This window comes from Enoplosus armatus, chromosome 12 (genome assembly GCF_043641665.1).
Source record: "Enoplosus armatus isolate fEnoArm2 chromosome 12, fEnoArm2.hap1, whole genome shotgun sequence".
In the NCBI taxonomy this organism is placed as follows: Eukaryota; Metazoa; Chordata; class Actinopteri; order Centrarchiformes; family Enoplosidae; genus Enoplosus; species Enoplosus armatus.
This window is the reverse complement of record NC_092191.1, coordinates 9,549,825-9,694,003: the sequence shown is the minus strand read 5'-3', so window position 1 is coordinate 9,694,003 and position 144,179 is coordinate 9,549,825. Positions and strand designations below refer to the sequence as shown.

At 41.7% G+C, this 144,179-nt stretch overlaps 7 protein-coding genes across 13 annotated transcripts; 5 read left to right on the top strand and 2 right to left on the bottom strand.

The window, feature by feature from the left end:
* Positions 1–6,862: 6,862 nt before the first annotated feature.
* On the top strand, positions 6,863–19,662 carry add3b (adducin 3 (gamma) b). 2 transcript variants are annotated; one of them, XM_070915456.1, is made up of 15 exons: positions 6,863–6,952; positions 8,264–8,408; positions 9,058–9,209; positions 9,953–10,033; positions 10,970–11,119; positions 11,429–11,572; positions 12,540–12,638; positions 13,318–13,491; positions 15,342–15,602; positions 15,798–15,914; positions 16,618–16,707; positions 17,327–17,450; positions 17,606–17,614; positions 18,938–19,009; positions 19,187–19,662. In XM_070915456.1, exons 1-15 carry the CDS (start codon positions 6,878–6,880, stop codon positions 19,435–19,437), a joined length of 1,944 nt encoding a protein of 647 aa, XP_070771557.1. In that variant the 5' UTR covers positions 6,863–6,877; the 3' UTR covers positions 19,438–19,662. The 2 variants fall into 2 exon arrangements, with proteins under 2 accessions (XP_070771557.1, XP_070771556.1); XM_070915455.1 differs by lacking the exon at positions 17,606–17,614 and having other exon boundaries at positions 6,878–6,952; positions 18,917–19,009.
* Positions 19,663–23,595: 3,933 nt separating this feature from the next.
* LOC139294321 (max-interacting protein 1-like) lies at positions 23,596–30,078 on the top strand. Of its 2 annotated transcripts, none has more exons than XM_070916177.1 (6): positions 23,596–23,903; positions 25,024–25,126; positions 25,385–25,414; positions 26,869–26,983; positions 29,612–29,783; positions 29,915–30,078. In XM_070916177.1, the coding sequence occupies exons 1-6, from the start codon at positions 23,684–23,686 to the stop codon at positions 30,076–30,078; spliced, it is 804 nt and encodes a 267-aa protein (XP_070772278.1). In that variant the 5' UTR covers positions 23,596–23,683. The 2 variants fall into 2 exon arrangements, with proteins under 2 accessions (XP_070772278.1, XP_070772277.1); XM_070916176.1 differs by having other exon boundaries at positions 23,596–23,912.
* A 2,060-nt stretch (positions 30,079–32,138) lies between these two features.
* smndc1 (survival motor neuron domain containing 1) lies at positions 32,139–36,745 on the bottom strand. The gene is made up of 6 exons (XM_070915924.1): positions 36,632–36,745; positions 36,155–36,274; positions 35,287–35,429; positions 34,596–34,748; positions 33,819–33,972; positions 32,139–32,907 (listed from the first exon to the last, which is right to left on the bottom strand). The coding sequence occupies exons 2-6, from the start codon at positions 36,272–36,274 to the stop codon at positions 32,770–32,772; spliced, it is 708 nt and encodes a 235-aa protein (XP_070772025.1). The 5' UTR covers positions 36,632–36,745; the 3' UTR covers positions 32,139–32,769.
* A 1,887-nt stretch (positions 36,746–38,632) lies between these two features.
* Positions 38,633–39,814, top strand: LOC139294274 (alpha-2A adrenergic receptor-like). The gene has a single exon (XM_070916128.1). It carries the CDS (start codon positions 38,633–38,635, stop codon positions 39,812–39,814), a length of 1,182 nt encoding a protein of 393 aa, XP_070772229.1.
* Positions 39,815–48,656: 8,842 nt separating this feature from the next.
* bnip4 (BCL2 interacting protein 4) lies at positions 48,657–51,934 on the top strand. The gene is made up of 6 exons (XM_070915498.1): positions 48,657–48,795; positions 49,202–49,373; positions 49,520–49,580; positions 49,769–49,875; positions 50,240–50,389; positions 51,381–51,934. The coding sequence occupies exons 1-6, from the start codon at positions 48,753–48,755 to the stop codon at positions 51,421–51,423; spliced, it is 576 nt and encodes a 191-aa protein (XP_070771599.1). The 5' UTR covers positions 48,657–48,752; the 3' UTR covers positions 51,424–51,934.
* Positions 51,935–52,057: 123 nt separating this feature from the next.
* On the bottom strand, positions 52,058–57,319 carry LOC139293863 (serine/threonine-protein phosphatase 2A 55 kDa regulatory subunit B delta isoform). The gene is made up of 10 exons (XM_070915496.1): positions 57,181–57,319; positions 56,916–56,990; positions 56,312–56,409; positions 56,019–56,184; positions 55,764–55,876; positions 55,489–55,666; positions 55,204–55,368; positions 54,613–54,782; positions 53,920–54,011; positions 52,058–53,737 (listed from the first exon to the last, which is right to left on the bottom strand). The coding sequence occupies exons 1-10, from the start codon at positions 57,185–57,187 to the stop codon at positions 53,458–53,460; spliced, it is 1,344 nt and encodes a 447-aa protein (XP_070771597.1). The 5' UTR covers positions 57,188–57,319; the 3' UTR covers positions 52,058–53,457.
* A 12,894-nt stretch (positions 57,320–70,213) lies between these two features.
* ebf3b (EBF transcription factor 3b) lies at positions 70,214–135,600 on the top strand. Of its 5 annotated transcripts, none has more exons than XM_070916516.1 (16): positions 70,214–70,344; positions 70,633–70,789; positions 71,082–71,145; positions 71,391–71,446; positions 73,278–73,351; positions 75,057–75,125; positions 109,281–109,362; positions 111,492–111,609; positions 116,245–116,375; positions 116,541–116,667; positions 127,332–127,420; positions 132,420–132,485; positions 132,722–132,893; positions 133,312–133,497; positions 133,925–134,014; positions 135,369–135,600. In XM_070916516.1, the coding sequence occupies exons 1-16, from the start codon at positions 70,214–70,216 to the stop codon at positions 135,398–135,400; spliced, it is 1,644 nt and encodes a 547-aa protein (XP_070772617.1). In that variant the 3' UTR covers positions 135,401–135,600. The 5 variants fall into 5 exon arrangements, with proteins under 5 accessions (XP_070772617.1, XP_070772616.1, XP_070772614.1 ...); XM_070916515.1 differs by having other exon boundaries at positions 116,242–116,375; XM_070916513.1 differs by having other exon boundaries at positions 116,242–116,375; positions 133,925–134,092.
* Positions 135,601–144,179: the final 8,579 nt, after the last annotated feature.

Sequence of the window (144,179 nt, the reverse complement as noted above, 5' to 3'; positions counted from 1 at the left end):
ATGTGGCATGGTGCAATTGTGGGATCTTGGGAGAGGAAGAGGTTATTTTAAATACACTGATAGCAGATAAAGTACACTTTATGGTCCATGAGAAAGACTTTTCTTGTCTCTTCAAATGTCTTGCTCTTTTGTTTAATGATTCCTAAAATAATCAAGACATGGTTTCTATGGTTTCTGTGCATTAACTTTATTTGCAGTAAGATTTGATTGCATCTATCTTTACAGCATTTTCTAGATTTAATATTGTAGTAGACCTTCATTGCTAAACTGGCCTGTCTGCAGCTGCACTGTCAACTCCAGCTGCAGAGGGTTCAAACAGCTGCTTTCAATTAATGTCAGCCTCTAGAAACATGAACATAGCATTTGTTGACTTTAGATGTGGGGCTGGGGCAGCACGGGATTTCATAATACGTGTGCCTGGTGATGTGAGTTATAGACAGCCATAAAACTGAAAAGGCAGGTCGTGACCCAAACGCTTTCACCCATGCAATGGATTGTTCCTGTTCCCGTTTGCATTTTAACGCAGTTTTCATTTTATGAATTTTACATTACATTGAGTTTTATGAAGTCATCAGCTGCTCGCCAAATGAATTTCATTATAAATTTGGACATTTTTCAGTTTGTAGTTTAAATGTTGGAGGTTTTTACAGCATCTCTTAATTGAAGAGCACAACTTCATTTTCCCACAGTGTTGGTTACAATGTGACAACATACAAGCAATGTGTTAGCCAGACCGCTACCTCAGCCCTGAGTTAAAGTGAACCACACACTAACCACTAGATCTCCAACATGGAGGCCATCCAAAGACAACCACAGTAGGGTCTACAGCCAGCTCCTCCACTTAAGTAAACAAAGTCTGTCTCTTTCCACACCACTGCGGTGTGTGTGTGTGTGTGTGTGTGTTTGTTTGTGAATGTGTGTGTGATTACGTGCATGTGTGTGCAGATGCAGTTCTACATCCAAAAGCTGTGAAGGCACCTATCCAACTGTAACAATGTAAATTGTTTCAGGTTCAAAGTGTGCTCTGTTGTTGCCACCCACCCTGCTGTGGGTGTGTAGCAGGACCATTTTTAGCAAGTTGCGGAGTGATATATTCTGTGTGAAGTTATCAAAACAATGGCATTGTCTTGTAGCAAAAAATAAAAACTCTGCAGTACAAGTTCTCTTCTCTCTGCAAAACCTTGTGTGCAAGTTTGGCTTAATGCAAATGTGTCTTTTAATGTACAGTATTCCTGGAAAACTACTGTAGGGAAGTTCTTGTTTCCAGTCAAGGAGATGCAGCTACATCCCTCCATGCTCAGTAACCTTTGATTGTGTTGGAAATAGACCATTCCCAGGGGTCTGACTGTGCGGACGTTTACGTAATGCTCTGATCAGTCATTTAAATTGCCTAAATGTCCATTAGGTTAGACAATGCCTTTCATAAACACCAAGAGAGCAATCTAAAGAGAATGATTTCAACTTAATTATATTGTCTGCATGACAGAATGATGACTAGCACAGATAACTGTCTCAAAGGTAACTGGGTCAAGAACATTTACTCTCTGTGAATACTGAAGGAATGTAAAATGTGGTCTAAAGCTCTTTGAGGGTGGACAATGTGCACCTGTAGATTACTGGTGAAATTGTTTATTTTAAGTATTGAAATATTTGGATCTGGAAAAACTAAGCTTCCCAGATGAATGTGCTGCCATATGACTCTAAACAATTGTTAATCGTTAATCATTAAGCTTGCACTTGGGGTCAAGGGTCAGGGTCAGGTTGAGTTGATATAAAAAGGTGCCCAGCAGTGGCCAAAGTATAATAACCAGAAATGGTTATCAGGGAGGGGGCTGGCAAAACTCTGAAAGGGTGGTAGCCAACATTTCAGGGATGTCTGTAGTTGGAGGGGAAACAATTGTGATTTCAATCTTCTAGGAAATCAATTCAGCTTGGCTTTGGCTAATGAGGGAATACAATGACCCTGAACATGGTACTCTAATTACAAGGAAGAACAATCAGTCAAGGAGGCAGAATAACCAGTGTTATATTTGCCCATGAGATGATAAGTTCTCCTCTTTGTATTTCCATGAACTGCTGGGGTTATTTTTTCATGCATTGTGCAGATAACAACCTCTTGCCTGTAAAAGTGGACGTTATCTGCCAGCCATTCACTCTTCTTCTAATTCAGCCTCAGACAAGAGACAGCATAAACAGTGGTTACCATGGCAACAATGCTGGTACAGACAGGAGACAAAGTTATTTTTTCCCTCTAAATGAATCATGATAAAAATGTACATCTTTTGCTCTGAATGTTGGCAGTACTTTCTGAGTCATCCCAATAAACATTGATGATGATTTTATCTGCAAAAAATGTCTTTTAGCCTATCTTACATTGTACGCAATAACAATAATCCACTGAAAGCCGGCTCTGCTATGTATAATTCTTGTCCTGCAGTACTTTGGTGACATCTGTGGTACCTGAGAGTACAGGCTGAATTTAGACCATCGTCTGCCAGCTTGAGGAGGAGACTCTGCAGAGAAAGAAAGAAACAAACCATTTTTCTTTTCATTCCACAGAATTTTACAGCTGTAAGAGAGATCATATGATTTATTTGAGTCATTATAATAATATCCAATGAACCTAAACGCCATCACCTAAAGCCTGCTTTGATGTAGTCCAGTATTAATACAAATCATTAGACATCATGTCTTGAAATAATTATTAATGACCTGAGAATAAAACTGTCCAGAGCGATCAAAGAATCATGGGGGAAAATGAGGCATGAAAAATACTAAAAAGCTGTTCGGGATTTGCATGGAGCTTTAAAAAAAACCCTGCCTGAGTGCTGCCATACTCTACCAATTTGTAATGTTGACAAGAGTGCAGACCACATCATGAGCCTTCAGTGGCCTCCTCTACATTCTCCCTGTACCCTTACTGAACAGTCTGTAGGCTGTAGACAAAGATCCCTCAGCTTTTCCCTGTTCAGAGAAACCAGATAAAGCACCAGCCTCATGTCGTTATAAACCTCCTCAAGCCCATGAGCAGCAGAGATGAGACCAGATTATGAGAGAGAGAGAACCCACAGGTTGAAAGGTGGCTTCATGCATCCCTACTTTTTCAGTACGACATACTCAGTCTGCCATAGTGCCAGACTTCTTTCTTAAACTCAGCCACAACATGGCACAGCTTATCATACATCATTATTTGTAGAGATGTCTCTCGCACAGGTTTCACTGTGGATTCACACTGGTTCACATAACGGTTCCTCATCTAGCACAATACACTGACAACCTTCGCCTCCTCTTCTTCAAACCAAACCTCTAATGGAAAGTCAGCTATGACTTATGAGCTTACCAGACCTCTGTAGCCCACTCCTCATCTCTGCTTGAGGTTAATGGCTCAAGGTAACATTAGCCACTATTAGCACAACACACTCAAATCTCCAACCGAAATGTCTGTGGTCGAGTTGCATTGTGGGTAATGTAGGCACCAGATTTGGGCAAGAAAGAAGGATGCATGGAATAAGAAAGACAATATCTCTGGTTCTGCTGCATCCATTTTAAAATAAACTAGTCATAACTAATTATGTAGCTAATCATCATGTCATATTTCTTGGGCTTAGTTAACCCAAGCTGGCACAAGAGCAGCATTATAGTCACTGCATCAATATTTAGTTTTTTCTTATGGTGGTATCTCTTGAAATTGATCCCATAAAGAATGATATAGTGGTAATTTCTCCCCATTCCATATTTTTATTGGACATGTTTGTTTTTTCTTTGATTTATCCAGGAAGCTTTTGCGTGTCTGCATTTGGAGGTTATTTCCAGTGGAGCAACTGGTTTGTGACAAGATGAAGGTGTGCTTTTATCTGTGGACATCATTATCCTCAGCAGTAATCTGTATGAATGAGACGTCAACTAATAACGCCTGACATCTGGTCAATGCCTCCAAGATAGACTGCCCTCGCTGAGAAGCCAAATAGTCAGCGAGAATGCAGGGGCTGGCTGGTGGGAGGATGTTGTGTGTGTGTGTGTACTCAGACATTTAAGCTTGTATGTGGTTTCGGTGGGAACTCTGCCAGAGACAGAGAGGCAGGGTTTCAGGGTTTGAGGGGGGGTCACACAGCTCTGGAGTGAGAAAGTTCTGCTTTTCATTACATCAACCCATATGTCCACATATCTGCTCCGCCTCCCAGACTCCGCTCAGTTTCCTGGAATTGTTATGTCAGTCAGTGATCCAATCCTTCTCCCTCTTACTCCCAAAATCTAGATATTTGTGCGAGTGTGTCTGATTGTGTATGATTAAAGGGGTAATAACTCCGTGGGCTGGTGGGAGCAGGGTGCTGAGAACATTAGAGATTGCAGAGTCGCATTCACTTAATATGGAGTGCATTTGAATATTGCTACAATACTCTCTGGAGAGACTGACCAGCAAGGCAGAAAGGAGTTGAGAGGTGGCGGGGAAGAGAGGAAGGATCTCTGCTCTTTTAGCAGGATAAATCTGCACAGCTTTGCATTTGCTTTCATCTTGATCTTATTTCCTGTTGGTAAGAGAACCAATTTAATTCACTTGAAGAAAAGCAGCGTGAAAGCATTTTCTGAACCAACCTAGCATGAGGCTCCATCAGCTGGTGTTATCATCACTATATTATCATTAGATGGATTTATGTAACTTTACACATCTTCCGTCGCAGACTGAAAACTCATCTGTCCAGACTGCACCTTGGCCTATAAAAACCAATAATAGATAAAACTCTTTATGTATTATTATTTCTAAATGTAGTACTTGAAGCACTTTGATGACGTTAGTGTACTACTACATCATTCTTGCGATTTTTGGGTTGTATCCACACAGGTTGAATGCACCTATTATAAGTCACTTTGGATAAAGGCATCAACTAAATGAAAGAAAGCAAAGACAGCACATTCAGTGGTGGATAAATATGTCTGATATAGTTCAGTGTTATGCTCATACTAAAATAATTCAAATTGTGTATTCATGTTTTAGGCACATGAGACCACTATACATTGTGTGTGTGGCTGTGGCATTAAGAAATAGTATAGTCTTTCCTCCTTGAGAGAACATCTGTGTTTCATTGCTTTCTGTGAGCAAACATCTGATATTTTGGAAAACTTTTTTTCTGGTGGAGGCACTCACTTTTTGAGGGAAGCACTTGTTCTGGCTTTGAAGTGCTCTGTTTTGGTATGGCTGGGCCATATAGCTTTGATGCAAACCTCCACTGAGGAGCTGTGGGAACTCAGGAGCCTCAGTTATTTATGATACGAAGTTGCAGGAGTTAATGAATCACACATACAGAGACAGGCAGACGGGGAGAGAAGAAGAAGATTAATGAAAAAATCACAAACTCTGCTTCAAATCCTCACCAAGAGCTGTAGCAACCCTATAACAAGTTCCTTCAGGGATGTTAGGGATACCACAAGAGATAAAAAAAAAAATACCACAGAAATAAGGTCGTTAGAGTACAGAGGAATATTACAGGAAAGCTGCAGTGTGGTTGTAAAGAACAGCCTAAAAAAGCTCAACTGATCCTGAGTGGCCATTCCTTTGTCCCGCTGCATACATAAGGCCTAGTGGGTGGATGAGTGAAGTCACATGGTCACTTTTCCTTTTTCCCACACAAACACACCCACATCCTCCTCCATGCAGCCACTCTTCACTCTTCTTCAACTCACTACTTACCCGCAGCGGGCAGCCTGCTCCGTCTGGATACTGTAGCAGCACCAAGTTTTCTTTTTTTTTATCACAATGTATCGGGAATAACATCCGACTGCTTTACCTTTATCCACATTTCTGGAGCCTCTGTCGGAGAAATTCGACATCACACCGTCCGGAGGCAGTTAATTCACGAAGTGAGCACTTTGTTTCAGGTAATTTTCTACTTACAGTAACAGTTTTCTCCTCGTGGGTTTATGTGTTCGCTTTGGGTTTTTTTTTGTGGAGCTCGTGCAACTCTCCAAGTGTAGCTTCGGCTAACATGCCCCCCCCCCCCTCCCGCGTTACTTTTCGTAGTGTAAATGGTTTGTTGTAATTTGATGCCATGCATGCAGTACTCTGGATAACTTGCTGCTGCTAAACCAGCAATAAAAGTTGAATTTAAGTTGTAGTGAAACAGTTTCATTTCCAGGCCTAAAGTAATGTAGTCCTGGCAGGGTGTCCTGTCTCCCTCCACCCCCACATCCAGGTAGCATTGCCGCACTAAAGGTGCTAAAAGCTATTCAAACTGGCTAATTTGCATGAGGCCTACCTTTGTTTACTGTTGACGATGCTTTTAAAGCTTCAGGCTGAGCAGTAAAGGGGTGGGGGGCTGTTGTTATTTTCATCTCACACTTTCTGAGTTGGCCTCCATCTATGTAGAGGAGAGAGAGAGTGAACCTTTCTGTTAAGTGATAGAAAATAAATACTTGAGAGAGTGAGTTGTAGGGTCTGGGAGGTAAGATGTTGTGTTATTAAACTGTACTTACTTCTGTAAAAACAGCCTTCCATTATGTTCACAGCAGCTGTGACATCCTTTTTCGCACATCAACAGCTTTGTACTTGAAAGCAGCATCAATCATATAACAATGTTCTCCTCGCTTTTTGTCTCCATCCCTGTAATTACATGAGTCACCATAGCACCCATACAGTGTCTTTTCTGCTAAAACAACACCCGTTGCCTTGACAGCCTGAATGTGAAGTAAGCTGTGATGTTTCATCCTCTCTTGCAGATACCAGAGGACGAAGAGTAGGAGGCCGTGCAGTGGAAACATGAGTCTGGTGGAGGTGAGGCAGACAGCGGGGTCTCTCACCCTGTCCCTGTCCAGCAACGACTCCAAGGAGCGATACTTCGACCGCGTGGACGAGAACGACCCCGAGTACCTCCGCAGCAGGAACATGTCGCCGGACCTGAGGCAGGACTTCAACATGATGGAGCAGAAGAAGAGGGTCACCCAGATCCTGCAGAGTCCAGTATGTAGCCCGCAGCTCCATATAAGTGTCCTCCTACACACAAGCTTTCAGTGTGTATGAGTAATAAACAGCAGGAGAGGCATGCCATACCTTCACTCAAGACTGTCTGAAATGCATAGTTTTTTCTTGTGTATGTGAAGGTAATTTCATACACTCGGCTGCACTCAGTTATGGGTTTAGCTGTGAGTTTACGCTGTAAAATATTGTCACTCTTGCCACTGTCCAAGCTTGTGAAGGAGTTCAGTGTTAAATTGCATCTGCAGCTACAGTCAAAGGTGGTACTGTCACAGATAAACATCCAGAGTAAATATTGACGTATCACCTTTGATCTCTTTGGTGTCTTACCAGTGTTATTGCAGATTAAGTGTGCAGCACTGACGGACTATTTTAAGTAAAATAGACTGCATATTCAAAGAATACATCAATTAGTTTATCCCAGCCGAATTGGCTAAATGTTTCAGTCATTTTCAAGCAAAAATTCTCTGGTTCAGGCTTTTCACATGTGAATATTTGCTGGTTGTCCGTATTGTGCACAATATTAAACTGCATGTGTTTGGGTGTTGGACTGAAGGTCAGACAAAACAAGCAGCTTAAAGACATCTTGTTCTCTGGGAACTTGCAACGGGCATTTTTCTGACTTTTTATAGCTTGAACGATTAGCCGATAAGGAAAATATTCTTTGGTTGTAGCCCCAATTGTAGCATTTTCCTTTCATTCTGCTCTTATAAATAATAGCAGATATTATCTCAGTATGATATAAACCAAACGGATGATAAACCAAGCCGTGCAGTCTGGTTAGATGAAGTACAAGGAGGTGCAATAAAGACACGGCAATGAAGAGCACGGAAATAAGACAAGCCCACACTCATCTGCGATTGCATAACAGGCCCAACAAGTGGAACTCATCTCATCACCATGGGAACCGTTGTCGGATGAAGCAGAATGCTGGAGCTTAGCTACGGCACACAGAAAAAAAAATAGTGCCGTTTCAAGATTCACAGGCTACTCATGAAGTCAAAAATTGATAGTCAGGTTTAATGCGATCCCCCCTGCTTCTAGTGAACCGCCTTTTCACAGACATACAAAGAGGTCTTTAGTGGTCTTTCGTGATTTGTGTACAGGTGTAATAAGGAGCGTCTCAAAGCATGCTGTGCTCCCTGACACATCCTGAGATGGTGTTCTAATGAGGTTAAGAACAGTTGAGTTGCTAGGTTATTGGAGCGTTACGAGGGTGTTTGCATTTCTTCTTCTTTTCTCTTCTCTCCTCATCTTACCCTCAGAGAAAAAAATCTCTTTCTTTTTTCTCTACAGGTGTTTAAAGATGAGTTGGAAGGCCTGATTCAGGACCAGATGACGAAGGGCAACAACCTCACAGGTCTCCTGGCTCTGAGACAGATTGCTGACCTGGTAATGGCCAGCACTTTGGGAGGGGCTGGCCCCTTGACTTCCCCCATCAGTGAGTGGCAGTGTGTTTCAGTGTAGATGTGTGTGAATGTCTCCCTCCGGGCCTGATTGTCATTCAGCATGTACACTCCGTCTATGTGCATTATGCGGGCTGAATATCTTCATTGTCAGAAGCTGAATTCCCAGACTCTTGTGACACTGAACAACCCTGAAACAGCAGAAAAGGCAGAAAGTTGTTGACAGCATTCTTCATTGTCAGTATTTCTATTAAGTAGCCCTCATGACCTCATGTCATCATGTCTTGGTAATGAATTACAGCAGTTTGCAATGCTAATTATGTTAGCGTAACCTCTTTGCCTTATGTTTCTGGGGAGGTCACAGAGCACCCTGGAGCTGAAGAAATGTTTGGAAAAAGTCACTGTAGGAAATGTCTGTGAAGTTGCTGAGGCAGATCTGCTCTTTTAAAAAGTTAAAGTGGCTGTGAAAGATAGGGTCCTGTATCATTAAATGCCCTTATATGGTGTTGCAACCCAAAAATACCCTTCAGTTTCTTGATGGGAATTCTGAGAAAGGCCTTTTTTAAGCTTCAACTGGAGAGACTCAAGTTCCCTGGCATGTTTTAACTGTATATACTGTGGAAGCAAACCATGTAATGTTGTTGATGCATCACAAGTTACAGATGATGTTATGTCTTGTGGCAGGCTTTGGGATGGTGACCCCAGTCAATGACTTGTATGGCATTGAGTCTCCCTCCTTTGCTAAAGGGGAGAAACAGAGTCGCTGCAGGCTGGCCAGCCTCTACAGGCTTGTTGACCTCTTCAACTGGGCTCGTTTTACAAGCTCCTACATTACTGTGAGTACAACTTCACCATGCCGCTTCAGTGCACATCTGCTTATGTATGCCACACAAGGTTTGTGTATCTTTATGTGAGCCTTGTGTCCTCTGGATCCTGGAAGGCTTAAAGGGGAATACCTCTTTATTTTCAGAAACCATATATTATTTATGGTTTGGAAAAGTCGAATTTGTGAATATGTACAGCTACCCAACAGCAATAATTCACAGTGAAATATGTGATGAACACCTGCGATGTCAAGATGTAAAACTCAGATTTTCCCCAAAGACAAAGCCTAGAAAGTCAGTTCTATCAACCCACACACCGATTTTTGAGTTTTTAGAGTGAAGAGAGCTTTCCTCTGTGTTTTCTGTATCCTTGAATCTTTGAAATGGCTCTCCCTGCTCTGAGTAGCTGCTAACCCAGCTTAAAGAACTTTTTTAAGTGTAGAGATTTGGTCTCCAGTGGCGTCAATGCTTTAACAGGCGTTTTGACCCAGACAAGTATGTATTTTATTGGGGAAACACTGCAGTGGCATCATAAGGTTCAGAAATGTGTATATCCCAGTCTCAGATTCTCCTGTACGAGCTGAACAAACACTGATTAAACACTGTGGTAACATCACAGACGTTTCTGAATGTTAGGATTCTCTCACGTCATTAATTTTATTGTAACCTAGATGCGTTTTGGATTTTAACAATATGTTCATTTGTGTTCACCAATATGTTCATTTGTGTTCACCAATATGTTCATTTTGCCTCAGGTGCGTGTCAACAAAGAGCAGGACCATGTTCTTATTGGTGCACGAGGTCTGTCTTTTGCTGAGGTGACAGCAGCAAATTTGGTAAGCACAATGACTGTGTGTTTGTTGTCATTCTTCAATCATGAGTACGGACAGCATTGTCAGGAAATTTGAGAATATGCAGGGGCAAAGGTTTGAACACAATTCCAGTATTTTTGGTGAAATTACAATTAATGTCATTGTAAATCCATTGAATTAATGCCCTAAAATCGAAGAGAGGAAAGGTTGTGGATTTGATATTAACTTGCATGTGATCAGTCCTCAGTTGTTTGAGTTTTTACTTTACTAAACCAACTAAGCCTATACAGAATATGCTAATAATACAACAGTGCTAGCATCAATGTTAAACAAATAATTATAAATATATATTTTTATTTGAGCCATTTTTAATTAAATCTAGGTGATTTACAATGAAGTAGAAAGTGACTTGTGTTTTTACAATTTTAGGATATTTAAAATGAATTTATGTCTTGATGATTGTTGATAAAATATAGTATGTGTAAATATTTTACTGCTTGGAGTATAACTGTTAAGCAAATTGCATCATCGTAGATGCTAGTGCAATGTCGTGTGTATAGAAGGTACACGATGACGTCATTTTTCCTTGAAGGTACTCTGTAGAGTTTTTGACTTCCAATAGCGCTATGGAGCAATGTTTTTATGTGCGTGTCCCTGCACACACACAAACACGTGGGTACACATAGTAAAGTGCAGGAAGGAGGCAAGAAGTAGTCTGCTAGCTGGCTAGCAAACATGGATGTAAACAGTTTTGTTAAGCCTCAAGGATTCACACAGTGTGTTTTCGTAAGCAATTAATTCATGAAAACATAACTTTGTTTACAAATAAAACTCCATAGAGTGCCTTTAATGATTCATGAACATACTGTATGTAATTACCTATAGGTTCAGTATTTACAATTATTATTCTTTCATGTTCTGAAATAATAATGCGTTTGTCCTTTTTTCTGCCATGTGTAGGTGAAAGTAAACATAATTGGTGAGGTGGTGGACCAGGGTTCTACTGATCTGGGTATCGACCACTTTGGGTTTGCTCCTCATGCTGCCATTTACTTAATGCGCCCTGATGTGAGATGTATCATCCACATACACACCCCTGCTACAGCTGCTGTAAGTATGCTCCAGGCCAATATTAAATGAGCTTCATCTTAATCAAAGCATAAAAGCTGCTGCTAAATGCTTATTTTGCACCAGAGGAAATAGGCTGAATTAAAAGCAGCCCCCTGCACGCCCAGTTATTTTAGATGCAAACACCCTGTAACGTGCTTTTACCATTTCCTTTGAAGCTCGGCTGTAAAATGCACAGCACATGATGAACGCCGCTGTGTAAAGTTTTATTTGTGCCTGATAGCAAAAAATGTGCCTCTATTTAGAAGCTGGTGCGTCACAGTCTTAGTTGCTTTTATCCCATGTGAACAGGTGTCCTCGATGAAATGTGGAATCCTGCCCATTTCCCAGGAGGCTTTGCTTCTGGGAGACGTGAGCTGCTTTGGTTACCATGGCAGCCTGGATAATAAAGAGGAGAAGGTGGAGTTTCAGAAAGCTCTGGGCCCTACTGCCAAGGTACTGTCAAACCAAGGGACTCCATCAGCGAGAGGCTCACTTTCTCATGGGAGAGAGGGAGTTATTATATTGCACTGTATGCACTGGTTGTATATGAGGTTATTCACACCTGTTGGTTAGTAAATATAAACCAATTAATACATGTGCATACAGTATGAAATGTGTGTGTAAAAAGAGTCACACACATGCGTTTAATACCCGTCTTTTGCTAACCAACTTCAGCCATAAGCATTTTGTTTAAAACTGAAATCTTTCTCACTTTATTACAGAACCATTTACAAACATGAAGGGAACAGAATATCAGAAACACTTTTTAATGGAATAGTTTTTGACATTTTGGGAAATACACTTATTTGTTTTAATTGCTGAAAGTTAGATGAGAAGATTGATACCACTTTTTGTCTGTCTGCTAAATATGAAGCTAAAGCCAGGAGGTGATTAGCTTAGCATAAAGACCAGCTAGCCTGGCTCAGACCAAAGCTAAAAAAAAAAATCTGCCCGGGGTTTTGTGCGGGACTCTTTCTTGGCTGGATACAGTGATTTCCTGGAGTCTTGTCGTCACTGTGAGATTGCCAGGTAACCAGCGAAATTTCAGGAAGTCACTGCACCCTGTCAATAAATAGATCAGCACATAACCTCTTGTAAAAAACCACAAACAGATTTTTACACTTTTTTGTAGGATTGAATAAATGAGGCAGAGCGTGTCCATTAGTACGCTTACTAAAAGGGCACAATGAACAGTACATTTTGTTTTATGGTGGATTTCCACTTTAAAATGCAGAGATTATATTAGTACTACACGTGTCATGTATCTTGATTAGGGAATATTTGCTAATTAATGCATACATGAATTAATTAACAAACATTAGCATATCTGGATATGCATTAGCTCAGATGGATTTGTTTAGTGTATCGTGGTGATTATGGTGGGCCATCAGGCAGCTCAAGTGTTTCCTGTGTTTTTCAGGTGATGATCCTGAGGAACCATGGCCTGCTCGCTTTGGGAGAAACAGTAGAAGAGGCTTTTCACTATGTGTACCACTCACAGCAAGCTTGTGAAATCCAGGTATAAAGCGATTCTATTCTTGATACTACTTGACACTCTTCCTGCTAATGAAATAGAATTGCACCTTTTAAGGTCAGAGCAATTTGTAACTTGTTTGTGGCCTTGATACATTTTTACACATTTACAAACTAAATGTGTATAAATTACTTGTATAATTTTTTACCTGTCGAAAAGTTTTTCTTTTCTTTTACAAGTGAGTCAGACTTGCAAATAGTATTACTGCAGTGCCTGAAATGGAAGCAAAGCTGATGTCTAACATACAGTGTGTTTGAGCAAAGCTAAGTCAAATATGTGCTAGAGAGTGTTGTTCATAGTCAGAGCCAGGTGGAGCCCTGCTGGGTTTCTGAGACACCTGTTGCTTTGTATCGAGGAAGCAGTTGGGGAGATTTTTTTCATCATCCCGCTGCGTGGACTGTGTTTGTTTTTCTATTGTTTTTGACACATATTGACAGCTCAGTTCACATATAATTACAGTTCTTTTGAAATGAAAATCCTACTGTATCTTAGGGGAAAATATTTATCGTTCTGAAATGGATCTCCGTCTAAGTAAATGCAGAATTATAATTAATGCATGTGGGAAAATCTTCAGTAACTTTACACAGAATAATAATTTGGCCTGTAACTCCAAAAGTAAAAATTGAGTATACCAATAATTTTGTTATCACGTGCTTTTGTTTAGGTGCATGCTTTGGGATGTTCAGGCGGCGTGGACAACCTTGTCCTCCTGGACCGGGAGAAGTTCAAACCCCTGACCCAGGGAGTGGCCGCTGCCGGGTTGGTGATGGACAATGAGGTCAAGTGGAAAGTGGGCGAGGCCGAGCTGGAGTCCCTTATGAGGATGCTGGACAACCTGGTAAGTGAACCCTGACCTGTGCCTTTTACCCATGATGCTTTGAGTTTCCTGTCTCGGGTGCTTCCTCGGGAAGTGTCTGATTAGTGAACACAATGAAACGAGATGCGTTTCTGTTAATCTAATGTGAAAATGATTTGTGTAATTGAATCATATTGTTTTATGATAGCTGTCACTGTGAGAACATTTTTTTCACTACAATTACAGATACTTATGTAATTATTGTCAGACCATGTTAAGCACAGTGATCTGTTTTTTGTCTGTGGCTAACAAGCTGTCTGCTGGTCTTGTTACACCTTTAAGATTTCTATGCTGTGCTGCACTTCTGTCAATTTAAACCCTGCTATTCTGACCACACTGCTAATGACCAGGCCCTGATATGTTCTCCGGACACACAAGATGTCAGACTGTGTCTGTTTGAGTGTGCTACTCGCTAACAACTGTGGCTGGAGTGGGCTGCAGCTGTGTTAGCTCTGTGTGATCATAGCCCGCCCACCCTCTCAATCATAGCTTCCAGATGGTGAGGCATGCTGTGGGCAGTTACAGCTACACAGGCCACACAATCACTTAGTGTAAGGACTCTTGTGCACTCAATTTGGAAATCAGATTTGGCGTTTTCTCCAAGACTGTTGAATATGGCGCTGGGTGCAAATGCCAGTACACTTAGTGCGACAGGAGGTCTGTCGGTCCATGCCAGAAGATGGAGTTTGCTAGTTGTAATGAATGTAATGACGTCGGAAATGATCCAAAAACACTAAAGGTCACAGCTAATAATACAGCTGGAAGGATAAGATTTGGAACCGGACCTGCAGACTTCTTACAGCAATAAAAATGATAAAAGGACATATATATATATATGGACATACATTTAAAAAGTAATTTATTATTTCCCTAAACCAAACAAGGAGATGGGATGGATGAGCTGTGTGGATGAAGAGCTTAGTATTAGTCTTCCAAAAGTTACCACTCCTATCCATCCATTTATCCATTCATTATATTGAACCAGCATTCTGTCACACTGTAAAAGCAACCAACAGTCACAAAATAATAAACTTCATGTTCCACCACACTCTTTGTTTAAATGTTACAACTGGTGTATTCTGTGTTTTATTTATGAGCCATGTTTCAAGCCTAAATATAATAATTAAAGGTGGTCTCAGTGGTCTCATGTTAATCTTGATTACCAATATGTCTTCCCTCATCTGGGCTACCTGAAAGGTGGTAACAGATACTGACCTGGTGCCTTCTAGTGTTCATTAATCAGAACAATTTATATGTTAATCAAGCCTATACCCAAAAAGTGCAACTAATCACAGGACACTCTAAAAACATCTGGAAACTGTGCTTTGGGTGACACAGTGAACAATACTATGCAAAAACGATGGCTTGCTCTCCCTGCGGCAATCAAAGGACACAAGGATTTCTTTTCTGTGGCAAACTTGTCATATTGCCTGCGAGAAAATGCCAATTTTGATTTTGATTGTAGTGTTTTACTGCCGGCTCTAGACTGCACTCTGCGCATACTGCGATGTACTGCGTATGTCAGTCTGTCTCATCTGTCTCTGCCTTCTTTGATGTATTGTTAACAACACTCTCCTTTAAACCAAAGTTTTGTCTTTCCCTTCTGAAACTGGATACATCTGCAGAAATGCAGTTTGCATATACAGTGTTGTTTAAATATTTAGAAGCATTGTGTAAGTGAATCTTGGGTGACCCAAGCATCCTTTGAATTTTGTATCTTTTATCGTTGATATTTCTTATTTAATGGATTGTGAGGGAATACTGAAGATTAGTGCAAAAAACTGCACCTCTGGCAAAGTTTAGTAATGTTTCCTCTTTGTGCGACCTTCTAGGGATACAGAACCGGCTACTCTTACAGGAACCCCATTGTCCGTGAAAAACCCCGCTCTAAGAACGACGTGGAGATCCCTGCCACGGTGTCAGCTGTGCCACCAGAGGACAGTGAGCTGGGACTGCGTAGTCCCTTCAAGTTTATGGTGCAGAAACAGCAGAGAGAAAGGACTCGGTGGCTCAACTCGCCCAACAGCTACTTGAGGGTCAATGTTCCTGAACATTCACCCAGCGGGGATGTCAGCCCCAGGACCAAAACCATGGTGAGTTGATTTCCATGTCAAACTGTAACAACACATTTAATAAACTAAGCCTTTACTGTTTTGGCCTCTGAAGGAAATGCTGCCATTTCTTTGTTTTAGCCTGCCCTCTTGTGGCCAGTTTGAAAAATACATGTTTTAAATCTTTGAGTTCCTTCCCCATTTTTTTTACTTATTAATCTGTTTTCTTTTCCTCAGTGGATGAAGTCTTCACAGCCAGGAAACAGCATTGGCACACCAATAAAGATTGAGGACCCCAACCAGTTTGTCCCACTCAACACTGATCCCACAGAGGTTTTGGATAAGAGAAACCGGGTCAGTTCAAACACCATCACATTTTTCACACATTGCCCCCACAGGTTCATTCATTCTTACTGCCTGTATTATATCATGATTAGTATTTGAAAAATCAGTTTGAAGCTCAAATATACTTTTTAAACATTCTTGATGGTGTATGGCATAGAAATTGGTACTTGTTTTTCAATAAATTGACGCTGATAAGAGCAACCAATATGTTCTGACAAGTCGGGCTGCAGCAAATGATTAATCTGGTGTTTATTTTCTCAATTAAGTGATTGCTTGTCTTGTGTGAAAATGACAGAAAACAGCAAGAAATGTCCATTATAATTTCAAGCTGATGTTGCCAAAATACTCAGTTTACTGTCATATATGACAAAGAAAAGCATCAAATACTCCCTTAAGAAGTTAGAACCACCAAATGTTCAGTATTTTTGTTTGAAAAATGACTACAACGATTAGTCCAAAATAGAGAGCGTTGCCATTTAGTTTTTGTCAACTGAATGATTAATTGACCAATCGTTGCAGCTCTACTCTATAAGAATAGAAGCTGCAGTCCATAATCATGAAGCTGATGGATTGATCCATTGAAGAACTCTACTGTGTAAAGAACTGTGATTGACGCACGTCATGTCGGCAGGTGTCGTGTGGTATTATATGTATGTAATGTCAAAGATCCCTGAACCAAGTTTAATATGATTTTGTGGATATGTTTGTTCAGATAAAAGAACAGCACAGAGGTGACCTGATGACTGCAGGACCAAAATCCCAGTTATTAGCAGGCATTGTTGTGGACACCATACCAGGACCAGTGAGTATATTTACCATTTGTAAAAAGTTACAGGTGCAATCACACTGCATGATTCACAGTGTGTTACTGTATTTATTTTTCCCAATTTCTGAAACACATTTTCTAAAGCACTGTTGCAGTACTCAAAACACAAAGAATGATCACAAGAGACAAAGACGAGACAAAAAAGAGCTGGGGGTGTGCATACCCAAAGTCAGATTCCAAAAAGTACATGTGCAATAGTCCTTCAGTTTCCTTTTTAACTTGTTACCAACTTACAGTACTACCAACAGGTGGACCAAGTGGCTACAGGTAGTGAGACGCGTCCTCAGACTTCCCCCTTTTAACATTAATGTGATCATATGGGAAATTCTAAAAGAAAGTCCAATCAAGACAGTTAAATGTCTGCTCTTAAGTAACTGTGTCAGTGTGACAGAAGACACTATAATTGTGTCTCTTGTTGAGACATACATACTGTAACTCAATGATAAAGTCAGATAACCTGTTTCTGAAAACAGCTGTCTGCTACTACTGGAACGAAATGAAGATGCATACGTACAGATATCTTAATTTCTTTTATATTTACTGCAAAATGCATTGCATCAGATGACCATAATGTCTTTTTCTTCTCTCCTTTCAGGCTTTCATCATTGAGGACGAGGAGCACACTCGCTCTCTTCCCCCCAACCCTTTCAATGAGCTCACCGAGAAGGAGCTGGAGGAATACAAGAACACAGTAGAAAGGAAGCAGCAAGGCCAAGAAGGTAGTCCATCCTTCATACATGATCTGTAGGAGTGTTTCTTTACTGTTACAAAGCCTTACAGTGCACCATTGCCCTTTTAGAGGCACAGAAAACTCTCTACTTAATTTAATCCTACTTGGGTTTATGCAAACTCTATCTGACTTCATCCCATGTAGATTATGAGTGTATGATGTTCTGACGTTAATCCTTTGCGATCACAGAGGTCGTGACAGAAATTGAGACCAAGAGACAAAGCTAATCTCAAGGGCTAACAGCAATATCTGACTTCACCAAGCAAGGCCAAAAAGAAAGACTTAAAGTTGGAGAAATCAAATTGAACTTTTGAAATGAATTGCAATTACTCGTTGATTACGTTGGTCTGATGCTAATATTGTAGTTTTATATATTCCAAAAGTTTGCTGTGCGTATTGCATCCACAACAGTCATTAGGCGGTAGTCCAGGCAGCTCATTAGTCCAGTCAGTGTGTTTGGTTCCTGCCCGGAGGAAATGTTGGAACTACTTTCACTTAAAGGAGGATATTCCTGCAAAAATACCAGAAGGAGAAAAATGTCAGTCCATAGTCCAGAGTTGTGAAGTCAGCTCACAGGGACGGTGAGAGACGAGCTGCAAAGACATCAGCGTTGTCAAACCACTCAAGTCGCGGTTATGAGTGTAGACAAGGAAAAAATGTGTGCGCAGGCAGCAAACATTTGTACAGCTGGGTATTAGAGTAGCACCTTTATTTGTCACTATCACAATAATGTGCAATGTGATCAGCTAATAGAGATTAATAGAATGTAGCAAAGTTGTTAAACCAGCCTAGTGTTGATTTTTGTGTTTATTTGCCATGCTGGCAACATGGGTCTAGGGATGGCAATGTCGGTTGGCTGGTCGACCCCTTTTTGGTCCAGACTGAAATATCTCAACCAGTCTTGTACAGACATTCATGGTGCCCAGAGGATGAATCCTTATGATTTGTTGATCTCCTGACCTTTTCTCTGGTGCCATCATGACGTTTTGAGTAAAATGTCTAAAACTAATGGATGGATTGCCATAAAATGTGGTTCAGATATTCACATCTTGAATTGTAATCACTTCGGTGATCCTGTGAATTCTCGTCTATTAGGCCAATAATTCAATTTTTGTGGTTTATGACCAAATACCTGCATATAATGACATTCGCATCAGCCTCAGTTGTACTTTGTGTTTAGTGCTAATTAGCAAACACACTCAACTAAAATGGTGAAGATGGTAAACATTTTACCTGCTCAATATTCATATATTAGCATTGCCATTGTGAACATGTTAGCATGCTGACATTAACATTTGGCTCAGAGCACCACTGTGCCAAAGTACTTCCTCATAGAGCTGCTAGCATAGCAGTAGACTAGATGTAGATGTTGTTCATCTAATGCGCCTCACTCACATGAACATACCAGCTTTAATGAATGACTGACCTCTGATGTCTGTAATCCTTTTCCAGAAGATGATGATGCCACTGATGCAGATGAGATGACGACATTTGATGGCTCTACTATCTCCCTCTCCCTCTCTCCCATAATGACGCCAGCTAAACAAGGTAATTAGATAGTCAATAGGCAGCGGCTCGTTTGCTTCTGTGTTATGTCCCTCTGGTGTAATCTGTAAAAAGACAAAAAGAAATGCCTCAAATTAAATGTATTATTACAGCCTGGTCGGTGTTATTGCACTTCTTATCCACATCTCTCTTCACTGACTTGGTTTCATCTGTTGACAGACACAATTCCCAATGGGAAAGACCACTTGGCAGAGATGGAGGACGATCTGAGCATCGAGGTGTCCAAGCTAAGCATTAGCACTTCGGAAACGGTGGAAATCTCCATCACATCGAAGGAGAACACAGGGGAGGCTCAGACCCCAGAGAGCCAAACCAAGTCCCCTAAGAAAAAGAAAAAGAAGTTCCGCACACCTTCATTCTTGAAAAAGAGCAAGAAAAAGAAGGATGAGAAAGAAAAAACTGAAGCCTGAGGGCATTAACTGTAAAAACAATTAGTGTTTTGCTAGGAAAAGATCTTGCGTTCTGAATTTTCAGCTTATTGAAGGGAAGTGAAATAAGACAAATGACTATCATTTAGTCAGAAGGTCTCCCAGGACTGTGTTGTTTTCACACACCTCCCCTCGTTCACAGCTATTATTTCATGTGAAAGTTTTTCCAAGATGGTAAAATTGATGTTTTTTCCCCCCATGAGAATTTGTGATAGACCACTCCTGAAGGGCTCAGTAAAACGAAATCAAATGAAAGGTGAATACAAAACTGCATATTTGTGGTTGTTATTACCCATATTTTTAATGGGGTTTCAAAATGGATATCATAGGACTACAAGGTTGTGAAGGTTATGAAAACATGAGATTACATTTTCATATTTGTGATTTTTTTTTTCTTTTTGCACAAGGTCATTGTTGAATGTATACTGAAAGCTAAGAAACAATTTTAAAATGTAACAATCACACTAGTAGTGTAACAGTGGCCGAACATATTAAGATTATACAACGTTTAGCCTTATAAAAAGTACGATTTGTATCTGAGCTTATTCATAGTTATATTATCTTGTAATAATATATGTGGGTTTATATTATAGGTATTACAATATAGTGTTTGATAGTTAAATAAATGATTTGATAGTCTTTACATATTTACTTTGCATACTAACTCTTATACTAAACATGCTGTGATTGATAATTCAGTAATAATTCATGTTGTTTTTACATTTATGTCAGTGGTATTGTTCCCATGGTTGCTGCTTTATTGTAATTGTGACAAGGAATTGACTGTGACTAACAGAGAGAGCTCAGCAAAGTGATGATTCTTGCATATTGATGTTTATGAGTTTGACTTTTACAGAATTGACAGTAAATCACTACTTGTTTGGATGTTTGACAATGAAAGTGAAAAGCCTGAATCACAGAAAGTTGAATGTGATCAATGTTTTGACAAAAATAGTCAGTTGATGGCAATATGCTGCGGAAAGCTCATCTTCATAGCCACTGTCAGAGTTTGATATAAAGTATATTAAAGGACCATATATTTACATCCCAGTCAATAATGTGAACGGTTTGTTTTGACCCAAAGGGAGTGAACTCTTTGCCTTTGTAAATAGTTTGTTTTTGTGAAGTTCTTTTGCTACGCTAAACCAAATGTTAAACAATGAAACATAGAATTGTGACAGTACAATCTAATAACAATATTTTAACACTTCTTTTATCATGTTTTTTATTCACTTTAATGCACAGCGCATTGTGTTTACAAATTGGATTACTTATGTAATTTGTATGCCTAGTGCTTGTATTTTCTCTGTTGTTTACATTGCTATTTGTGTCGCCTGGGTTTCTTTCCATGGTGCTTTACATTGCAGTCGTCTTGCCTCAAAGTCAGTCCTTTTAAAATTGCCTTCCACCAAATGTAATAAAAGCTGACATATGTTTCCATAACTATTTTGTTGCTCTCTTGCTTATTGACTGAAATATATTTGATGTTAGCATTTCTTATCTTCACTCAAATACATTTTCAAACACGAGCAGGGTTTTTTTGAAGTCGTTGGATACTTATGCATGCATTTCATTCTGGTGTGGTGTGAAACTCCAGCTAATTATATCCAGATCTGAGAGACTACACACCTCAAGTATGAAATGAAGCTTTCTAGAAAACTATTTACACAGCCTCCCCTTTTTTAGAAAAGCAGCGTCCCCCTAAAACAATGCACTCTGTTCAGTGATAATTGACCGTGTGAAGCTGTATAATCAGTCTTCAGCCATGATATGAATGGGCGTTGTCATGGTAATCCACTGAGAGGGGGCTGTGGAGACAAAGAGGGGATTTGGTGTCTCCAACAGGTGTTCATGTTGGGGGAGTGACAGGATCTATACCTACACCACCCCCAACTCTCTCTCACACACACACACACACCTCTCCTTATGAGATGACATGAGGACAAGAAGCTGAGGTCAAACGGTTGTGCATTTAATTGAACATAAAAATTACCAAATTAAGAAAAATTTGAAACATTTTATTTTGAAGCAAGACATACTTATGCGTCTTATGTTAACAAAAAAAATGCCAGTTATCAAGAAGGAATTAGTTTTCTCTAGTCATGGGAATAATAAACAAACAGGCTTTTTCTTAAATTTTTCAGTTGTTATCTAAAAAGCATGACCAGCACCAGGATCCAAACATGTTATCTGATCAATCCTTTACAATGTGCGGATGACAAAGCTTAGCGCTGAGCTCTTCCGTGTCCTGACAGTGCTAAGGAGAGGACGGAGCAGGTGACACACGTCTGGCCTGCTGGAGTGTCCTTCTGCTGTGACCTCAGGGCAAAGTGCAGCTATTGTTTTAAAACAACAGGGGCCTGCTGCTGCATAATGCTTCACCCAAGACCGTCATCTTAGAGACCACCAGCATGGGAGAGGATAGCATCAGATAGACAGATAGATAGACAGATAGATAGATAGATAGATAGATAGATAGATAGATAGATAGATAGATAGATAGACCTTGATAAACAAAAAGATATATTTTCCCTTTCAACAACACCTAAAATGCCTTATACTCTCTGCTGTGTGAGACCAGCGTGGGATGTTTGGCACATTCTTTCATAAACACACAGACACACCAGAACCGTGTCACTTTGCCTCCTCTGTGACAGCCGAGCCACTGGTGTAATCCTCAGGCTTTTCAGATTACTCCAGTTGGGGTCACATTCTACACCAACCTACAGCGGGTCAGCTTTCCACGCTGTCGCTGTCAGCGTGCAGCACGCACAGTCAGTCAGCCTGCACACGAGCCTCACAGCACAGATGAACCTTTTCCTGGTGAAATGCTGTCAGTGTCCAAACCCCCACTGAACTCTCTGTCTGTGTCTGACTCTATTTATCTGTCCTTTGCAGCACACGGGTAGCCTTAGATGATGTCTGAGTTTTACATTTGCATTAGTGTTGTGTGGAAGATGCTTCAGTAACAAGAGCCTTAATCGACTGGAAATAATGCATACTATGCAGAGAAACACCCCTATTCCAAAAATAGGCCTGTATTTGTTAGGATTTTATAAAGTACCTTTGCATCTTTCCACATATGTGGCCTGTTTTTATGTGCGTCTCTGTTTCAGAGTCCAGATCAGGACCGTCTGTGTGTGTCAGGCCTTGCCAGGCAGCTGAAATAGACTCCATGGGTGGGTGTGCTCTCTCACAGGCGTCCGTTACAAGCCTGGCCACATCTGCAGCGGGCCAGCCATCTGCACCCATTGTCTCGGAGGCACAACACAGCCCTGCACGCATGGCTGGCCTCGTAAAGGCAGGCCCTCCTCCATCCCTCACAGTGTGGCGAAAAATGACTTCTTAATCAGTCAAAAGGGACAACAGAGGTGGACCATCAAGCTATAAGTAAACTCAATTTCAAGGTTAGTTTTTCCAAAGGACAGGGAACATTAAAGGTTAGAAAAGTATGCTCACTTTCACTATCATGTAAATTCTGAACTGAAGCAGCTCCAGAAGACGGGCAAGGATCACTCTAATTTTGCTGGTTTATTACGGCCTTGTTATCTCGATGTGAGTCTATATTGTTTTAGGAGAACTATACAACACATCCAGAGGAGCTGAGGTGAGACTTAGAGAAAGACAAAGCACGGGAAAACAACGGGATCATTAAAGTAAAAGCATATGAATGTATTGCAGGGGAAAACTCCTGAGAAGTCCTGACTTTGGGATGCAAATCACCTTAAAGTACCACATCAGACACCTGAGTGCAGAAACCAACCCTTTCTCTATGTGCCTGATATCCAGGTTGCACTATTGATTAGACCTGACACTGTCTACTGACATGTGGCCGCAATGCTTTTCACTTTTAAAGTCTGATCACACACATTCAGGCACAACTGTGTGCACATGACAGGCAGCTCTTTTTTGTCATAATTATTCAGTTTATGCTAACTGAAATAAAGCAGCATTGTTACAAATGAAAGCAGGCATTATGTGTGTTATTTGTTACTCTCCTGCAGTATTGATAATGAGGATTTATTATGGCACAGTTGACAATGAATGCAATGTGCATGCGTTAGTGGGAGGGATTATCCACCAAGTAGGGCAAGTGGCTGAGGCTAAGGACTGCAATTCCATCGAGCCTAGTTCATTTCAGTCATCCGCTCAGTGCACAGACGGGACAAGGAGAGCAATTTCAGCGCTGCTTATTTGTCAAAGCCCCCCCAAAAAGCCTAAAGTGAAAATGGTAAAGTACATGCGACAGCACGGCGAGCTGAAATCCGAAGAGGTCCTGTCGGAGTCTGATGTGTCCATGGACCAGCAGGATCTCGGAGAGATGTCCGACTATTCTTTCAGCGACGTTTTATACTCCAAATGTTCCGCAATGGACCAAATCGGCACTTTTATGAAGAACGTGCAAGTGCTGCTCGATGCAGCAAATTACATAGAAAATGTCGAGAAGAGCAGCGGAAGTAAGTAAACACCGGCTGTAGGGGATATTAACACGTAATGCGCCGAGCAGACAACAATAGAGGAGAAGGCGACAAAAGACGCGCAGCGGACAGATGAACTGGCCCGAGAGCAGCCAATGATATTTCACCTGCTACTGACTAAATGTAGTCTAATCGATCCTACACTTGCAGAACATGATCGATTGAAAAAGAAGTCGGGAAATTGCCCACATTTTGAATTCAGGAAGTAATTGCATCGCCAGGGACAGATTTTATTGCAACAATAGCCTGCAGCTAAATGATCTGCTCCCATTAAAACTGGTCTTTTGCAGCCCATGAGAGACTTCACTGAGTAAGCACGATTCACTCTATCCATTATTTTAAATAGGCTCGCATATGTGCACATTTAGGTAAATGCATGTAGACATTTATGGTGTTTGAGACTCCTAATCTTTTTATCTCAGTTTATAGCAGCTCCGTTCACGATTATTCCACTAAAATATCGCATCCACTCCAAAAGAATATCGCGTCCCTGGACCCTGTTGCATAAACAAACTGCGATTTAGATCTTATTTCCCCTAAAAGTGTCCAGATCACAGTCCTCCTATCATTTTCACAGGCAGCTGCTGCTTCCTTGTATGTGTTGTTCACATGGTTTCCACATGGAACAAATTGTAAAGTTTTCATTGGTCGGGACACATGTTCCCAGCAGGAGAGTCACCGCAGATAGCCAATCAGACGCAAGTTCACGTCTGACGTCGTATGTTACTGGGATGGAGGGTTCATGGGAATTGTAGGCTTTTTTGTAAAAAGCAACAGTGAGAATACTATAGAATAGAAATATGTTTTGACAAAATAATCTTAGTCAAGTGCACATCGGCCGACTCACACAAGGTGCATAATTACACCCTAAATGTTATATTATTATAGATAAACTGTGTTGATATAATTGTCTAAAAAGGGTTGCTTGTCTGTTACACTGAGTTTTAGTTAAAGTTTAATTCCATGGACGTGTTGCCGCCGGTCACATATTTAAATGTGATTTACAATTCAAGCCAAATAAGGTCACATCCATCGTGCAAATCCAAGCCTGTACAATCTATTTAATCCTCTTGATCTTTTTCATCACCAGAATGTGAGCATGGGTACGCCTCAACGTACCCTGCAACCCAGACTGCACATCAACTGAAACAACGTAAATTCAAGAACAGGAAATTGGACAATATTCACAATAGGTGGGTCAATTTAACATAGCAGATGTGAATACTATATTTATCTTAATTTATGTATTACAGAATCCTCCCTGATTCACAATCATCATCAATAAAATCACTATTAACATCTATTATCAGTACTGTGGTATAGCATGATTATTCCACCACTGCAGCATTAGTTTATATTACTATTTGATTTGGTTTGTACATATAGAATTTATAATATGTTGTATTTTGACTTGTGTAACAGTTTTGTTTTTACATTTATAATTTCAACAGGTCTGCACACAATGAACTGGAAAAAAATAGGTGAGTAAAACAAGATTGAAAAGGTCATTTGTGTGCATGTTTATGACAAAAACAGTCAGTACTGAAGGGTAAAGACTGCACTGAGGGATGTTAAGAAGCATGAAAAAGGAACACAATGAAGATAGTGAAATGTCGTGACTAGGGCAGTCATCTTAGAGTCCTACTTCCATCTTACTTCCATCAACTGTATGTTGTATATGCATAACATGTCCAAAATGTGGACGTGAAAAAGTCATACAGAAGTGGGAGAAAGACAGAATCTCCCCTGTATTTAAACTGCTATAGCAAATGAGGTACACAGGGAGTTTATCTCAAGAACCAGCTGTCTCAAAATGGAGCTTCAAGCTGATAAACCAAAAGCTTTCTCCATTATGCCATGTTTGCATATCTTGGTGCTATGCTAAATATGTTGACCATACCATTTCGAAACGAGATGTACTGCAGGCCTATAAATCAGCTTATTATCATCACAGGACTTCAAAAATAGGCATTTTCTATTAACAACTTGGAAATTCTCCTTTTGGGTTCGATAGCAGTGAGCATCTTGCAAGGCAAATAAAAGGGAGGTGTAAAGCGCCCTCAGTAGCGGCACTGTTCCTGGAGGACATGCAGATATTTCCCCAGTCAGCAAACGGGAACCGTCTGTTTCCAGACAACAGGGCTCCTTCCTGAGAGACTCTCAGCTGCAAATGTAACAGCAGCTTGCGTCTATCGCTCCAGGATGAGGCAGCCTCTGCTTCGAGCAGGAAACAAATGTCAGGACACATTTATCCTAAAATTAAACGCCCAGTTAATCTTCAAAAGCAAGCCATGTGTGTGAGAATTTGAGAGATGCACTAAGATGATGAGAAAAATGGCATCTTGAAAAGGGAGGCTGATTTCGTATTGGACTATTTTTTTTACTACAAAATGGTGGCCAATGCAGAGAGAAGAGATGACATCACAACTTGACCTACATTTTACTCCCTTATGTGAAAGGGTAGTGAGTGTCCTTTGCCAGTTTCTGCATTTGTCCAGACCACAGGCCCAGAGACCTCGCTGGATCAGAGAAAAGAGTATTGCGCTGACCTCAGCAGCTTTTAAATCTGGGGCCAGACAGATCCATACGTAATTGCAAAGGAGTCAGATGGTGTGGCTAACTAGCAAAATGGATAAACAGATAAATCATGTGCCTTAATACCTTGACTGTTACATCGCTCATCACAGATGGATTAATGATATCATAATTTGAATTGATCAGGACCAATCAAATAGTTGTTTGCTTTAACTATTACAATACTAATCAAATTGGATAAGGAGGAAATATTATAATCTGACTTAATCAGAATCAGTGCAGAGGACAAGAATACATTAGTCTGGAAATTCATCTTTCAGTTTTCTGTCATGTATAATTGTTGTATTATGCACATTACTACATGTTTGCTGAGCATTCTTGATTGTGTCTCCTCCCACAGACGAGCACATCTTCGCCTGTGTTTGGAGAGGTTGAAGTCCCTCATCCCTCTGGGACCAGACTGCAGTCGGCACACCACACTGGGGCTGCTCAACAAGGCCAAAGCACATATCAAGGTGTGGTAGTCTAAGGCAGCCTCTGTGGTATGGTACCACTATTGAGGATTAAGGGCTAAATTCCGTCCAGTTTTTGTGCTTAAAAGTAATGACATAAACATATTTACATACTGACTGGCCGGATGTTAATAGTTTGTAATACCAGTAGCAGTAGCAACATCCAGTCATCATGCTGAAATAGGACTTTTTCACGGCAGACATTTTGACTTGTCATCGTGGGAAAAGCACAGGCGTTACTAATAATATTAGAAATGGCTCTGTTATATTCAATAGTACCAGTAAGCCATGACAGTATGACAATGATACAGGACCCTGAAACCAAAGCTGCTAAATGGAATTCAGCCATTGTTCATTTTATTATTTATTCCTGTGCTTTTGCTACTGTGACATGTCAAAATGTCATCAGTGAAAAAGGCCTATTGCTCGCAATGTCTCATTATAAACATGTATCTCTTTTGTAAGTCATTTTAGACAACTGTCAGATTAATAAATGTACATTTATCTACATATTGAGTTTTACAAGCTGCTGTGCTGTACTGATACTTTACTGTCCATCAGGCGTGATCACAGCGCAGCTCGACTGTCTACATAGCTCAATATTTAGCATGAAATCCATTTGAACTTTGAACTTCTATACATTGTTTGGTGTGTTCGTTCAACACCTGTTGCCGGATGAAAGGGTATGAAGACATAACAGCACTCCTGCTTGTTTTGGTAATCATACCTGACACAGTATAAACACCAGGTCCTGATTTTTTTTATGTTTTGGGCTCAGTTCCATGTCTAAAGTCAAGATTAATTTATCGCAAACTGGCATGAGATATTGACTATGTAGCTACAGCAACAGAGAAGTCAGGGGTTTTCCTCAGGGACTTCGATATAGAGCCATTAGATGAACTGCACCTTAAGGCACTTTGGCCTCAGCATTAGCTTGGTTAGTTCCGTTTTTCTTTCCCTTTGAACAAATCTCCCTTTGGCTGTTGCCAAGTCTGGCCTCTGTAGGATTTTGAGCCCCGGTGAGTCTTTGATTAGGTCTTGTGTCTGTCACACTACAGGATAATGTGAATAGTACACTGACCATTGGTCTTGAGAGCACCAGATCTTTCCTGATTGTAAGAACTGCCTGCCTGAATGGACCACTGAGTGTATCTGAACTACATGAGACTGACAATAGGCACAAATGATTCTGCAGCATCAAACACTTTGCCTCCCCTGATGGCTACAGTCAAAGCCAGATAAGATTTCTTTTTGTTTTTTGGGAATATTGGATTTTCATAAGCCCAGTCTGTGCAGGCTCCAGCAGTGGGGAGCAGTTGATGGATGATTGAAGGCTGCAATAAGAAAACAATCCTGGCAACAGTGTGTGGGAGTTTATCACAGTGGGGGGTAATGGATAAAGTACCTATGATGTCAACTGTTGACTTTGGACTTGCCTGCTTGAAGTCCAGGAAACGTGGCCTCTGAATGCTGCTGAGTTGTATTTTTGGAACCAGAGGTTGTGCATTGAGAATAAAAGGGTGGTGCAGGTGCTGCCAGAATTAAGCTCACAGCTGCAGGAAGGAAAAAAAACACCCTGTATTGTGCTACAGGAAAAGCATGTATAAGTGCTACTCTCACTTGTATTGAGGCAACGCTGTACCAAACTCCATTCAAAGCGTCATTTTTACTGCATTTTTGATTGTGGGGAATGTACAAGCCTCTTAAAACATTACTCAGGACTAGCAATTCAACAAAGTCTCATATTATATAAATTTATTCTTGCTCACAAATACCTGGTATGGTGTATGGTGTTAGTAGAATTTTATTGCTATATAAGCAAATGGTATGTCATATTTATGTAAATACAAGAGAGGCTCCTAACTAGAAAAAACAACTTCAAACAGCTATATTTTAAGGAATCTGTGTGCCTTCATGCAAATATCTCCCTTATGGCAGAGTCATTTAGAGAATCAACATGGGAGACATTAGATGAAATGAACCATGCACAGCAGCTGATACAATACAGCATATGTCACTGTGAAAACTACAATATGTCTTTTTTTCTGAGTTTCATAAAGTTGCAAAATAACCTAAATCAATATTCATTTTACAAATATCATCTCTGTCAGCCATTTCTGCAACTTGTAATCAGTCTGCCAGCTGTACAGACACCACAACAGTTGCCAAATGTTAGCACTTATTACTATGCTATTACTATTAGTGACATGAGTCAGTTATTTATTTATGGCACGATCAGATGTGATGATGGTGTGAAATTATCTCCTTATGATTATTGAGGTTCATAGTGCATCTTCAGGACTTTGGTTATTTGTTAGCGGGACCAGATACACTTTAAGAGAGCTGCTGTGTGTGTGTTGTTTGAAGTATACAGGCTTCATTTAAAATCACTATTGATATACACAAATGAACCAAAATCAGTAAACAGGGTGGGGAAGTTTAAACCATCCTCTCATGCATGTAGTATTTAAATCATGAGGAACATCTTGAGAGGTGTTAGTGTGACTGAATGCAAAGTAATTCATGTAAACACCAAATGTGGCACTAAGGGTTCACACAAACTTCTTGATTGTCTTTAGGTTTCTACATAACAACAACACAATTAACTCTTCTGTATTCCCCTCTTTTCAGAAACTTGAAGAGAATGACCGGAGGAGTCAGCACCAGCTGGAGACCTTAGAGAGGGAGCAGAGGCACCTGCAGAGGCAGCTAGCCCAGCTGCAGACTCACGGAGAGAGGGAGAGGGTCCGTACGGACAGCCTGGGCTCCCGCATGGACTCTGACGGCTCAGAGTCTGACAGAGGTTAGTGTCCGAATCACAGCCTTTACCCAAGGGCAAACTTTGTAGTGTCATTAAGCACAATTGCAAATAATTAACCATGCATGATCCAGAAAATGAATCTGTATTGATTTGTGTTTTTTGTTTTCATGCAGAGGAGATTGAAGTTGATGTGGAAAGCACTGAGTTCTCCCATGGAGAAATGGACAGTGTAAGCACCAGTGGTGCAAGTGACCTGGATGACCACAGCAGCCGGCAGAGCTCGGCCAGTGATGAGGGCTACTCCACTTGCAGTCTAAAACTGGCCTTCTCTGCTTAAAACACCAGCCTATACTTTCACTTCAGCTGCAGTCTTTTATGGCTTTCACCTTTCAAAGTACCAGCCTACAGCTCCATTCTCCCTCGCAGTTTAGGTTAACTGTCCTCAGAAGAACCAGCCTCAATCCCACCTTTACCTGACAAATGAAACGTCTGCTCCACCCCGAGAACCAGCCTTAAGTTCAACTCAGTCTAAAAGTTTGAAATGTCTCTCTCCAAAATCCAAGGGGCTCCTCTACATCAGTCTGAAACATTTTACTCAACAGCCTCAAATTTAACTTCTCCGGCAATATACAGTTTCCTCATTACCAATCACCTGAATGTCCCTTAACCCATTACCAGCTTGAATCAACCATACCTGCACTCGATACTGATCCTGTAGAGGACCCATGATCGCACCAGTGTCAAACACTGAAGGGGAAACTCTACCTTTAGTCAAGTTGATCCTCTGAAACCAGCAAAAACACAAACAAACCCAATACCAGCTCGAAGCTCACCATTGGGAACGTTTGCTCCATTTGCCTTGTAAAAACATTGCCCCTTTTTTTTTTTTTTGGATAATATATCCAGACGGCACTTCTTGTGAGTGCTCAAGCCAGTGGCAAGGGCTACAATGTCTGCATTCCAAAATGTTTATTACACTTCTATAACCTCTGCTTTAGGACCCACAACCATCATTGATCCATGTGGCGTCCCTCCTCTCGACTGAAACACAGTCGTATCCAAACAGGTGGTGTAGTCCACCCTTGTTATTCTAATTTATTTTGCATATGATTATAGTATTTATTTTTGGTATATTTAATTTTACTGTAGCTAGTTCTTGGTCATGCTTGAATGAAAAAAAAAAACAACAAAAAAAACTTTGCTGTTAAAATGATTTTTTTCATTGTTTTTTTTTATATTTACCAAATGATTTGATATGACATTAATCCCCACTGAAGCATCAAAGTGCTACAGGTTTAATGCATTACTCAATGGTGTTTTGTTGAAAGAATGACATCGCTTTCACACTGTGCGCAAATTCAATTTTATTTAGACAGTAATAAGCTATCCCGCACTTGTCCAAGCACAAGGCTTCAAGCAATAACACATCTAGTCTTATCACATCTTTAATGTTGGCTGTGTTTGGCACACTATTCTGTCCGTCCAACACCAAATTGCAGTTTGCTAGTTTTCCACTGGCTCCAGTTGTAGTATCAGTTATTAATAATCAGCAGTAAAAATGATTGTTATTGATTTTAAAAAGCTATGGTGCATGTGTGTTGAATGTAGCTAATCATGTTGTAATGTGCTTTGAATTGACAAGTCTTAAGGAAATGTCTGTAGCATGAACAACATAAACACTACAGAATACTAATTTTGGTTTGTACTTCAATGTTTAATACTGTATCTTTTTTGTAACAGAAAAAGTACAAATCCTTGAAATTTGGAGACTTCCCATTAAGAATTCAATGTATATTTGACACAGTTGAATTGCACTGCTGACCTGTTAGAATCCATGAAACCAAATAAGACATTTTAATATGACCATATATCTGCATTTTTCTGGTCCAAGTCCTAAGTAGATCACCACCAAATTGTGTCTTAACATGGGTATATGACTCTTGCACAAAGTTCCTTGTTACAGGTCTTTTATCCCCCCCCCCCCCCAACCCAACCTGTTTGGGAAACTATAAAATGCACTATGAAAGACTTTTGTTAAGGAAGTACGTCGAAGCACACCCCAGAATGTTTTCTCTCGTGCTTAATCAGCCATCCAAGGTGACTTTTTTGCAAAACATGTGCTGCTGGTCCCCTGCTAGTACTTTGTTACAGTTCCTGATAACTGTCCCTGGAATCTTAATAAACCTCTACCACCCAGACATAAACCAATGTTGTCTCTTTTTTTTTTTTTTTTTTGGCAAGTCTACCAATAATGCTCAGAAAATCCACTTCACTGTCTTGTATTAAGCTGACACCCTGTAGATTGTTTGTTCAAAGAAAACACAAGTATCACATATAAATCTATCAGGTCATTGTTAACACTGTCCATTATGCATCTTGAATTAACAAAGTCAAACGTGTCAACAAAATCTCATGTAACTTTAATGGCAAAACGGGTTGTAATGAATTTATGAATGATGGTACAAGTCTTTACTGCCACCTACAGGACCTGACATAGCCACAATGAAAATATTATGTAAAAATAGTCAAAATGAGGTGGAAGCAATTATCTAAAAAACTGAAAACAAAACAATGTTTATTTCACTGTTATATATACACAGAAATTAAAATGTAAATTCAGCCATCTCAAATCAACACCATTATTAATGTTCAGACTCCCCCACAATAGACCAGTGTTTAGAATCCAGCTTCAAATCTACAGGTGTATATTTATACAAATCTTAGCAGGTATTTGGCGTCAGTGGAACCTGGACACAAACGGCAAACTCTACAGCTTTTCTACAACACCACTTCCTGTTCTTACATAACAGGTGACCTTGTTCCAGTGTAGGGAATTTGTTCAATTTGGATTGTTGTTGTTGTACCTACATAATATATAAGAAAACTACATCAATATTTCAAACAATGGTGTGCAAGCAATTCCTTTCAAAGCTTTCTTTACTTGAGAAACTTAAATCATGTATAAACACAATGGACAGCACTGATACAGGTAGTATACAGTGGATTATTATATACAGAATATATCCGGTCATTGCGGCATTAGATGTCTGACGTTGTATTTTGACGTGTCATGGTACTGGGTCATCGGCTTGTCTGCAATACCGCATGTTCCCACTCCCACCTTTCCATTCACACTTTCTGGAGATGCAAATATGCTCCTCTTTACCTGCAAAAAAAGCCAGAAATGCCATTATTAATAATTTGATATACAGTACATAACAATGGATTATTGAACAACTTTTACTATAATCTACACATACAATCTTCCAGCAGCAATTCATAGACAGTGTGCCACTAGTTTCAAGTTACCTGGCCCTCCAGTTACGTACCACGCTGCAGTATGCAATACTATGCAGTGTGAAGGACAAGGGGTGGATGAGCTAGCGGGTGAAATGGCTCAAATCCTGCTCTGGTGTCTGCCAACATTCTCAAATTTAATATCATATTGATTTGAAGAGCTCCCCACTCAAATGCATGCAACTGTGTGAATTCCCACTTTAATGCTTAAATCCTGACTGTACAAGCTGTGGCTCTAGGTGGGTCTCCCTATAACATACTGGTTGAAATACAAGTTTTATGATCCCTGTTAGGGAACTGGTTATCATACAGCAAAGGTTCCTATTTACATAGCTGGTGGCCCTTTAAACGGTGGCAATGCTATTACATACCACAAGCACTGATTAAATAATCCAAAATGCATTTTGCTCTCCACACAGCCCCCATAGTGAACACAACTGTTTGAAATGTGAAGTTGGCTGCACCACCTTGTTTTAATGTGCCATGGTCTTAATTGTGGTAAGATATACAGTTTAAGACCAGATCACAGGACCTTGTCACTTGATGGACAGCATGTTTTGCCAGTTGTCTCTTTACAATTTTCTACTATCACAGAGTTATTGCCTGGCTAATTTAAACATAATGTCATTGTGGGAATTCACTACAGAACCACAGCTGTGGAAAATAACACCAAGAAAGGAGGCAGCTGCAGTATATAACCACTGTGTATGCTTAAGGCACCATGGGTTTCCCAGCACTACTCTCAAATAAATTCAGGTCTCTAAAAAAAAGAAAACTTACCTGTCCTTTCTTGTTCTTTGAGTAGGCTTTGTTGTTGAACTGTTGCCACTTTGACTTTTGCTCCTCCCTCTCCTGCTCCAATTCCTTCATCCTCTGTACCTTCTTCTGGGCTTTCTTCTTCTTATACTCTCTCTGCTCTGCTATCTGCTCTTTCCTAGAAAGACAGACAAGGAAGAGAAACACTTAAAGCCTGTCAATATACAAGTACAATCACAGGTTATAACAAATATAAAACAACAACATTAGTGAGTCCAACATACAGTATAACTTAAAGAAAAACTGCATTAATGGAACAATATGACCATAAACACAAAATATATGTAGCTATAGCATTGAACAAACTAAACTATTATATATTAACTGAAACTCTACTGAAGCCCTCGCCGTTGAGGAAATCTATGTTGAAAGAGCACACACAAGGAATCACATTCATTAGTATATGCATAGAAATGATCTTTCTGTAGAAAGATGACACAGGGGCCTCATTGTTAGCCAGAGAAACAAAACAGTCACCAGAGGCTTTGTATTTGCACTTCAAATGTTTACTTGGGGTTCTAGGGGGCAGATGTAATTTCCAACCAGCAAGGACTGATAAAGCACTAATGCTTTTTTCCTAAAATTACAGACATACAATCTAAAAGGGAGCTGGTCACAATTATACAGAACACGGCTGACATGAAACAAATACGGCAAATAAGTAATTCCTATGAGAACATACTGATGAATCCCAATATTATATAGGTTTATGTGTACGCACATGAAGAGTTTTGTTCATACCTTGATTTTGGCTTATCATCATCAGAGCGTTTCCCCTCCTCTGCGGCTTTGAGGTTCTGCAGAGGAATCACTTCAGCATTCCCGTATCCAGCAAAGGTAACAGCTGCAGTTCCATTCTCTCGGTCTATCTCCTCAATCTCAGCTTCATACACCCTGCCAAAGAATCACGTCTGTAAGCAGGTGAGTATGAGCCAAGGACTCAAGCTCTACTTAATAAACAAAGCTTAACACTAATAAATAAAACTTCATAAGTGAATCTGTGTGATATGCGAGTATAGGATATCCAGTATTTTACATTTCCCACATTTCCATTTAGGTTTTTTAACAATCTTTCTGAAAAGCTGAGACGTGATATAATTTAAGATATATAGTCGTCTACTGCTGTAAAGGCTGATAGAATTTAAAGAATTTAATTTAAAAGTGGTGAAATGTTTTCTACATTGTGCAAAAACAAGGGAAAAATGCACTAATTATCTTACATTTAAATGTATTAATTTGGCAGATGCTTTTGTCCAAAGCAGCATACAAAAGACGTGCAATCTTGCGGACCTAAAATAAACAATTAACATGGATGGCCAGAACCTAATCCACAAAAACAATACTATTATTCAGATAAAGAACTCAAATTGTAGTGCTATAAGGCATGCGGTTGCATGTAACGTTTTCACAAGAAGAGGCTGGTGATACTCACTGTCCGTCCTGACTCCATGCAGCCATACACTTGTCACCAACTTTCCAGCCATGTTTCATTGGGACTGTGTCTGAGCCATTGGTACTGGAAGCACTCTCAGCGGGCTGTGAGGTCAGGAGGTCTTTTGTCAAATCGATGACTTCCTGTAGACAGAAACGAAAAGAAACGCAGATGTCAGTGGAGAGCATAGGAGATTTTCCCCACAGAAAAATTTCGTTCACAAAAGCGACCACGGTGAAAGAAAGGACTGTTATTTTCAGTGAAGTCGTTGGCCAAACATGTTTCGGCTTGTCTTTAAATAAAACACTGTGGGGAGTCCCAAACTTCACAATTTAGGGTTAGCAATTTGGATAGATCATATACAAGTAATTCATATACTAGGTTACACCATAGAAATGCTTATGCAACTCTGTAAGACTCAGAAAAATAATTTCAAATTATATTTAGAAATAATATTTGCTTCTGAATGTTTGTTCTTTAAATGTAGGAATATATTTCACAGTACATGAAATTTATTCAAGAAACCTGAAAATCTATGGAAGCAAAGAAAGACCCTAAGATTTTAATTCTTGCAAGCAAGTGAAAAACTAAGTGTGACATTTTTAAGTTGGAAAACTTAAAATAGTGGAATTCAGAAATACTTTATAGATCCCCGGGGGGGAAATTGTACAGTTGTACAATTCATACCGCATCAATGCATGTTGGTTGTTCTCAGAGTCAAATATTTCAGTGCTATTAACTATTAAATTTTTCAGCAGTTGTTTACACAACAAATTATTACGGCCTTTCTTTCTGCCTCCATACGAATCCAGCAATGATAAATACGCTTCTCAAGTGGTGAGCAAATCCTTTGATTCATCTTACAAACCTGCAAGTCTTTCTGTAGTTTAAGGAGGTCTTCATTTTCTTGGTCGGTAGATAAGGCAACTTCTACTTGCTGTAGCTGGGCTTTGTAGCTGTTTAACTGTTTCAACAAGTCGTCCGACATCTGTGTGTTGACAAAAAAGAAGACAGTTTTCTAGAAACGTTGGCTAGCATTAGCACGTTCGATAAGATAACTAACTAAACATCTTAGAGTAGCTAGTTATCTTAGATCAGCAATAACCTAATCACATAACTTGTTCGTGTAATAAGTGCAAAATTTGTGAAACACGGGCTACTCAAAATCTAAAAAGAAAAAACATGATACAGCTAACCTATGTCACACAACATTCACGTTAGCTCGACGCTAAAACGGTTAGCAAGATCCCTCGGCCTTCTTTCGTCGACGTTAATCTAACGTACGGCGGCTCATGCTAGCTACGAGGGGCAATCACAAAAACAGAGGGTTGGTGTGTAATCTTACCTCAGTATAAATGTTCAGGACCGATAAATACCGTAAGCATTCAAATCACAACTCGACAATTTGTCAAAACGACTGCCTAAAAGAACAACAGTACGCTCTCCTTTGCCGTACACAACTAGCCAACCGGAAGCCCGTGAAAGCCTTTCTCGCGATAACAAGGATGATCACATCAAGTACAAACAGAGACGGCGGCTAGTTAGCGTCCCTAGCGGCACTGCTCGCAATAGTATCTGCAGTCACATCGTCAGTGTTCATTTTCCCATACTGATATACAGCTAATATTTACACGCAAGTACGGGACACCACTGTATAACTACAACCACTGAGACTATAGCCATAGTATATGACTTATGGTTGGTGTTGTGGATCAAAATACATTTTTTCTAATGACGTATTTACATACATCATTACATACACAAGACAAAGGCTAATTATTGACCTCAATCCTGATTTCACTTTATCAAAATTATCCCCAGCCACAGGGTTTTTCAAACTGGGTCCTGGAACACCCCAAGGGGTCGCAAGATGAATCTAAGGCGTCATGAGGATATACTGTATGGTTTTATACCTCTACAGGCCTGTAAAAAGTATTTAATTGGAACAGTCTGAGAGGGGGAAAATCATATTGAACTGCTCACAACACATAAACACATTGTCACAAAGAGACATGGCTTTGTATTAAGTATTAAAAGCTGGAAATCCCAGCCACAGATCACCCTGCTGGACAAAGTATGCATAAACAACTTTAAATAAAGCACCACATTGGTAAAACAATAATGTAATGCAGTGGAAATCTCTAGTTTGGAGATCTTGAGAATAATAAAGAATAGTTATTTTCCTTTTAGGCATGTAGTCACAAGCATCACAAGCCACCACAATCACAATCAGTGTATCCTATAATCTGCAACACATACAGTATTGTCAAAGTATAAGCTAAACCTTGTTTACAAATGTCATACAGTAGCACCTTTTTGCGTAGTGGCTGACCATTGTTTAGTAAAGGAAAACTTAGAAACATACTAAACTTTTAAAGATTATATTTGTGTATCAAATAGACAAAACATCTCTACACAGCCACTTTGATTTATTCTACTTTGTTATCAGGAATGCTAACATTTGTCTAGGTGAAATTTTTATTCTTGCAAATATACTGCTCTTGCTGTTCACTTGCACTACCAGTGACTGATCTCTTCTGTATGTGGCTCTGATCTTCTCTATAGATTCAGATATTATTTTAAGCTATTTTTCTTTTGGGATATATCTGAACATTTTGTTCATGAAATGGAACTGCAAAACCATATAAAGTGTACTTTTAATCAATTGTAATTTAATAGACTGCAGATATTACTTCTATAAATCAGAAAATATTGTTATGCCATAACCATAGCCAATGGTTTCAGGGTCTGGGAGCAACACCAAATCGCTTTTAAATCTCCAGCAGCAGATGAACTCCGCCCATTCCCGTTGTCACTGAAGTGGAGCCAGCATCACAGATCCTCAGCGTCAGATCAAGTCCATATAAAAGACATACTCTCCACTTCAACCTCATCAGATGAAAAGATCTGCCTGAGCCAGCACTCTCTGCAATGTAAGTCTGTTTTATGAAATGTCTTCCAAGGGACTTAACTGCAAATTTGTATTCTAAAAAGGTTGGTGGATGAGGAATTCATTTTTAAAGAATAGATGGTTTTTTTTTTAAATTATCAGATGTGGGAAACTGGGAATAAATCAAATTTCCCTTTATTCCTTTCATTATTTTTTGTCTTTTTAATATAAAGAAACATTTCTTGTAATTCTTCTCTGTTGGTGTCTTTTTTCTTAAGAGGAAAGAAGCACAGATTTCTTTCAACAATATCTTCCAGTGAACAAAATGAAAAGACTCAATTCTCTGATGCTGTGTTCTTGAATGGATGATATTAATAGACTGCTGGCAAGCACAGCTTCCAAACCTCCTTAAAGAGTACTGTTCAGACAATATCTCCGACACCACAGCTCATCCTGATGGGTTGTCTTAACTTCAGCGGAAATGAGACTTTGCCTGACAGGCACCCTTATACTGTGCAGACTTCTGTGCCTCTAACGATCCTGGTGGGTATCCTCATCCTGCTAACTGTGTTTGGCAATGTCATGGTAGTAATTTCTGTGATCACAAGCCGAGCCCTGAGAGCACCTCAGAACTTGTTTTTAGTGTCTCTGGCATGTGCAGACATCCTGGTTGCCACCTTAGTGATGCCATTCTCTTTAGCGAATGAACTGATGGGTTACTGGTACTTTGGTAAAGTGTGGTGTGAAATCTACCTTGCTTTGGATGTGCTCTTCTGCACCTCGTCCATCGTTCACCTGTGTGCCATCAGCCTGGACAGATACTGGTCCGTCACTCATGCGATTGAGTACAACCTGAGAAGGACGCCGCGCAGGATTAAATGCACAGTCTTCATAGTTTGGGTACTGGCGGCAATCATTTCATTCCCTCCGCTTATCACAATGAAAAAGGACGAGGGTAAAGAGGACAGCCCTGAATGTAAAATTAATGAGGAGAAATGGTACATTATATTCTCCAGCACTGCCTCTTTCTTTGCACCCTGCGTCATCATGATCATGGTGTATGTTAGAATCTACCAGATTGCCAAGAAAAGAACACGAGCCCCGCCAGGTGAAAGGCAAAGAGAATATGGCAACTCAGGCAACCTGGAGAGAAAAGACGAAGAAGGGAGAGACATGGACGGGGAGGACGGTAGAGAGGTCAACGGGCTGGACGTGGAGGAAGAACCCTCCTCGTCTGATGGGAATGAAACCATCCTTTGTTCCCTGAAGAAGAGGAGGGGTATGAGAACAACCAAAGTGGCTCAGGTGAAGCCTGGAGAAACCTCTCCAAAGCCAGAGGCGCAGCCCTGTGCGAGAGTGAGCAGGTGGAAAGGAAGGCAGTACAGAGAGAGGCGCTTCACATTTGTTCTGGCTGTGGTCATGGGAGTGTTTGTTCTCTGCTGGTTCCCCTTTTTCTTCACATACACACTCACTGCTGTGTGTGACACCTGCTGTGTCCCTGAGACATTGTTCAAAATGTTCTTCTGGTTTGGTTACTGCAATAGCTCACTAAATCCGGTTATATACACCATATTCAATAATGACTTCAGGAGGTCTTTTAAAAAGATAGTTTGTAAAAGAGACAGAAAAGGTTTATGAACATTTTTATGCATTTAGAAACAGCATTTTTGGTCATCTACATTACGGCTCCTATCACTGTAAATATTACATTAAGCAGATATTAAAAGATATTTATTGAATATTTGAAAAATGTGAAATGCAGCATATTTTGCTAATGTGTTTTAACATTTTGTGTACTTCCACATCAGTAAATGTTTGTTTTGTAATATTAAATCATGCAACAAATATCTAATGTGCAGTTTGCTTTACAGCTAATATTACACTGTGACATTTTCTACATGTATGTACATTTGTTTTGTAACAGTATTTAAATGTATCAGTCAACTACCAGATATCATTTTGCATGGTTTGGATACTCATGCTTTAAACTTCGAAGAGTGACTGACAGCATGATTTAAACATGGAAAAGAGAAATGACTGCTGCACATTACTTCTGAGAGAAAACTGTGACAGTGAAAACAATAATGTAATATTAAGGCAGACATCTAAAGCTCACGTCACGTGCAAACTTCATTATCAACTTTTCAAATTGACAGACCATATTACAGTACAAGAAAATGTTTTACTCGTGGTCACTGTGCAATATGTTCCAAATACCGTAAATCCACTGATAAGTCAATAGCTTGCAAACAAACATGGTCAGTAATTTCATTATGACTGAAAACTGAGTCATGTGCTTGTGGCAGCAATTATTCTGCAAGAGAAATGAAATGCCAAAATGATGCACATTATTTATAAATTAGGCCCCTCTCTCTGTAATTGCCATCAGAATGAAAGAAAAGACAGATTTAGAAAAGCAGACAATTGTAAATGCTACAGTATCACAAATAATAATAAAAAAAGATTTAGCTTTGTACAACAGTGCAAACAATAGCAAGAACATATGAAAGAAAATTGCACCCAAAATGACGGTATTCCCATGCCACCAACTATCTCCTTCACTGAGAACAAGACAATTATATGAAAAGAAAATTATGGCCAGGAGGTACGGGTGGCACAACAATATTGAATGCACTTTATCATGAATTATAGCCCTTCATATCAGGATATCATTAAATCATCCCCTGGAGTCAAACAGAAATCACGCTGCGATAGAAATATGAGTGGCTGCTGCAAATTACACTGTGGGGTTCCACACAAGCTTATCAATGTGTTGTGTGCCTATACTTTGTCTGATGTCAACCTTTCCTGTCTCTTCTCCTTTTTAGCACACTTTCCACAGCACTATGACCTTTCTTTATAAAATACTTTTCTATAGACTTAAATAAATAAATAAATGCGCCATCCATAATTGATTCATTTCGTAAAAATCCACCAACCACCTCTCATATATACAGTTAGTAACAGAGTGATTCCCATGACTCGCTCTCTGGGACTCCAGTGTTTTGAGATTCCTGTGGTACACATGTTTGGGTTCAACCAGTCTTAGTCTTAAAATATAACATATTTTACTTACCACAAATGGTAAACTATAGACCTACTATTGCTGATAGAGTTCCCACGAACAATCTGACACGAGAAATATTAGAAAACATTGGTATTTGAGGCTTTGAAGCAATGAGAATTTATGCAAGATAAAGTTATTTCTGCAAAGTTGTTTAATCACTATGAGGCTCTGTTAGGACACTGGTGCTGACAGTTGTTATCAATATGTTTAAATGGGAAAAATCTGTGGCCCCTGCCATAACAGCACTGAAAAAACAGAAGAAGCTGTTTTTATTAATACTGAGAAATCCACATTGTATAACATTTAGTACTATAAACTAGACAATCCTTAAAATATTTCTATTTGGCCCTGATTCATGGCACATCAGTTTGTCTTGAAAGATTTAAGTGCAGTGATTGCAATCAGAATGCATCCTTTATAATGGAGTCCGTTGCTATGCTTTACCAGCAGGATGCATACATTACATTGTTCAAGCACATACTCACCAAGCAATAGAGAGATTAAATGCCAAAATATCCATTACATTGCTTGCCCAAAAAGAATAATGAAAAAGGTAGAAATCATAAAAATGAAACCACAAAAATATGGGGGATATATGATTAATCACGTGTTACTGATCTGTAATGTTTCAGTGAAATTTAGTGTACTATGTGTTGTTGTAGTGTTCTATCCCTCACTCCATGTCACTGTAAATTATGGTTGGTTACAAACTGTAAACAGTTGGTTAGTATTGCTATTCTCAGTGTGTAGGCACACACACACACACACACTTTCCACTTTCCCTGTCTGCCGAGACAATGATTTATTTCCCCCTCTAAAGGCCACTTTAGAGAGTCACGATTTATACTTGTGACACCACAGCTTATAAAACTTTATAAGCTGCCTCTGGCAGGAGTTCCCACAACTTTCACACAGCCCCCCTTCTCCATTTCCTTCTAACTTATCCCGCCTACAACTCAATAAGTGCTTTTTAAAGCTGCTAGTCATGTATCTCAAAGAGGCTGCTGAACTTAAAAGCAAATAAAGACCAAAGAGAACAGACTGCATCCCAGACATGCAGAGACTGTCAAGGCAGGATCGCACAGAGTCAGACAGAGGCATCAAGACCACACTAACAAGTTTAAATCATAGCTTGTGATGAATAGAGTGTTTTTAATTGAATGTTGGGTCATTCATTATGAATTGTGCATCATGCACACTGGGGCATATAATACTTCCTCCCTCTTGAATTGATAAGGATGTGAGATAATCAAATTACTTTCTGAGGGATGTAAGCAGCAGGAAGATCCTGTTTAATTTGCCACATGCAATCTCTGCTACTTTCTCTGCTCCTTCTGCTCACCATTGCATCTACAATGGCATTTTTACTCATTTTGAATGTGTTTAATGTATTTAATTACAATATTCCTAGCTATTTAAGTATGCAGAAGATGACTGCATTTTGGCAAGCCATAAAGATTTTGAAATGACCAACCATATCAGTATGAAAACTGAAAATATGGATGTTTTCTGAATGACTTGCCAGGCCAATCATTTTTTGCCTAAGATTGGGCCTATTGGAGGCTATTTTTTGATCTCCAGTCCTTGAGAAAGGGATTATTGTGATCAGTATTTATGGTAGTAGGTTCTTATATTTTCTTAGCTCATCAAAAAGCAAAACATGCTCGTCTGAAAGGGGCTGAAGAAGACCCCAGGGGAATGTGGACCCCATTGGGAATTAACAGAGCCAAAGCACATGGATGATGTGGAATTTACTAAATATATCAAATCTATCAACAAATGGAAATTCATTCTTTGGGACAGCCAATATAGTTTTTACTCATCCGTGCTTTGAGGGGAGCACAAAATGTATGGGTCACTTATTGGCATCAAAATATGAGGTATGGCCTAGAAAGGTTTAAAATGTCCATAATTCTCCATCTAATGTTCCTATAGCAATTTAATTCAGTGAATGTATTTGAGTTAGTCCACTTTCAACAAATTAGACGTAAAGCCTTTTTTGGCTGGACTACCTCTGTCTGTTTTGTCTAATTACGTTTTAGTTTAGACACAACAAAATCTGTTTTACAGGATATTCTGAACTCTGACTCTCTTGTAGCAACAAGTGCCTTTGGGTATAAGTGTGTGTGTGAGAGAGAGAGAAGAAAAGACACAGAGGGCAATGGGGTGAAAAGTTTAACGGCTGGCCTGTTATGAATTTTTCCAAAATATGGGTCTTACTCATTTGTCTTATCCATGACCTAAAAAATATGTCACAATATGTTCAAATCTAATAAAACCTCGAATGAGTTTGAAAACATCTTCTTGCTCATCATCATCAAAAGTAGGAGATACTCTTCCCACTGTGAAACTCCAAACACCATCTTCTACAGCAATGCTTTCTATGTTCTGCAGTGAATCCTCATTGATACCAAATTAAGCTCTGGCAAATCTCCTGCTCCGGACACCATAATTCTTCCTTAGCCATCTTGTCTTGTCTGTGCTATCGATCGTATCCAATTCCAGTCGGGCCTACACTCATCCTCACGCACAAGCTTCTGCACAGCATCCTCACCCCACCCCATTCTCCTGGATGATATCAGCTACACACACACAAACTAAACACAGACTCCTCATCAAGCTTACCATCATCGTACTTTATCTGTCCTCACCAGCCAGCTTTTGTGGACAACAATTCATCCCTCAATATGCTGTCAGTTAACACACACCTATACACGGAAAGAGCACGCTGTACCACACTATCACCTGTGACGTCTCGATGGGCTCTCTGCTTTAACCCTTGTCATCTACTGCAAGTGTCAATGTTGCCCATTTTACCTATTTCTGACAAACCCACTGACTACTGCCGCAATCATAAGTCACAAAATATGATGATTTGAAGTGACAACAGGACAAGATTACATCATGCAGATAGAGTGGAATCAATATCTGAGGTTATTACTTGCAGCATAAATAACTTCTAGTGGTGTCAGCAATGGTTACAAATAATCTTCTGCATATTTGCAAATTAATTCCAATTTTCCAGGCAAGAATATATACTGTATATATGTAGATAAAATATAAGCCAAAATGAAAATGTGTGTTGCTGCATTTCTAAAAGAAAAATGAATAAAAGTTATAACAGTCTGAGCAAGAGTAAAGCACACTCTGATTTTTTTTTTTTTTTTTTTTACATGATTTTGATTGTATTCTGGCTTCAATATAATGCTAAAACAATATTTCAATAAAGACTTTATGGGCATAGTTTCCCCTTTAAGACCAATTTAGTGAAACTATTTTAGTGTTCCAGTTTTGATGGGTATTTAATAGACACTAGCCTGTGACCAAATTCCCATCATGAAGACCAGTAATCGAGAGCTGTCTAAATAACAAAAGATTGCTTGTCTTTGACACATGATTACTACTACACTGCCATACTTTAGTAACAGCATTTGATGGATGATTTGATCTGTGGATTCAGATGAGCGTGTTGTGTTGTGGTTACCTGTACTGGTCAGGAGGTGGCGCCTCGTGTGGCTATTTATTTCCAGCTGATTTGTATTGACAGATCTCTCAAGCGCCAGAAATGTAGAAAGCACACTGAAGATCTTTTCGACGGCTGAAAAAGGTGAATCATCAATTTAAAGTGTATTCGGCATTTTGTTTTCGGTATTGTCTGTGGTCGTTGTTTAGGATGTTGCTAGGAACTTAATAGGGTGGCTAAGTAAGCAAGTAGGGTTAGCTAGCTAAATTTTGGTTTGCCGGTAAGCTCATATTAAACGAGGACGAAATGTTTTGAAACGCTGATCACAATATTGTTGGTTAGGGTAAATGTATAACGATAGCCTATGGTCTAAATATTACTTATTATTTCTATTGTAATGTGATTGACAATGGATAAACAGCCTCTATTTATTTACCTCTTACGTAACGTAACTAAACTAGCTAGCAAGTTAATTGTTTTTACACTTGAGATGTTTGCATTGATTGTTAGAGCTAGCTAGCATTTGTTGAAGCAAGTTGGGAAAACTCCGCAGATGTTTTGGAAACACTTACCAGTGTTTAGATTTCCAGATCCTAAAAGAGACCTTTAGTCGACTGAGACAAAATACGTGGTGCTGCATGTATATATTTAACCACAGTAAGCGCGTTTTCCAAATTGCTATAAAAATGGAAGCCGGAAGTGACACATCTCATCACTCGATTTAAACGACTCTGAGCAAAATATGAGCGCCCTATGTTAGGGTTTGAACATGTGTGTAAATAAGATTAACATGAATAAAGAAACCTAACAATAAACGTTTGAAATTTTGCTGGGTGGAAGAGGAACGAGGAGATATAGTTAACTACGTTAGCTAACAAGTTGTCTTTGGTTTTAATGAGTCGAAAATAGGTTCAAAGCCTTCTTTATTGTGTTGAGTATTTGCTCCACTTGGATAACAGATTCGTTAAGGAATTTGGAAATGTCTTCAAATCTGTTGTATGTGTTGTCCAACAAGCTACAGGCTTCATTCAGAAAAAACTTAAGCTAGCGCAATGACTCAAATGTAGCTAAGTGCAAAGTGATGATTACATAGGCACTGCTTACTCACACAGGCAGCTGGGAGCCATCCCATTCAAACAAGTTGAGCACTGTATTAATTTGCATTGAGTTACATTTATAGACACTTATTTGTATTGATATTGTTTCTTTGTTGTTACTTTTGTCTTACACAGCATACAGGTCAACATAGTGTTTGGTGCCCTCCAGCAGATGTTGGAGGAAGTTTCCTGTGAACCGTACACCATGTGGGTATGTCTACAATAGACGTATTACCAGACCTGGTGGAGTCATGACAGACCTGAATGACATCCTGAGAAGGTATACACCACGCAGACAGGGAAGATGGGTTTAGAGTGTTTTAGTTTGTTCTTTTGAAATGTTGCACCATGATTTCTGACTTTGTGGTCCAGGCAAGGGCATCCTTTGCATCCATGGGTCCAACATGTGGCTGATTACAAGAGTGTAGAGAACGGCTTGTAGCTTAAATCCTGAGTGGGTAGCAATGTTCCCTGTTTTTGTACACTCAATAATGGTAGACTTTGTTATTCTGTTTGGGTTTTACTTTGTATTGTAAAGACGATACCTCTGATAACGGGAGATTATCTGTGGTGATCGTTAATAGACTTCCAGATGCTAATTTCTGGTTTGATTTTAATGGTCTGAAGGGGTGTTTCTTGGGGCTTTGGACAGTATTTTATATATTGTAACTGTAAATGTTACAAATCACCTTCCTACCTTTCTTCTTGATTCGGACAGATACAGTTTCCATTTATATATGTTTGGGCTGCTTTGAGTTTTTCCTCTCAATCTCTACAGGTCAACCTGCTATAGACTTTACATCTTCATAATATCACAGGGTGTGTCAGATCTTGTTCTGCACGATGGTTACAACCTGTGTAAAGTGTAAACTCAGTGGTGTTGGCTATGCCAGTGCTCCTAAATCGGACAAAGTATGTTTTTCCTGTTTTTTGTTTGTTTTTTTAATAACTGCATATCGTTAAATAGAGCTTATAGTAATACTCATGTGGCACACATGAAATGGAAAATAGCTCAATATAACAATGGAGGGGTATTATAACAACGTTCAATGCATCCGTTTTGGTACATGTGCAATCTGGTGAGAGCATTTTTATAATGAGAGCTGGGATGTGGAGCGTAACACAACATTCATAACACTTAACAAAATTACTGCCAATATTGCCTCCATCGTAAATTGTGACAGCACTACATGAAAATCTAAACAACTTACACCAACAGAATAGAATATTACTTGAGATATTACCTGTGATCTCTTCTGTTGTCATAAATGTCTATTTAATTGCTGTTGAGCACCATAGATGTATGCGTTTTTGATTTAATCGATGTCACTGACATTTTGTCTACATTGAACAGTGCTGAACATCGTACCCTCTAGAGGCTTGCTTATTAGAATATATAGGCTTTGTCCTTTAGACTATAGAAAAACATGTGATTTCTGATATAATTTAGCTCAGTGTTCTGAGAATTGGTTACTTTTGGCTGATGTCCAGTAGTACCAGTTACAGACTCCAATATTGGGAAATTGTGTAGTGATGACTGGCCCTCACAATGCTATTATCTGTTGATATGTCTATTCTGAAAGATCTGTCTGCCGTTCAAGTTAAATCCCAGCTATTCCCATGTGCAGTGTGGCAAAAGGAATTTAAAATTATTTTTATTTTTGCCTTAATGAATATGCATCTCCTTGAGATCATATGTCTTCTTAATTGACTGTTCTCTCAATTCTGTGGCAAAACAGAGAAAATGTACTTACAGTAACTACATTGTAAACACTGACTTAGTGTTTAAAACAAACAGCGTACAGAAAATAAAAATGTTTAATTGCAAAACAAAACCCTGATACAGCACTAAAGGGAATTTAATTAATATTGTTTGACTGTGTAAGCTTTTTTGATAAGGAGGAAAACTGCAGTAAGAACCTTTTTTTAGTTGTTACCCAAGTCATTTATCTTTGTTTGGAAATGATATAGTAACCTCCATATATTCTGCGTAAACCAGCCAGGAAGTAGAACACACCCCAGAATAATAAGCCCCCTTGAAGTAGTAATTTAATTTAGTGAGAATAATCAGTCATACTAATCTCCATGGTAGCAAACATAATTAAATTCACCAGCCTCAAATTTGGAGTCACCTCTTCAAGAAATCTTACAATACATATGAACAATGAATATATGTGTTTTACCGTGTCAAACTACAGCACACTGTAATTAAAATAAGTCAACAGAAACATGTTTTTTCTTCGTTAATATCCTTCTATACTCCTCAGGTCAGGATGCAAACAAACTCTAAACCAGAACACATTCATTTCAGTTGTAGATGTTTGGGACTCTTAGACACTGATCAATACAGGACAGAGGCATACAGACACTGCAACAGAAAGTGCATTGATGTGTGACCACCACGCGCATTTAATATTGAATTCAGAATAATTGCACAATGTGCAGTTGCAGAGTTTAGCCATGGCTGAGATGTGTGACCTTTTGTCAGATGGTATATTGTATGCACTGTACCCTACATACTGATGCAACTGAGAGAGGGGGCAGTTATGAGCTATGAGTGCCATCTGCAGACAGCTCTGTGGAACTGCTATAATAAATGAGACTCAATCAAAATGTAAAATAAGATGACATAAGCAAAATGTCTGTTTCAGATATAAATAGAATTTTTAAACAAAGCCAATGTGAGACCTGGCGATCATGTTTATTGGCGTTGTTCAGGAAGCGTGTGCGGACATGCGTGCTCTTTTGGGTGGTAGACAGTTGCTCGGTCTGCTTGCTGCCCGTGGCCTGTTTCAGAGCCAATCACATTTCAGATAAACACAATATTGCGTCATTGTTATTGTGGTAGTTGGAGGTCCAGCTGCTTACAGAGATTTCGCCACCATTTCGCTCACATTTAGGCCTCTAAAACTGCGTAAACGCGTGCACCCGCAAGATTATACCAGCACAATGTCGCTCCAAAAGGACATTTCATCGGACGAGAGTTTGCAAGGTAATGTATAAACGACAAAACCGCTTGTAGCTCACCAGTGTTGATGCTAGCGCTTGGCGATAGTTAAGAAAACACGCGGTAACTAACGTTAAATCAGCTAACCTAGCCTGAGCTGAACAGTCAAGGTATACAGCTAACTAGCTAGATTAAAGCTTAACGTCACTACAGTATTTTATCGATCTGTAAGACGTGGAGAACATTAAGAGCACAGCCCATCGCCCTAGTTAGTTAATGAGGCTTATTTGCAGTGTTGCGAAATCAAAATGCCTTCAAGCCAAGGACAGTCCGTATCCGTTTATTGTTCTACTGTACACTTAGCCTGCGTGGCGGTCCCAACCTATTTACAGGCCAATTATACCGTATTAGATACCCAGATGTAGTGTGTTAAGTGTGTATTTGATTTAAGGGTCCTGGGTTGAGCTGCATTTCAATGGCACTGGCTCCCAAAGTACTAGTCATCACGGAAGCCAGGAGCAAATCCCCACGTCCAGCCAGGAGGGCGACGTGGAGAAAATGCTGCTAGATGCACAGCACGAGTCAGGCAGAAACAGCTCCAGAGGAAGCTCTCAGTGCAACAGGTTTGTGTGTTTGTGTGTGTGTGTGTGTGTGTGGGGGGGGGGGGGGGGGGGGGGGATGCATTGTTTAATACAGATTGTCAAGACGTGGTATACCAAACGTGTGTGACCAAAGTTTCCCTTATGTGTTGTTGGCTTCTTCTCAACAGCCCACTCAGAGCACAGACCCCCCTTCTTATGTGGAGAGGCTCAGAGGGAAACAGCTCACAGGTATATTTGTTGACTGACCTGTATCAAAATGTATTTGGCAAAGTCTAATTAAATAAATGTAGTTTTAAATGGTTCATATGATGTTTTACAGCATAATGTTGTTTTTAAATAGGGTAAAGGTTAGGATGGCCAAGTTGTTGCTGGATGTGTTCTGATAGCATTTGATTATGCACAATTGGTATTTTTAGTCAGATGAAGACTTCCAAGAAAGAAGACGGGAAGTAGAGAACCTGATGAAGAAAAATGCTGACTGGATCTGGGACTGGTCCAGTCGACCTGAGAACAATCCACCAAAGTATGTAGCCAGCACTAATTTGATAACTCTAGTATTTGCTATGATTTTTGTAATTTCATTGGAGATATCTTGATTAACATTATTCCAAGATTTAAGACAAAAATGTCCTGTTTCACAATTATATAGCAAATTTGATGCACATGAAATCCCTACCAATAGGAAAAATGGTAGTAACTACAGGAATAGGAAATTGTTAACCCTATTGTATAAGTATATTTATTTTATGCCATGATTTGAAATTGTTATTCATAGAATGAAAATCTAGTCTAGTCTGTGTGAGCAGAGGTATCAGCATGACATTAGACCGGCACTCATTGAATTTAATGTATTCAAAACTGTGAAAAATTAATGTGCTCCTCTGTAGGGAGTTCCTGCTGAAGTACCCTAAGCGCTCGACCTCTCTCAGCATCAGGAACACCAGCGTCATGAAGAAGGGAGGCGTTCTCTCTGCTGACTTTCTGAAGCTTTTCCTTCCCTCATTAATCATTTCTCACATACTTGCTGTTGGCCTCGGGTAAGCAACATCATTTCATCTCTAAATGGCAATATTATATTATCTGAAAAACTAAAAACACTTAATAGGAACCTGTAAGGATAATTACTGAGGGATCCCTTTAGATCCATTTAAAGCCCAAATTTTTGTTCACATACAATTATATATTCACATAAATTATGGAAAGATTTGACATACAGATGAAAAATGAATTTGGTATTTGTCAAATAATCATACATGATAATATAGACATGTTTTCCTAACATTTAGAAACATCACTGATGCAAAAAGACCTTTAACTGCACCAACACAACATGAATAATTTAGTGGTTGTCTAGTGTTAGTCTCTTTATAAAACAACCTGTCAATTATTTTTAGAGTGATAGATTCCAGTCTTGTGTTGTGATATTTGGTGGTGGGACAACCGTATTTTTACACTTATTGTGCTATTTATGAAACTTGATCTTACTTCCATGAACCTCTAACATTTGCAGAATAGAAAAGAACATTATTACCAAAACAAAAAAAGAAGCACCACAGAGAACAACAACATGTTGATTGTTCAGAGCATAGCAAGATCGGATAAATGGTTGGAAATGTAGCCAGTGGCAACCGATAATGCTTTTCGTGTGTTCAGTGTCTCAGATTTAATGGGTAAACGATAAAAGTAAACTGCTAGTATGCTCCGGGCTTTGTCCCTAACCCTGAGAGTACAGGTCACTCAGTTTGGTCTGGTGTGTCCCAACTATTTTGTCTTAAAAAATGCAGAGAATTTGCTTTATTATGAAATTCTGTTAAGTACCAGTGCTAATTTGTCTCGAGACCACTACTCCAACAGAAGAGGTTATTTTTTTCTAGTGACAAACCTACGGTTATGAAGTAGAGGCATCAAGTCCCTGCTTTAGTGTTTTTTCTTCTGTTTATTTTTTGTAATACATATTTTTGGAGAATTTTTTTTGCATATCCTGCTCTCAGCACCATCTTATTTTACGTTTGTCTCTCTCCTTTTTAGGATATATATTGGGAAGCGTCTAACCTCCCACAACACCTACTAAGTAGGATGGTGGTGTTACGACACCATGTCACCTTGACGTGACCATCTTGGCATGCCTTAAAATGGGACCTTCTGAATATCAAGGGAGATGTGGCCATGTGACACGGTCTAATTTGATTGAGTGCCCCACGTTACCCGCACCAGTGTGGAGAGTTGAGGATCTGTCATTGCTGTTTCATGGTGTAAACACCTGAACACAACAGTGACCAATCCTCTGCTCCTTGCTGTAGTCCCGTGTTTCAGCCTGGAGATGACTGTTTTGCTGCTTCCTGCTCCTTAAATCTGCACGTTAGGGAACTGATATATATTCGTCATTGCCTTTTTCTTTTTTGTAATGAGAAATCACTTAAGATATACTGTCAATAGATTTTTTTTTTGATCAGCTGTGGATCATTGTCCAAGGGATCATTAGCCTGGTGTTTAAGTGATTGCATCCGTTGATCTATTTGTGCAATTGTAAATTGTGATTATAAGAAAATCAAATGCGTATTAAAGCGTGTATTAAGCATTGATATGGTCCATTTTGTTCATCCTACACAAAATATAGGTTGGAAATACACGTATAGATTTACAAACCATTTATAACGTAGAAACATGGAGCCGACTGTTAAAGGAAAGGACCACATGCAGATGAACACAATTAAAATTTTATTGAACTTTGGTCAAAATAATAAACAAGTGAATACATTGCCACCATGTTAGGAATCAATGGACAAAGACAATGCATTATTATGTGTTTGTTTTAATGTCAGTATATGTTTTGTGTAGTCAACCTTCGTTTCTGCATTCACAACTACGGAGATAAGATCCACATTTGCAATACGCGGTTCAAATTTGGGTGACATCCCTAATAAATGAATAAGGGCACATGTATGAGGCCTGTCTGAATATCCTACTTATTACATGATTCGGAGGCACTCTAACACATAAACTGTATGGTGTGCAATTTTCCTCCTTTGTATTTTCATAGACAGCCACATATAGCAGCAGTATATGAGGACATAACTCTATAAAATAGGATTTACAAATAATGCACATGAGGTTTGTAAAACGTTTGGGGACATAACTTGTAGCTGTCACTGATAGAAGTAGGTATTAAGGCTGCAGATTCCCTTTGTCCTGGGCCCCATCTTGTGCCATGTAGTTTCCAGCCTGCATCCTAAAACATGGTCAAAAACTAGAAATGAATCTCTTGACACAAACACATTATCAGTTGTCTCCAACAGTGGTTCTGAAACTGGTAGCCCCAAATAGTATTTCCATAACAAGTTTGCTTGAGATCTGCTCAAAGACAGTGGTGTGACTGGACATTTTTCCACCTCTCTACAACATAAAAACATGCAAAGCAATAAACATGTTTTAATACATACTTCTAAATTTAAAAACACATCTGTAGTTTTAGTTTCTTTTATTATGTGGATGACAAGGTGTACTTGAGTAGATACAGTCAGTGAAAGTATGTCACCGTATTGACTGGGGTAAAGTAAGAGGAGGGAGGGGGGAGAAAAGAAACGGGTCCACTTTCCAAATTCATGGCCTCTTCCACCAGTAGTTTGGCCTGAATATATGGCCAATGGGGGAATGTTACAGTTAGGCTTATTGGCCATTAATCCGTGCTTCAGAGGGCCCAAAATCTTTGAGATGATGTTACAACTTTGACAAGACGTCATTTTAAGGGCTTCCAAGAGTTCTGTCGTTAAATCATGAAATGAAGGCTTAAAATGTCAACACAAACACCAACGTTCAAGAGTTTGACCTCTAGGGAGTGCCATTCCGTCAATTAGACCCGAATTGGGCTTTCTGGGTCAGGGGGGCATGTTGATTGCCCTGGTGCCAAAGGCAAAAACAACCTAAGCTCAGACTCAAAATAAAACAGGCCTATGGATCAACCTCCTGTGGCAAAAAAAGTAGACACGTGCTTTCGAATTCTTCACCAGGAGGACAACAAGGCTGTTTCTTCTTATACAGATAGACAAGTAGAAGGCTTAACTACACAGGTACGGTAAAAGCCCTATCCTCTGGAGCCCCAAATCTTCTAGTTGATTTTGTCCTGGAAAATGTACAAGTTGTTGGTGGCTGCCACAGCTATCACGTTATCTTTGGGGTGCCAGGCAGTATGGAGGATCTTCTTGTTGAAGTCCAGGCTGTCCACGCTGATCTCATCCTTCTTCCTCTTGCCACCAGTGGACACTTTGCGTGGCTTGAGAGTAGCCCGTGGTTTGCTGCTCTCCCGGGACGCCTCCAGTGTGATGTCCCGCCTGGTGTTGCGGTCAAACATTCGGAAGAAGTTGTTGTAGGAGCCGGTCATGATGGCACTGATGGAGAGAGAAAATTAAAATGGTTTGTCTACATTAACTTGAAAAAACAACCCACGTCACCAGTGATTGATAAATCAAATGTATTATTCAGGAACACAAAGTGATAAAATACTCTTTAAAAGAAACCACAGGCCAGTAGCAGGTGAAATGCTATCCTATGCAAGAACAAAGACACTCACCTGTCACTGCCATTCCAGCAGCACTCGAACTTGTCAAAGATGCAGTCATTTTCATACAAGGAGCAGAGTTTACTGCGAAGGTATTCATGGACCTGAAAAACAAAACATATTACTTAGCCTAAATATTCACTTGAGCCTAATGTCTTCATCTGTATGGATATATTTAAGTGTAAAAGGGCTCATCCAGCTCACACAATACTTGGCCTGAACATTGCACTTTAACCCCTTGTTTTAACATCAGTGAATGATGTGTTCAGAACTGCCCTCAGGTCTGTGAGGCTACTATTTTTGAGAGTCACAAGGAGCTTGCATGCCATTTGCTGACATATCCTTTTGTATTTCTGTATGATATTTTCATTCTTACCACTGAGCTTCATAGCATTTCATTACTAGCTTCTAGAAAATATTCCGGCAAACGTTAATGTGAATATACAAAATGGAAAATTAGGAATAAAAATGTATTTGCAATTTGTTGCATCACCTGATGCATTGTGGAAATTACGCTGTTTAAAGCCTTGATCACAGAAAGCCAATTAAATGCTTTTCAGTCTATGTAATATATATCTCATGTAAGGCCAGAATCGAGCTGTCACTGGAACCAGAGAGATCATGTTTAAAACTCTGTAGTGCTTCTTTTGTTCTCACACGGGATTCATGTCAGTTATATGTGAAGTCACTAGATAGTTTATGCACCTGATACGTCTCCACTGGCCTGTTCTCCATGTTGAGGTCCCAAACTTTGACGGAGAGGTAGTCACGTGTCATCATATAGCGTCCGCTGTGACTGAACTTCACATCCGAGATGGAGGAGATGATCTCAGAGAAAAAGGATCGGCTGCTTGGATCCTCAGGCTCCTCAAAGACTGGGGAAAAAAAACCAAAAAACAGAAAAATCCTCACAATTCAAATCATTTCCAGCATGAACTTAACAATAACTCCAAATACAGAAATCTTTATTGGTATTTTAGCAAGTCAAGCAACACATCTATCTTTTTAGTTGATCAAATAATCATGTACAATCTAGGACATTTCAAATAATGAATACCAATCTCAATTTATCAGATCCAAAAATAATGTCTTCAAACGTATTCTGTCTTACCAACATTATCAGTAATGTCATTAATAATGTATAAAAATGAGAAAAGCAGGAAATCTAAATATTAGATAAACTGTTTATAAATGTGTAGCATTTAGAAATTACAAATTGAGTATCAAACTTTTAATAAATTATTTTCCCACTAATTAACTGACTAAACACTGCAGCACAACAGTGGAGGTACTTACACTTTGAGTGCCTATCGCAGAGTGCCGCTGCTCGCATGTCACACAGGCGGATGGTGCCTTTGCTACTGCTGTACACAAATACATTGCATTGGTGTGGATGGCACTCAGCAGCTGTGATTACTTCTGTCAGTTCCTCCATGTTGGCGGGCTTGATGTCTACAATATCTGGGAACACACTGTTAAGGAACTAGCAGTCTTATGCTTTCATTATGATACATTTCAGAGACTATTGGCCTATAGGTCACACATATATAAGATCTGTTTTCTGATGGAGAAAAAGGATACTAAAACTTCTGTCTGTGATTTCCAAGTGCCATAGATTTATTCTTAGGTCATCTGCGGAGAGGTACGTTTCATGATCACTATTTACAGAAATGGAATTAATGTGATAGGTGTGCGCATTTGCAAAGATCCTCCGTGGGCTTGCTTCTACCATGAGATCCATTGGCATCAGTACTGGTACCTGAAATATACAACATGCACCTTTTAGATAAGATTTTATAAAAAACATAAAAAGCCAAGATCAAATTTAGACAGATCTGACGTATGATTTAACATACCCGTAAAGAGGTGATTCTAAAGGGGTCTCTGAGTCGTCCATCTTCATCTTTCAGGTTGTAACCTTCTGCTCGTTTATCTCTTTCACTTATTTTCCACAATTTGATAGTTTTATCTGTCAAGAACAGATACGAAAGTTGTAAAATGTAGTGGTGAAGAACAATTATCTGATCAAGTCGGATCGGATCAAGTTAAGTCACAGTTTCAAATTGTAAAATCAACAAATAATCAAAATAGATAAGAAAGTAAACTCTTACCATTTGTCGAAAGTAGAAAGTGAGCAGCATTTTGTTGGGGTAGCCATCTTATTTTATTAATTTTTTCCTCGATTTCTAAACTTTTCAAATAGTCAAATTCTGGCTCGTGACTCTGAAAAGTGCTATAGACGTTGTATTCTCCGCGCAGGTGTGGACGATTCTTAGACTGAAAACAAATATTGCAAACACAAGTCAGAAGGTATACACATTGTCACTGCAACACAGTCAGCATATAACCTCTGACACAATGCTGTTGAAGAAGAAATGTATCAGTCAGTCCATATGAATCTTACCTCCTGTTCATGTTGAAATATCACTACTCTGCCTCCTTTATCTCCAGTTGCAAGCAATTCTCCAGAATAGTTGAACTCAACTGTTGAGATTATGTCAGCTGGAAATGGACACAAACCAGAGTGAATCAGACTTTAACGGTGATAGTTCTGTTGACAGCTAGAGTAGCGCTACTGTGTATGGAGTCTGGTGCCAATGATATTCTTCTAACATAAAGCATCAGCCACACTGACAGCTAAACACAAACACCCATTCATGTATGAATGAATGAATGAATGAATGAATGAAAACAAGCATGATGTCACTTGACAATTTATGGACGCAGCACATTGACGTCATGGACACGGTCGCTCCCCTTTAATAGCTTAGCCACCACCTAGCATACAGCTAGCTAGCGACATACAGTAATTTACAGAGGAAAGGGCGTTTGAGCAGCTGATCCACAAACAGCCTTACGCCAGTCACGACAGTTGTCTTATATTAAAACCTGTGAGACCATCTAGCTATCGTGCATCTCACGTGAAGCCCCCAGAGCATCATCATCAGACCATCTAGCTAGCTGCCCACCGTTTTAGCCTAGCCGCCAAGCTAACGTTAGCAACATACCTTCCGCAACATCTTCATCTATCGCTCCTTTCACTTGTGAGAAACACCACTGAAAATCATTTCCGCCTGCAACTCCTGTAAAAAGAACACAGCGTTAGTTTGTATCTGATTCGCATTTCGTCTGGCGATTAAATGACCTGACAGTGACACAGTTTGACAACTAGCAACTTAGCTTGCCAGCGCTAACGTTGGCTAACTTGCAGATTCAGGCCATCACACACACCAAGTGAGGTGGGTCCTTTTCCTCCCTTCAGAAGTAGCTTACCCGCCATTGCTTCATGTAGCAGCTCTTGCTGTACACGGCTTCCAATACCTAATCAACCAATGCGGCTTGCTCGGGGAAATAGATAGCATCCACAATCAGTGTGAAGACTCGGGTCCAGATCTGTCAAGACCACGGAAATTATCCGTGATTTTTTTTCTTCCAAAATGGCGCACAGTACATGGAGAAATGACGTCATGCACACATGCCACATCCTGGCTCCATCCATCCATCCTCCTGAGCATCATACTAGTAGATGTGCATTTAGTCTTTATTTTCTATGCATTCAACTTTATTTCATTACATTACATATCAATACCTGCTTATTGAGCCTGCTAAAGCCGATTCAGCTGTACTGTGATGGGTGGGACAAATACAATGTACATATCAGGATGTAGGTATTTTGATTGAAGTTGAAGCAAACGAAATTAAATAAACAAAAAATATCCAGCATAAATTTTCTTTCTAGTTTTATGTTTATAGGTCAGGTGTGTTTCATGAATTTGCTGGGTAATTGCTAACATTCTTCCAGAGATACAAATAAAACACATAAACCTCTATTTACAAACTACACTATTCATGATAAAACTTTTTTCATTGGCTTGGTTGAAGTTGATGTTAGGTATAAAGTGTGTCCTCACTCAAAATTGGATGACACCTTCCAAGCACCCCAGCTTGCATTGTATGGTCAGTGGGTGACATCTAGTGGGGAAATGATGGAACTCTAGTTAATTTTTGTTTGGTATGTTGCACCTCCAATGGTAATAAACTGAATGTTCATACTTAACTGACACTAACAGAGGCCTTTTGTATTGTTCCACTCCATCACAACTTGGTCTGTAAAACCTGACTAATCAAACAAGTCTACTCAAAACACAAGTAGTGTTAAAATGTTAAAATGGAACATTTTAGTTTCATAGTTTGAATTTTTGGCCTGTAAGAATAAGGATTAATTTGCTGAAAAGGCCATAACTCTTATAGGCTTGACCACTATAGCATGTTATTCCTATAACCCTACAGGCTGTAGGCCTACCATATAGATGCCATGCATATACAATAAGGTATTACAGTGTTTAAAGGACATTTTGTGATTTTGCATAATTCAGAAAACCATCATTGTTTCCTTTTTAGTTTATCACAGTGGACATAGTTTTGATCCCATAATGTCTATCTATCTATCTTTTTTCCACATCTTTTCAAAATGAAAAAAACATATTTATTTTGGTTGATTTAGTCTGTCAACCAAGCACCTTCTTTGTATGATTTCAATAATGTAATGTATTGCTTTTTTCAAATTGTGGATATTACATTAGGGAACAAACTTTTCAAATGCTGCTCAACTCATTTCTGCTCAGAATCCGCAAGTATGCCAAGTATATGTCTATTTTTGTTAGCAAATCGCAGTGCAATATACATATATATATACAAAAATAGATGTTAGATCTGTGTATTGTTTTTAGTTTTATGCTTATTGTTCTGTAAACAGCACTCTCTGAAGGGTTGGGGTTGTCAAGAATTGGGAGGAGAAGGATAGCCCATAGGGGCTGATTGTGCAATAAAAAAAGTCACATTCCAAAAAATAAAAAAATGGCAAATGCTGATGAAGTGTGAGAATATGTAATATCTGGGCCACATTTCAGTGGATGAAATAGAATAAACAGAGATGTGTTCTTTTTAGTGCACCAGTTGATAGAAACATACTATTCTAATATATAATAATTCTGCTGAAAAGTGAAATAAGGTGCTATGTTTGCCTAGTTGCTTACATTCTCTTGCTTTAATCTTTATCCTAAAATAGCATAGAAGCCCGAAAGTAGTCAATAACAAATGATACTTGTTTTTAACCAAATATTACAGGTCACATGTGTTTTTGAAGCTAGTCTGCACTGACTTTAAGTAACTGTGATTACAGGCTCTACACAGTGATTATATTGTCTCCATAGTGCTTTTAAACTTGTTTGTTTTCTGCATCTGCAGATTGTCCTGGAGGTGGCAAGTGAATAGATAGGGATGCACCTGGAAAGACCTGGCCAAATCCCACCAACACCTTCTCCCCTGTATCTCCCGAGCCCCACATCCCTCTCATCACTCACACAGCGTCCCTTGGGGGGAAGAAGAGCAGACGCCTGGAGGTTTGTAAGACTATCTATCTATCTATCTATCTATCTATCTATCTATCTATCTATCTATCTATCTATCTATCTATCTATAGACATACAGGTATGCTTGCATAGAAATATATACATTATACAACCTCACCAGGTATTTTAATTTGTGTAATTTGTGTTAATTATACTTTTTACAGGTGTTGCTGAATAGTGTCGTTAAACATAGTTAACCTCAGCATTTAACATATACTTGTTTATTAATCCCATTTGTAGTTAGTAGATGTGGGGATGTTCGCTTAAAATTAAAAGTAGATGGTTCACCAGTGTTTTGTAAAACCTTCATTATTTTAAGAACCACTTGAACCTCTAAAACATCCTTGACTCCTACATGAGGAGCCCTGTGTAGTTCCACACATCACTAAAAATGGGTTTGCAGTTTACTTTAGCTTCTACCTCTGGAACAAATTGTGTTGCTGTCTGATGAGGCAGCGCAGACATATTTGTTTGGCTAAAGTAAGTACAAACACTGATTTGAAAGCATTAAGTAGTACATATACTATACTAATGGTCAGATCAGAATAAAGGATACTAAATACTGCTTTTTAAATTCAAAGAAATGATTGAAACAGGTGTTTTTGAATTTTACTTGCATTCTACTGTTTAATATATACAGTATTATTCTTATAAATTAGAGGGAAAAAAATGCTGCCTTGACTAATAGTGTGCTATTAAAAACATAGTGTGAAAGAGAAACATTTTACTTAAGCCTAATTTGTGATTTAATAAATTGTACCGTTTAATTGTTGTGTACATTGTATTTTTCACATTCAGTGTTGTGGCTGTGACTGTGTGTGAGTGTGTGTGCTGCCGTGCCGTAGCTTCATCAGGTATAAGGAGAGGTGTTGACTTTATTCCGAGCCTCCAGTAACACCACTGACTCTGATAGTTCCCCATCCCTGTGGGAATTCATTATAAGACAGCTAGAGGCTGCTTGTGGATGGTTACTGTGCTGCCCGTATGTTAACTTGTCGCTATCGCGCAAGGCAAACATGTGGTGCAGCTGCTTTCTCTGGCTGTGGGCAACCTGGAGAGATTGATTGGTGAGCCTTCTGTTTTATCCAGGATCAGGGCCACATTCAGTAGACATGGTGCCTCCGGAGAAGCAGCCATTTTCCCCAGAAAATATGGCTCATTACCAGCACAGACAAAATGAAGGTATATTGACTTTTTAACATCTTGCAACATACCTATTTCTGGGCCGTTTAACAGCAAGCATTTGTTATCCAGGAAATCTTTACTTCCTTTTATTCTCATGCAACTGAATACAAAAACAGTCCTGATTTTAGCACGAGCTCATTGTGTTCAAGCCACTGCTACTGTCCTCATCTATTTAAGTTTGAATCTACACGCAGAGGCACACGTAAATACCCATACACATGAATTTGCACCCTGCACACACAAACATACCCTTCCCCCACATTTGGTCCATCAGACAGTTTTTAACACAAACCATTGGCCAGTGGATGTGTCTGCTCTGCTCAGGGGCATAAGCTCTGTCCAGACCCTCAGTCTTAACTCTCTCTCTCTCACACACACTCACACACACAAACAGCAAAGACAAACACAATCAATTATTCAGGACTCTTGTTTTGGCTCATGTGTTTTTTCTTATTATTTCTGTTCTGTTGTTTCTATAGCATCCTCTGGCAACCTAACAGCCAGGAGGCCCGATGAGTGAGATATGAGGCCTGATGACTTGAGGTCTCTGTATGTCTTTGTAATTTAGATGGCAGAGTATAATTTGCATGCACAGCCTTCTACGTTGCCTCATTGTCTGAAGCAGATTATCCTTGCGGCTTTCCACAACTGAGGGTTGTCAAAGACCTGGCTTGGAAGACGAACCTTTGTCTCTGTGTTTATTTCTCCCATGAGTGGAAATTTTCAGTGTGGTCATTCAGTGTAGTTAAACCTCAGACTGAAGCACACAAGTGATCAGTGTTAATAGCACACTGTCCTTTGTATTATTTCTTTACCAGATGCACCTCTTCGGTAAGGCTCTATACCTACAGTGTATATTTTACATACAGGGGCGGTCATTCTTCAGTGTGCAAATCTGTGCACTAGATGGCACTATGGCACTTATTATTCAATGCCAATAGATAATTTCCATTTTGGAGACTAAGTATGCACTGCTGACACAAGTGATGATCACAAACTGCTTGTTTTCCCCGAGCTGATGTTGATATTATCCATATCCACTCACATTTATTAATTAACTGTTGTGACCTTTAAGCACAAAGCAATTGTTTAGATTTTGACTGCCATAGTTTCAAGGGAAATCCAAATGAAAATACTGAATTGGAGTAGTGTAGAAGTTTCCAGTTTATCTCCAAGTCTCTAACTCGACAGATTTTTTTTTAAAGGCCCAAGTGAACATCAAACAAAATACACTTGAATCAATGAAAACAGAAAAAAAAAATCACATTGAGGGGATATATTAGATGTGAATCCTTGCAGCAATGATGTCCTTGTAACAGATCATATTGTAAATAAGATGGGTTAAATTGCACTTGTAGCTTCCCTTCAAACAGTCAGGCTATTCTCTCGGGGGGACAAGAGAGTGCTGCAGACTCTTCCTCTAATAACGCAAGACAATGAGATCCCAGCTCATAACATAGGCCTCCACTATATAGAACAAGTATTGGGGGCTTAGCAGCTAATAAAGTGGCAAGTCTTCAAATCCATGTCAGAAGAGCAGAGTGCCACAGGGACCTTTCATAACACTTGTATGTGCAGGTTCAACTGCAGTGTAAAGGTTACACATCCACATTGCACTGATCTAACCTGATGAGTTGCCTTAAGCTCCACAAATTTCAAGGCTGTGTTTCTTATTTAAAGAAGCAGAACTGAATAATTCTCTCGCTCTCTAAAAGATGACAGGCGTCGACAGGAGTGTAGAATGAATGTTTGAGATGCAATACAAAATCTACTGTGTATCCTCTTCTCAATTAAGTGTGCATGAAGCAGTGACAAAGTTTAAATCTCTTTGTTCAATTTGATTTAATTTACATTTTGTTATATATCTGAGAAGCCTGTTTTACCACATATTTTGTAAGTAGGGTGATTTTATTTTTCAATATGAGCGAAGATTATAATACACATCAATTTTGTTAATTGAATCATGCTGCCCTTTGAGTTCACAAAACAGTCTCAGTAATTAGCCTTGATTGCCTGGTCTGTGTTTCATAAATGGTCTCTCCCGCTTTCTCTCTAGTGAACCTGTCCTTCACTTGAGCACAGACACTCCTCCAGCATTTCCACCCACTTTGTTTGTGAGTCTTTGATCCACAGTATTCCAGTTAAAGTTACACCCATGTGCTGCAAGTTGAAACTTTCAGCATTGTTGCTCAGGGGAACCTTATACCCGTGGCGCCTTCTGCTTTTGTCCTTCCCTTTAGCAACAGAACTCTCCTATGGTCCCGGACAAAAGACTACTCACGACACCATTTTATGATCTCTGTGATGATACCGTTTGCTTCTCTTGCTCGCATGTTACCTTGGTCTGCTCATCTGATCCGAAATGTTAATGTCAAAAAACATCGTTAAGGGCTCTCCCATGAGACAATTGTTGATTTGGAGCAAAGGATGATGAAGTAAGGAAAGAAAAGATTTTAACTGCAAACAAGAAAACCAATTTAGATTAGTACTTTTTCTACATGTTGCACAATAACATAAAAGTGTAAGAACACGTGCCACCGAGGTGATAATTGAATCATAAAACCAAAACTCTAATTTCTGTTTGTTTTTTCAGTTAAATTGATGTGCGCTATCAGCTGGACTACACTCATAATGCTCATTGTGTACAGTGGAGGATTGTGTCTGTGCACACGTATGCATAACGTGGATATAAATTAGCACGTGTGGTAGTACGTGTACTAGAATTACACATACACGTTAAGCCTAATTGAAGCAAGAATTAAAACCGTTTTCAACAAAAACAATATAATCTGGTGTATAAAACACTTAAAGGCACAAACAGCAAATACAGTATATTAAAATGGAGTCTAAAGTGCTGCAATGTCTTGCCTCTCCAGTCTGTCTAATCACTATGTGAGTGAAACATTCATGGTACACTAGATCAGTTCAATATTTAATTTCTCAACAAAGACTACATGATGGAACAGATGCTCAAACTTTGTATGTTTCTCAGGAGAGCAAAACTCACTTTCATGGAAGCTATTGAGTACAGAGATTCTGATTGTGTACAAGCTTTGTGTTGACTTCTTTGGGCTCTTCACCTATGCACTAAATGTACAGTCGCGGATAAAAAGATGTTCAAACATACTAAGTGTGCATAGTGAGCCAGTGCTCAAACCATGGACTGAATACATCAATTGTTTACATCCAGGGGCACTGAACTCATGTGTGGAACCGCATTAGTGATGCACCAAGGTTGGCCTCTGCCTCCATGTCACATTTCAAGTGAAAATTTGACTTGGCATGTTTACATAGGATTTCTTCATCTCCCTTTTAAACCCCTATGGGCAAGCTGAAGGTGAGGGGAACTAAGATTATTATCCCCCGTTTCTCTGAGGAGCTTTTCTTTATGCACACCCTCACAGATGTCGACATTTGGTTAGGCGGTGTACATAGAAGCCCCAGATTATCTAGCGCTTCAGGAAGTCTGTTTAGCTGAAGTTAGGAGTGGTTACTTTCCTGCACCTTTCTAATTTAAACCCTTGTGTTTTGTAACCTGGAGACCCCTGTACTTAGTCATACAGTTGTGTTAAAGAGCATATAATAGGAAAATATTAGTGATCGAATATTGCTGTCCATTCAAACACACAGGTCTTAGTTGTAATGATGTTCACAACTCGTGCAGACGTAGAACTAGTCACAGGAAGCGTAACAGATGGTGTACTATATGTCATAATGCTATAAAATCCAACAGGAATTGACAATTGAAATCCCACCCTGGAGTTTGCCTCTTTTAGCTTTGGCATAATCTTCTCAGGATTTCAATTGCAAAGTCAAAGAGAATAGTCTAGCACATGGGGACTAGTTATCTGGGGCAAATGCGGTCTAAGGTTGACAATGCAAAGGCTATGTTTATGTGCATCACACTTGCTATACTGAATGTTTCCCAGAGTGCAAGAACATCCTCCCCTGAATTCTATTCCTCTTCCCACGTCCCAGTGCTGCCGTGGAAAGTAGGCCAAGTGAGCACCAGGGCGTTGCTTTTTTAAGATGATCAGTTTGTCAGTGTGTTTTTGTGTGTGCTCAGGACGGCTATTCATGTGGCTTGACTCTGTAGAACAAAGACCAGCATTATACAATTTGCAGCACTTCCAATAGCAAGGAAGAGGGAGAGGTTGGAAAATAGGGACAGGACAAGTGTGGATGAAACAAAGACAAAATCTGGCTTGTACTCTAATTCATTTACTTCCTCTTTTCCACCTCTTTGTTGCAGCAAAAAGGTCCCCTGCCAGTAACACTCCTCTGCAGGATCATACTGTACTCTGGCTGGCATGGATTATTTTTAGCTATTGCTGTGCAGCTTTCACCTTGACTCTCTCTGTCTTGACATCATAATTAACATTTCTGTTAATAGTAACACAGTTCAATATTAATAAGGATCTCTGACTAAAATCAAAATTCAGCTGTAGAGCGGTAATGAATTGTGCTGCATTGCTCATACATGAGACACCTTGCCCATCACCATCACACTTGTATTGCCTTAATGATGGAAATCCCTTTAGAAGTAATCAGACGCACTGATGCAACATGTAGAAAATATACATTTTGATGTGAGTGACTTGAGAATGATTGGACTCCTGCAGGTGGGGCAGTATCACTATAAGTTGACAGTAGCTCCATCACAGGGGTCAACAGGCAAATTAAAGTTCTCTTGAGGACTGAGGCACTGCTGCCGCCTGTGTGGTCATGCACACGCACATGCGCTCTAAAAAAAAAAAAAGAATGAAAAAAACAAGGTTAAAGCTGATGCCTCCCGTTTTGGAGGCCACGTTGCCCAATGCAACATGTGCTCAAATCATATTTATTGATGAGATTTTTAAATGACCTTCGAAGTCAGATTTTCTGCACTCGTTCTTCTGAGTGTCACAGTCCGTTTGGTATCAGTGCGCCCATATTATAAGTTAATATGTTCGGATTTAGGGCTGAATAATCAAATTTACCTCACGTCCATCATGTGAGGCGGCCTGATAACTTTTTTAAATAAAGGTATTTTTTTAGATGGGCCCACAAAGCAGTGATGGACACAATCAAGACGGGGCTGTGTAAGAGCGAAGGTATTTGGTCATGTGTATTTTGGTCTAAATTTCCAGGGGATATTTTAGATGTTAATAGCCCTGAAGTGGTCTCGGTTTCTTATTTAATTTCTCTCGCCTTCTTTAAATGTAATTCGCCCACAGACTGCGCCGCGAGGCTCTAAACCGCGCAGAAACTCTCTCATCATTTCCACAGCAGAATGGAAATGCAAATCGTGCGCACGGGCAATGCCCTTGACAGAACTCACCACTGCACACAATTAACATGAGCACTCTGACAGAAGTTAGTGACGAAATGTGAGGTCACTGCAGCTGCGTGTCAGATAACATGGCCGTGTTTATTTGACACAGTCTTACATTAAACGCACCAAAAAAAAAGTTATATATGTGGACTGTAATAATGATAATAATAATAATAATAATAATAATAATGTGGCTTGTCGATTTTCCGCATGGAAAACAATAACTCGCCCTGCTCTCCTTAATCTTTTTTCGCTCTATAAATATGTATTTTTTTTAATTGAATTGTTTTATTCTTGTGTGTTTTTTAAGAATTCTCTTGCAAAATGTTGTTTCATTATTTGAGATAATTTGTCCTGAACATAAACAGCCATTTATTTTGGCCGCTCGCGGGGCTGGGGAGGGAGGAGGGGGGTGTTAGATAAACCTATGTTGAGATTTAGCTATCTTGTCACTGAGGAACACAGCTGCCTCATATCGACACAATGATCTCAAGTGTAACCAACGAGGGGCGCTGTCCGTCTATCAGCTATAACTACTTGACACGAACAGCCTACATGATTGATCTCATCACTCTTGGCCATTTGTGTTTTACCCCCTATAATTAAAAATAACGCATAAGCTGTGTTTTAATATGATATTTGAATATGTCATGTCGAATGTCGGACGTGCATTTATTATCAGGCCTAACGCTAATAGCTTCTGGAGACAAAGTTTGCAAGGAGGCTGCCATTTGTAATGAGGAGTCGAGCATTTTACTGATTTAATTTAACGAAATATATTAATTATGAATATTGTCTAATTTTTCCCACTTATGAGAGAAACATGTCAATACACGACTGTAAACTGAAGTGAAACACAGCTACAAGTGATGTGAATTTAAAAACAGGCTGCACATCTCACAGTAAAGGTGGACTCGTTTTTTTGAGCGGTAGCTTGCACGTGTCACATAAATAAATGCATTTTAAGTTCAACCATATAAACAAAATATTATAGGTCTAAACAATGGAATCAACTATGTTGGTTGAGTTGCTGTAAACAATAAGTGGGCTGACTGCCTATTTGTTCCATATGGAACTTTGGATGATGCGTAACTGTAGGCGTATTTGATTAATATTTAATCGAAAAAAGATCACTTTAAAACAACCTCTGTGATAAAGCCGTGAGCGAACTTGCTTGGTGGGTGCTAATAAGATTTCTTTTTCTCCTCCCCTCTTTTGCCAATCAATTCATTAGGAAACAATGCAGGTGAGCATAATGAAAGTGTTGTCCCAATAAAGTGCATCGATGGACAGCTGGGCAGCGGCCGGCTGATTGACTTTGCCTTGACATCTGGGAGGCCCGCTGGCCCCTGGCACGCGTATAGGCTGATGTCGCCATTTACATGCAAATTTAAGGAGATCATGAGGGCCTCGCCCTGTAAATTCACACAAAAAAGAAGACGTCACCCTCAATACGGAGGAGGCTCGTCCCGTCGAGACGGGAGGTCTTCGAAGTCATCGTGTACATTTTTATTGGGAGCCACGCGTCCCGAGGAGTTTGGTTTTATATCAATGGTCAGGCCCAAATCTGTGGGGGTTCATTCATTGTGGCCATTGAATAGAAGAATGAGATAACAGCCCCCCGTGTCATCAACCGGTCATCTAAATGAGCATTCAGCCTGCAGGCTCAACGCGGCCAAGAAGCACAGATCAGGCAAATAGTTTGCACTTGTTTCCCTGCTTGTCACCCATCACTTACCTCCTGCGTGCAGTTGGGAAACAGGCTTTTTATTTTTTAGGTGAGAAATTAGAAAATGTGACTAAGATCCTCTAATTCCACGCCCGAGCAAAGTTTTCATGCACGCAGCCACTAAAACAATCGGGGATCAACATTTCCTTTATTTTGATGCTAACATTTCACCTAATGATGGAGAGCGCATTTTCCACGGTGTAAGCCCACCACGCAGATGATCCCACAGAATGAGCTGAGACGGATTCAGGCTCCGCGCCTCAGTGTGTGGAGCAGCTGACTCCCTCTCTCCACGTCCAGATGGCTCCTGCACACAGATTTGCATTCATTTTCCTCTAATATCTTCTGAAATAGCGGGGCAGCTGCATTTGTTGTCAAATACGGTTTAAAACTCCCTTTCAGGACAGCATCGTTACCTACGTGACGGGTGTGGAGATCCATTTTCCCTCTCCAGTCAACAGTATCAGATCTAAGAGGATTTGTCTCAAAGTCTCCTAATTTGATAATCAGATTTAAATCGCCTTGGTGCGTGTAATCAGGGGTTAAGTTCTAATAAGCGACTTGAAACTGTGCAAAAAAAAGCATAGTGAGTTCTGTGCAAAAAAGATATTTGCAATCTCGGTAGAACAGACAAAACATTTACAACATGCGTCTCGGTTTGTTTCATCTAAGAGAAAAAAAGATAACATTTTTTACAAAGGGCCCCTTTGAGTTTTTCCTGATATTTTTTCCCCCACAAATTGAAACTTGGATTTCTCTTAAATAATAAAAAGTTTAAAAAAATCCACACCCTCATTTTGTGACTGGGCAATTTGGCAATAGATTGTGTAGAGGTGAAAGCAACAGCTTATAATTCACTTATCTTTGGCAGCAGCTATTAACCCTCAGCACCAGCTAGATAGATTGCTCAGGATATAGCACACATCTCTCTTCCTCGCACCCTCCCCTCTCTCCCTCCATCCTCTCCTCCTTTTCACCACTAATGAACCGAATTGCCTGCTTGCCCCTCTCGGACAGAGTCGGACATGTAGGCAGTTGGCTCTTTAAAAATGATTAAGATGTTTCTGATTATTACTGATTTTACAGGACGTGCATGAAATAAAGAAGACACAGAACCATGGATTTCCTGAAGTTTGTTTAATGTCACGAGACACCGTGGCTCTGGTTTTTAGCCCACAAAAAGAGGTCAGAAGATCTGACTTTATCTTCTGTAAATGGCACAGTGATGTGATCGATTTGTTTTCACATTACTAACATGGTTGCTAAGAAACTATGTTTTCAAACTTTGCTCATATTCTATGATTACCGCAATAAATAAAGAAATGCTCTGCTTTGCGATACACAGCAAAACAATTGGAAGTCAATCATCTGTTGTTAAAAATTCCCCATGAAAAGTTAATGTAAACTAATAGATTTATAATCATGTCTGATTCTCGGAAATCAGCGTCATATTAATTACATTTTAATTCCAGTAAAATAACCCGCAGCGTAGAGATAAAAATGCACAATAAAAATGTAACCTACCAGCTATATGAAGAAACATGATCTGCCATTATTGAAATATGATGTATGGCCTGTATTCACGCAGCTATTGAGATGCTTTCGATACGTTAGTGAACAAACAACCTCATCAAGTCAATTTGTAATAATAATAACACATTTAATCGAATAAATATGTCAAGTACTATTCATTTTAATCCAATATAATAAAACTAATCACGGAAATTACTATCATTAGGCCAGCTGAAAATAATAAGCAATGAATCCTGAATTCCGAGTTATTATTATGTATTATTTTTTTATTTTTTTTCCTCATTATGTGTGATGGTTACACCCGGTTGAATTTTCCATATCATTAAAAAAATCAAACTCACCACATATAGGGCCTAAGCAAGAGGAAAAGTGGAGCGAATGAGTGTTCTCAGGCTGCTGCACTATAGGGCTGCACCCGTACAGTGGAGCGCCACTGCCTGACAGGAACCGTCAGAGCTCCATATATGGTCAAAACCACGCCCCTTCAGCGTCATATTCTGACAGCGCCTCTCCCGTGGGTTTAGAGTTTTGGCTCCCGGGAAAGATTTCAGTCCTCGGGGAAAGAGGGCTTAGTTTTGCATGTTCCCATCCATCCTGCACGACGCGAAAGGGCCCCTTATCCACCTCTCCTGTGTACTAGGAACACCTCCACTGGTGATCAGCCTTTGCCTGTGTTTGTCTTGTGGAGAAGCAGCAGCACCTTTTCAGGAGTGGGTTTTTTATTCAACAAGAAGTCCTGAAGGTTTTGGATGCGGTGCTTCAGGGATGTGGGCACTTTGAGAGCAGCATCACCCACAAACACAAACAACTGCCATCGATTTTTCTGTGAATAGCACAAAAAAAAAGAAAAAGAAAAACAAAGAGGAACAATAGCAACACAAAAAAAATCTTGTCTATTGAACAATTCACTTTTCCAGTCTGTGGATACCGCTCTAACTAAGTACAGCACTTTGAGAATTGTTCACATCGGACGGACTGAAGAGGGAGGCAAGACCTGTGGACCGGGTTTTCCCTCGCAAGTCTGAATCGGCTCTCGCTACTTATCCCGTGAAAAAAACCCCTAAAGGATAACACGCTTGGACGTTTATTTTCCCTAATTTCGCAGGAGGCTCTTTTTCACGCAAATTGTCCTAAATGTTTGGGATTCAGGAAACTATACCGCGGGGTGGGACGACGATGAAGGAGGAACCGCTGGGTGGACTGAACTCGGTCCGCTCCTGGATGCACACAGCTGGGGTGGTGGATGCAAACACAGCCGCCCAAAGGTACGCATGCCAAAAGCATCTGATTTTTCTCACGCATTCCCTCCTCATCATATCGACCCCTCAATCCCCTGAATACTCTGTATCAATTACGGTCTCCCAATAAATGCCCCCCCTTCGGCTTTCCCTTCTTTCATTACATCAGATTACCCATTATTGTGACAAATCAAGAAATCTCCCCCGTACTCAAGCGTGCTTCTGCATCTCCAATGTTTCCATCAGCTTCTCCATCATCTAGTATCCCCGGTGTCCGGTGCTTAACCGAGATGGTCTCTTGTTTTCTCCCCGCAGCGGTGTCGGCTTGGCACGGGCACATTATGAAAAGCAGCCCCCTTCCAACCTCAGAAAATCCAATTTTTTCCATTTCGTCCTGGCGCTGTATGACAGACAGGGTCAGCCCGTGGAGATCGAAAGGACAGCTTTTGTGGACTTTGTGGAGAAAGAAAAAGTAAGCGGTGTATTTTAGAAATACATGCACCCCTGTACATAATCAGCACATGTATCGAAATTATGTTCTCTGAAAAGGGAGTGGGTTACTAAGGGGACGTCACGTGTAATATTGATTTAAAAAAAGCTCAATTGGTTGATGACAGAGAGTCGTTTTAACAACTAAAGCTGTTTCTCTTCTTTTGCACAGAAACTATAAATATATATTTATTTTCCAACACACAGATATGTGGTATAGTGATGGGCAGTTGTTTTGTTGATGTTTGATTTTCACAAACTGTTGTCTCCTGCAGGAACCAACCAGTGAAAAAACTAACAATGGGATACATTACAAACTACAGTTATTGTACAGCAATGGTGAGTAAAACTGTCTTTAATATTCTGCAAACACGTGCAAATATATCAAACACGAGTGTGTCTGTCTGCTTAAAACCACATAATGATAATAATGATACTACTAATAATAAAAGCAGTCTGATAATTTTATAAATGTGATCACTGTCTGAGCTGTTATTATTATTACACGTTGGGCTTTCTGTTGTTTTTATTTATTGCCTACAATTCCTCCAAATTCACGAGTGGTCTTTTTTTTCTCTCCCCAGGCGTCAGAACAGAACAGGATCTTTACATACGGTTAATCGATTCCATGACGAAGCAGGTAAGCTGCTGTTACACTTGTTTCTACGCGCAGTGCAACATCCATGGTTCACCTGTGCAAAACCTTAACATGCCGTGCAAATTGTCACCCATGAGATACATGCAGCTCACGGTTTTCAAAAAAAAAAAAAAAAATCTGCTTGCAAAATGCAGTTGTTGCACAAAATAAAATCAAACTACCGATGTAACCAGAAGAGACAGCTTCCATTTTGACTGTTTACGTTTGGCCATATCATATTGCAAGACTCTAAAGTCAATTCTGCCAGAGTTAGGCTTCTTTGCAGGCTCAGTTTGTCCAACATTAAAATTTAAACACTATGTCTGCTCCATATGATCTGATTTGACTTTCCCTGCAAAGAGTCAGAGGTGACGCTCTAAACATATTTAAAAAAAAATTGCATCAAGTATTATATTTATGAATATAAATATAGATATTTTTTGCAGAGGTGCATTTCATTCAACTGCCTCATAAACATTTGAGTGACTCTTAACCCAGAGCCCAACGCACAAAATGTTATTATTAAGTCTTAATGCACATTTCAAGCCAAACGCAAAGATTTGCAAACGTAATTATAATTATGGAAATAAAATCAGACGCAGTTATTTCATCTCTGCACCTCACTTTTTGTTATTAAATGGAGGGTTTATTGCAGAGCCTTCTGAATAGAGCCGTGAAGCCTGGACCACTGGTCACAGACAACATTCCTGTGCGAATGATCCGAGTCAATGACGCAGAACAAGCAATTTATGGATTTCTGTTTCTACAGCTGCAAATAGCGACATAAATCAAGCCAATATAGATAATCGCCAGGAGAAAAAAAAAATACACCAGGTCAAGTAGGACAGCTTTTAAACGCGTGAGAGTGATGCGACCTGGTTCAGATATGTCACTTTTTCAAAGTCACTCTCTCCCTCAAATGTGCCAGAAAAAAAAAATCATGAAAATTATTAATAGCATCAAAACATAAAGAAATAACACGCCGTTTATTTAATTGCATTTTATTTGTTTTTGTTATTCCTGAAGTATTTTGTCAATAAGAATGTGGCGCTTTTGCCTGCGTTTTACACTTGGTGCCGGTTCAGTATACGAGGGAGTGAAGTGTCTATCCTTAGAAATGGAAGAAGGAGGGAGGGATCGAGGGAGGGAGAGAAGAGCGGCAGAACTGATAGCTCCACGCCATCTGTTTCAGCCAATGCTCAAAAATTACTCAACCGTACCGCCAGACACCGCTTTTTATCCACAGAAAGATCATTGTTAGCGGCTCAAAATAAACAACAGATTGCCCATTAACACTTTCCCCCAAATATCCCCAGATTATAAGCATATTGATGACACTTCTATTGGATCTCTCCTTATGAAAATCTCTCTGTCTCTCTCTCTTTCTCTGTCTGTCTGTCTGAGCCACAGGATATTATCTAGATTAATAAAAAAAAATACAATTTATTATAATCATCAGAGTCATTACCATTAATTTTGTAATTACATTTTTTATTGTTACTGCCAGTAGAAATATTGTTGTTGGTATTATTCTCATGATTAGTCATAGTTATTTTTGTACTTCTTTATTTAAGTATGTGCCATTGATGTTTATATTAATTAATATAATTTGTAACACGGGGAGATTGCTGTGATTATCTTAACCACATTTCTTACTTAGCCTTTGCACTCATGTAATATATTCTGTTGTCCTAACATCATGTGTATTCATGCCCTGATTTATTTTATTAAGTGCAAAAATAGCAGTCTAATTATTTGTGAATTTATGGGAATTAATATGTGTTTAAGAGATGACTGTGTTTTCACTTTATTTCCATCTCATTTCCTTTCAAAGGCCATAATATATGAGGGCCAAGACAAGAACCCGGAAATGTGCAGAGTTCTTCTGACTCACGAAATTATGTGCAGGTAAGCGTTATTTTGGCTCTGTCCGTTTTTGCAGATCCTGGCAAAAAGTAATTCCCTCCCCTTCAATAAGTTTTGACACTCATGATGTGATGCAGCAATCCAGACTGCCCTGTGGTCCTTCAGCAACCACAGTGAGAGAGAGAGCTGCTGTCATTTCTAACTTTGATATGATGTGATTCAACTTTGATATGAATATGAATATGACAGTGAAAATGAACTGACTGTCTTCTTCAGTGAAGGGAAATTGAATGTATAATAAACGGTCAGTGACACAGTACACAAGTGATGTTTTTTAATTTGTAGTTTATTTCTTTTTTATATTTTAAGAATTGTATGTCATCATGTAAGCCTGCCAGAGACAATGTGCTTGCTGTTAAGTTATGCATAGACGTTGCATGCTATGTATCAGTGTTTTTTATTCTTTCTAGCACTGAGTCAGTTCTCGGTTGATCCCACCTGTCAACAATGATCAGCGAGCCTTTTAGCGTCATTTAACCACATAAATCTCAAGCTCTCATATTGCGCTGCTATTCAGCGGTGTCATTGATACTAAAAGGAAAAACGCCTTTTGTTGTTATTGTTGAGCTCAGCATGAGCTTTGTGAACATTGAATTCGGATACTGTCGGTTAACCTCTCCTTTGTTGCACCGGTGCATTGTTCAAGTTACTGGTTGAGAGCAAGTGCAGCATGAGAGCTGAGAATGATTTGTCTTTTTCCATGCATAAACTCATCACTCACGCTCAATTTATACATGCATCCATCACTTATTTGTGACACGTTGAATATGCTCGAGCTCTAGAGGTAATATTTTTTTTTTGTCAAGAAGAAGTGCGTTTTGCTGCTGAATAAAGAACTACTTTAGCTGCTTCCTATTATCAGATAAGAACAAGAACAGTTATAATAAGAACAATCTTCTGATATCTTATCTTATTATATCTCATTTTTTTAGGCTTGTAATACACTAGTTTCTGAATTATGTTTTTGCTCTAATACTTTGCAGCGCCTTAGCTATAAAACACATCTTTATTATTGCTGCTGGAAAGTCATGTAAATCAGACATATTTGAATAGCGTGTGGTTGACTGACAGTAGATTTGCACAAAATCTTTGTTTTTCTTCTTGCACCATATGGCATAAATCAATCTTATTCACATGTGTTTATATGTTTTCATTTCAAATGGAAGCTGGAATGATGTATTTGTTTATTTTTGCAGTTTTGATTCAAGTCCCAATCAAAGAAGTGAGAGGCAGCTAGCTATAGGCTTAGGGAGGAGATGGTTGAAACATGTGGTGGAAGATAGATTAGTGCTTTTGAGGCCATAATTGATAAATGCCCCGCAGAAATATTGGTTGAGGGTGGCACCTTGCATCTCCCTCAGAAATAGCAGCTTGGCAATTAGAGGTAAACAAAAGCTGAAGCTGTGAAAAGTGACTCCCCTGCCTCCTGGCCCAATCCCCACTCCCCTCCCCTCCAACACTAAGCCAAACAACACAACATGTTGTTTTCACCATTTTTATCAGCCATCAGCATCAATGGAATGGATAGATTGAGTGAAGGAAATCTCATGGCCATTTTTTTTCCCGATATCAAACCCACTCCAAGGCACTTAATAAATGTATGTGGTTTTGTGTGCATTATTTATTTATTTTTATTTATTTAGCAAAGTATTGCTTGTTCTGAAACACTTTGTCTATGTTCCCATAGCCGATGCTGTGACAAGAAAAGCTGTGGAAACAGGAACGAGACTCCATCAGACCCTGTGATCATTGACAGGTAGGCTGTGCGCAGCTTCTTCTGTGTTTGTGAACGGGGAATGAGTAAGTGAATGAGTGTCTGAGTGACTAAATGGATGAGTGACTGACTGGATGAGCAGGCACATGGATGAGCTGGTGAACAAATGAGTTCCCTCCCGGTGTGCCAGACGGCCCAGTTGGGCTGACTTGCATCTTAGAGCCCACAGTGTGGGAACTGTGGGTGATTCTGTGTGAGTGGCTGAGGGGCGTCTTTCCCAGGTACCTGTGCACCGAGGGGCGGTCACCACCTGGATAGGGTTTGTTCAATCACAGGTGGTTCAATCACTAGAGGATCATGCTGGGAATACACCTAATTAGCTTAGGCAACTTCACATTTATTTGGCTGGCTTCCCTTCTTTGTTTACGACAGTGATGCTTACACTGTCAATAGTTGTTTTTCATTGACTGTTTCCTTCTCTCAAGTTAGCTGTGAGCTAGATGCCATTAAAGTTTCGTTTTAGAAGGGATAAACATTTTATGTCTGCTGTTTTGTTCTGCACCTTCAGGGAAGTTACATCTGCCACATTTATATTACCTTCATCACTTTCTAAAGAGGGAGGATAAATGGTCTTCTTTCAGGCATTGACATTTTCCTCTCACTGTGAAACTATATGTCCTGGTCAGTCTGAATATTTCTAGGTAGTTAGCGTGTGTGTGTGTGTGTGTCTGTGTATGGGGGATATAGGGGTGAGGTAGGGGGTGTAGTTTGAGCGTCGATCTCAATGTAACTCTCACCACGTAGTAGGGAGAGACAGCAATGCTAATGTTTGACTAGCCGGAATCACTGTTTGCTTAGTGGAGAATGCCTGGTATCTGACAGAGGGGACAACTCTCTTATTAGTAATCAAATAGGGCTGAGCAGTTGTTGCTGCCACTCCACTCCAGCGGCTTCTCATGCATCAGGAAGTAGGAGCTGGCTGCCCTGGGAGCCTGGATGGATTACCAGAGCTACTGCTGTCTGAACTCAAACTCACACAGACACACACACACACACTCAGACGAGGACACAAACACGCGGACAGACAGACAGACAGACAGACACCCAAACACAAGCGTGCACGTCCTCAAACGCACGCATGCTGCTTGTATGTTGTTTATGCTTGGCAGTCACAGTGCATCATATACAAGAAAAGTACTGAAGTGTTTTTTTTTGTTGCTGTATCTGGTACCAAGTGGATTGCTTAATTTATCAGTCAGGTGCATTTGTTAGTGAAGGGACGACAGTGCGAACATTAACATATAACTTGAGACGTCTACTTTGCCTAATTTCCGCTGCTTTCATGTTTGCTTTGTGTCGCTCTGCTGCCTTTTACTGCTTAGAGTTTCGCACACCATTGTTCTTCAATCTGTGGGACAAAACATGTAACATAAGTACAATAAGCAAAATGAATGCATGGAGAATTAAAGTCAAGAAGAGGGGTGGGAAAAAAAAAAGAACAGGGAAAAAAGAAGCGGATGGATATTGTAAGCTCAACTGGCTCAGGGAGGGCTCGGATTTTCATTGTGACGAGTCTGAATAGGAGTAGAGTATCCCTTTCCTTGCACAATGAGCGGCTCTGTTGAAACACAAAAGCATATGTTCCTCATTAGACCCTCCCATTGTCTCCATGTCGTAACTATGAGCCCGTCAGCTCACCCTAACAGACCCACACAGGTTCCCAGTGACTGAAGGAGGCTTGCAGAGAGGGGTGCTTGTGAAAGGTTGCAGGGTTTAGCAAGAGTTACGGACACGACCAGAGCACACTGTAGGCTCGCTACGTAAGATTACTTACAGCAATTACTTGACTATTCCCGCTGTGCATATGGGTAAGCTTTTAGCTAAAGCTTCCATGTTTTACAGCCATTTCTGTTACATCTGTCATTTTCTCATGCACATCATTACAGGCACCTGTGCTGCGGTCGCTGCTGGCAGAAACTGATTATTTCCAATTGAGTAGAACATAGTTGAGTGACATAAACCTAGAGGAGAGGTTTGATTGTTGAATCAGGCATGTCTCATCTGTCTACAATTACAGTATGAAAACCAGCTAGCACTGCCACATTTCCTGGAGAAACAGTAGCATGGCCGAACCTTAAGAAACAGATTTGGAGTGAATCATTGATGGCGTTCATTCGCTGTAACATTTTCCCAGATGGTAAGAGGGGAAAGCGCACACAGCTAGCTGGCATCTAGCAAGACATTAACTGGCGTTCCCATGGATCTGGCATATCCAACGGAGTTTGGGAAACTTATCATTCCAAATGTGTCCTATTTTCCTGCGGTCAAGCCAGACATCTGTTTACCCTATTTTCTCTCAGAGTTTTGATACAGATTTTCACTCAGATTTTTAAAGAGGAAGGATTCTCTTTAAAAAAAAAAAAAAAGTTGGTTAGATATAGGCCCAACAGCTGTCACAAAGTTTCAGCACTGCTTGGTCTTTAAATATTTCAGTACTTACATTTGATGCCCGTGCATTATTCATACTCGTTTTTGGATGAAGAAAGGCCCTATTTTAGTTGCATTTGGGTGGGTTTATATGTGTTGTGACTCTAATTTCAATATCTCGCTACACATTTTGTGCTACCAAAAAAAACCCCAAAAACGTCTATTGTCTTTCAACAGTGTGAGCGTACTTTTCTCTTTCTTCCAACATCAGTTGGGAAAAAAAACAAATTCAAAGTCGGTTGGTGCTTACATTAAATAAGAGAAACAGTAAATTTATCTAGTCATTAATTGCAGCACTGTGGCTATGACCGCATCACTTTGCAGTTCGGTGTAATCATGTCTCCCCTTTATAAATCCAGCAGTGCTACAGATGTCACATTTATAAGTTAATGGTGCCTTAAAGTAAGTGGGGGTGTAGGTTTATTCAGTCGGTAATTTGAGTCTTTAGAATTATAGTGATGAGGTACCCAATATCTGATTAGATGGTTTTCCCATTTACAGTGCATGTAGTGTATAGCCAAACATAACTCAATTTGCGATGACTCTCCTGGTCTGGTAGCTGTCTTCACTCTCTTGCATATTGACTTTGTCTTCTCTTGTGTGAAAGATTAGATACATTGTTCAGGCTTACACATGGATTTTGTAATAAGACAACACATGTTGTTGAAAGAGGAGAGAAAATGACTCATTCTGCGTGTCAGAGGTTCAAAGGTCACATTTTACTCTGAGCGGCTAGAGCAATTTATGCAAGCAGAATCGAGACATGCAGAGAGGGAATGTGTTATCAATGTGTATTCTACCCATATATGAATTTTGAATTTAATGTATGTTCACACAGTTTAACATCCTGTGTCAATTTACGCTGCCATTCACAAACGGATTCTGGACCAGATCTAAACATGTCAGCCCCATTTATTCCAGCGGCTATGGCACTCCCTTTCACTTCCTGTCACAAAGGTCAAAGACCACTGACCTTTGGAGTGCAGCCCAGCCACTGAATAATTCATGACATTGACTTGTTTTTTCCCTTATTTTTCCCCTTGTCTCTTTTTTTGGTCAGCACACATGGTTGTGCTGTGGGAGGCTTTTATTCATTTAGCTCATTTATAAAGGCCTCACCGCACCTGTTCGTGTGTTAATGCAATTAAAAATTGGCCTAATGTAAATTTTGCTTAGCTTTCCGTTATGTCCCTCATTAGTGAGCCTGTATTTTCTAAATGACTTTGCGTTATCGTTCATTTGTGGAACACCTACGAGGTCATTTCCCAGAGTGCACTTGACTTGTTGTCAAGTTGTTTACCAGAAACAAAAGACTGCAGCCTTAGAACGTCTCACATGTGGTTCCCTCGGCCTTCTAAGAAACAAATCGGAAAATTTGTGTGCTCCCATCTGGTTTTTGCAAAACCGTGATTACCTCCAAAAGCTGAACAAATGCCAGTATTTATAAGGTCAGCCCTTTATGTGGAAATGTGATGTAAATGAGAATCAGCGAAAGGGGACATTAAACAAAATTAAATTCATTGTCTCCTTTAATGTCATTTACATTTTTGGCTAAGCCCTGGACTGTCAAAGAGGATTTCTAAAACCATTTTAATTGCACATCAGCATTGGGAAAGAGGGTGTGTTTTCACTGAGCGGCTGTCTCGATAACCTGCAAAGAGAAGTCTGTTTATGAAGTACCTAAATGACATGTTTTCACTGCATCTGCGGAGGGGCAATTAAGATGGCACTTGGTAGGTAGTGTTAATCTCGCATTGTGCTCCCACCATCCATAGTGAAAATGATGCAGAGGATAGGGTCACTGTTGTTGTTGTTGAGTGTTGATTGCTGCAGGTGTTTCTCCTGGATTTTTTTGCATTATGCCATTGAGTTGTGGGACCTGCGCTGCAATGTTTTTGTAAGCTTTACAGTGAATCATTTAAAGCTGTTAACTTGTATAGGAAATGCTCTCTTTCTGTGTTTACACAGGCCTGCAAACACCTTTTTATTTGTGGCTTAACAATATTTCCATCTCTGCGTTTTATTTATGGCTGTGTTTGGTGTAATTCATGTGACAGATGTGAGTTTTTGACGCCCATTGAGAAATGGGAGAATAAACTGGCCACCCCTGCCTGAGTCGACGTGATGTTTGAGTGAAGCCTGTCTCCTCCCGAGCCAGAGTAGGAAGAGCAGGAAGTGTTGAGAGCGAAAGCTGTACTTGGCAGCTCTCCTTTGGCTTGCACTTGCCGAAAAATGAAACCCAGACCCTCTCTGCAGCCCCAGAGCCAGAACCTCCTTCCCAGTGCTCCAACATCCAGGATTGGGTAATACTGTTCACTAAGCAAAACATTACCTCAAATTATTCTCGCCCTGTTTTCTATTCCCTCCTCCCTCATGTCGGTTTTTATCGCAGTTTGTAAATGTCAAGACACGTACAAAGACGCACAGTATAAATGATATTTTCCAAATTATGCTCACATGTTTGGGTTCACATGAGTGGCGGCTGAACGTAACGTGGTGCCTGACGTTCCCGAGGGAGACCCACCTCACTAGGGTAGGATTCCCCAGTGGCATCAGCTAATGGCAAGACTTGACAACAGCAGAGAAGCCGGGGGTGTTGTGTTTTACTAGCGCTGAGCAGGGGTGATGACTTTAACATGTGTGCAGAGAAAGACGGAGATGTTTGTGTGGTGTGTGTGTTTTGTGTGTGTCTCTGTGCGTGCACACACTTGCATGTATGTGTGCGTGTGTTACGTACTTTCGCGTGTGTGTGTGTGTGTATGTGCTGTGCTAAAGAGAGAGGTGTGCAGTGCGAAAGAGTGGCGCGGGCCAACAGAGCGACGGATTCGGCTCCAGCTTGACGGCAGTGAAAGACGAAACATGGTTCCACATGTGTTGAGAAAGAGCAGTCCATCTGTCCATGGAGACAACCCCTCCCCCCCTTCTCTTTCCCTCTCTCCTTCTCTTCCTCTCCCTCTCTCACTCCCCTCACCCCCCCACCCTTTACTCCCCTGGTTCACTGCTGACAGAAACAAGGCCAGAGCTGGGGTGATGGGATGAATGCTGGGCCAAGAGCAACACTGGACCTTGTATACACACACAGTTGCACACACACACATACTGAAGAGAAATAAGAAAAGGTTATCAAAGATTTTTTTTTGGTGTATATGTTGTTAAAGTTTACTATCTGCCGCTGCATTCACTGACTTGGTTTAGCGCTGCGTTAATGTGATTTAAATCCGGCTGTGGAGCAATGTAAGCAATTTATTTTGATATTATGAAACAAAACAATCTATTGCGATTTATTCACACACACTGCTGTAATAAGCCACGGTGGTAAAAATCGTACATTATTGAAATTAAATCTGAAGTGAATAAAACAGGCCACTCTTTCTCAAATATTTAGCAGCTCTCCTTTATAATTAAACTTTGTAGCTGTTTTGAAGATGTTGTTTGGTTTCTTAAAGCATTAATGACGCAAGAGCTTTGTCAAACAGCTCCTGATTCTGTGAGTCACATTTAGGTCACTCAGACCAATGTTTTTTTAGCCATTTTTTGTCTTTTGAAAAAGTGTCTCCTTTCTTTCTCTTGGCATGTTCTCACTCCCATTCAATCCTTATTAGGTTTCCCCTAATTGTCAAACAAACTGTTGGGTCAACCTCAGTCGTATCTGGCCGTAAAACAGCACATTAGGCCCTGGTGAGGGATATATGTGGTATTTCATCGGAGACGGAGTAATGCTGGGGTTTTATGGTTAAGTACCAGTTCACGCCCACGCCATTTGTTTCGCATTAGAGTGGAGGTTTTGTAAATCAGATCAATATGTTCGCTGAGATGTGATTCCTTGTCGGGATCTCCCGAGTCGTTCTTTCCTCAAGTATTTTTCTTAGGGGACTGGTTGTCGATGCACACTCCTCCACTCCCCCTCCCCTTCCATCCTTCCCCTTTTTCTCTACCTCTGTCAGTCCCTCCCTCCATCTACACCTCAATCTATTTCCATTTTCTGAATGTAGCAATTTGTAGTGTGACATAGGCTAGATTAGGATGGGAAGCAGTCTGAAGATTTCATCGGACATGGTCCTGCTCCCGCTGGTGTGAGGTCACAGGACAAAGATGGGGGAATTCAGGGATAGGGTCATCAGTTACCTCGGGGAAACGAGCTGGTCTGCTGGCTGCTCTGTTGGCCCCAGGGGTGCCTGGGATGTATCGGAGGAGAAGCCCCAGAGAAAGAGCCCTGAACCAGTGTCATTTATTAAAAGTGACAAGTTATTTCTAACTATAGCTCTGTTTTTATTGTTTTACAATGCTGTCATTTGGAACAGTGCCCCTCTCTTCAGGAATCGCAAACAAGTGATGAATGAACGAGATGACCTGCTTTTTTTTAACATACACACGCTCGCTGCACTTCGGCGACACATGTGTTCTGTTAAATTATATCATGTATTTTGTTGCCGTGCTTTAAATTGAACAAATGTGCAGGTTTAATAAAGATCGACCGTATGATAAGTGTAATGAAAATATTTCACCATTCACCAGTTTTCTTCAGGACATTTGTTCAGTAAATGAATAACAGCTTACAGTATGAATCTCAAGCTGACCTCCGCATAATCAGTACCAGAAGTTCCACAGAACATGACCACACTGTGTGTGTGTGCATAGAGAGGAAAGCTTCACTGTCTATTTTACTGTTTGAGTTGGTTGGACTTTTATTCTTGAGTTTCTTTATTAAAAAAAACACAACATTCATGCTAATAATGGAGTTATTATTCAATGTTTGACCAATGCTCTTCAATGAGGGTCACTGAGGTACTCTGCTCCCCCTCTTTTTTTTTTTTTACTGCCTGCCCCAACTGCGTTAATGATATATGACAGAAATTTCCTTGAGCTGGTTCAGTGGCAAGAAAGGTCCTGGCTAGTCTATATCAATCCATCTGACTTATGTTCCCATGTCTTGAATTACCGCATGATGGAAACCTGCTGTGGGCTTCTCTTGCCAATTGAAATCAGATCTCCTGCACAGCCTGGTGTGATATTGATCCATATTCAACACCCAGGCAGCCGATCGATCAGTATTGATTTACAATAAAAAACACTCCTCTGCTTGTTCAGCACTGCGATCGATACTTTAAAGCAAAGGGGGGAAAAAATATTTAAAAAGAAGAAAAACAGGATTGCGCTTTTTACCATGCAGTGACCAGCTGGAATACATAAAAATGTGAGGAGATGCTTCATTTCATGAGAGCAGTATGAGTTTAAGTGACCAAACCTTGACCACCCCGGCAACCGGCAACCGCGTCCGCAGTGAACAATGATGCTCTACCGCCATGTGAGACAAACCAATAAAAATGGTTTAACGGGATGACACTTCTATAAGGACTCATTTATTGAAGGAGGTGTGTCTGTTTCTGAATTAGTGGCACATCTGCGCTGCAATGGGGAGTGCTAAAACTGTCATATCAAATGTGTCTGAAAATTGAAATGGAATGCTAAAAGTGGTAGATCAAGCCAGAGCACTTTAGCTTGATTTCGGCGTGTTAACAGGATGACATGATTTCCTGTGATTTTGATATTAATTTGCGTCTATCCCGCCCGCAAACCCACACACATGCCTGGCCTCTGCCTCCCACGCGGTCATCATTAGGGCCCGGTACAATGTCGAACACACTGGAACAGACTAAGGCGACCCATTCAGCTCCAGTCCAGATCCACTTTTTTCCCTGTCACATCTTGGTCCTAATCTCTCGGACTTCCTCCTCTCTGCCAAATAACCGTTCCCATCCAGCAGGTCCCAGCATTGGCCCGGGCTGCCAACATCTGAAAGTTATTATCCCCAATCTCTGACATCCAGGAGTTTACAGTTATATAATGATGGGGAAAACCACATGTCCCCAGAGGCAGAGAACATTTTTGAGATGCCTCCCCATCTGTTTTGGGGGAGCTGCCCATTTTGGGCCAAACTCAGAATGGCAGGCAGGCAGATTTTTTTTGGTAATTTTTATTTTCTACCACTGGAACAGGCCAGTCTGGGAGTCATTATATGGGGTGATAAAGCAAATCCAATTGGGTCAGGTTCCCCTCTGCACAGTGCTGGTGGCACCAGCTCTCCCTGCCTCACTGCTCGTCCCTGACTGTGTAAGTGGTGGTTGTTTGTTTGTCCTAGAGAGGCTGGGCTAGGGGACTAATGCAAACCCGGGGTCCAGCCAGGTCGGAGGCGACGGTAAACCCGAGCTGCCTGGTGTAGCAGTGCTCCCTCGCTGCTGGCTCGGCCTTGTTTGGACTGCAGCTCCGGTTTGCTTTCTTAGAGGGAAGCTGAGCCTCCGTAATCATTGAGCCTTTTGCTCGGGTGGGGAGCACAGTGGAGACCAGAGGGAGTGATGACATAGGTCCGCAGAGGCCTGGCCCAGTCCACCCCTGCTGCTCTTAGCATATTTATTTTCTCTTCTCATTGTATGGTTTAAGTCACACCATATTATGTTCAGACCTTATGCACGTGCATAGGCACTCAGATGTGATGAGGTGCATGGCGTAAAGCTGTAGGCTTTGTTTTTACTAATAACGCCGGGGATTAGTGACTTGCTGACCTCAGTGTAATCTTTATTAGTCTGTTAACCATATACTCTAGGTATGAAGCAGCCCTAACTGATGTGAGAGCAGTGACACAGACATGCAATTCAGGACAACGCAAAGAGGGAAACGAACTAAATTACATGCTATTATTAAATCAATACGTAACAGATTGTGTTATGTTATGTGTAGATGAATGTATGTTTCTGCTAAAGTGTTCCAAAATCTCACAGATTTAGATAATTTAAGACCCCCATCTTGCCCCCTGGGCGCTCCTCAGAAATGTTTTATTCAACATCACCACTCTGTTCTGTTTTGTTACGTTATTGAAATGGGTTGTCGATTCGAATAGAGTCAACCTGGTGGGCCAATCTCATTGTAGCCAGTGGAGAGTGAAAGCCATCTCTGCAGCATAGGCTCACCAGAACACACACAGAGATTGGACGAGGGGGGCAGTGGGAGCGAGAGTGCCTTCTCCAGATGGAGATCCCAGATATGGGGGAAAATGTCCGGGCCATTTTCCAGGGTTTCCATAATGGGAATCTACCCCTTGCTTGCTTATTAAGTTGTGCACACAAGGAGGAGTGAGGAGAGAGATGGAGAGGAGAGGAGATAAGGGCAGGCGAGGCGAGAGATGGACAACCTGCGCGCCGTCACCTCTCTGTTGTAAGTGTCAAGCAGACCCTGTTGGAGAAATCACAGGTCATGTGGATAGATGATTGTCAAAGCACCACATTGATATAAGGGCTTTCATTTTTTCTTTGAGCCACGGAGGCGCATGATAAGATTTGTTTTTGTTTTCTGTTGGAGAGGGAGAAAGTATGACGTTCAGGTCAGGAAGGTCGGCTTGGGGGGTCACAGGGTCGCAGCCTTTTTGGTACCTGAGTAACCTCACATGGCAAAGCCATTTCTCAGGCTCCCTGAAATGATGGCGGGGTGTGGAGGGGAGGGGGTAGGTTTAAGGGGTGGGCAGGAGAGTGATCTATCAGCGGCAGCAGCAGACATGCAGACAGAATGGCAGCTACTGCAGCTAAACAGAGTGAGACAGATAGGCAGAAGTCTCTCATACGTAACACCAGGAGCTTTAAGAAGACAGCGCTGAGTGTTATGGATGCTTGACATTGACCTCTTATACAGAGATGGTGTATTTATCAAGGTTGTAGGACAATAGTGTATTTGTTTGTAAATTATTTAGTTCACTGGGTGAGATGCTACTTTCCTCACATAACACTTGCCACTTTTGTAGGATAACAACAATCTGTTTCTATTCTCCCTTTTGCGTGTCTTGTTAGATGTTTCCTACAAGGCTGAGAATTTAGGTGATCATATTTTGAACACTGTCAGTTCTATCAAGTCAAATCTACTTTATAAAGAGAAGAGGAAGAAAGCTCTGAAGCTTACATTTTTCTCGAAGAGAAATATTTGTGTACAGATAGGTCTGTCATTCTGTGAAACAACATTCATGATTCTTTTATTGGTGCTCAGCCATCACCCCCTCTCTTCCTCTGTGGAAAAAAGGGCTAGTCTACAAAGTGGCTTTTTGTCGTTTGAGAGAAGTAAACTTCATCAGGTCGACGGCGAGGTGTGCTTCACATGTCACTCAGTCGAGCTCCCTCCTAATGAAATGCTGCATACAGATTTCTGCCTGCGGGCTCAGGGGGATAAGACCGTGGTAACAGAATGAAACAAACCCCTTCCCATTCCCTTCACTCACACACACAAACACATGCACATGCAAAAACATACAAAGACAAACACACATTCATACAGCCGCACACACACACACACACACACACACACACACACACACACACACACACACACACACACACCACACACACACACACACACACACTCCTGCTGGAGAGCATCCATGTGAGGAGATCCAAATCTGCAATTTATTCAAATATTGATATTTCTACTTGTCAGGAGAAAGGTGCCTTGAAATTTCCTCTGAGTACTCCTGTCAAAAAAATAGCAGGAAATATGTCAGATAATTCATAAATGGAGTTCAGCGCTGCAAAGTCAGTTGGGAACAGCAAAAAATATATATGCTTGTCAATGAAGAATAGGAGCAATATTACAGAGCCTGCTGCTCATTCTTCCATCATGTCAAGCAAACTGCTTTTGCAGGCCCATAAGTGTATGTTTCACCGTCTGCGTGTGTATTTGTGTGTATATGCATGTATATTTGTATATGTCCCCGCGTATGTACATGTGTATGTATATTTATGCATGTGAATGTGTGTGTGCTTTGGCTATGTTGTGACTCCTACTTAGATGTGTTTGTTATCTTTTTCCATCAAGACACCCCATTTCCCATCTTGAGGCAGCCAATGGGAATGTGTCCTTTTTTTGCAGAGGTCCGTAACCGGACGCTGGCCTCCATGTGGTTTGAATTAGGGCCCCCGAAACTGTGAAGGACGCCTCGAATGACGTGAGGCACTTGCAGACCAAATTCCATTCTGCTGAATGGTGGAGAAAAGAGCTCTCCGGAATCCTCCGAGATTTTTTGGCTCAGGCCCGCCAGCGATTAAAACAGGGCGGAAACCAATAACTCAATGAATCATGGGGCAACGTCCCATGAAATCTCTCACTGCTCTGTCACACCCTCATGCAAACCCAAATCAACTCGAACTCTGCTGATTAGTCTTTTTTCCAAAGTGAGAGAAAAAAAAGGAATCTGACAAAAGTCAGTTGTTCTTTTCTCCTGTTTATTGAACAGAACTTTCAACACTTTGAGCAGAAAAGCCCCCCCCCCCCCCCCCCCCCCCCCGCCTCCTCCTCTCTCTGTTAGCTACCTCCATTTTGACAAAGTGAGGGCTTCCTGATGATGCATCGCTTGACCATGTTGTGCCAAGGCAACACAGAATAGGACTCCACATATCTCCTGCGGTCATGTGATGCCATAGTTCATAGCAGTTGATGAGATGCAGTTTGGCACAGCTTGGGACCCATCTGGGAGATGCAGATACGCAGACAGGAGAAGTATTTTACAGCAATGCATCTGCGCGCTTGAAGAGCTATTTAGCATATGCTGCTCTACGAGAGAATTTGCTTTGCTGTTGCCAGCTGCAGATTAGTCTTCATTTCTCAAAAATCCGACAGAACAGCTGATACATAGTCGCAGACGAGCATTGACTAAAATAATGTTTCATGTTAATGCAGAGTGTTATTTAATATTTTACTTAATTACTTCTGCATTAGGTTGCATTATTTTGCTAAAATGACACAGGAAAAACAAAGTCTATCTCCAGTTTTTCTTGTATCAACAATAACGATGTCAAGCAGTGCAGTAATGCTACTGCCAGCACTGGCCGGTTTGTTTCTGTTAGCTCTAGCAGAAGTCAAAGCCCATGCTGCTGCTCTAACTCAAGTGGCTGATATGTTCGGCCATCTAGGGCATGGCAGGCGGTTGACAGTCCATGCAGCCTGTCTACCCACAGGACATCTCCACATAGTGTGTCCACAGTGGGGCCAGCGCTGTCATCTGGGCCCACTATGGACCAGTGCTCTGCTGACAGTGAGAGGGTAAACGTTTACCACCTCAATCCCCCATTAACTCGGTGAAGGCGCTTCGATCCTCTGTGAAAATAATGATATTGATTGGAGCTTGGCTCTACAAACGAAATGGTTGCAACTAAAAGAGGGATGGGCCCTTGCATTAGAATATGGGATTTTCGAGGATAAAAGAGTGTTTGGATCTTGTTATATTCTTCCTCCCCTCCATCTCCCTCTAGCTTTCCCCCACCTCCTTGTCTCCTCTCTTTCTGCATTTTTATGTGTGTGCATGTAGTGTGAGAGCCTGCGTGTCTCCTAAGATTACCCTCCGCTATCCCCGCAATCAAACAACAAATGACAACATCATTGCTCAGGCCTTTCAAAATACGACACAAAAAGTGTGTTGTAGCTACATTAACTTGCAACAACCCCCTAATAGACCCTTGTGGGTTTTGTATCTTTCCGCCTCTCTCTCTCCTCTCTTCTCTCTGCTAGGCTGTCACATATCCACCCCCCTCACAGTGCGAGCCTCCGAGCCTCGGTGGAGATCAGGAGCTCCCTGTCGGAGGTGCTTTGTCACGTAGCCCAGGGAGCGTGGAACTCACCCAGAGCTGTTGAACAAACACAAGCACAGGGGCTGTCAATAGCAGCTCCGCAAACTAATTGCCTGTCAAATGAACCACCCTCGTTAAGCTGCCCTCACACACACACACACACACACACACACACACACACACACACACACACATGTGCGCGCACTGTGACATTCGTACGCTCTCACACACACACATGCACACACACACACCCACACACAGAGCCGATTTGATTCAAAGAGTAGTGATACCTTGTTAGAAGAAAAGACACACGAGTGGCACTTCTCTGTTTGCCGTCTTGTTTCTGCAATCGTTACCGGCGTGTGTAGTGCAGTCACCGTGAGATTGCCATTTTGTTATTATTAAGGGGAGCATAGCATTGTATAGAGTAGCTGATGTAATCCAAGCACATCCCACACACCCTACAGTATATCATCTGGCGTAATATTTCAGTTTTTAAAACCACTCATTAGATGGTAGCAGAGCTCCATACGCCAAATGTTATTGTTTTTGTGTTTGTTTTGCTTTTTTTTTTCTGTAGTCATTAGGCAGTAGCAGTGGAGTGCCCAGCGCCTTGTCTGGGTGCCTGTAACAGTGCTGTCGGATTGACACAGCTGGGGAGAGCAGCTTGAGGCTGCACGCTCAGGAATACACAGGGGTGTTCAAAGCCCCTCTCTGAATCCTGATCAGAGCGCTGCCCCGGCCAACTGATGGCCTATTAAATATACATGCGCAGAGGTCAGAGCTGGAGGTCCCGGCTTCCTCCCAGCCATGTGCACTTAAGCGGAAGGGCTGGGCAACAATAAAACCTCCTCTCGCTCCAGCGAGCTCTCCCCTGACACCCTCACCTCCAGTGTGTACGTCAAGTACAGTGCTCACCTAGTGCTATATTACAACTGCCTTTGTGAAAAGGCCAAATGATGCATTTTTTACATGGTTATTATATATTTATATTCAATAACACCAAGGACCACTCTTGCGTCTGTCTGTCTCTCGTTTTTTTTTTCCCATTGTCACTGATAAATAGCCTTGCTCGATACAAGCTTACACAGATTCTGAAGTGAGTCCACATCTCTCGTCTTTGTAGTTTACCAGAGATTGAGACAAGGAGGTAGAGGGAAGATCCCCATAATGGCCAGTCATGATTAACATATTCAGAGTGACACTCTCTCTGTGTTCGTTCGTTAAGCCCGGTCTGTCTGACTAATGAAGTGGAGCGGCAGTTTATCAATTAAACCAGCACTGAGCCATTTGTGCTGGGGATAACTCTCGCGCTGGGTGTCACGGTGATCCAGTTTGGTGCCCTTTAACCTCTACGAGTGTCCAACAAGGCAGGACTGTGTGACAATGACAGCAAGACACACAAGTCCACAACTGGAGATCCACTAAACAGGATTTGCGCCTGCTGTTCGCCAGCAAAATGCAGAGAAAAGGGTGTGGATTGATTGGGTAATAGGATCATGAAAAAAGATCTCCACAAACTAACATTGGGGGCTTTCAGCATTCTCAGGCTTCGCATAGATCATAGCAAACAACTTAGTGCTGTCTCTATTAAAACAAGCCCTCCCCTGCCATTATCTTTCCCCCCACTGCTCCTTCCTCCATTTCACATTGTTTGTGTTCATTAAGACATGGGCGACCTGCCTTATCCACACATCAGACCTAGCTCTCAAGAGTAATTGCGATGGTCTCGCAGAGGATAATGTGGTTTAAACTCAGTATAGCCTGTCTATTAGGAGAGACATGATGGCAACCACAAATAATAAAGAACTATTTATTCCTCTCTCTGTGACGCTAACTAGGTAACATATCAAGCCAGCACCGCTAAGGGTCTCTCTTACTGTCAGATATGGCACCCTTCATCCATTCCCAATGGCCCTTGCCTCGACATCTCTGCTCTTCATTTTCTACATGAGCTTGGTCATAAATGCACACACACCTCATATATATTTGATAGTTAATATTTATCCTCGCTAGGGAAGTGCACTTTACATGTGGTAACATACGATTACCTGCAATTCTTATAGCAAAGAAACAAAATCGATATGGATATATAATTCATGACGGAGGGGCTATCAGTTTTTATGGCTCTCTATCCAGGCTCATTAAAGTTTTATCGTAATTGACTGCAAGCAAGAGTTTTTAAGGCATGTTTCTCCCTCACTTTCTACCTTTAATAATTAAGTAAAGTTTAATTGGTTGTATTTTGAAGCACCTAGTGGATGATAGGAGTCTCCCAAATTCAGGACCATGAATTATAGAGTGATATGTTATGCATTAACCTGTCAGTTTGTTCATTTGTTAAAGCAGAAAAGTATGGTCCCAACCCCCCAAATCACATCCAGGAATCAAATAACTGGCCGGGCCCTTCAAAAAATTCCTTTTTATGTCTTTCATTGCTGTGTTAATGTAGTGACATGACGCTGTCACTCAGAATGCTCCCATCAACCGCCAGCCCCGAATCGACTCCGCTGATTGGTGGTCAACTTGTTCTCTTGAAGGGAGATTGACAGACGGAAAATTGCACTCTCAGATTTCACCCTTCATTCGTTGCAGTTGTTCTTCCACTCGTCAACTCTCCGCCATGCCTGAGACAGACAGAGGCTTTATCCATTAGCTGTTGGCTTGGCGGGTGGGTGGGCAGATTGAGGCGGGATGGAGGAGGAGATGGGGGTAGGAAGACAATCCTACATTTGAGCACTCTGAGGGAAAATCAATCATGTCATCATAAGTGAGAAGTATGGATGAATTTCATCAGCTGGTTCCTGTCCTGTTCACGCCGCTGGCTTTCTGACTGGCCTGTCCCTCTGATTGGCATCCTCAATGACCCTTAAATCCGGAAAGGGAGAAGATTTTGAAAACACTTTAATAAGAGAAATCGGACAGTAGTTTCAGGGTCACAATTTCCCACTTTGCCTGCTGCTACACTGTGGGAAACCTCAAGTGGTTTCTCTTGACAAAGTGGTAATAGATTTACCGTATGATTTTGTGCCAAACCAGCATTAGGCAGTTTTGTAAGAAAATGTTTCTCAAGTATTTTCCGTCCACAGCAGATATGATGAAGTGTTATAAAGGGCAGCAGCACTTTGCCACTGAAAATTTATTTTATAATTTTCCCCATCATCTCACAAGGTCACCGATGAGCACTAAAAGCATCATAGGTATAGGGTGTGAAGCAATCAAAAATGGATGAAAGTGAAGACATGGAAATCACAGATGAGAAATTGACAGCCGTTTACAGCCTTGTTGTTGATGTGAGTGACAGAGTGAGGGAGTAAGTGAGAAGGAAGGAGTGAGAAGGAGAGGGAAAAAGGCAGAGTTAAAGTGGTGATAAATTTAATGGAAAAATCAAATACAAAACAAATTCATTCCTCTAAACTTGATGCTTCAGTCGTTCTTTTCTTGGCCTGTGCTAAGCCTTAGAATAAACTGTCACTCCTTATCGATCGCATCTGAATTGTTACCGAGATTTCTGAAAAGTAGTCTTGACACACACCCTGCGAATAGTAATCTTAGGAGATGAGAACATCCAGAGTGAACAGCTAACACCCCTGACTTAAAATAAAAGAGGCTTTTCTTTTCTCCTTTTTTCAAATCCAAGCTAATACACTTTGGTGAATTACAAATTCAGTGATAAATATGTTGTGGTGAAAGATGTGCCCTTGTTGGATTTTATTGTCTTTTGCTGGTAACTGTGAATGACGGAGGGGTGGGGGGTGGGGGGGTGCCTACTATTTTGTCATGGGGAATGTTTATAAACAGCAACTGAGCGTGAAATGTTTGTACACGATTTGTTTTGCCATTTGTGATGGAGATGACATGATCAAAAAATCAATTCACTTCGCATTTGATTTCCAGCAAGCGGTTAAATGACTGCTGTCGACAGCACCCACTGAAATTCATGTATCATGGTATGGTTCATTATATTCCGATGGTGTATTAATTATGGCTATAGATAGAGAGCTCTGCTGTGAGCGGTAGCCTAGCTGCTGTGTGCCAGAGGGAGCTAGCCTGAGGAGGAAAGCTCTGCTTGTATCCACTCATCCCTCAGCTGACAGGCCTGCTCCAGGAGAAAAGGATTTCTCCGGATTGAGTGCCATTTTCTCTTCTTTAACAAGGAAATTAGTGTGTAAAGGAGATCTGTCAGGATAAAGTGCAGCTTGACTGCTGCCGCCCTCCCCTCCTCTCTGTCTTTCTTTCCCGCCCTTCCCTCCCTTCCTCATCCTGTAACTCTCTCTCCACCTCTCTTTTGCTTTCTCTGCCTCTATCTGCCTCTCTCCTTCCACTCTCTTTCTTTCCCTTCTCCCCCACTCAATGGCTCCCTCAGGGGATCTTCCTTGAGCATTAGCAGAACACATCCAATGTCCCAGCTACATGATTTCATGATATGATTTGTACCGGGGATTTGCAATAATCCGCAAATAAAGTTGAAAGTGAATGACTCTCAATAAGAGACGCAGACAAGCAAAACCAAACCCTTTAAGATTTTCTTTATCTTTAATGGCATGAAAAATGAATTTGTTTTGCATTAGATCACAACAATTTAGCAATGGCCTGAGTATGTTGTTTTGTCTTTGGCTTTTATGATCATGATTAATTCCTGCACAGGAACCTCAGTGATATACATAATGCATCGTTCGCTCATTTAAATGTTCATGTTCAGTTCCTCTGCAGTTGCAGAGAGCTTAGTAGCTCATTACACATTACCCATGTGTGCCTGGGAGTTGCTGTGTGCCAGCTACTCACTTGTAGTCAAAGATACAGTATCTGCTGCTTTAGCACTATGTCACGAATTGACTATGCGATTAAACTCAGGTGTCATCTCCACCACTCCAGCTTCATTCACCTCATGTTAGTCCCTTTATTTTGTCTCAACATTAGCTAGAACTAACTTTTCACCTGGAGTAGACAGACAGGGATGAGCCCCACTGGCACATTTTAATAAGTCTGCTTCAAAGGTGTAGGGTGAGGGAAAAAAAAAAATCAAAACATCCTGGGTTAATTTGAAATGTACTCTGCATCTGTGATGGGAAACAGCCTCACAGGTAAGTAAGGGAGACAATTAGGGAATATCCGTAAGTGCAGGAGCTGCATACTAAAAAACGCAAATCACTATTTCCCCATCTGGCCCCTACTGTGCCGAGAACTGCAGCTGAGGTCCGATTTCACCCGTCAATCACGGCCGCCTCGCTGTGGGGTGTGTGTCCTGGTGAGAGAGCCTACCCCCAAGTCATTAGCACACACAGTCAAACTGTACTGAGAACTGCCCTGCACCGCTCTGCTCTGCACCACGGTTTAAATATCCCCAGCCTGTGACAGGATCAGTTTAGCGATCTGTAGGATTGATCTCCTCTTTAAAGTTTTGCCTGAGGCGACTCTAATTGGGAACGAGGCTGCCTCCCACTCCCCTCACTCCCTTAACTGTCAGTCTTGGCTTTGTTTACTGAGGACATGCCCAAACCTATTTACTCAATAATGAGGAGACGTGGTGGGGATGCTGCTGATCACATTGAGGCCCCCAGCGGGACTTCTGCATGCTGGGAAGGGCGGGAACATCATTTTCGACTTTTTGAGCTGGTGAAAGTTAGCCTACGCCGTCGCTATAATGTAGTGGATATTTTTCCTCCTTGTTTTCTCATATGGCTCTCATTCCTTGATTTGCAGAGCACTTGTCTACCTCAGGGAATATATTGTTTTTTCTCTGTCATACCATGCAGTTAGCGAAAATAGAACAGCATTTTTAAGACAAAGCACATAAGTAGTGCAATTTTGCACTTGTGAAATGCCCTCCATATGTTTTATGCAATCTAGAAAGAATTAAAGCCGACTGAAAGCCCCCTCCAAACATGTGAGGTATCGCCAATGCCTTGCTGTGGAGTGGACTATTCATGACTGGAGTGCTTTGGCCTATTGGGCCATTTCCTTGCCTCTTACAGTGAATTCCTCAGATTCTCACTCTCATTTAGGTTGTTTTCATTTGCACTGACTGACAAAGCCTTTGGTGTGGATACCAAGGCAATAGAGTCCATTGATGCCCATTGGGATTATGAATGATGAAGTGGAGAAGCTGCCGCTATCAGAGGGACACAACACTGCTCTTAATAGAAAAGCATTTAGAAAGGCAGCGGGGAGGAGGTGGTGGTGCTGGGGGCTTTCTGACACTCGACTGATAAGAGGCAGCTCTTCAGAGGTGGTAGTGTGTACAATGAAACACGCTGATGGGGATACAATGACACACATGTTGCATCTGACAGGCGGTGATTTAGACGTGGGGTTAAAAAAAAAAAAAAAGAAAACCTGGACCACACAACACATGACACGATACCCTCGATACAGAATTTTCTTGTGAGACTGCCTGTGCATGTTTCTACTTATTGGTTTGATTTGCGGGAAAATGCGTTGTCATTACTCATATCCGGCCGTGACAGATTGAAGAAGGCACAGGGAAAGGGAGAGAGGAGAGTCAGTAGTGTAGTGGCACGGGAGTGAAAGAGAGATATGCAGAAAGGGAGAGCTGTCAGTTTGAGGAATGAGTCTGATAAGAGGAAGGGACTCAGCAGATGGGCAGAAGAAACCGGCAGCACACTTCTCAATTAAACATGTAAATACCAAAAGCAGGCAGCGATGGAGATGAGAAAGTTAAATAAACACAGCACCGTGCTGTGATTACAAGCTCAAAACACCACCACCTTTGCCATTTTTTTTTAGTTCCTGCAAAATCCAAGGAGCTCTTTAATCCAGCTAAACCTCTGCTTTAACATATTATATATTTCTTTTTTTTCTTTTTGTTTTCATCATCTCCTGTGGCTAAATTGATTCATGCAGAGTCAGATTCTTTGAGAAGTTGCACGCCCACCAGGAAATCTTGATATAGATCTAACCGAGCTATTCCTTCATTCACTTTGTCTTTTGTTGTCTACTATAATATTTTTTCTAATAATTGTTGTCCATCATTTTTACATACGTGTACCCCCCCACCCCCCCCCCCTACCTGCATCCTGCTGTGAGCTACAGGGAGTATCTTAAATACTTCTGTAGGCAGTGTCCCTGACATTAATAACAATGAGCTTGGCATAACCACAGTACATTCTTAGGGAAGATTCACAGTTTGACATTCAGCCCAGATGCTATCGCGGAGCCTCAGTGTTTAAGACCGCAGAGAAGACAGACATCTGTCACTTGTTACCTTTGAAGTGAATAAGAGAGGGACGCAGAAAAACACAGTGGACAAAAGGCCATTCTGACCACAGACCCTCAGTGTTTACAAACGGAAAGAGAGAGTGACAGGAGAAACTCAAGATGAATGGATCACTGCTGTTGATCTCTCCTCCTCATTCCATGTGCTAAGTTATTCTGTGGCTGCTACCCCAGTGGGGGGTGCAGGGAAACAGGAAGTTGAGAGAGGCAGGCAGAACGCCTCAAGGACTCTGGAGGAGCAGAGCACTGCAGCCTGCATGGGAAAAAAACTCCCTAACAACTTACTGTACACTTCTCTAACCTGAGGTACCAAACATTACAAATGTGAACATAATCCACATTTTAATGAGAAGATGACGCTATATTAAGGCAATATTTGCAATAGTGTTGATTTCTCATGTTGAAATAACAGGATCCATTGCATTAGCTGTTATTTGTGTAGAGTGTAGATGGAGAGTAAGTGTAAAGAAGTGTATTTTGATATAATTATTAGAACAATGGCTGTATTCATTTATCTTCTGTCGTGTCTCCTCAGACCTGTTTCTATTTCAGGTTGCACGTCAAGTGAGAGCAGCTATATCTGGCTGGCAATTAAGCTGGTCCTGCCTCCCCTTGATGCTTGATTAGTCCGATTGATGGAGGAGGCCATATGTGGCGGTGTCAAAACTTGGCAGCCAAGCTCCATCCTCTCAAATGAGAGGCAGGCAATAAAGAGGCAGGCTGCCCAGAGTGGGTGCACGTATGCGAGGCCTGCAGCGCCATGATTTGGGCCCCCTGATATGTTGCATTTTCTCTGGGGGTCTTCGGGGGGCACTGACCACTCCAGCCAAGTTCTCGTCGGGGGCAGAGGTGGCCACCGGCTAGGGGTGTCACTGTACTGAGCCCTCTGGGGCACAGGCTCCAGGCAAGGCGTGGGGGGTGTGTGTGTGTATGTGGGGGGGTGGAGTGGTAGATAGGGGGGTTGGGAGGTTTAGAAAGCTGAAAGATATGGCCCCCTTCCCAATCTCGCTCGGAGACAACAAAAAGGGAATGCTTGAGAAGGGGAAGCAGCGGGAGGAGAGCACAAAGACAAAGGCGCGGGCAAGGTCAGTCTAGCTAATGGGCCTGAGCCGTAGGCTGCCTGGGGCTAGGCACACTTCTGTTCTCTCTCACACACTGGGCCTTCAAAGACCCTTCAGTCCACCCCTCTCCTTCGCTCCTCTCTTCCTCCATCTCTTCCACTCCTCTTTTCCCCACTTCCACTGGTGACACTTCCTCCCATCAAAAGCTTCCGCACAGGTGCCTTTAAAAACACATTTTCTACGAAACACCTCCCAAATACTCACTTTCGTCCATTGTATCAACAATTGTGATGTTAGAGAATGGCGTTTCTCCAAACAGAAATTATTCCACACAGCATTTCCCAAAATGACGAAGAAGATACTTTTTCTTTCTTAACCTCAGAGGATGCAGAATTCTTCAGGTTTAGCTGCTGTCACCGACCGTCATTAGGTCCGAGGTGGGTCCCTGGAAGTGCTAAGAGGAGCTGTTGGAAATGAGGAGGAGGTGGGAGTGTTGTTGTCAGGTTGGCTGGCTGGCGTTGCTTGGCTCCACTCGAGGGCTCCTTTAATGTGCAGCGGAGTAGAATAAGTGAGTGGCTGTGGGCACCAGCTGAGCTCACTCTCGTCTTCGCCTGGTAGCTGAGGGGTGAGCCGCTGCCACCTGACACTGGGCACACGGCTCAGGGCTCCTCTTGGCAACGTGGCACAGCACACATGTCCCCTCATTTGGATGGAGATTCAGACACAACACACAAAAGCTTTACCCCCCCCCAGTCCTCCTCCTCCTCCCTTCCCTCACTCACTCAGTCTCTCTTTTTCCCCTCCGGTTTTTTTTCTCCCCTTCCTTTAGTTTTTGACGGCATCATAATAATCTGGGTATCTTCTTGATCATGCCCCATGTTTTTTTTTTCTTTTCTTTTCTTCCTCATCTTCTCGGAGACGAGTTTGAAATTGCCTGCGTCAGGACTTTGCTAATTAAAGTCATACTTTCAAAAATGCCATAATAACTGTTAATTAGCTTGATGCTATTTTCAGCATAATTTGCTAATTAGTGGAAAACCTGTACAGCGTTTCTCTCTAATTACAGTATGGCTCTGCACGGCGCATCTGTGCCTTGACTCCAAATGATACCATTACAAAGTCCCGTATTACGCATTCTCTCAAAACAGTTAATTGCCTCCACAGATAGTGAGATACTTCAGTCAGCTGATTTTTATGGTAATAAATGGACAGGCACAGACACAAACCTCCCTGGTTCATATTTATGAAATATGAAAAAGGAAAACAACCTCCTCATGAGATGCATGGAGTTAGTTTGGAATATAATCTGGCTGGCTCTGTGATGATTTTGTGTGCTCATGCGTTGAGTTGCCGAGACTTTTAATGAAGTTTGATTTATTCTCTGTTATAACCTTGTGAGCAAGTAAGCCATAACATTGTAATTAATGCAAAAGATGTAGACGCGTCAACCTCACCAAAAGGTAAAGGCAGAGCTCCGATGGGTTGTACTTTCAGAGGTAGTTGCCATGTAAATACAAGTAGCAACATAATGTGGCCATGCCACAGCTTATTACCGAGAATGTAACTACCTTGTCGCCCCGCCAGTTATTTTCATGTAGTCTAGCAAGGGGAGAGAATTATGGACATGACCACAGGTTGACCCTAATACATGTGTATACTCAACACAAATTATGACTCATTAAGTGTGGTGAGGAGCGTGATTGGCATGACCTCTGACCTCAGGACGTCAGCTGTGCCCATCCTCCGCTTTGCCCTGCTTTTGACAGCCACCAGTCTGACAGGGCTAGCATCGGCGCTGGCTAATTAATGCACCACTTCAGAGACCCTTTCATTTATGGCTTCTGAAAGGCATTATTAAATTAATTAAACCACCAAGAGTTAGTCATTATGAAATCAGGAGGTTTACATGGATGACAGCGTTTATGAATTAAACATCCCCAAAGTTCCTCGCAGGAGATACCCCGAGCTGCGTGTGGGTACCTAGCACGACAGATGTTTGCCCCCCCTCCCCTTCCTCAAGCTAACCTGTATTGCAAGCGATTTAGGTCTCATTTGGGGGTTTGAAAACTGAAAGCAGGAGAGAAAGAGGTTCAGGATAGCTAATGAGCAGAGAAAGAGAGGGGAAAAGGAGGTCACTAGCTCTGTTCATCTGTAGACAGTACAGATGGTTCTGTTTTATACAATACAACAATGGCGTACATCAATTTGTTGATCGCTAATAGATAGCTACTCTCAGATGAATTGCAGACTGGGATCAGTTGTCTGTGGGTTTTAGCTGAGAACTCTACATTTATAGCCTCGAAACATTTAGAAAAGCTGTGTGCTGTTTTTAACTCATCATGTGATGTGAGAACTACAAATGGTTCACGAGATAAATCCCATAAACTTGGGCTTAGCTGGAGAGCAGAGGGCAGAGATGAGTAGCTCACTCAGGAGCCTTGACGATAGACTCCTTTTCATCTGTGGACTGAGATTCACAGATTATCTCAAGAGGCTCTCTATCTCTGTCCTCGTCTCTATTTCTCTTTTTCTGTTCCTCCACCCTCCCTTTCTCGCCCCTCGATTCAGGAAGTTTGCCAGCTACTGTCTTTGTTTACAATGCCAAGGGAAAATGTCAGAGCCGTTGAGAAAAATATCCTTAGAATCTTTTTTTTCATCTTCTTAATCTAACAGTTTACTGAACTTGATAAGTGTCCTATCAACATGCTAATCAAATTACTTCGGAACCAAAATTGACAGTTTTCATTAATTATACAAGATTATTCTAATTGCAATTCAAATTTATTCATTCCGAACAGAAGGTATTCAGTAATATTTTACAAAATTTGCATATTAAATGGAGGGAGTTGTGCATTATGCATGGTAATGTATGCAGAGTTTCTTATTTTTAACTTCACGGCCATATGTGGTGTCGTTGTAGGAGCAGGTGAAAAGTCTAAGTGTGTTTAATTTGCTTGACAAACATTCGGCTGGAGCTTGTCAAGGGGAGTATTGTGAATGCCAATCTTTATTCCCTCTTTATTGATTACCCCAAACTCTAAACATCTGGAGGTAAATGGCACTGAGAGAGATGAACTGAATCATGGGATTAGTACCTTCAATGACTGAATCACTATCAATTACTTCAATAGCATAATTCAAGTGTACTGCATAAAAGCTACAGTACCTAGGTTTGAGCCAGGATTAATATTGCAATTTAACGTAACAATGGAAGCATGGGAATGATATGGATGGCGTCCAACTTTTTCACATTGATGTCATAAAGCTAATGCCGTTATCTAAATACGAATGTATTTAATTCCTAATTTAGGCTTTGTTTGTAAAATGAAAAGGCTGAACGCATTAGGCACATGTTTTAAAAGGTAATGGATTCTGTGAGTAAAACAACCTTATTTATTCACTGAGACGCAAAACCCCCAATTTGCTCTTTGTTTTTATTTCCTAGAGCGGGCAGTGAAGTGCAAACAGCTTACTGGGAAGCTGTTTACTACTGTATATGACAAAGGGTGTGCGTGCATGCGTGTGCGTGCGTGCGTATGTGTGTGTGTTTATGGGGAAGGAGGCTGCTCTTCCAGCTCCACAGGCAAGGTCTTGTGTTGTAATGTAAGCGTAATAATTATCAAACAGCATCGGGGGCTCTGGGTATGGGCTTTAACAGGGGGAGAGCATGTTTGATATGTAGAATCAGCCCATAGTGCATCCATAGAGGGTGACTAAATCGCACGGTTCATGGATCACATTAGTATTGCTCTGCATCCACACTCGCACTATAGGTGATTTCCATTTAGACACACATTTCCACATGAAGATAAATATGACTTGAATCGTAATTTCCCTGAAGTAAATATAATACAAATACAACATAATACAGTGTCAGGCCAGGCAGGCTAATAGATTACTAGCGTGTTTTCCATTTGTATGGTAAGTGGTGAACCTAGGTGGTGGTCTGGCGAGTAACAAATTGAATGTTTAATCCATCTCAGTGCAGATTGAGGGTATCAGAAAGATCGGTAGTCGTACGAGTTCTCTTGTGACTGGTAGTATATTAGATATTTTTACTCTTCAGGGGTTTGAGGAATGTTGTTGGATTAACAAGAGGTGCAAAGTGGTAGATAAATGCAATTTCTTATCTTTTCTGAAGTCGTCTGTTATTTTTCAAATAGGTATTTGGATTTGACATGCAGTATTTCCAGTCACTCAGTGGTGTAATCTCCGTTGTCGGATTACAATAACATTACCTCTGTTTTAGTCAGATAATCACACAACATTTTATGACTTTTAAGGACAGAGTTCTATATTTTATTTTACTTTATAATATTGAATCATTAACTTTACTCTCTCTCACCAGTTACATTCATACTCATCATGTTCTCTTATTCTTTCGAAGTCTCTTATATGTTAAGAGAGATCATTGTGGAGAAACCATGACAAATGTGCAAAAGATATGCTTCCTTAATGTTACCAAACATCCTCCAAGTACATATTTAATTCTTTAATAAATGTTTACTCTGGCATTTTGGAGAAGCAAGATTAGCGTCATCTGCACAGCATCTCATATAAAGTGTGACAAATTGATATTTTTATATAGCTTAATCTGTTTACTATGATGTTTATGCGAGGAATTATTACAAACTAATTAAAGAAATCACTTTGATATAATTAGTCAGATTTCAGGAAGCTCATTAGTAGTAATTTGCATGAAAAATAAGCCCTGTAGTGGTGCTTAGACCCAGCTATTCGATCTGTGTTTTATCTGGTTACACATCAACCCCCATTGTTTGTTGTTTGAGGCTGTCTGAAGTGGCCCACAATATTTTCAGTCATTGCCCTGAGAAGCGGTGGGGTATCTTTTAACAAATTCCTCCCCTAAAGCAAGTCAACCTGTATGTGGAAGCAGACACACGCCTCTGTGTACATAAGGCAGGAGGAGTGAGCGGCAAAACACTGTCTATTTATCTGTCAGGTTCCTGACAAAGAACTGAGCTGACAAGTAAGGGTTTCCCTCAGCAGAGCAGGGGGGCTTTGTTCACCGTACTTACATGCCCAGTCTATGCCCAGAGACTCATGTTATTTGCAAATCACATTCTTTGAAAACTCACAAACGGGGCGAGACATGCCACGCTATGGGTTTGTCAGCTGCCTTCACAACAGCTAGCTATATCGCTAACAGTGTGCGGTTCGGGAAGGAAGCAGCTTTCTCTTAGCATTTGCCTCGCTGTCACTTTTTCCAACACATGCGATCTGTGTCTTCATGCTTGGGGTCTCTCCTCCCTCAGAGGGTTGCCATCTTCCCTTTGGACTGACAAATAAAACGCCCACACTCCCGCTGAAATAAAAAGAGAGAGAGAAAAAAAAGAAGACACCCCTGGAATTGCATCATTCTCTGCTGAAGCAATCCTTCCAGAAATTGATGTCCATATATTGTATTCACATAATTAGATAAAAGTAATGGTTAATGATTTAAAATAAATGTTATTTTAAATGCAATTTTTTTTTCTCAGGATACCCCTGTCTTTGGGGTGGGGAGGGGTTCAAAATGCTGGTACAAAAACAGGACCTGTTTATTCTCTATACCCTTTTCCCACCACGGACGAAATCCTTCCCTAAACATCCGGACAGAGAAGCACTTGTGTGGCGCTGATGTCACAGACCTACCTGGCCTCCCTCTCACAAAAGCTAAGGTATCATTAGCTAGGCTCACACAATGGCCATTCAACCAAGCCACTGCGCTCCTCAGGACTAGGGAACAATGTTATTTTTTGTCTCAGAATTATAAAGACAGAGTTTTGCAGGAAACCTGACAGACAAAACCCTTTAGAGGTAAATGCTCCAGGCGGCTTTTGGGTTTAATCTTTTCCCATTAGCATTTTGCCCCCCCCCCCCTCCCTCTTGCTCACATACAAAGACCATATTTACAGGGTCAAAAGTAAAGGCTCTGAGTCTCTGGAGACTGTTTTTTGTGTAGATCTTTACCTTATATTGGCAACACTTTTTGCTTTTATTTTCATTTTCTGCTAATGTATTTCGTACAGGCTCCTGAATAGTTTACTAAAGCCTTAAATAGGTATATTTGTTTGTGGTGGTAAATACATTTTTTTCAACAACAGAATAACAAAACAGAACAACAAACGCGCTCCTACACCCTTAACCAAATATTGTGAGAAAGCACACATGCAAGCATATTAAGAATTATTAACCCACAATGCAGGGCTTTAGATAATATAATAGTTATATTGTCAACACTACAACAGCTATGGTAAGGGTTCATATGTGCTACCTTTGTATGTGTGTGTGTTCGGGTGCGTGTGTGCTTACGTGTGCGTGTGCACACATTCACTTATGCTTGTGTGTGCATGTGTGTGTATGTGTGTGTGACTCCATGTGTGTGATTCATTCCAGGGCAGTTTTAGTCCTTATAAAATATTCATTTTGGTTGTGCAGGGCCCTGTAATTGCCATCTCTCACCCTGAATTATTTATACCTCGCACAGACTGACAAAGCTTTGCCATACGGCCCCAGATGAATCAGAAAGCAGCCATCTCTGCTGCCAACAGCACTGGGCTTTCACACAAATATGGCAGCCACGTCTCTCTGCCTGGCCTCTCTTAATTTGACATTTTCTTTTTCCCCCTGCCTTTGTCCTAGGTGCACAGAAAGGTTACCTGTTAGCTTTAAGCACCGACCCGCTCTCTGTCTTTCTGTCTCTATCCCCCCTGCCTACATGACAGTCCACAGTGGGTGTTTTTTTTTCTTCAGAGAACGCGTTAATGTGGTGGCGATGTCAGAGTGGCTGCCTCATGTTTTATGATGACTGACCAGTCCTGACAGCCACTTTAGATGTATGTATTATACATTAGTAATAATATGATGTAGGAATACACTCGCATACATTTGAGCATGCATGGACAGACAGCAAAACTCACCGACCTATATGTAACACACGCACGCACACACACACACACACACACACACACACACATGCAAATAAGCCCCCATTGGCCTGCTGGATCCAGCGTGGCTGTCGGTAAACGGTCAAAGCCCCCCTGCTGGCCTTGCCTCTACAGCTGCGTTCCTCTGCGTCCTGCCTGGGCCTGATCACTCCAAGGTGCCACGGGAGAGAGACGGCGCTGTATGGCTCTCATTGTAGACCGGCTCTGGGGCCTTCCAGAACCCCACGTCCAACACCCTAAATACTACTATTCACGCAGGCCAGTTACTGCAACATATGCTTATCTTCCATCTCACTAGTGCAGGGAGGTGCTGACTGGTATTTCCTCAAGGCCCCGAGCTCCGACGCTGACCAGTAATCAAAGCACCATATTTCTCCTCCTGCGCAAAAATAACCTGGAGATACCTCTCTGCCGTCCAGCTGGCGAGCAGAGTACATATTCTTGAGAACTGCATTGTTGGTGTACGTGATTATTTTTGTAATGTCAGCAACCTCGTGACCGACATCGTTGAGACTGTCGTAGTTATTATCAGTAATCACCATCACACGTTTTTTATGGTGCCGGTGATGATTCAATAATATTTATGAATTCCAGTTTGCACGTAGATGATGTTGTCTCTATAGCGGCAACCAGTGTTTGATTCGGTTTTACAATAGAGCTGCGCAAGACAAAACAACGCAGAATTATTTATGTTTTGTGTCTTATTATATTGTGTTCAAAGTCTTGGTAGAGAAAAGCCGTATTCAGAGTAAAACAAAGAACAGTGTGCAACAGTACACAGCCTCAGCAGTATCTTGATGTGAGGGGATGGGAGAGGCAGAGAGAAAGCTCGGGGCTAAACATGCAGTATGTGGCGGGTTGGAGCTAAAAGCTGCATAAAGCACACAGCCTTAGTCCACTGTTAGCAAGTGATGGATAGTTAGCAGGAGCTCCGAGTCCTCGTCTAATCTGTTACAGTAAACCTGTGCCAAAGCCTGAAGGGAATCAGTGGGGGCTTGCTAGGAGTGGGTTTGACGTGAAACCATTTGTGAAGACGAGCGATTCTCTTAAGTAAGAAACTAACGGTGTCCGGAGAGGGAGAGAGACAGAGAGAGGGAGACAGGAGGTGAGGAGAATGAGTGAGAGTATGCGAGAGCGAGAGAAGGAGGAAGAGATACCATAATGAGTCCTGTAGCCATGGAGTAAATGAAGAGGGATTGACAGAGTGAGGGATCCTCAAGTGAAATAATGTCAATGCCACTCTGCCCATTAGAGAGAAAGGGGGATGGTGGAGGAGAGGGTAAAGAGGGATGAATGGAGGGACACAGCTACATCTTAGGGTGGAGAGGAAGCACATAAATTATTTGTGACACCCCCGCAACACACACACACCACTAACAAAAATATGAAATATGAAACAACAAAATGAACTGACAATAGCAGCTGAAAAAATAAAGAGATAAAAACAAAAAAAGGCCTTGAAAATAACCAATAAATTCTCTGGGACATGCAGTTGGGATATTTGATGTCGAACAATAATAATCACAGTGACATCTGCCTTGCTGCTCTCGGAGGAGATGAGCAGAGCCTGTGAGTGGAAGGGGTTAATCTCCCAAACCCAATAAGGTTGGATAGTGAGGCACTTGTTCCCTGATAAAGAAGTGATAGGATCTGTGGGTCTGGTCCCTCGGCGCTTGTACAGGGGTAGAGCAAATATTGTTAATGTGCTGTGGTTTACTTCAGCTAAGGCGAGAAAAACAGCTCTGCTTGACGAGAGAAGACAGCGGCAAACCAGAATACGACAGGAATGGCCACGCAGCCCAGCTCGGCCTCCCAGGGACTTAACTTGCATATATATCCAAGACCACTCAGTTGCATAAATAAGTGTTCAGGAAGATTAAGATCTATAAGTGTCTCTATTTCTCGTTTTACCTGCTCCGCCTTGTCACAACAGGGATCTGAATGCAGTTCAGTGGAGTGCCTAATAACTGGAGCAGTAGGTAGGGAAGGCAGGAGGCTTGACATTAAGACCCTGGCGTTTTGGAAATCCGATACGCTATTGACCCGTGTACTACTATCTCAGCGTAGAGATCTGGTGTCAGCAGATTGTAGTCTGGTGTTGGGAGCCGTTTCTTACAGGGCTCCTGTAACAGGGGCCCATTGAGTCTGGGAGGCAGCTGGGGCCTGATGGGCTGGAGCTGGGTGGTGATCGATACTCACCGCCCTGCAACGGATGACCTCACTGTCATGGCTGCCGGCTGTGGACACTGCATGCTAGTCATTAGTGCCGGGGCACCAATCAGGAGCTTAGAGTTGTCAATACCTGACTCTTACAGATACTGTGGCCATCTGTCAGTGTATTGTGTAACCGCCTAAACAAATACGGGGGAGCTCTTTTGTACAATAAGAACAAGGTGTACTATTGAATTGAAAAACCCACTCTGTGTGATTTAAGAAACCAGAGAGTGAAAGTAATTTCAGATAGCTCAGACTTAACTTTAAATGTTTTACAAGTCATTAAAAATTATACAAATCTGAAAATGAATGGATGAAAAAATTGACAGGACAGCTAGCCTCCACTGTCGATGGAGCCTTCTTAATAATACAACATTATCCTTATTTGCCCTCTTCACTCAAATCAAAGGGATGGACATTTATGCATGAGTGACATCAACCCTGCAATTAAGTTGGCCATTTAAATGAGAGAAGGCCTTCCTCACCTTGTCTGTTTGTTTTTTTCCCCTCTCTCTTCTTTTTTTCCCCCCTACTCCCTCTCTCTGTTTGATGATGGGAGAGGGTGAGCTAGAATTAGGGCGATGGGTCTTCCTTTGAGTGTCAGCCTAAAATGATCAGAGTAAAGATAAGAGGGTCTAGCAGCCCTCAAATCAGTCAAAGTGCCAAAGTCGGCCTTTTTCTCCTCAATTACCGGGTCTGTGAAGCCAGGGAGTGGAAGGCGCCGAGCCTTCTGCATTACTAAAGAGACAATCTATTTCCCCTTTGACCAGAGGGAGAGAAATCATTATGGCATGATTAGTAGCTTCGGCAGTGGGCGAGCATGGAGGTACTACAGGAGAATCGTATTAATTGCCTTAGACCAAGGCATGAGCAGGATTGTTTTAACGTTGATTTGTGGACCTATATGGCGAGCTGTCGGAGATAAAAGCTGATGTCAGGTCTTAGTTATACTGGCAGACTTCGGGCATGCAGACAGAGAGGGTTGATGTCAAAATGAGCTTCCTTGGCTGCCCTGGAAGTCTTTCTCTATATGCCTGTCGATGTCTTCCTCTTTGTCTTTCTTCACACTTCATAGTTTTCCTTTACGCCTCCCACTATCCCTCCCTCTACTCCCCCCTTCCCTCAGATGGACTGCACCCCACCCCTTCCCGCACTCCCTTTCTCTCTCTCCTCCAACTGATAGCTGCCTTGGCCGATTATTTCATCCAGTGCGGTCCACTGAGAGCCTCCTCTCCCGGCTTTGGAAGAGCTTTAATTAGCCATGTTAATATCCCCTTCATTGGCCTTAATATCACTCAACACCTTCCTCCATCTCAGCGGCCACCAGGGTCCCCCTGTCCTGTCAGAACAGCTGATTATTGAGAAGGATAGCTTTAATCAAACCTAATTGCAGTTCATTCTTTCTCTCTATCCCCCTTTGCCCTCCATTGCCAACATCTAATGGCAGCGACGACTTGATATCCCATTAAAAAACAATTAAACAACCTCCTTTTGTCTCCGTGCGTGCCAAAACACCAGCACAAACTTCTGTAGATATTTAAGAAGTAAAAGAGAGAGAGAAGGGCCTTGTCTTAATTGCTCTCCTTTTCACCAAGGACCAATTTGCACTGTGCTCATGGAGAATCTTAACCAACTCAAATGTAATGGATGCTATAGCACTGCCACTGCTGTGGACTATGAAAATTAAGCTTATCTTTTTAGCAGAGAAATTGTGCTTAATTGCCTTCATAACAGTAAACATAAAGGAGCTACTTTATGATAGCGTGGGCACTCAATTTCTTGTGTTTATTGTTTCTTAACTTTTGGTTTCGCTGTAGTAGAAACAGTATGTAAAAGCATTCAAGTCTCCAAGAAAAGAGACAAGACTAACTCTGAAAGTAATGTGTGTCTTTTATGAAGTCAGTGCATTGTCTAGGAAATGTATTCTATCTCTTGCTCTGACATAAATCGTCTACCAACGGGTGATGCATGCAGATGCACACACACACGTACACGTGTAGATGTGCGGGCATGCACACGCAAACAAACACACACTGGCCTTACCCAATCTGTATGAGAGGCGACAGACAAATAAAAGTCGTATTTCAGGTCTGCTTTCCGCAGATGTCTGCTGCTCTACATTATGACTCTTTGGGGAAATAAAAACAGGGTCAGGGAATTAGAGTACATAATGGTCATTTTGATGATCAGCCAACAGATGCAACCCGAAAACACAGTGAACACAATCAAGCGAAATGCACTAATGACAAGTCAGGTTTTTTATGGCCTCACCACACACCGACAGGCAATCAGCATTCTGGCATGGGTTAAAACGTCTTTTATTGATGTCCAAGCCAAAGCTTCTTGGATGTGGAGTGGAAATATTTTCTCACCTCTCCTCTCCCTCCTGGGCCCTCAGTGAAGCACAAGGTATAGTAGTCTATCGAAGAACGCTTCTAAATGACCAGTGCATGTGTTAATGTGGCTAGGGTTAGAAGGGTCATTTCAGACTCTGATTTATGGCCTGGCCAGGATCCCACTGGGCGAACGAGAAGTCTTAAGTGTTGTGAAAGCGTCCTCGCAGGCCACACAAGCCACTGTATTTAGCTGAATGAAATGGCCATGCAATCTATGGTGCAATCTATGGTAATCCAATGAGCCGCTGTGATTCTGTAAGCCAAGGTAGTGTTACAATGGAAACCACAGTATTGCATATAGTAATGCTAGTGCAATGTGATGAAAAATAAATATCACGGCACGGTATTTATAATGAATCGGAGAAAGCAAAGGCACAATCAGTCATGATTCTGTGGGGAGAATTTGCAAAAACAACAAGTCAATTTCATTGTTTATTCTCTGTGGTTGTGTAAGATTTTACACAATAGGCTACATCTGAGACAATTGTTCTTATTGGCCTCGTTGTTAATCTTCCTCTTTTTAACTATTTTATGTCTGCGAGGACACATCTGATATTCATCTCTCAATACGAGGCTTTACCAATAAATTCTGCGGGAGAGGAAGGCAGCGTACAAACTAACCAAGCCCAGATCTCACTCAGACGTGACATTTGTTCAGAGACGATTAGCCAGGTTGTAATTTGTGGCATAATTGCCTCACCCACCCACAAGTGCATGGGTGTGTGCATGCGTTGTGTGTCTGTGTGTGTATGTGTGTGTGTGTGGCATACGGTGGTCCCAGGAGTGTCCGCCTAATTGCCTGACAGGACTATAAGTTTTGTGGCGCGCTCTCACCTTGTTAGGTCCTTTATCCCTGATGCTCTTCAAACAAGACCTGGTCACAGGTGGGCCTCATTTGCTTCCCTATTGAACAGGAGAACTTTAATTGCACAGGGGGTGTCCTGGGATTAAAGAGGTGGGTGGAATATCAAGTGACTTTCTGTATGTTAGTGGCAGATGGGTGTTGGGAAAGACCCATGAACTCAGGTGAGGGGATGAGATGACAAAGAGGCCGATGCTCTTGATTTTGAGGGAATGATAAATACTGGGACTTCCTTGCGTAACGTCACGCTCGTTTCTGACTGAGTGGATGAATGGATCAGACGTGGGAGTGTTTGATTGTTCTCACTTAAATATCCCGCAACTTTATCATTTAGTAATTTAGCTTGAAAGGTGTAATTAATAGCTTTTGCTTTTGTTTTGTGCTCTCTTTCAGATTCTTCCTCAAGTTCTTCCTCAAGTGCAATCAGAACTGTCTGAAGAATGCAGGGAATCCACGAGACATGCGCAGATTCCAGGTGACTGAAATCTATTTCTCACATATGCTCTGTCTATTTCTGTCTCTGACTCTCACCGTCTGTCTCTCTTTTTGCAGATACACACACACACACACACACACACACACACACACACAGGTGTACAACTGCACAACTACACGACACTAAGTCACATCGACACACATTCACATATGAATACAATTCTATCATTGGCACTGAAGGAGGCAAAAACCAGGGAAAGAGAGAGTGAGGGATTTTGGTGTCCTGTGCGCTCTGGACAGAATATTTATTAGGGAATACCATCTGACACAAATAAGGATATAGGATTTAAGAGTGCCATCAATTGTGTTCCTGACAGGCTTCTGCGAGGCTTCTGAGCCTCAGCGCAGAGGGGAGGACGATCCAACCACATGTAACAACAGTGTTAACTCAGGATCTGTCTGGCAGCGGAAACGCATACCTTCTTATACACACATATGCGCAAGCACGCAGCCACACACACACACATATGGATGCATGCCCATACACGCTAAGAGCGCATATATTTGCTTTCTCTACATCCCTCTTTCATTCTTTCCCACATATGCATACACTTAAACTCACACATATGCAGTTCCCTGTATAGCCAATGAAAACCATCTTAAGCCATCTGAAAACCATCATTATTGCGGGCTGACAAAATGCTGCGATTTACACTAAAAGGACATGACCATTGAGCACTTTTACTGCTTCTTTAACCCTCTCGCTTCTAATGTGTCAGGTAGTTGAGCCTTGAAATTATTGACCCCCCCCCCAGCTGATCCATTTATCCAACCATCCATCCATTCTACCCAGACATTTTCACCACAAGCAGCCCACTAGGTCAAGGTGAGACAGCAAGAGTTTAGTGTGATTTGTCCTATCAGGGTAGCGACAACTACAGGAGGGCGTCCGTCACTGACAGCACTGTTCTGTGATAGACACACAAGCCAGCATCCTCCAGGAGGAAGCCCAGACATGAAACAGACAAGACAGGGTGTCCCCTCCTGATGTCACCACCATCAGACCTCCCCTGCCTCCTCAAATCTTCCCTCAGGGTGAATGTGGACTGATGCATGACAGCCACCAAGGGCTTTCACCTCACACTCCTATGTGTCAAAAGAAATGCAAGAACTAAGTTGTAGCATCATGTGAAACTAGAACATGTACATTAGGTCTAAAACAACAAGTTTTGGGATTTTTTTTGCTGATGATGATCATGCCTTGTCTTCGGTCCAACAGTTAGTATGCCATTTTTCCCTAAATAGATTTCCCAGATGCTCCACCATAGGTGTTTCTCTGGCCAAAGTTGTGTATTCTGCATGCCTTCCACTCCACTTATTACCCCCAAAAACCAGCTGGAGGCCAGAGAGGGCCCAATCCATCATCCTCAGCTTGGCCCAGCTCTGAACCTGCTCACAAGAATGGCTCTTTCACTTCCCCTCCTCCCCCCTACACCCCCACCCTTCCCAAACCAACCAAAAAAAGCCCCCCCCCTAAATTCCACTGCTACACCGAGGTCACTCACCGGCGAAGCAAACCTGAGAGGGGCTCTCTGTTTCCGGCTCAGAAACACTTTGGCCATTCACATGCGGCTCACTGTTTGGAGATGTGGTAGCCAAAAAACAACAACAAAAATAAGCATTATGAAATATGGAGTGTGGCTTGGAATCTGATCCTAGTAAAATGTTTGTTGAGTGATGGGATGGAGTACGGTTCAGTTGCTAATGACTCCAGTAATATTTTAAAAGGGAGGCCTTCCGTCCTCAAATAGATGGACAAGCTGATCAATAATTCTGAGCTTCGGCTATGATGACAGTTGGTAGAGTGGGTAAACGGAAATGGTATTTTAGTGATTGAAAAGTCAATTAGCTGTACACAAATGCAAGACACTAAAAAGCAAAAACAAAATGGTTGAAAAGCAGGGTAACTGTAATGTGATATGTCCAAAGAGAACAACCACTTCAAGAGGTTTAACAATAGTAATCAATAGCACACAGGCATGTACCTGGACACAACAGAATTTCTAAAAGCCTGCATGTATGTACCCCAGAACATAAGTGAGAATGTATGTAAAACTTTTCATCTTACAACCTGCTATATTACCCGTTTCACGTTCACTTCTTTTGCAGGTTGTCGTATCGACGACCGTCAATGTGGATGGCCATGTCTTGGCTGTCTCTGACAACATGTTCGTACACAACAATTCCAAGCATGGGCGAAGGGCTCGCAGACTCGACCCTTCAGAAGGTACGCCTCCTTATCTGGAGAATGGTAGGCACATTTTTACATCTTATAATTTGCTACGCTCTTTTTTTTTCTTTTAGTTTCTTTCACACATCTTCCCATTTCACAAATCACACACCTAGTTGCTTCTAGTTCCTTGGAATCCTTTTGTTTCTCCATCACTTTATTTTTTGCTTTCTCAGTTTTTTGCCTCCCTCATCAGAATCAGAATCAGAAATACTTTATTGATCCCCGGGGGGAAATTGTACAATACCTGTTGCTGTGCCTTGACTGGAAGTAGTATGCATTATTATATATATTTTATTTATCATTTTGATATCACTAATGAAGGTGATAACACTCAGTCTAATTCATGATTTTAAATCGTAACACTACTTCCAGTCTCCTAATGCACCTACATTTGTCCTAAAAGCCTATGTGAAACATGATCAAATTGCTTAAGAATTTGGCTGTGAGGTCAATTTCCTGTCATTGGGTTCTGCAGATTTAGCTGTGAGAGAGCTAAAACAGGGGGAGGAAGGAGAAAGAGAAAAAGAAGGGGAGGAGGGAAGGGTGGGTTGATGGTGTGTGTGTGTGTGTGTGTGTGGAGGGGGGGGGGGGCTATGAGAAAAACAGAACTTACTGTTTTTCTTCCAACTGATTCCATATGATAGACTGATTGCCTGCTCAGCCAAAAGAGAGAAAAGAAGGACCACCAAACCATGGGAAATCCAAAAAGTAAAATGCACTAAACATAACCTTGTGACCCTCATGGCCTCCACTTGCAGATGGGAGCACACACAGCTGAAACATTGTAAGAAAAAAAAAGGCATAGAAGTGACTTGGGCCAATTGTGCAAATTGCTTATATTCAGATTTCAAGAGCCAATTATGGCTGGGCAAACAGTTTATATACACCACTGACTAAAACAAGCTTCTCTACACATTAATGGGCATTAATGGTTCTATCACCAAAAGCAAATGTAATGTTTAATACAACAACGACTAATAAAAAAAAAAAAAAAAAAGACTAGACAATTAATATATCTCAGTGCTCTCCAGTCCTAGTGGGGGAAAAAGCTAATCTATTTGTTTTTGTCTTTATTAATGACTCCTCTACTGGAGAACAAAATCAAATAATTAAAGTCCTGCCCGGAGCACCAAAGTCATTATGTTCGCTGACGTTCTGTTTGTGTGTTTCACGTTTATGACACGATAGGTGTGGATCGCCTAGCAACCAGTTTCTTAATGAGGGGAGCAATTAAAGAGGTTGAGCCCTCGCCTCCATGTTCCCCCACTCCCATGGGACCCCATGTGTTGTGTGTGTGTGTCTATGTATGTGTGTGTGCGCTTGTGTTCTTTACAGGTTACCCCAACCCATCCTTTTCTTCCTCTCTTCACCACACTCTTCAAAGCAGCAGAGTGACGCCCCGTAAAGCGAGAAAAGAAGCTATTGTCAACCGCCCAGTTGAACATGTCTTTGTCTAATAACTTTAATACACCTTCCCTCTGCTCAACTGCGTGTGCTCTCACAAGTTGAGATCATTTTTTCCCCCCTCCCTCCCAGGCTCAGCTCCATAACAAACTAATTTAACATGCATCAACAGCGATCGCTCGCTTTGTTTGAGTCACCTTTAACAAACAGTGATGTGACACGTGAGAAAAAGGAGACCCTGGTCATAAAATGTAATTCCAGCCATGTCCTCCATAGTGCTCTGACAACCAGCAGGCAGACAGACAGCGTGCTTTAAATTAGCAACACATTCTTCCTCGGGAGTTCACTGGGCGAGAAGCCTCAGATATGTGGCTGGCTGACTGACTGTGTGGCTGAAACAGAGAGGCATCCTTCCTCTCCGCTCACGCTGCACTTGTGCCGACTGCCTCGTATTGATCAAGAGGTGCTGCCCCCTGTTGGCGCAGAGACGGGATAGCCTGTGGATGACAGACTAAATCTCACCATGTGACATTTTTGTTCACTTGTGTCACACAACAAGCATATTATGCATTCAGACACGAATGTGCTTTGTGGCTGCCTGTCATTCAAGCATGTATAGATTCAGGCTCAAAGGTGCATAAACATGCTCACAAATAGCCGAGTCTTTCACACACAGCATCACCCCCCGCACATGCAGACACACACGAACAGCACAGCACCGACACACACAGACTCTGTCTCTGTCTTCCTCTCACTCACACACACACGTTCCTTAGCTCAGTTCCACCATTATAGAGCCCCAGACAATATAGGAGACTCAGCATAGAGCCTGCAGCGCCTGCCTCATTTGCATGCCAAGTGGCTGTAATGCTGTTAGGGTTTATGCAATAAAGACAAGTGAATCCAGACTGCTGGGCCTAAGAGGAAGAAAGAGAGGGAGAAAAGAAGGAAGGGGGGGGGACTATGAGAGTGAGAGAGTGAGTGAGAGGCAGAGGGAGAGAGAGAAAGAGAGGGAGAGAGAGTCAAAGGGAACAGATGGCCCAGGGAGAGGTAAAAGGTATAATCCCATCAGCTGCACTATCAACCGACCATCTGGACATCCCACAGCACAATTACAACACATTTCAGCAGGCAGAACAAAGGACGGCTTCGCGGGGCCACATCAGACCTGTTTGAGTGTCACAATACTAGAGCTGGGACCTCCTCTGCTCAGATCTCGGATCAGTTTTGACGTCCTCTACGGCTAACCGTAACCAGAGAGGAAAAAGATTAGGGCGGATCACAGATCGGCTGCCGAGGGTCATTTCACGGCAAAGTGGATCTTGAAATAAATTCAGGCACTCAAACTAAATAGACAGGGTAACAATTCGGCGAAAACAACAAGCCATAACATATGAATTCAAATCGAGTGAATTTCCTCTATTGTAGCCCAAAGTTTGCAAAGACTTAGTGATGCAACACTCAGACCGGCAGGCTGGCTCTTTGCATCCTCATCCGTCCACTCCTCATGATGCCTATCATCTGCTGAGGGGGCATTGTGCGTGTCTGTCATCAGATCGCCTGCGCTGACTGTGTAATCCACTTCGCCACGGTCCCCATTCAGCACATGCTCCCCTCTCTGTCTGTGCATTGAGACATATGCAAATTTTTAGGCAGAAGGGTGGACGGCTTAGGGCCTCAGTCGCTGCCTCTCCATGGGTCCTTCTGTGTGTGGGAGGGGGCACTGGGATTTCCGAGGTGGTGCGTCTGTGTTTGTGTGTGCACGCGTGTGTGCGTGATTGTGTATGCCTGACGTAGGTTTCAGGCTGCAGCTGCCCCCCAACAGTCACCGTCACCATCAGGCCCTCTTCTAGCCTCCTCCTCCTTCCTGCCCCCCTCTCTCTCATCCCCAAAGTCAATTTGTTTACAGTAATTTTGAAGGGTGAATTATTTGCTGTAATCGTCCGCACTGATGAAGGTCAGGCCCTTAGAGGGGGCCCAGCATGCCCATAGAGGGTTGGTCCTCTTTCAGACGCTCCGCTTCGCAATTAAGGAAAGCAAATGTCACTCCTCCAGGCCTCACAAATGAAAATCTGTACGAGGTGATTAGCATGAAGTCAACAGCGCCTGTTAAAGTCAGATTCCCTGTAGTACCAATGTGTGTGTGTGCACTTTATGGGCAGGGAGAGAGAGCAAACATGACCTGAACAGACCCAACAGCAAGGCAAACAAAGGGAGATGTCTTGTCTGAGGTGATCCATACAACAATGGCCGACTGTGATTTACTTACTGGATGGAAAGGATAATAGAGGTTTAGAAGTGAGCTTGTAAAGAAAAAAGGAACTTGCAGAAATAGTTGCTCACATTTTGAATAGTAGGAAAAACATGCACAATTCATAGTGTATTAAAAGATATTGATGGAAATAGATTAAATTTGATATTGCTATTTTATGGCTAGCTGTCATGCTATTTCTGTTGTAAACACGGTGTTGTGCTGAACACCATATTAAGGTAATGCATCAAATGACAGTGAATGTGAGGCACCAGATCACTCAAATTAGATTATAATAACAACCCAGACTGTTGATGAATGGCAGAGCCACGTAGCAGAAGTCATGCCAGATGAAAAGCATTGTAATAAACAATATGAAATGGATTGAATCGATCACAAACAGAAAGAAAAAAAAAACTCAATCTGAATAATTCATGGGTGCATTTCACGTTATGAAACCTGAAACTCCACTCAGTGTGCCTGCACTGTACTGCATATGCACAACAAAGGTAATGAAACAACATGAACCAGCAAAGCTTTAGCTTGTCATTTCCACTTTAACAGCCTGTATTCTTGACTCATTTAAGATGTGTTCAACTTTGAAATTTTACTGTACATGCGAGTGCATGCTTAATCAATTCTGATAGCTACATTTGCCCTGACACATAATTTGCTCCATCAAATCATTTTCCTGGCGAGCCCGGCGTTTAGCCTTTGTGAAGTGGACCATTTGAAGGGTCTGCTTAACTACACCACTCCAGCGCGCTGATAAATGATTTTGATTCTCATGCCTTAAAGGACAAATCCATCATTTTTTTTTCCAGGGGCAATTTCCATGATATGTCTTTGTGAGAGAGACACGGAGGGCTGAACGTAGAGGTGATGCAGTAATGTGTCTTTGTGGAAAGAGACATGGGCCCGAGTGTTGAAGCTTAGGTGCTGAATTTGCTCTTCTCTTTGTCTTGGATAAGCAGCCACCCCGTGCATCAAGGCTATCAGCCCCAGTGAGGGATGGACCACTGGAGGAGCCACTGTCATCATCATAGGGGACAACTTCTTTGATGGCCTTCAAGTCGTGTTCGGCACCATGCTCGTATGGAGTGAGGTATGATCTCGACTGTAGATTTGACTAAAATTCAGTTTAAGTATCAGAAATTATTTTATTCTTTTAAATCCATGTTACTCAAAACAAAGTTTCTAGCCAGTACAAACTCTCTAGTTTGTTATTGCAGAGGGCTCATTATTTCTTTTCGTTTCCTCTGTAATCCAGCTGATAACTCCCCACGCCATCCGAGTCCAGACTCCACCTCGGCACATCCCCGGTGTTGTGGAAGTCACGCTGTCCTACAAGTCCAAGCAGTTCTGCAAAGGTGCCCCCGGGAGATTTGTCTATACCGGTGAGTCAAAACCTTCTCTTCCTCACTCCCTCTCTTTCTACAGGCTTCTCCTGTGCCCCCCCCCCTTCCCTCTCCTCCCTCTGTCTGGATGGAGCCCTCAGCCCCAAGTCCAGGCGCTGATAATGAACTAACCAGGGCCCTCCTTGCTGAATGTTAAAATGTGAGAGATCTGCACTGCTAGTGAAAAGGTTTTTCGTGGAGGGGCACCTACAAGTGCAACTCGATCCCCCTCTGACCTGCCATCATACAAGGGCGCTGCCAAGCTCTGTTAAACTCAAGCTGTCAGGATAACTCTTTCTGCCAGTTCTCTTTACTTGCCCTGTTGTGAGACTGATCATGCTTTCTGCTAATTTGCTGATTTTGTAAGACAAAAATGTGGTGTCATTTTTTGGGTGAATCAGATAAGAAAAGCAATATCCAGGTTAAGTACCTGAGTGTGTCTAAAGTTATTCTCGTGTGTGTTCAGTGTGAATTCATAGGAGAGAAAGTGTGCGAAGAGACGACAGAGATGTGTGTGAGAGAGAGGGAAAGGGTGTGTGTGTCATACTATAAGTAAGGGATCTGATTATCTTGGCTAACAGAAGGAAGTGGTGGTCTTATCTGTCATCATTGGTGAGGAGACAGAGGTTGCGGGGGTCAGAGCCTGTCTGACCTGGAAGCCTCTGTCTGTTCTAACTCTGATGGGCAGAATGAAACGGGGGCGCGTCAAAGCACTCTTACTTCCCCCAGCACCCCCGGGCCTCCAGCACAACCCTGGCCTTGAGCACAGCAGAATTGCAAAGTGGGGGCTGGATACCCCCCTCTCCGAAACCCCCATCCAGACCCCTCCATCCTGGGGCAGCTGTTTCTCATCAAGTCCCCCCTCTCTTGCTCCCCAAACCACCACCACCACCACCACCCCCAGCCATCCGTCCCCTTCTCCTCCAACCGTGCAGTCTGGCCCAGCTCTCCTGCATTTAACCTCCCTAGCAGGAGCGGAGCAGAGGCCAACAAGGCACCAGGATAATGAAACAGGAGTGTAGTGTGGCTGCGTAAATGTATGTGTGTCTGTTTGTGTGAGTGTGAGAGCGAGCGAGAGGGAGAAGGTGTGTGTGTGTGCGCGCGCCAGTGTGTACATGTGTTACTGCACAGCCCTGAGAAGGTGTATAAGTTAAGACATTAATGGCTTCTATAGCACCCTGGTGAAAGTGCCAGGTCCCTTAAGAACAGACCCCATTAGTCACAGAGGCTAAGCGGATTGGGATGATTACCATCAGGTTTTACTGGGGAAACGTGTCCCCTTCTCTCTATCTTTGTTGATTTCTCTCCCCCCCATTCTTCCTCTCTGTCTTCCCTGGGTTCCTACTCACTTCCAGTTAGTATAAAGATACAATTACCCCTGGAGGCAACGGTGGTACAATTGATTAGTGCGCTGAATTAAAAGAGAAAGTCACCAATAGACAGGTCCAGCTCCTCTGCTCTGCTATTCCCTGTGTGGCTCACCCTGATTGTACAAGGGTTGACGCTCGAGAGAATGAAACCGTTAAAGAGAGCAGAATGCATAATGCTAGAATGAGGAATCACTGGCTCCATATGTACAGTAATTGCTTGGTGAGAGGATGTTAGCTACTTCTCTCACAGACATTAAAAAGTGAATGGGCTGATGCATTGAATGCAAGAGAGCGGATCATGTGTTTAAGAGCGAAACAGCTCATTTCAAACCATAGCTCTTCTTTCTTGTGTTGCAGCACTTGAAAAAAAATGTGGCACTACACGAGCAAATAGGTTTGAAATGACCTGGAGTTATAATAGCAAATTACTTGAGCTGAAAAGGGCATGTAGTGACACAGTGCTGTCTAAAAGGCACAGAATGTCCCGGTGTCATATTGGAGAGCAACATGTGCATATCAAAGGTCTAGTTATCAAAGCGTATGGCTTCAAGCGTGACTTGAGAGCACGGCTTGAGAGGAGTGCCTTTTTAGACCTTTTTTTTTTTTCTCATGTTGACTCTTCTTGCACCACCACCCTAATTGTGGAGATTTAACTCGCTCAATTTAAGAAATTATCACAAATTACCAAGAGTCAACACAGAGTAGACTGCAGCCAATTCGAACAGCAGAGGGACACGTCCTCACTCGGGTTAGTACCCTGGAACGGCTCCAAAACTCACAATCCATTCTCAGAAAGGGAGGACCCTGTAGTGTATGTCAAATAATCCTGTTGGCATTGACTATTGAATGTTTAAAACACTAATGAGACAAACAGACATACTATATAAAACTTTAGTAGGCTGCAGTTTACAGACTGCTTCAAGGAGCTTTTATCTGTACTTTAATTGGCACATTTTTAAAGGAATGACATGTTGGCTATTCTTGCTTTTTTTACAGTCTATACCTTTTACCTTCTAACAAAATGTTGTCCCTCGGAGCTTGCTAGCTTGTCCTCTGTCTAATCCATGTATTGGTTATCCATTGGTCCAACTGTCAGCAAGGTTGTAGAAAATCAAAAGGAGAAAGTCCTGGCTGTACCTGAGGTCAATACTTTATTATACTTTTCACTTTATTAAGCACCGCTAACAGTACATGCTGGTTTGATCAGATATTTCTTGAAGAAAAAGTCTCAATTTTCAGCCTCATTTGCAGCACCTTAACCTTTTTACTGCGTAGTTACAGTACTGTATGAAAGGGTAAATCATAAATAAAAACTTTGACCGTACAATTTATCCAATTTAAGCTCCTAATTGCATCAGAGCTTTTGGTTTTCTATCTTGGCCAAGTTTCCACGAGAGCTCGCCTCCAGGGGCAACGATGCAGGCCCTTGGTAATATGGTTCTGCAAGCAGTCCTAACACACTCAGCCACTATTTATCCTAATCAGTGACATCCACATAACCAGGATTGCTTAAAATGAACCCCTTCCGCGCCCCAGAAAACGCACATTTACCGGGACCCCATTTGTCATGGGTAAATTGAGGGTCAGTAAACTTCGCCTGTATCCTCCAGTGGGGATCCAGGACATGCATCATAACGTTAGGAGAGAATGATTGGCGAATGCGAGCTGTCACACATTTGTCAGGGGGAAGGGAACATTATTTGCTAATTTCCCAAGCTGGGCACTGACAGGGTGCTTCGTCTTCAGACCTTTGGTGACCAGCATGGCTTCTCAGCTATTAGTACAAGTCAAGTGTTTTTTCCTTTTTTCTTTTTTTTTTTCCTCACTGTAAAGCGGCAGTAATAAGAGCCATTCGTTCGACCTCACAAGATCGCAGCACACTGGGTGGAGGATTTTGGATGGAGTAGATGCCCCATACAGTGAGCTGCTCTTGCCAGGCCTTAGTTGAGGCCAGACAGCCTTGAGGGCTGATGGATCACAAACTTTCCTCGTCAAGGTGACGCTATCGACTCCACTGCACCAAAATCTGACAAAATGGGTATGAGGCAGTCATTCATCAACATAAGGACAAAGGGGTCATGTGTGCTTCACTCAATACTTGTGGAGATCAAGAAATGTCAGCCCTGTAACAGATAGAAAAGGAAGATGTTCGTAGTGCACAAGGTCTGTTTTTAGTTAAGCTTCAACTACGATTTCTTACTTTATGAATGTTACTTTATGAATAGATGTCCACCCAAACTAAACCTGCTCCCAATCAGATATATAAATAGTATATATATATATCTCAAATCCAAAATTAAACTCACTTCCTGTTTCACTCTTAGAAAGAGGAACAAAATGTTATGTGGTCTTGGACCCTCCTCTCCCAAAAAAGTTAAATAAACAAAGGCAGACGTCTTTATCGGAGCACATCAGATAGGGCCCAGTGCCGTTCAGCTTGTGAATCAGGCCTATCCTTACGTCCCCTCTCCGCCCTGCCGTCACTTTGAAGTCCCAGACTCAGAAGCTGATCAGATGGAGAGCTTCCTTTTCATTTCCTGTCCTGCAGGGTTGGGCTTGGTACCCGGTTGGTTGCTGGTCGGTGATGGGGTGTGGCCTACACTAAAGATATGCTATAATCAAAGGCATTCAAGGAGGTATGTAAACAGATTAGCTTTAGACTAAACTTAAACACATACACCAAATACTTCATATAAGCATTTTAGATTCAAAATCCCTAAATCTACTGCACACAGGGTTTAGATTTGAGACCAATTTAATTTATCTGCAGATTTAAAAAACAAAAACTCAACCTGCAGTATGAACTGCTGCAAGTAAGAATGAAACAGGCATTTATAAATGTCATCGCCACAGTCAAGTGGGTTGTAACCAGTTGGCACAACAGTTTTAGCATGTGTCAAAGCATGTTATCCACTAGCCATATCCCCATACCTGCCTGTCTCATTACAACGCTGGTATTTAGCACTAGCTCCACAGGACTGGAGCAGACACGCGTTGCCAAGTTAGATGGGCCTGGTTTGAAGGCCTTGTGAGCTTGTGTGGAGCGCGACAAGGTTCCACGGAGGAAGGTCCTTGTGTCCAATTAGAGGGCTGACGTGACACGTGCTCGCACTCCCCCACTGTCAGGCAGCTTGTCAGGTAGGCTTTGAGAAGCACACTGTGGCATTATTCCACAGCGTGTTATCAGCAAGTGACCTGTGAAATCCAGCTCCAGGAAATTGATTGAAATAAGTACTTGCAGTTGAGCATGTATTTTGCCCCCATTACATCTCTCTGTGAAATGTATTGTGGGTATCTTTCAAGAGAAAAATGAAAGTATGGGTGTGTGTATTTTCTCCCAGTAAGGATGGTATTCATTGATTTAATTTTAATTGGAGCCACTTTTTGTTCCACAGTATCGTTAGAGGTCTGTTTTGTAATGGCTCTTAAAATGGATTGTCCTCACTAAGTCACAGCATCAGTCCTCTGCCACAGGAAAGATAGACAGAAGAGGCAGGGAGGGGGGCTGTTGATAGACGAGGATCTTTCCCCTCCTCCTCCTCCTCCTCTTCTTGCCCCATTTTCAGTATGATCCACACCCAACGGGCTTTAAAAGATTTCCACCCCCCCCCCCCCCCCACTCCTCCTCCTCCGCTGCTGCATTTTGATTGAAATTCATCGGCAAGTTTATTGAGAAATGAATGAGGGAGGCAGCACGGTATTGACTTTGAGAGGAAAACACAACTCATCTTGAATGAGGGGGAAAACGCGGCCGTAATTTAGCCGTCATCGATCTGTGCCCCGTCCATGTATTGATCTTCATTTTACAATATTAATTTGCGCTTGCAATCAGCTGTGAAGGGAACCCATTTGATTTCTGTTGGCCGGTAATGTGTGAAAGTCCGCCGACGTCCTTAGAGAAGTGGCACACATACTTTAGATGTCATCTAAGAGGATTGAACAGGTGTCTTTGGCCCTTTCTAATAATACGGCCGATATGAAGGGAGTCTGGAATTATGGATGTGCAATCTGTAACATTGCTCCCTTTTAACCGTGTTAATTACATTTTATCTGTTGCAGGAGCAATATCTGCTGGAGACTGTAACTGTCTAGGTTTTTTTCATCTGTATTGGCTCAAAGTTCATGAAATTTCAATGAACATTGATCTGTCTCCATTGATTTATCCTAACTGCAGATCTTTGAAATTTTAATTTCCTGTTCATCTTGAGACTGCTGGAGATGGAATCACTCAGTGATAACTGGCTACAGTGGATGGAGATGATATGGTCAGTGTTAAAACAGATGAGGTTTGCTTTGCGTGGGTTTGCTGTGAAAAATTCCAATTTGGCTTGGTTTGGTTTTTTGAAGATGGTCTCTACATCTGCATGCATGTTTTCTATTCTCTCAACACTGGAACATACAGTATCTATAGTGTGGAGCAGTAGCATGACCTCTGAATATCTTTGTTTAACTCCTTACAGTAACACTGAGAAGATATTCACTCTTTCCATGTCTCCAGTAGCTGAACATCAGCGAGACGAGGTCATTATGTGTGTTGATGCTGTTCTGAACTGCATCCATCTAACAGAGCGCAGGTGCCTAGAAGGCTTCGGGTAGACTGTTTGACAAGTCACAAATGCAATAACACTTGAATGAACTTCTGCCTGTGCTGTTTATCTGTCTCCCCCTTTCCAACTCCCACTCCACCTCTAATTTGTGTTAAGGGGAAAGAAAAAAATAACTGCTCAATGGTGTAGGAGGAGTGGAGATAAGCTCGAAGCAGTTAAGTATAATTAGCGAAAGTAATAGCTGGCAAATGGCAACAAGGCTAGGTTTTTATCTCCTGGAAAGATAGAGTTATCGTAATAAGCTGTAATGGCTGGCAGGAATGCTAGCACTCTGTGCAGGCTTCCATTCAGGCTCATAGACTTAACAAGGAACAATTTCCCTTAAATTTACTGCTTTCCTCAAACATTTCCCCATGTTTATACCCCGATACTGTAAGTCAATACATGTGTTCAATCCACTTCCATATAGACAGAGGGCACACAGTGGTGTATTGCCATGTAAGCACTTCTGACTGCCAACGTCGGCCATGTTACACTGTTCCTGCAGAGCGGTTACTCGTGTCCTATTTCTAGAGAACATGGAGAAGGGGCAGCAGACCACACTCAGATGCCATGTACACGCCATCCACTCTACATTTTAAGTGAAGTGGCTAGCTGGGGCGGCTAAAGGAGCTCTCAGAGAAAATGTGTTTGTAGCATGAAAGGACGGGCAGATTAAGGCGTCAGATCAAAATGCGATTGGGAAGTGCACATTCCAGGCAGAGGAATTCCACTGAAGCCCTGCCACGAGTGCTTGTGCGCATGCGAGATATTCAAAATTGGAAATGATATGGTCACAGCTGCACACAGAGTCATGCATTCCATTTCTTCATATTCTGAAACATGATCATTCACTCTCTAGAGTGAGAAAACGACTGAAATATTCGTAAAAATGTTCTTCTAAAATCTCCATGAAGAAGAAGCAAGTCTCTTTCTTTGTCAACAAATCTGTTACCATGTTCCTTTTACTCAAATATGGCAGTAATTGTTTTGATTATCAGCTGTTAAATTTGATATTTGCTGTCACTTTGTTGTCTCATTACTTTTGCTCAATTCTAATCATCTCTGAAATCAAACCATGGAAATAAATCTATGAACAATTATATCTCTGTATATGTGCCACAAGCAGGGAAAAAGATATAAGCGTTGTAATTGAACAAAACATGCAACCTGTCTAAATCTAAACAGAAAATGAGAGAAAATGAAAATTCTATTAGTCCATAATGTTCCCTCGGCCCCCCTTCCCATGTGCTCTTCATCTCCCCTGCAAAGTATTCAAATGCAAGCCCTGCCTTACCTCCCCGTGTCTCTTTTTCTCTAATTATCCATGAGGTCAGTAAGCAAAATGGGGAAGAAGCCAGGAGATCAATACAAATTATCCCTGAGCAAACCAGTGCTGACAGTTTGAATTGCAGCATATGTTTACCCAAAATCAGGCAATTTATCTTAATATCAGGCGAGTAATGCAGCAGGGGTGAGAGGTCACACAATCTCTCCACCTCATAATTACCCGCCTCTAAAACAGGAAAGTGGTATTGATTGGCCGCGAGCAGGGAAGCGGGCGTGACTGGAACGTGCCAGCGACCCCCCCACCCACCCCTATCATACCTCCCCCCCAGTTCCCCCCACCTTCCTCGGTCCCTCCTCCCCTCGGCTAGACTCCCCACCCAGTGCAGGATTTATGGGATGTGTGTGGAGGGTTTCATGTTTCCTTGCAGCGAATGAGAACCCTTACAGGGGGGGGGGGGGGGGTGCACGCTCCTTCCACACACCCCCACCCCCTTTCGCCATATTGTGTTGGAAGGACGAGGAGGGCCAAACTAATTTTGGCATGCATGGAGTCATGCAAGGGCATCGCAGAGCCAGATTGGCCTGTTATATCTTTAGAAGAGAGTAAAGTTTACGACAGAGTGTGAAGTTGGAACATAATGATGTGCCAAGGATTAAAAAAGACATAGGGTGAAGAGGTGGGAGGAAAAGAAGGGGGGTAAGGCTGCTGTCAATGTGTGTGGTGTAAGAAAAAGTAAGAAGAGTAGTCCCAATGAATCTTGTGAAAGCTCAGCAGATGAAAGAAAATCTTTGCTTGGAAGAAAAAATGTGCAGAGCAATGCGATGAATACACACGTAACACATTTATTGTCAAGATTCAATATAAGTGCTCAGTATATATCATCAGCAGCTCTTACAGGATTATTGACATTGTCTGTGTCTGTCTGCACCAGTGTACATGCCATGACTACAAAACTGTCAACTCATCAACTGACAGCACCGTTTAGCGCTAATGCAAGTCTCCATCAGCTGTCAAAAGCATTTGCATGAAATCAATAGCAGATGGCGGTCTGTGTCACCAATTTCATTACGCCGGGGTTGTTACAAAGATCATCTCCATGATAGATGAGACGGCGACATGGCGACATGCGGAGATCATGCCTGACGCTTTGGACTGCAACTGCAGAACATCGAGCCATGTTTGAAACTGAGATGAGTTTAAACTTTTGTTGTGTTGACACATTTAAATTCCTCCATATGTCGGCCTTTAATGCTGTATATAAACTGTAAAATATGCAGATAAAGGCTACAGGATACCCTACCCTCCAAATCACATTCATCATAATTCGTAGGTGTGCTTTTACAGTAGGGCATCATTATCATTGGAAAAGCACATCAGACAGAACACCTCTCCCAACCTAGGTCTCGTCCTGTACTGTACGTCTCTCCGGCTGTGTTCCCAGCATGCCTGGCGGGTTGTGTAGGCCCCAGCTGAGGCAGAGGACAGGAGAGCGTGATGTATCACCCTGAGAGAGCCCACTGACAGCCTCTGATGATGGATGGCCTGATTATGGAGTGCTTTTTACACATACACAATTTACATCACACTGAGCAGCGGGGTCTGGCAGGGCTGCCGTGCACACACACTCTCTCAGCCGGGCATGTGCACTCTCACACACACACACACACACACACACACACACACACACACACACACACATACATGCATGCTGGTGTGTGGACACATGTACAGGACTGCCAGAGTGCATAGATAAGAAAGGGGGTGGAAATAACAAAAGAAAGGGGGCAAATTCCTTGCTACAGCCTTGTCATGTACGATCAATACGGCAGATCAATCCTTTATTAAGGAGAAGATGGCGTTCCCCCACATTCCGAAGCAGACCTTTGTCGTTTCGGGACGCATGATGACATGTCAAATCAGATTTCCAGCAGTGTATGTAGGTTGTTGTGGCGGGGGGTTTATTCAGGTCTGCCCGGCCCGTTGGGCTGAATACCACTGTATTTGCAAGCTAGATCCTTGCTATCGATTAGCACCCTGCATTGTCCATGCTTGAACACATAATTGCTCCATTTGATCACGGTCGAGCTGGCAATTACTGTATTCAGGTTTTGGCAGAAGTGGTGCATGTGTTCGATTGTGCGTATGTGTGTGTGAGTACATGACTACTGTATGTATGCGTGAGTGGGTACAGTATGCTTGTGTGTGAGTGTGTGTGTCTGTAGGCTGTGTATGAGCATGCTCGCATGTGTATTCAGATGAGGGGGAACAAAAGAAAGTGTGAGAAACATAAATGTTCGCTTTCCTGCCGTGACACACCAGCTTGTGCTTCAGTGGCCCTGCCTGCCTGCCTGCGTGTGTGTGTGTGTGTGTGTGTGTGTGTGTGTGTGTGTGTGCGGGGGGCCGCTCGCTTGCTTTCACATTCTCTGGTGTTCAGCAGGTTCAGCGAGCTGTGCGGTGTTAATGCTGAAATTACATGCTGAGTAATGAGTGATGGGCCAAATTACAGGCTGAACAATGAATAGAGGCAGGCAGCTCTTATTAGTCTCCATAGAAAGCCATTGATTTATGAAGCGCCTTGCTCGGCGGAGTTACTCTCCTGAAAATGATATCTACATTGAGAAGTGATGTTCTCTATTAAGTCGTTCCTTCCCCCTTTACACTGCTCTCCTCCTTTCCTCCCCTCCTCCCCTCCTCTGCCCTCCCTCCCTCGCCTTGTCCTGCCTATGAGTGTACACATGATTGTTTAGAATCAGGCGGAGCTGTAAGGAAGCCTTCAATTACCCATTAGGACTGTCAGACATAAAACGCCCTGCTCTCACCAAAGTCTGGGTTATGATTCATTTACTTTGTGCCTCTGATTCATCGCCCAATATGCCTCATGCCCCAGATTACTATTTGAGGGGTGGGAGAGATTAATGGCTCCATGGGATCTGCTGCCGTATTTCACGGGCCCAGTGTTGCAGTACAGTTGGTGCAGAAGGGTGAAATGACAGCAACTTACACTAGATCAATGTGTGGACAGCCTTTCACAGATTATTAAAGCTCTGTTAGATTAAAAGACCCCCGCTATGTAGTTTGCTGTAGTCAATATTCTCAAGCAGATAAAAAAGGGGGAGGGTCCCTCTGAAGGATTCTCAGACTGATGTAGGTCATCACGGCTGTTAATGGAATAACACTTGGTGACACAAGTGTCAGAGGAGCCCGTGTCATTTTCCATCACTTGCCCCCCCCCCCCCCAAGAGCCGGTGATGTTTCATAAAACATCGTCTCACCCCTGAGGTTTCTTTGAAATTAGGAATTCTGAAATGACTTTTGTACTGTAAACTCCAACAGATTTCTCAATTAGTTTCTTCCTTGTCTCTGGCAAAATTAGCCCGGGAATGGTTCTAATTTTCATCTTCCCTTTCTTTCTTTCAGCCCTGAATGAGCCAACCATCGACTATGGTTTCCAGAGGCTGCAGAAGGTCATCCCCAGACACCCTGGCGATCCTGAGAGGTTACCAAAGGTCAGTACAGTGTCTAGGCAGCGTAGAAAAATACAGAGCAGCAATGAGACAGAGCTGTATGGGCTGTAATGTCTTAATACTCTGAATGTGACAAATAAACACAACAACATCACCATCAAGGCAGAGCACTGTGACCCCAAACCGTGACAGCTTTGCTTCACATATGTGGCTTACCCTCTAACCAGCGTGGTAATGGTATTGGTTTTGTGTGTGGAGAGAGGCGTAAACTCTCTGTGTGGTAAAATAGCTCAATCAGGCGTTTTCCTCTCCAGTAGTCTGTGGAGATGGTAATCTGGTCAGAAACAACGTCTGCACCCTCATTACCCCACTCATGTTTTCCTTTCATTTTCTGCAGCTCGATTTGGTTTAATCTTTTGTTTACAGAACCCTGTGCCGTAAACCCCCTAGTCTTACTGCCGCTAATAGACAAAGACTGCATGTTATTATGCTTTGGCTTTCTTATTGTTTTCTTTTGAACCTGGGTGAAGGAGTTGAAAGCCACATCAGTTTTAGACACACCGGTGTGGCACATAAATAGGCTGCCATATTGAAAGACCTGAGCATGAAAACTAAGGTGCACAAAATTTTTTTTTAATTTCCCTCCCCTGCAGAAACTCTTTGATTCTTTTACTCTTTTCATTTCCTTTGATTCTTTTACTCTTTCCACTTCCTATTGATAAAATCTATCTGTGTGTTTTCACTAATTGCTACCCTGCCAGTAACAATTTTGGTGACTGACGTTCCAGATGTGTCAAGTGTAATAATATGACTGATTAGTACATTCAAACCCCCTTGGTATGTAGTAAAGTGGTGGCCACCTCAGAGTTTTAATAATACTGTAAAACCTTTAAAGACCTTATCTATTAAATCCCAGCATGCAACACAGCAATATCATTAACGTCCAACGGACAATTTAATAAAGAACAGACTGTGTGGTAGCTATAGACGTTTGACCAAGGCAATGTGGAGAAATGGAACATCACAGCTAGTCCCTGGTTCAGTATATGAAGTGTTTCAATTAGACTCAGTCCCTGTGGAGACAGGAAACAACACCTAGACATGAAATGTTACTCTAATTTCAACTGTAAACGTAGACCAAAAGGTAAAGTACACTTACCTTTAATATCCACATGGCTTTCTCTATCTCCGCAGGCATCACTGGTCAATCTAGCTACACTGCTTCAATTTCATAAAGTCACAGTGTCTTTGTGAAATCCACATCTTTTGCAGAAAGAGAGCAACAATGTTAAACACAGCTTTATTACAGAGAAACCTTACTTCTTTCCTTGAATACAAAGCGTTGCTGGCTGTGAGACAGATTTTGACACTGAACCCAAGATTAGTTTCCTGGGTGTGCGTATACTTAATATAGCACGGTCTCCCGGCCTTTGCATGAAACAATCACGGAGTGAGATGAAACCCTGCACTTCCAATAAACAACATAAATATTTGATTTGCTCTCTAATGGACCCAAATATGGGGTTCAGGGGGCATGTAAATGATCCCACCAAGTGATTCGTCATTGTTAAGCTTGCCATCTGAGGGTCAGCTCTCGGGGTCAAAAGCACATTCCCAATAAAACAGCCCGCGGCGGGCTGAGGCTGGCATGTACATTTGGAATGAGAACAGAAACAGCATATAGAGAACAGCCATTACAGGGTGCAGGTGAGGTTGGGAGACTCTATAAAAAGAAGATAAAGCTGGAGGACGCGCGGTGTGCATTAGCAGAAAGGCAAATCGACACCAAGCCCACTCACCGCCTCTACCCCCCCCTCCCATGACTTCACCCTCCAGTTGATAATATTACTGCGCTATATTGATTTCCACCAGCCTTCTCCCTGGGACCAGTAAGACACGTGGTAATTGTAAGGAGACAGAAAGCCAATATGGGAGTGCTCATGGATAGCAAGGGATGCACGCTAATATTGTTGCTACACAGAGAAAAAAAGGGGGGAAGCTGCCTCTGATTGAAGTTTACCTCGTAATTCTAAGACAACATCGTAGATGACAGTCTGACCCTGTGGGAGGAGTGGAGATATAAAAATTCAATGCAAAGTCCAGGGTGAATATGAAAGTAATAAGTGTGAGCAGTCAAGTGATGAGAAAGGAGATTGGTTTGCGGGCATCGCGTTAAGTGAAGAGAGACTTTGGAATTCACCCTCCTTTTTAAGATCTTGTTATAAAACAATTTTCTATTCATAATATAAAAAAGACAATTTATAATACCATTTTGTGCCCTCTGGCAGTAATGGACAAATAGACTGGATATCACATTATATCACACTCAATTTCTCTCTTCTGTAACAAATTAGATTCATTATGAAATTAAAAGTGGAAACTCAATATTGTTTTATTATTAAGCTGATTGCTTTGGATTCTTTTCTTTCCTCCCAAAATGAGCATAAGCCCATTCTTTTCCAATTCTTTGTGTAATCCACAAGGAGAAAATATTACAAATGTGTTCATGTCAAGCAATTACCCATGTATTTAAATGAATCTCTCTTCCTGTGCTCTTTGAAGTACCTTCATCTAATGGCCCTATGCTTCTAAATGCATTCATTACCTCAGGCTAGAGCTAACAGAGTAATTGCCTTACAGTTTTATAATGGCATTAGCACTCCAAGCTACATAACCTAGGCCCTCTTTTATTAACTGTGATAATATAAATACAACATCCATGTTAATCTAGTGCTTGAAGAATCACATTCGGGCCGTTTTAGACCACATCTCCTTATTGTTAGATATTTTTTATAACACATCATTTGTTATGGCTTCCTCTTGTTTTTTTGTCTCGGCAATAACGAAAAACAGCGTCTAAATCTAAGGTGATCTGTCATCTGAGCAGCCCCATTTAAACAGTTGTTGAGCACGAGACCTTTATGCAAAGCAAGGCAAACAATAGCAGAAATCTGTCACGCATTTGTCACACAACAACAGAAATCATTTGAGGCCTTTAATTGTTTCAATTTAACATGGTGTGTTCTGATATGTCTCCATGACAAGAAAGCCAATTACACTTATGCTGGAGTAGTATTGAGATTTACATGGAAATGCCCTCAGAACACTATTCCGTGTTAATCGTATTCACAGCGTGAGCTGATACGCATGAAAGCGTCTCGTCAGAAGAAAACAAACTTCTTCCTTGATTGGGTGCAGCACTTCTCATCATCCTCGGATATGACTAGGTTGCCACTTAAGCATAGCCTGGCGAGTCAGCTTGGTTAGTTAAGACACCACGCGGTAAACGACAGATTAAGGATGAGAGGCAATATCGTTTTCTCTCCTCCTTTTTCCAAGCTGTCCTTATGTCACTGCCGCAAAGTACCATATGGACAAGGAGGGAGAGGACGTTTTACAGAGAATGAAACATGGCTTGTGAACGCGACAGTCTTAATTGCTTTAATTGTTGTTTAAAATTGAGAGCCATGTAGGAGATCTTGAAATATGATAGAATAGATTATTGGTAATTATTAACTGCAGACAAAAAGAAAGAAAACCACTTTATCTCACTCAGCAAGAGAGAGAGAAATCTGTTCTGCCTGATGAGAACACATCAAGACAGCTGGTCCTCTCATTTAGTCTACCTGCCTCACGACAACCATAATTCTTTATTTGTATGCAAACTAGATGCATGCAACGTTGAGCATACACACCAATTTCAGAGGTAAATGCCCATTCTAAGAGCCACCCATCCGGTAACTTGGGGTGGATTAAGCGATATGTTTCTATAAGAGAGCATGGCATACGCTGGAAGTGGCTTCTACAGTGATTCATCTTGATAAATCAAGGACTGTGGTAGATATGCTCCTCAGGATGAAAGGGCCCATACACACACTCCGTACACACTACATACGCTGTGCCTTGGAAATGCAGGCCAAGTCTTGGAGGCCGCTGTTTGAAGGCGCGAAGGCTGTGTTTACATTCATTTACGGCAGCTGCCGTCTTAATCCCACACTGCTATTGCCAAGTGATGGAACACTTCAGACAAATTACCGAGGCCCGCAAAAGAAAACACAGCGAATGTGGGAAGAAAACAAGCGCCATCTGAGATGTTTCTGGTGACAGATTTGCATTGCTTTTAACCAGGGTTCTAACAGCACAGTCGACAAATCTCTGCTCTACAGCAGGTGACAACAAGCGAGCATTTTAAAAACACACGCAACGGCCGTGTCTGCAACTTGCCTTTGTCAGATTAAATGCACTCTAAAAGGAGAAGAGGGTTTTCATAGAGCATATTGCCTTCTGTATTATAGAAAACAAAGAGAGCAGTCTGGTTGCTTGAGAGGGATTTAATTGTAAGTGCTGAATTCAAAGAGCAGATAAAGACACACAAACGGGCCCAACCCCACCTTGCTGAAAGCCCGAAACAGAGTGGGGGGAACAGGATCCGGGGCCAACTCATTTTCAGTGTTAAGAGCCAAAGCAACACAGCTAATCCGTATTGTCAAGCGGGGGCAAGCATGCAGACATGGATAAGACCACATCCTGAGCATCCGTGTCCCCAAGGCACAAGCACCCAGCTCTTGCTGGATGGGAAGTCATTTGTGAAGTCCTTTGCAACAGCCAGTCAAAGAGGTTAATTGAAAAATTCCTTAATGTCATTACAACAGAACTAGATTAACCCAGAGCTAATTCACTTTATTGTTCTGAAGAGAGGGGACTCAGCGCTGAACTCCAGAGCAAACGTGAAGCCCAGAATCAGGGGTGAGGTGTTGTTTTTAAAGGACTATGCCAGTTTAATTAAGATAGGGAACATTATTCACTGCTCTGCATGGTTGGAAGGAGCAAAGTGGTAGCGCTGTATAAATGCAGCACTGGTGCCTCTTAAATCAGGGTGGCTTTTATTTAGGCGGTTGAATATGTAAACATTTCTAAAGCTCTCCACGACCCTGCTGTGTAATGTTGTTTTGGATATTGTACTGTACTGTACGGACCACTGGGGTCTCAAACATAATCTGTTTGGGTCTTAACATTAAACTCTTCCTGTTTTCCTCATCAGGAGGTGTTACTGAAGAGGGCGGCTGATCTCGTCGAAGCCCTGTATGGAATGCCCCACAACAATCAGGTCTGTATGCACACGGCTGCTTCAGTGTGCTTATTACTCTGCTCAATAAGAAACCATTGAAAATGTACTGACAGTATCACCAAAGGGTATTTTTCACCTCTATATCTGGAACAATGCAGGGTACATGCGTTAGCCATATAGCCATGAACCATGCATCAAAGCAGAAGCGCAGCTATAAAAAAAAAAAAAGAAATAAACATAAATAACAAACCCTCTGCCTTCTCTGCGCTTCTCAGGAGATCATTCTGAAGAGGGCAGCTGACATCGCCGAGGCCCTGTACAGCGTTCCCCGCAACCACAACCAGATCCCCTCTCTCGCTAACACAGCCTCCCACGGCATGATGGGAGTCAACTCCTTCAGCAGCCAGCTAGCAGTCAATGTGTCTGAGTCACAAGGGAATGACCAAGGTATGTGATTTAGGATATGGCTCCATAACTCAGTGGTTCTCAAAAGTGGGGTCCAGGGACCCGCTGGGGTCCTTGAGGGGATTCTAGGGGGTTTGCAGCAAAATAAGAAATAGTTAAATTTCACTTTTGTTTCACTCATTAAAATAAAATAAAAAAAGCTAAATTGTGTTTTTGTACACTGGGTTCACTGCCCCCATCCTCACCTACAATACAGGCAGTTAAAGGGTCTAATTAAGTGCCAAATTCTGTTCTTATTAAACTGGCATCTGCAGTTTGTGCTGATATAAAAATGTTTGATTGCAGCAGTAAATTTCCATTACCATTTACCGTAATTAGTGAACATTTCCCTGGTTAAATACTGTACAGAAGGAAAGAAATGAATGAATTTCCCTTTCCATCTCCCACCCATGTTTTTCAGTGGGCTACAGCCGGAACACCAGCAGCGTGTCCCCCCGGGGCTACATCTCCAGCAGCACCCCGCAGCAGTCGAGCTACAACACCGTCAGCAACAGCATGAATGGCTACGGCAATGCTGGTATGAACCTGGGAGTGCCAAGCTCCCCTGGGTTCCTCAACGGATCCTCTGCCAACTCCCCATATGGAAGTGAGTAGCTTGCCACTATCGCACGCTGTAGTAGCACTAAGCTGCTGCTGATTTAATTCCAGCTCCCACATTCGTTTTCACTTCTATGAATCACTTCTGACAGGGTTATAACATTATTGATGGTGATAATATATTACTATTCATTCACGGGGGCTTGTTTAGTTTCAGTACTTCGGAGAACACACATGTAGCACAGAGCAGAAGAAATCTTCATTTTTATGCGTATTTCACCATATGCCACCTGTATTTGTTCAACCGGACAAGATGTTGATGGTAGGGGCCTGTGAGTACTGATCGTGTATCCCCCCTGGCAGTAATACTATCCCAGCCTTACCTTAACTGCCCTCTCCCTCTCCAGCACTACTCACAGCACGTTCTCACTCTCTCCCCCCCGTTCCTTCCTTTTCCCTCCCTATCGTCTCTGCAGTTAAACAAAAGAGCGCCTTCGCCCCTGTGGTCCGACCCCAGGCCTCCCCACCCCCCTCCTGCACCAGTGCCAACGGCAACGGACTGCAAGGTGAGCCCCCCTCACCCCCTCATCCCTTCCCTACGGACTACTGGTCAGATACCGCTGCTCAGGCCTCTGTCCGGTTTGGTGAGGGATTAATCATTACAAATATATGCATTTTGACAGGCCAATTTACACCTTTCAGTTCACACTCAAACACTCACACAGAACATGTCTTTACACACATATGCAAGCGTTGCGTAGGGCCGCAATCGCCGTCTCACATTTGTGCAAACACACATGCAAACATACATCCTCGTTGCCCTTTCGTACAAATGATCCCCTCTGATGTCGCAGGAAAAGACCCTCCCAGAATTGTTTTAGTAATTATGTTTATTAGGTTTTGTGCATGTGTCATGGCCAACATGATTGCTTTGAAAACAAGCTTAGCCGTAGTGTGTGCCCCAAGATTAATAACATTGGGCTTAATGAAGTGGGAAATTAAAGTTCATCTTGCTACACGTTCATACTTATTAATACATGTTGTGCAGAAATTAATGAGCAATGCCTTGCCATCATCTGCGCTGGCAAACTTAAAAGCATTTCAACCATGACTCTACAAATATACTCAGAGCAATATAATAATATATCATCCCAGCACTTCACTAGTCGCCTAATTGTTAAAACGTGTGAAAATACTGAATATATAAACTCTCAGAGTGAGGTACAGTTGCTAACGATATCCTAAGCAGATGGTCTTGGTAAGATAACGGAAGCTACCTTTGATCTCGCCTAATCTCTCTTAGATAATGACGCAGAGGCGCGACTTGGGGAATGTGGAAATGTAGGACTAATGCGCTGTACAGTGCTGGAGAGTGCAGGAGAAAGAGATGAGGGGAGGAAAGCAAGGAAGGGAATCTGAGGGGAGTCTCGAGGAGTGTCTAGTACTGTAGCATTGTGGCATTGTGGGAAGTGACCGTGTTGTTGCTCTGCCGTCACCACGGCCGCGTCTCCTGGGAGTCTGGGCCACTGTTTGCCATTACCCCAACGCCAGGAGAAATATCACACATAGCAAGACTGGCATGCTGGGGGCTGAAATGTCAGAGCAGGAGGGAGGTTTTCAAACTCTCCCCGTTAGGAGGACGTGCAGCAGCAGGCTGGCGGACACGGCAAACACTCACAGGCACATATGCAAACAGGCACATTAAGGCATACATTCACGCACTTGTGCAGTGTCAGATGGCTGGACTCACACACGTACACACACGCGCACACACACACACACACACACACACACATACACACATATGCACCGGCACATAGGCACATGCACACGCACAATAAATTACAAGATTTTATTTTCTAAATGTTCATATTTAGCCCAATAAACTAACCTCTCTCTTCCTGTCTGTGTTTTTTGCAGCCATGTCCGGCCTGGTTGTCCCTCCAATGTAAATGCACTTTCATCATCTCAAGCACCAGTCTACACACTACCACTTCACAGGACACCCCCTCAGCACACAGCAAAACGCTGGTGTAATGTATAGTCAACCGCTTGTTCTGTTTTTAAAGATGAAGAAGAAAAAAAAAAAAGAAAAGAAAGAAATGATTTTTTTTCTTTTAAAATGACTTTTGCAAACCTGCAGAAAAAAAGGATTTCATGAGGAACAATATTTTTTTTTTTCTGTGGGATATTTTTTGTTTGTTTGATTTTTTCCCCCCATTTTATCACCCTTGAAGAGGACACAGGATGATGAAGGGTTTATTTTGTATACCTGTCGGGTTGTGCTTCGGCCTTGGATATGTCCAATCAACCACACATTCAATACTGGAAGGGACTCTGTGGACTCACCATCTGGTTGTAAAGTAAAAACACTGATGTACAGTACATTTGCCAATGAACTTCAGAAATTGTTTTTCTGTTTCAACTCTCTTTTAATAGATTCACAACAGTTGTGTGTCTTTATAATGTGACTTTTTGTATTTTTATGTGTGAGAAAAATACACAGGGGCCAAGACAGTTTGAATTTCAACTGGAAAATATATGAGATATATAATGTAGAAAATTGATCATAAAAGTACAACAAATACGCGTAAAAAGGGGCGGGGCTGGGTGGGTAAGGTTGTACCATGTTTCATTCCTGCATTTTAACTTAAATTTTGTAATTTATTGTAGCTAGAACTCATCTTCAAAAGTTAAAAAAAAATCCTCTTTGATTCAACAAGCACACTGACGTGTACAAAACACTGCTCTGTTGATGAATATGATGTACTTCCATGTCTAGAGCTTCCTTTTAAGCAAGTGTGTTTTGCCATGTTTTTCAACTTTTTTGCTAGCACTGTATATTAATGCATTCCTAGGCTACTGTGAAGTCTGTTTCTTGTTGATGAGGAGCAGTCTCCCCCTTCTAGCTCCAACTCCCTTATGTGTTTTATATGTGGTTAAAAATTGTAGACTATTGTGATATTGCCAAACTTGTGCTAAATATTTATACATCTGTCTTTTTCATGTTCTTTTAGATCAACAAAAAAACATTTAAAAAAAAAACAAAATTAAAATCCATTGAGAATGTAGGAGTATAGTAGTTCATTGTCATATTTCTGTTCAAATACACACTTGCGCTCACTGAGGGAAATTTTGTAACATATCAACTATAAATAATGTATTTATCTCTGAAATTTTGTATATTGCTTTTCATTATGTATGTATTAATCGTCATGCCCTTAATATAGTGATGCAGCACAGATAATTCAGCCAAGAACTGTTGCCTTCATTTGTTTTCTTTTTGTATTTGATGAAATGCAATGTGCATATATTTCATGTGTATCCTCAAAAATTTGTGTTACTCCGTCAAGACTCTCTGTCCATTTTTTAAAGGGGAAGTCAAACTTCATTGTTTATTTTTATATTGATTTTAAATTATCTATACAGACCATTTTGGAGAAAACTTTGTTGGTTGTATTGTCAAATAAATTGTTTGTGACCCATATGATAGTTGTTAAGATCCAATAGAGACTAATGTGCATGAGGGACAACCTTGGAGATAAAAAAAACACTCCATTTGTGGTTGTATTTTTTTCTGTTTTGTAGAATGTATAGAAGTCATTTTTACTCACCACTTATGACTCTGCCACATAGCTTACATGTGTTTACAGGGAAGAAAATTTAAAAATGTCAACATTTGGAATGGAAACAGAAATGAATAAGTGATGTTTTATTAAAATTTTCAGTAAAAACACAATAGCTCCTCAGCTGTGGACTTCTTCAGTTTTAAGTACAGTTTGGCTGGCAGACAAACTGACAATCAGGACAAAAGAAAAAGACAGTAGAAACTTCTGAGGACAAACCTGTGATTCGTCTGTAAGTTGTAGTGTTTAGACTTTGCCATAGAGATAATTGTTTGAAACCTGTGGAAAAGTGTAACATCCATAAAAGATGAAAACTGCTCTTTACTCATATTCTTTCAGCAAAGCACTCTGACATTGTGACATATTCCTACTGGTCTTTGTATCAGCATATCCTGCATCTGTGGTGCTTCAAAGGTTCATTGTAGTCATTCATAAACAGTGCAAGCTTTTTATTCAAAGCACCCCAAATGGGGCTCATTCAAATCCCTCATTTCATTGCATTAAGCCACCTAGTTAATAAAGAATCAATACATTGAAAGAGCAAGGTTATCCTTTGTCTATAAGGGCTGGTATCGTTTTGAACCTCTTATAGTTTGAGCGCTGAAAGGGGGGCCACTGAAATCTATACTCATCAAGTGGGTCAAACAGAAGGATAGAAGTGTTTGAGGGAAGAATAGTGGTTCTCCTTAAAAACAACTGAGCATCTTATCTGGCATCCTGAGTGGTCGCGGGGAGCAGGTCACAAAATGTCAATTTCTCATCAAGGCAACATTGTCCGAGGCCACCTCTTCCTTTAATGCACAATTAAACGACAGCAACCTGAGTGGCAATCAGCATATCACAGCTTATTATGTCAGCCGGCATGCACGGGATCTGCGCGGCACGGGAGATAGTCCAGGAGCTGCTGATAGCGCAAAGGACAGATACACTCAAAAGAGCGATTTAATTTTCAGCTGCGATCGCCTTGTGCTTCAAATCATTCCCTCGATAATCCAATGTGTCTGATAACAATGGCCACACATCTGCCTCCTGACGTTGCATTATCCGTTTCAGATACACGTACACAGGTTTGGATCTATCTGGCTTACTGCTGTCTCCGCTATTCAATGACAAAATGTTGCACAAACTGTATATTTATTTAGTCTTTACTGCCAAATAAATGAAACCAGGGAAACTGTCTCTCTGAGGGCAAAAAAGACACAATTCTGAGGGTAAAAGTACAATCAAAAAAGGACAAGTTTTCTCAGTGGTTGCCAGTTTTAAGAGCTCTGAAGCCTGGCAGGCAGGCTGAAGGTACGGTATATTGTCTCAGCAGGTTTCTCTGTACCCAACGACCAGCTACTAGCTCTGCCACACCACTCAATCATCGTGAGAGCCTCTTTATTGGAGAACTCTAATGGCCACCCTCCACCATGATCTTAATGTGTGCATTAAATATTTATAAATCCCGGGTCAATAATGCCCCATAACCAGAGCCTGACAGACCCCCACCATACCATGTGGCTGCCTCCCTCTCAAACACAGGCAAAGGTCAAGGGGTCACGCAATCAAAAGAGAGCGAGGCTCGCCACATCCATATGTTGCCACTCTTATCAAGACTTTCCTCAGTACCGGTTATCTGTCAAAGGAAAGAAATATTGAAAGCAATATCGATCTTAACTAGCCTTGTGTTGCCGAGGGCCACGCTTCAAACATCTGCTCGTGCATTGTTATATTTCAAGAAAAAAAAAACCCTGCTCTCAATAATATAAGCCTGAGCGGTAATATTGAACATCTCAGTCTGACGCCGACTGCCCGAGCATGACGAATAGCCACGTTATTAACAGGCATCACCGGAGATTTTATAAAAGTTGATGTACGCGCTGAATATTTCTTAATTAGCGCTGGGGTTAATTGTGCAGCCTGGCATCTACACGGGTGACTCAGTGGCTTTTTTTTTTTTTTTTTTTTACGTGACCACATCCAGGCTGCGCTCCTGTGCTGTTCAGGTGAAAGATTGTGCTCCGGTGATAGCACACACAAAAGAGCGGCCGGACAATGAGCCAGTCAATGGAGAGCTCCAGTTGAAAGAGCCACAATGGCCGTGCATGCTGGGAATTGGGCTGGATGATATAAAGGAATGAAACCTTCATTGAGGCCATGGAGGACAAGCATTCAGAAAAGAGGTTTTGTTTGCTCTTTATCAATCTGCCGTTTCCCATGAGAAAAAACAATTCAAACTGACCTTAAAAAGAGAATATTACCTTACGCATCCACTCCCTATGTACTCTTATTTGAGGGGCTTATACATTCACTTTTAATGGATGTTGATGTGATAATACCTTTCTGCCAATATGCGTATACAGTATCAAGACGGGCCATATAACTAAAAGATGGACAATCGTTTATCTTCTGTGCTCGATGGGCAGTGCTGAGAAGTACTTTTTAGGGATTTGCTCTTGGACAGACAGGATTTGTGTAACCGCTGAGTGATGTGTTTTTGTGAAGGGAAAAAAAAAAAGCGGCTGCAACTCTCGTGAAGTTTATACATGAGTAGGATACTGCTGCTGTGACTCATAAAAGCTGCACAACTAGAGATCATAACTTTGAGATGACAATGAATCAAAATAGGGAGTCTGACCTTTTTTGAACAGTTCCACATTTGAATCAAAACAGGGAATCTGACCCTTTTTTTTTCTTTTTTAAACAGTCCCACATTAGCACAGTCTCCTGTCTGTGAATCGGTACATCAGATAAGACACTGCTCCCCTGCTACTATACACTGGGAGTCAGCTTTGCAAGAAAAACTCTAGATCCTCGCAAAGATTTCCACTTCACTCACTGCAGTCAAGGAGAGATGAGCAAAGTATCCCAGTGCTTCAAAATCCATTAAACTTGTATTTGGGTGTCATTTGATACTTCATCAATGTTTCAGTGCATTTGAAACCCACAAATGCAGGTTTTACCCCTGGTAGAAATACAGTGTTCACTATATTTTCCTTCTATGAACTTCGCTTAGTCCAAAAATTACACTGTAAAGATTGCCTGGTCAGGGAGTGTTCAGCTATGGTGATAAAATAATATCACTTGAACTGTATTTTCTGCCACAGTCTCCACCACATAGAGCTCCTTTCATAGCACCCTTCTGTAGTGCTTTGTCCAGTAGTTCTGGATATGATATCATCTATTAATAATGTATTGGCAATGGATTACATAAAAAGGGACCAGAAATAACATCCAATATTCATGCCCCCTGAGCTTGACTGTGTCCAATCCGTTTGGCCCATAAAACCTTAGCCCCATTTCCATATCCGCTGTGGGTCACGACAGGTCTGCCTCACAAAGGCTCACAGAACAGCTCAACTCAGGAAAAGGGCAGTAAAAATCGGGTGGATTTCTGAACCCTTATGAAACAGCCCCCCTTTGGAAAAAAAAGTGAAAAAGCCCTTTTCCGATTTCAGCGCCTGTGAAAAACCTGGTACTGTATTTCCCTCTTTAATTGTGCCACTTGAGAAATTGACGTGCCTCTGAAACATGGCATGAATCTCACAGTTATTGCAGTCCCCTTGGCAGGGAATGTTGATACAACATCTGCATGCTATAGAAAGTAATGGAAGTAGCAGAGGTGGCAGCTGCAACTCTACAGGAAGTGTGCCATTTTCAGGCAGTGCTGCTGTGAGAACCACTAACTGCCAGCCTGGTCTTGCAGGCAGCTCTGATTGCCAGGACACTATGACAAACACGCAGGGACTGGGAGTGTTGCATCCTGGGGGATGACAGCTTCTGTTTGATTGTCAATAAGGCTCATTAGCAGAAAAAATGGAGAATGCGAAAAGAGATTAAATGGCTTGAGACAGGGTACCCCTCATGTTTCATTACAGGGGATTTATCAGAGCCTTTATTTCATCAATTCCACAAAAAAAGAGAATATCACTTATTGCTTTCCAACCAAAAAGTGAAGTAAATCTATATTTATAAAAATCTGTACATTCCAGATATTGTAATGAATGAGCTATTCCATCAAAACAGACCCAACAAGTGCTAATCAAGCCCTTTAAACATCCTCCACACCTTACATAAACCGAGCGACTCTCATCTTAAGAACAGTGGCGGATGTTTCCCTCCATCTTAGGGAGGAACGGCCAACAAAGCAGCGTGTAAGGGCCTTTCCCTGAAGAGTCCTTGTCACGCCGCGCCAAACCTCTGTGATTATCGTTGTTTTTGCAGAGAGTGTCCATGCCTGCCAATACCGCTGTTCCATAAATGAATTTGGCCCCTCGTCAACGAATTACCTAACACGCAGAACTGTGTATGTGTCACATCCAATTCCAACTCACCGGCTTTGGTGGTGTGTGTCAGCTGGAGGACTTAATCATCAATCGTCAATCATAATAAGCGAAGCACATTGATAGGGCTTCTTCCCCCCCCCCCTTTCTCCTACACAGTTAAATAAAGTGTAAAGGGAGAAGTTAAAACTGACCTTGTTAAATTGGGACCACAATTTATATTCCTAATTTAGTGTATGGATTAATTAGTCTTGTGTGTGTGTATCAGTTTCCATGTGGCGGAGCTTAGGAGCTATATCCGCTTTCATAAGGAAACTCTGGAATGATATCTGTCAGTCCAATCTTGATGTTTTTTGCTCAGAACGGGCTTCGCTTGTTTTTAGCTGCACACTTTTAATTAATGCTTAATGGCACAATTTATAGAGAGGACTTTTCCAACATTAGTCGCTAATCAATAACCCCTATCTCACATCATACAAAATTAATCACTATGACCTGCAACTATACACACACACACACACACACATACACACACACACACACACACACACACACACACACACACGTAACATGCTAACTGGCAAAGCATGCATTTTGCACAAGGCTGAGGAATCTGGCTCATATTTTCCCTCTCCCTGATCCAATCCACTCCTCTCCCCCGTCATATAGATCGGAGTCTGCGGGGGCCAGAGGCGCTGACAGAGCCCAGATGCTCCCAGTCTGTCTGGGGGACTGGGGAGACTGGTGCCATGGGGTCCTGGAGCCTCTGAAGTGCCGCCCCTCCGTCAACATGACCAAGGCTAGACCTGCACTTTCTCCAGGCTGAGACACTCTCCTTACCACGCTGACAACCGCGCTGCATAGTCACAGATTGATACGTGCACTCACAGGCGCCCGCTCTCACGTTATGTATGGCCGCTCATCAGCCGTTCCTAATTAGAGACCCCCAGACCAACACTTGAGTTCATAAGGTTACAATGACACACTGATACAAGGTTACTAACATGCACACACTGGCATGCTGATACCTCGCAGGGTTTCTTTTACTTTCTCATTTAATCCTGCTCCATCTCATCACCGCTGTCCTAAACTTGCTCATGTGGAGGGGGGTCTCTTTGTTCTAAAGAAACAAAACAAAAAAAAGAAAGGCACCATACGAATCCTCCATCGTCCCGCTTTCTCTCTCAAAACACAAAGATCATTACAAGAGCATCAAAGTATGCCATGTTTGAAATGATATTTCTCTTTGTAGTTGTGGCGTAGCGTGGAGTGTGTTGGTATTAGATGCTGCTGTGGCAGCTGTCGTGGCTGGCTGCGTGGTGCCTCGGTGTCAGGGCCTCCGAGGCCAGGCTGTCCCGGCAGACAGACAAGAGGGGGAGGAAACCTGATAGCGCAGCCAAGCCCCAGTCTAATGTCTGTCTATCCAGCTATCTATCCCTGTGTCTATCTGTCTGACTGACTGTTGGACACTGCCTATCTGCATGCCGGATACTCCTCTGGCTTCCCAGCGGCAGTGCACCGCTTGCAGCTGAGTTAATATGTTCCAAAAAGTTTCACTTTTATTTCTTTTTTTTCTTTCTTTTTTTAAGCGCACAAACTTCTTAGGGCAGAATAAAAGCAGCTATTTATGAATCACTGATGTGGCTGCAGGATTAACTTCTGCAGGGTCCCCACTAAGCTTGCGACTCGTACCGAGGGGTGCAGCTTGAGATAACATTAGAATTATGAGCCGACATGTATGAAGAGCAAGAGATGGAAGCACAGAGTGTGTTTGTATTTGATGTGGGGGCAGAAAATTGTTCTATAATGAGGAGGGGTGCCAGGATATGAGATGGGAAGTGGGGAGTTGGAGACAGGATATAAGTTATGAGAAGGAAACTAATGTTAGGAAATGCAGAGGTTGTTGTTGTTGTGGCTGTATAAGCTAAAATGTATCTTACTACTGGCGGCCATGATTAATACATCCCGGCCAGGTCAAAACCCCGCACTAACGCTGCGAATGCCACCAACCATATCCTCGCTCTTTCTGGGGCTCAAATGAGTGTGTGTCGTATGTGAGAGAGAGTGTGTGTGTGAGGGGGTTAATAAATGTTGAATCAAACGCCGCACGAGACACTCACACTCCTTAAGGGTTGCCCATTAGCGGTGTGTGGGTGCATGGGGAGTTTATCAGTGTCTGGGTGATTTATGAAGTCAGACTCAATATCATCCACTTCACCCACACACATATGGACATACACATGTGCACACACCAACATGCATGGCCACATGCTCTCTCTCTCTCACACACATATACACACACGCGCTCACGCACGAGCATGCAGCACATGCACTCATGTAGTCTCTCCCTCTCTGAAATGGAGGCAGATATTAGGCCAAAATTAAAGGTTTCACAGAGATTAACAGTGCGGATGATGAGATCGTCTCAACCTCTTTTAATCTAATTCCTTTTTATCTCAGAGCCAGCATGATACAGAAGTGGTACACATGGTGAAAACACGACCACAAAATAATACAGACATAATAAAAACACTGCCGCTAATACTGATAAATACTAAAGTGCCATGAAAACGTAAAGAAAAACGGAGGAAATAAAAGGTGTGAATTATTTTAAAGAGATTCCTCGGGTACCTAAGCAATTACACGGCCAATTACTGGCAGCATGTCTGAAGCTTTGATGCTGGACTTGTTTTTTAACATCAACCACAGAACTCTACAGACATCAGTAGCTCTGGTTGCTAAATTCATAGCATTCCTTAGAATTTACTTAGCCACAAGCAAAAAAAGGAGGGTGCTTACAGTGCACTTCAGAGTACGCCTGGCTTAAATGGGACCCCTTG

Coding starts and splice junctions, on each gene's coding strand:
- add3b (XM_070915455.1), top strand. CDS start 6,878: ATGTCGCCGGACCTGAGGCAGGACTTCAACATGATGGAGCAGAAGAAG. Junction 11,573..12,539: donor CTCTGGGCCCTACTGCCAAG/GTACTGTCAAAC, acceptor TGTGTTTTTCAG/GTGATGATCCTGAGGAACCA. Junction 19,010..19,186: donor AATGACGCCAGCTAAACAAG/GTAATTAGATAG, acceptor ATCTGTTGACAG/ACACAATTCCCAATGGGAAA.
- LOC139294321 (XM_070916176.1), top strand. CDS start 23,684: ATGGTAAAGTACATGCGACAGCACGGCGAGCTGAAATCCGAAGAGGTC. Junction 23,913..25,023: donor TGTCGAGAAGAGCAGCGGAA/GTAAGTAAACAC, acceptor TTTCATCACCAG/AATGTGAGCATGGGTACGCC. Junction 26,984..29,611: donor AGGCCAAAGCACATATCAAG/GTGTGGTAGTCT, acceptor CCCTCTTTTCAG/AAACTTGAAGAGAATGACCG.
- smndc1 (XM_070915924.1), bottom strand. CDS start 36,274: ATGTCGGACGACTTGTTGAAACAGTTAAACAGCTACAAAGCCCAGCTA. Junction 33,973..34,595: donor GATGATAAGCCAAAATCAAG/GTATGAACAAAA, acceptor CTGTCTTTCTAG/GAAAGAGCAGATAGCAGAGC. Junction 32,908..33,818: donor CAAAGAACAAGAAAGGACAG/GTAAGTTTTCTT, acceptor CTTTTTTTGCAG/GTAAAGAGGAGCATATTTGC.
- LOC139294274 (XM_070916128.1), top strand. CDS start 38,633: ATGGGTTGTCTTAACTTCAGCGGAAATGAGACTTTGCCTGACAGGCAC.
- bnip4 (XM_070915498.1), top strand. CDS start 48,753: ATGTCGCTCCAAAAGGACATTTCATCGGACGAGAGTTTGCAAG. Junction 48,796..49,201: donor ATCGGACGAGAGTTTGCAAG/GTAATGTATAAA, acceptor ATTTGATTTAAG/GGTCCTGGGTTGAGCTGCAT. Junction 49,374..49,519: donor GGAAGCTCTCAGTGCAACAG/GTTTGTGTGTTT, acceptor TCTTCTCAACAG/CCCACTCAGAGCACAGACCC.
- LOC139293863 (XM_070915496.1), bottom strand. Junction 56,185..56,311: donor TATTTCAACATGAACAGGAG/GTAAGATTCATA, acceptor ATTTGTTTTCAG/TCTAAGAATCGTCCACACCT. Junction 55,667..55,763: donor TTAGAATCACCTCTTTACGG/GTATGTTAAATC, acceptor TGTATATTTCAG/GTACCAGTACTGATGCCAAT.
- ebf3b (XM_070916512.1), top strand. CDS start 70,214: ATGTTTGGGATTCAGGAAACTATACCGCGGGGTGGGACGACGATGAAG. Junction 75,126..109,280: donor GACCCTGTGATCATTGACAG/GTAGGCTGTGCG, acceptor GCTCTCTTTCAG/ATTCTTCCTCAAGTTCTTCC. Junction 116,376..116,540: donor CCATGCTCGTATGGAGTGAG/GTATGATCTCGA, acceptor TCTGTAATCCAG/CTGATAACTCCCCACGCCAT.